At 50.4% G+C, this 140,382-nt stretch overlaps 4 protein-coding genes across 12 annotated transcripts; 3 read left to right on the top strand and 1 right to left on the bottom strand.

Annotated features, from left to right (window-relative positions):
- Window positions 1–596: 596 nt before the first annotated feature.
- Gpr25 (G protein-coupled receptor 25) lies at window positions 597–1,682 on the top strand. Its single transcript, XM_041646292.1, has one exon. It carries the CDS (start codon window positions 597–599, stop codon window positions 1,680–1,682), a length of 1,086 nt encoding a protein of 361 aa, XP_041502226.1.
- A 24,351-nt stretch (window positions 1,683–26,033) lies between these two features.
- Inava (innate immunity activator) lies at window positions 26,034–44,111 on the top strand. Of its 2 annotated transcripts, none has more exons than XM_041649050.1 (10): window positions 26,034–26,214; window positions 28,800–28,948; window positions 29,547–29,671; window positions 30,177–30,293; window positions 30,916–31,138; window positions 35,162–35,215; window positions 35,985–36,207; window positions 36,915–37,085; window positions 40,425–41,109; window positions 42,392–44,111. In XM_041649050.1, the coding sequence occupies exons 2-10, from the start codon at window positions 28,894–28,896 to the stop codon at window positions 42,482–42,484; spliced, it is 1,746 nt and encodes a 581-aa protein (XP_041504984.1). In that variant the 5' UTR covers window positions 26,034–26,214; window positions 28,800–28,893; the 3' UTR covers window positions 42,485–44,111. The 2 variants fall into 2 exon arrangements, with proteins under 2 accessions (XP_041504984.1, XP_041504983.1); XM_041649049.1 differs by having other exon boundaries at window positions 36,912–37,085.
- Window positions 44,112–45,762: 1,651 nt separating this feature from the next.
- On the top strand, window positions 45,763–78,312 carry LOC121446213 (maestro heat-like repeat-containing protein family member 7). The gene is made up of 22 exons (XM_041648683.1): window positions 45,763–46,165; window positions 48,825–48,889; window positions 49,231–49,353; window positions 49,467–49,546; window positions 49,907–50,036; window positions 51,558–51,644; window positions 56,771–56,878; window positions 57,348–57,483; window positions 58,583–58,671; window positions 59,995–60,144; window positions 61,655–61,809; window positions 68,721–68,865; window positions 69,308–69,465; window positions 69,895–70,032; window positions 70,140–70,254; window positions 73,342–73,482; window positions 74,025–74,201; window positions 74,735–74,893; window positions 75,904–76,005; window positions 76,898–77,000; window positions 77,518–77,577; window positions 78,161–78,312. Exons 1-22 carry the CDS (start codon window positions 45,763–45,765, stop codon window positions 78,310–78,312), a joined length of 2,976 nt encoding a protein of 991 aa, XP_041504617.1.
- A 3,879-nt stretch (window positions 78,313–82,191) lies between these two features.
- Window positions 82,192–129,417, bottom strand: Kif21b (kinesin family member 21B). 8 transcript variants are annotated; one of them, XR_005974017.1, is made up of 37 exons: window positions 129,071–129,417; window positions 115,760–115,982; window positions 115,268–115,450; window positions 113,111–113,260; window positions 112,890–113,024; window positions 112,385–112,555; window positions 111,843–111,958; window positions 111,156–111,351; window positions 109,265–109,454; window positions 108,468–108,531; window positions 108,152–108,370; window positions 107,721–107,802; window positions 107,231–107,348; window positions 106,243–106,434; window positions 104,416–104,615; window positions 102,952–103,059; window positions 102,391–102,459; window positions 100,975–101,207; window positions 100,664–100,811; window positions 100,245–100,439; window positions 100,048–100,149; window positions 98,855–99,020; window positions 98,623–98,674; window positions 98,386–98,443; window positions 97,361–97,566; window positions 97,205–97,282; window positions 95,301–95,414; window positions 93,434–93,472; window positions 91,272–91,408; window positions 90,222–90,402; window positions 89,025–89,189; window positions 88,641–88,758; window positions 87,818–87,988; window positions 87,119–87,318; window positions 86,453–86,642; window positions 85,560–86,064; window positions 82,192–85,325 (listed from the first exon to the last, which is right to left on the bottom strand). XR_005974017.1 is itself a non-coding variant. In XM_041647997.1 (35 exons), the coding sequence occupies exons 1-35, from the start codon at window positions 129,109–129,111 to the stop codon at window positions 86,010–86,012; spliced, it is 4,875 nt and encodes a 1,624-aa protein (XP_041503931.1). In that variant the 5' UTR covers window positions 129,112–129,417; the 3' UTR covers window positions 82,192–86,009. The 8 variants fall into 8 exon arrangements, 3 of the variants coding, with proteins under 3 accessions (XP_041503931.1, XP_041503932.1, XP_041503933.1); XR_005974015.1 differs by having other exon boundaries at window positions 82,192–86,064; XR_005974018.1 differs by having other exon boundaries at window positions 82,192–86,064; window positions 107,721–107,799.
- Between the last annotated feature and the right edge of the window lie 10,965 nt (window positions 129,418–140,382).

Below are 140,382 nucleotides of genomic sequence, written 5' to 3'. Positions count from 1 at the left end.
ACACATCCAGCCCTTCATCCCAGAACTAATTAGTCCAGGAGCTTGGGGCAATTCTTAATCAGGAACCATGGGAGGGTCCCTCAACCTCCAGGCCCGCTTTGTGCCACGCGGCAGAGCAAATTACAGACAGAAACTGAGGCATCTTCTTAGTTAGAAGCCCTTGTGTCTGGTTGGTCTTCTCCTCTGCAAACACTCGAAAACAAAAGCAACCCCTGGTGAGAACCGGTAAATGCTTTAGGGCACCCACTGCCTCTTGCGCCCCATATCAGATTTCACGCACCCCTCCTCCCCAGATAATAGGCCGAGCTCCCAGAAATGATGAGCCATCAACTCTGAATGGCCACAGGTCTCCCAGTTCATAAGGACATGAAGCCCCCTTTAGACCAGCCCCAACTTGGAAGCCACCATTTCCATCACAGAGGCCTGCCCCTCCCGGCCCACACTCTTCTCCCCCTTCACCTTCCTACTCACCCCTTCGCCTCGGCCTGGGGTGGCAGGAAGGGAAGTGCTGGGCACCGGCCTTGAAAAGCAAAGCCCCTCCTGCTCAGAGAGAGCTGCACGGCGCCAGGGTGCACGCAGGCCCAGTGACCCTAGCCATGCAATCCACCGAGGCCTGGACACAAAACTGGGGTACGACGTTCTGGGACTATTACTATTCGGGCTCTGGCTCCCTGGATCAAATGGAGCTTTGCCTAGCCTGGAACCTGCCCTACAGCCACGCCATCATCCCTGCGCTCTACCTGGCGGCCTTCGCTGTGGGCATGCCCGGCAATGCCTTCGTGGTGTGGCTGCTGATCAGGCAGCGGGGACCGCGGCGGCTGGTGGACACCTTCGTGCTGCACCTGGCGACCGCCGACCTGGGTTTTGTACTCACGCTTCCACTGTGGGCCGCGGCGGAGGCCAAAGGCGGCCTCTGGCCCTTCGGCGACGGCCTGTGCAAACTCAGCAGCTTCGCGCTGGCAGCCACGCGCTGCGCGGGCGCGCTGCTGCTGGCGGGCATGAGCGTGGACCGCTACCTGGCCGTGGGCCGGCCGCTGACAGCGCGGCCGCTGCGGAGCCCGCGCTGTGTGCGAGCCGCGTGCTGTGGCGCCTGGGCTGTGGCGTTCCTGGCTGCTCTGCCAGCCTTGCTGTACCGCCGGCTGCAGCCGAGCCCCGACGGCGTGGGCAGCCAGTGCGCCGAGGAGCCATCTGATGCGCTCCAGGGCCTCGGCTTGCTGCTCTTGCTGCTGACCTTCGCGCTGCCGCTGGCGGTCACCCTGGTCTTCTATTGCCGAGTGTCGCGCCGCCTGCCGCGCGTGGGGAGGGCCCGGAGCAATTCACTGCGCATCATCTTCGCCGTGGAGAGCGTCTTCGTGGGCTCCTGGCTGCCCTTCGGCATCCTGCGCGCCGTCTTCCATCTGGCGCGCCTCCGGGCGCTGCCGCTGCCCTGCGCGCTGCTACTGGCGCTGCGCTGGGGTCTGGCTATCACCACCTGCCTGGCTTTCGTCAACAGCTGTGCGAACCCGATCATCTACCTCCTACTGGACCGCTCGTTCCGAGCCCGGGCCCGGGCCCGGTTCGGAGTGTGCACGCGCGCCGGGCGCCAGGTGCAAAGGATCAGCTCGGCGTCCTCGCTCTCCAGGGACGACAGTTCGGTTTTCTGTGGCCGGTCCCCAAAGGCGAGCTCTGCCTCGTCCTGGTAGCCTCCCCTGGGGGGGGGGGGGGGGGGGCAGAGGTGGAGCGGCCGCGGGGCGACAGTGCTCCCAGATTCGCCCCAGACTGTGCATCGGCTTTCTAAGAACTGGCAGCTAAGACTGGCTGTTCTCACAGACTGATAGGCGTGGGAAGATGGGGGTGTTTCCTTAATTTTCCCCAGGGCGAGAAAGGCTGTAGATACCCACCGGGAGAAGCGCGGGAAAAGCGCGGGTTCACGGAGTAGATGTGAGGGAAGGTTTTCCTCTCTGCTTCATTTGATGTAGCTCAGCCCAAACATCCAACCCAGACTCTCAAAGATCCTTCTTGCCCCTGACTATTCTTGCTCCTGCAAAAGCCTTTGCCCCCTGAGAAATTTCTTCTCCAAGTCAGCCCTCTAGCAATGCCTCCTCAAAACTGTTCTGAGAGGAGTGGCAGTTCTCTGGCTCTGGTCATCTTTGTTGCCGTGTTGCCTGGATCCTGTCTCATCCCCAGTTTGGATTTTCATTTTCAAAGGCTCACCAACCCCAGAGTGAACTGCCCAACTTGGTCCTTCCCACCTGTTCCCACAGAGTACCCTCTCCCCTCTGGAGAAGCTGTTCTGGCCTTCCTTCTGAATGCTGGGATCTGAAAGTTTCAGGGGGTGTTCAGATTCCCCATCACTCATCCAGGGACCCCAGGTTCTTCTGTGAGTTCCCATCTCAATAATGATAATAAACCATTTGTTAGCCCTAGTTGGCAACTGTGTCTTGACTTGAACAGCAAGAGTCAAAAGAGTGTCAGAAAATGCATCACACAACCAGACAAAACTCAACTCACAAGTTGAGGCACCTCGGGGTGATGGTTTGTATGATGTTGAGTTGGAGAGGACTAGTTTGCACCTGTGTCAATGTGGTACTCTGGGGGGGGGGCGGCGGCAGAGAATTGCTTATTTTTTTAAAGGACATCTCACATCTTGAAGCTTGCAAGATGAAAGAAAAAAAAAACCACGAGGAAGATGTACAGCATCTGTCTACCAGGTGTCATTTCAAGGAAGAGATGTGTAATTTTGATTTTTTAAAAAATGTGGTCCAGCCGGGCGGTGGTGGCACACGCCTTTAATCCCAGCACTTGGGAGGCAGAGGCAGGCGGATCTCTGTGAGTTCGAGACCAGCCTGGTCTACAGAGCTAGTTCCAGGACAGGCTTCAAAGCCACAGAGAAACCCTGTCTCGAAAAACAAAAACAAAACAAAAAAAATGTGGTCCAGGCTTTCCCCCAAGCTTTGGGAGTCCTTCCAGTACAAATGTTTGGAATTAACCATTTCAGACTCTGGTTTATCCTTTGAGGCTTCTGGAAGGCTTAGAAAGGAATTTTTTTCTTGTTATTTGGTTGTGTTTTTGTTTTTCTTTTGTTTGTTTGGTTTCTGGTCTTTGGTTTTTTTGCGACGGGTTTCTCTGTTGCTTTGGAGCCTGTCCTGGAACTCACCCTATAGACCAGGCTGGCCTCAAACTCAGAGATCAGCCTGCTTCTGCCTCTTGAGTGATGGGATTAAAGGTGTGTGACACCACGGCCCAGCCTAAGAAATGTTTTCATTTGAAAAGATTTGGCTTAGAAACATCTTGATCAGTGAGGGAAAAGGATTCCAGGATCAGGGCTGTCCCTGAGAACCACGTCCTTGCCAGACTGTGGATCATGGAGAGCTACACAGACTGATGCTTCTGTGTGAACATCTGGAGATGGGCATTCTCTTGGGCTGTTTAACCTCCTCTCTCCTCATCCAGTACTGCCACATTCCCTCTAGCATTTGAGACTATTGATTTGGAGTATATTTAGCAACACAGCCCGCTTTAACCCCACCTTGCAACCGTTCCTGTCAAAACGAACCTTGCTGCATGCCCTCCTGCATGCCCTAGGAGTGACAAGACTGAGCCAGCAGGGTGTACTTCAGGCTCTTCTGAGTCTAAGGGCTCATTTGTATCACAGTCCTGCCTAGCCTCACCGTTGCTTTCTGAGGTGAAGGCCCCAGGGCTTCCAGGACACCCTCATGGAGGGGTGTGTGTCCAGACCGAAGCTTACAGAGCAGGCGTTGTTCAAGGCTGCTGGGACAGGGCCCCCTCCAAGTTCCTCTCTGATTTCTCAGCTGAGCTCCCTGAAGACAGACAGACACAGACAGACAGAAGGCTTCTCGAACCCCTGGGAGGTTTTCATCTCCCATCCTGCATTGCTTCCTGAAACTGGCATTTTCCTACAGCACAGAGCTATGCACAGAGCGGAGCAGAGAATGGCTCCCTCTCTTGGGGTGCAGCACTCAATTGGGTTCTCATGTGCTCCTCACTCCATGGAGAATGAGCCCCCACTTCCTGGTGAGGGAGAGGAGGCACGGATACAGGAACTAATAGATTGTGGAGGAAGAACAAACTAGATTCTTTTAGAAAGCAGTTGTGGGGGGAGGGCTGGAGAGATGGCTCATTGGTTAAGAGCATTGGCTGCTCTTCCAGAGGACCCAGGTTCAATTCCCAGTACCCACATGCCAGCTCATGTGTAATTCAAGTTCCAGCGGATTCTACATGCAGGTCAAACGTCAATGTACATTTTTTTAAAAAGAAAGAAAGAAAAAAGAAAACAGTTGGTCCATCTTTATCAAGAACTCTAAAGATGTGCATATTCCAGCTGGGTGGTGGTGCACACCTTTAATCCCAGCACTAGGGAGGCAGAGGCAGGTGGATCTCTGTGAGTCTGAAGCCACCGTGGTCTGCAAAGAGGGTTCTAGGACAGTTAGAACTGTTACACAGAGCAACTCTGTGTTGAAAAAACAAAACAAAACAAAAAAAGGAGGGGCATATTCCACAGCCTCAAATGTCCACACTCCCTAACTTTATAATAAGAGAAGTTTTTAAAGATGTAGACCCAGAAGGAGAAACTCTAAATGTCCAAACATAACCCTGTGATTTCAGGACTATGATGGATTTCAAATGCAAAAGTTAAGGTCGCATTCAGTGAGGAACCAGGAAACGCTGGTAGTAAGTGTCCAAGAGATAAAAGGCAAATTTCAGAAGTTAAATAACCTCCTCACACTTTTATTCTGAGGATGCAAACCGATCAGCACTGCTTTTGTCTCTTAGTTCGCGTTTTATTGCTGTGCTAAAACACTATAATAAAACACAGCTTGGGGAGGAAAGGGTTTATTTCAGTTTAAGGCTCCACATCACATTCTGTTGCTAAGGGAAGTAGGGGCAGGAGCCTGGAAGCAGGAGCTGGTGCAGAGACCATGGAGGGGTGCTGCTTACTAGTTTGTTCCTCATGTCTTACTCAGCCTGCTTTCTTATTCCATCCAAGACCACCTGGGTGACACCAGGGGTGTCACCACCCACAGGGGACTAGGCCCTGATGTGTCAACCGCTCATTAAGAAAATGCCCCTACAGGCCAATCTGATGGGGGCGTTTTCTCAATGAAGATTCTTTTTTATTTTTCCCGAATAATCATAGCTTGTGTCAAATAGATATGAAATTAGGCAGCACAGTCTCCACTGTATCAAGACTATCTTTCCTTGCTTCTCCCTCCCGGTTTAGGCATCAGGGAAGATCTTCTCTCCTTCTGTTCACCAATAATAGAAGACCAGGAATTCCGTTTATTTGCTGATTGGTCTCTCATCAAAGCATGCCCTCGACGATTACAGAGCAGGTGTTGCTTAACTGCTGCCAAATAAAGGACTGCAGGACTGTGCCACCGCAGGAGATCATCTGAAAAGGGAAAGAAATTCTGTCACATTCTATGCATGATAATAGTTACTACTTTATCAAAGGGCATGGAGAAAGGCCAGAGGAAAATGCAATAAATGTAAACGATGATTGTGTTAGAATTAAGAGAATTATAAAACCTCTCCCCCTCGATCTCATTTGCAGAAATGTTTATTATAAGCATTGAAGGGCCGTTAGCATATAGTGATGCTTCCAATACAGAGAGGCTGAAATTAGGCCAGGGCCCAGTTCCCCATGGTCACTTCCGGTTGCCTGACCCTGGGCCCCTCACCCAGGCTTCTGAGCTGAAGGCTGGGGCTGATCATATCTGCTCTGCTGTATCATCCATCAAAGGAAATGATGTTCTTGAAAGTACTCCGTAAGTGGTGCTGGTTCAGGCAGATGCGCGTCGAGAGTCCGTCCTCAGGAATAACATTTCCAGGCCCTCATCTCCCTCCTCATCCTGTAACTGTGGAGAGACCTGTGGGGCTACCCTGGGTTTGAAAAGGTCAGCACCTTAGCTAAGGCTGTAACTTAGCAATAGAGTCCTTACCTAGAAGGTAAAAAGCTAGATTCCTTGGAGGGGAGGGAAAGGAGAGGAGGGGAGAGAAAAAAAAGAGGGAAATTCCACATCCAGGCACAAGGCTGGCATATGGCCTGTGTCGTTCATAATTTGCCTCTTGTGACTAATTCTGACCTTTCTCCTCACCTCCCTCGACCCCACGGGTCTGTTCTCAGGGCACAGTGTGGGAACTTGGGCCCAGACTGATGAGTGATCTGGGGAGTTCAGAAGACTGGCAGAGCCAGGATGTGTGTTGGTGATGTCTGATATGACTCAGCTGCCCTCTCCACTGAGGGCAGAGGGACCCTGGACACCGTGACGGCATCTCACTTGTGGGGTTTTCTCAGGCCTAAGTCCCTGGCCTCCCTTGGCTGAAACTGCTCACCCTCCTCATCTGACCCCCAGACTCAGCAACTGCCACAAAGGATGGCCAGACCAGGAAATGCTGGTAACTTCACGGAAGGAAAAATCGAAGGTGTGAAATTACCCTTCCTCCCCGTTATCTTCAAAATCAAAAAGAACTTTCAAGTTTGTAATCACTCCACCCGAGACTTGTGTTTACAAAATGGCACTTGATTTTGGCACTATCAGTTAGTCTCATCCATTCTAAGAACAAGGAGACCAAGGGCCAGAGCTGGAAGTCACCTGCTTAAGAAAACGACAACCCTTTTATCTGTGGGGCACACTGTGGAAAGCACTTGCATGACCTCACTCAGTCTGTGGTCCCCATCAGCGAATCTGAGGCATTGAGGGCGGGAAAGTAAAGGAACACAGGCAAGACCACAGACCAGCGGATAGCTCAGCCATCACCCTCCTGCCTTTCCTGCCCCTGCCACTCCTCCCTGTGACACAGAGTCACCTTCTCCATTTTGAACCTAACTCACATGGACAAATTACTCCCTGGCCTCTTCTCTCTCTCTAAATAATGTCAGATTTTTCTGCTGGGCATGGTGTCTTTAATCCCAGCACTCATGAGGCAGAGACAGACAGATCTCTGTAAGTTCCAGGCCAGGGCTACGTAGTGAGACCTTTTCTTAGAGGGGCGTGTGTGTGTGTGTGTGTGTGTGTGTGTGTGTGTGTATGTGTTAAGATTTCCCTGCACTAATTATTAAAGTAATAAAAGCTTCTTTGACTTTTGGCTTGTGGGTTTGTTTTTTTTTTTCATTTCACTTTGCTCTGAAACAGAATGCTATAGTATATTGCAGATTGATCTCAGGACCTTAGAGGTTCAACTGAGCTTTTATTAGTCTGCTAAGTGACTGGGATAGCAGGCATGGACCACCGAATCCATTTTTTAAAGAAGCTATAGTAAGATAGGAGAGTAGAAACTGTGGGAGAGGAGCGGATGCTGGGGAAGGCAGTAGGGGAAGGAGGGATGGGAGGAGAGCTAGTCCAAACTAAGGATTATGAAGAAGTTTTATGACGCCCCACTAGTTGGTAAGCTAATTAAAAAGAATTAGCGAAGGGGAAACAAAGGAAATACCGAGTGTGGGTGAGAATACAGCTCCCAGGAGACTTGGGTTAGTAAATGAAAATCCCAGAGTCGGCACGGGTTACCTTCCTTCGTTTTATTGCTCAGGGTGTCCCCAGAGGCAGCCCAACAATACAGGCTATTGTGGTTGTTCTAGGTTGCCAGTGAGAACTAGATGGTATGACCCTGTTGCTGAAAACATCACAGTTTGGTTGCAGGACATAAAGACACTGATCTTGGATTGACCAGGCGTCTCTCGGGATGGCTAGCTTTCACAGTGCGGGCCGGGCTATGTAGGTTGCTGGAGAAGGAAAGACACCAGAGGCCTTATTCAGTACTGGCTCCTGCGTAGTTCAGTATCATCCTACCAGGCAAGATATGCCCACTGGTGCAATAGTGGCCGGACAGCTGACGGGGGAAACCAGATGCTCTCTTGATTAGATGTGAGGCCTGCTCTGAAGGAGAATTTGTTTTAGTCAGGGTTCTCTAGAGCAACAGAACTTAAAGAATGAATCTCTCTTCATATATATATATGTATATATATACATATATATATATGAGAGAGAGGGGGGAGGGAGAGAGAGATTAACATGTATATATTATTTTATACATTGGTGCATGCATATGCATGCTTGCGTGTGGGGTGGGTATACAAAGCAATGCTAGGGCTTGAACCACACTTTCTAGGCCAGTTCTCTGTCATCAAACTACAGTCTTGACCCTGCTGCTCTATGTAATACACATTACAGCCCAAGCTAGCCTTGAATTCATGATTCTTCTGCCTCTGCCTGAGTGCTGGGATTATAGCTGTGAGCGCCATGTTTGACCTCTTTGCTTTACTTATGTAAAATATGCTGTTTTTATTGTGTTCTTTTACATTATAATATAAACGTAACCTTTTCAATTTAACTAACCTGCCCATACTTATTTTTTCTTCAGATAAGTAGTCTGTGTAGCCAAGGCTTTCCTAGAACTCATCATGTAGCCCAGGTTGGCCTTCAACTCAGGATCCTCCTGACTCAGCATCCCTGGGATCATAGGGACATGCTACTATGCCTAGTTACTTTCTCAAGTTTTACTCGTGTGATTTAACCCAATAATTCATAATAAGTGTCCTTGTACAAAATTATTTATGCCCAGAAGCCAGGATTATTTATGCCCAGAGGCAGGAGGATCGTGAGTTCAAGGCCATGATGAGTTCTATAGTAAGAACCTGTTTGGAGAGAGGGATCCCATATTCAACCCTGGATAAATTCCTAGACCTGAAATTATTCATTTTTTAAAGAGTCTTTTTACATAGTTCAGTCTTAAACTCAGAGCTCTCAGCCTCCCGCATGCTTGTATCTTAGGAGTGTACCCCACACCCGACCCTTAAAGTAAACTTCCGCACTAGAGATTCTGAGCAGCCTGAGATTGGTGTGTGGGGGTAGGGGTTGTGGTTTGACCCAAGGAGATGTGATAGACAGAGGTGATGCATAGTAGCTTCCCTGGCTGTCTTCATGATGTGCACACTCCCCATCTCCCAACTACACGCCTGCCCCAAAAAAGTCTAAAACACACAGGGCACACTGGTTGGGGACCTCCTATTCTAAGTCCTAGGATCATGAAGGCACAGCCTAGTGTGGCTAGCTTACCTGATCAAAATCAGCATCCCTCTTTCCCTCCCTCCCTCCCTCTTTCCCTCCCTCCCTCCCTTCCTCCCTTCCTCTTTCCCTCCCTCCCTCCCTCTTTCCTTCCCTCCCTCCCTCTTTCCCTCCCTCCCTCCTTTCTTCTCTCCCTTCCTCCTCTTCCCTCCCCCTCTTTCCTTTAGACAAAGCCTTGTTCCTTACATAACTCAGTGCCCCCAATCCCCTTAAGTCTCCACCTCTGAAATTATTATTACTACAAATAAAGCTCTGATATTAAGAGTGAAATAACTCAAGACCCTCTGCTCTACCTGAAGGACTTTCCCATCTGCACATCTTTCGAAACCTCCTCGAGTGTGGTCACGTGCACGTGGTGACACTGTGCTCACATGGTGTTCGGCTTTTTCTTTTTAGATGTCTTATTTTATGTATATGGTGTTTTGCCTGTACGTGTGCGCACGCCACCTGTGTGTTTGCTGCTTGAGGAGGTCAGAAGAGGATGTCGGATCCCCCAGCCCTCGAGTCACAGGTGGTGTGTGTGTGTGTGTGTGTGTGTGTGTGTATGTGTGAGAATTGAACCCAGTTCCCCCTGCTAGAGCAGAGACTGTTCTCAACCTCTGAGCAACCTTTCCAGCCCCAGCAGCATTAAGCCTTTTCCTTCTCACTGCACACTACGTTTTTTTCTGTATCTCAATATAGATTTCAGACCCCGTCACCCTGAGAGCTTTATTCTGTGGGGAGGCCGTTGTAGACTAACCATCCTCCTCTTCTGCTCACGAGATTTTGCTCTTATTACCATGCTGCCATGAATGTCTTTCCCCTCCAGTTGGGGACTTGATTGGAACACTTGTGTCGAAAGGGAACAGACACCTGCTGCTCACCCCTTGCCTTGGCTCGTCCCCTTTGTCACTGTATCTCCCAGAAGACAGCACTCTCAGCAGCAGGGACCAGGAACTGGCGGAAACACATCACGAAAGCACACTGACAAGCCGCACAGTGTGCTAAAGAAAGCAGGGGTGACGTTCACGACTTCTGCTGCCTCTGCCTGGGTGCTAGCGCCAGCTCTGCATCTCAGTCTCTGTGACTTTGGCTACGTTAGCCACTCTCTTCCGTGTCATAATCCCCATCTGGAAATCAGGGCTAATCCGGCTCTCTTATAGGGTGGATGACGGGTTAACTGTGTTGCTATGTGGAGAGTTCAGGATTAGCCGGAACATAGGAAGCATTGTATGTGTTGTAATTACCAGTAGTAAACAACAGGATATTTGCTAAGTGGCACTGGATGCTACTGTGGTTCTGGATAGCGCCTCTCAAATTCACCGAGTGAATGAAACTCTTATTTTGTAATTCCTTGTTCCAGTAAGCAAGGCCATGGGGCTCCTGCAGTGACACAGACTCCCAATTCTACGAAACAACGGTTGATAATTTAAGTCTCCATGCTGTTCACAAAAAGACAGAAAATGTGGAGTTAGGGTATAAAAGAGGAGAATAAATGCCTGCTGGCCCTTAGCCCACTGAAGCTAGAACTGTACTGCAACTTCGTGTTTCCCGGGTTTCTAGAGTGTGACTGCTCAGTGTGTCCTGGGGAGAAGCCTGGGAGTAGACCAAGGACACTTTGTCCCTGGGCTCAAAATTTCCTTCCAGAGGCTAGAGAGACCACTCAGCAGGTAGGAGCACTCACACTGTCCAGACCCAGAAAGACAAATATAATATGTACTCACTCATAAGTGGCTTTTAGACATCAAGAATAACCAGCCTACAGTCCAGAACCCCAGAGAACCTGGACAACTAAGACCCTAAGAGAGACAAACATGGATTCACCTAGGAAGGAGAAAAGGACAAGACCTCCTGGGTAAATAGGGAGCATTGGGGGCAGAGGGGCATGGAAGGGGAAAGGAGAGGAAACAAGGGGAGTGGGGGAAAATGTATAGCTCAATAAGGAACAGTAAATTATATATATGTGTGTTTATATGTGTGTGTGTATATATGTGTATATATATACATATACATACATACATAGAGAGAGAGAGAGAGAGAGAGAGAGAGAGAGAGAGAGAGCACTCACGCTCTTTGCAGAGGACCGGGGTTCAATTCCACACAGAAGCTCACGACCATCTGTAACCCTAGTGCCGGGGGAGCTGATGCCCTCTTCTGGCTCCCACAGGTACAAGGCACATAAATATCCATACATGTAAGCTAAAATAAAACTTATATTTTAAAAGATTACCTTCCAGAGCTCAGAAAGAACCCCGAGATGAGAGGTCCTTCCCCACAGTGACATCACCATTAAAGTGCCACACAACCTTAGTGTCTGCTGCCTTCTGTCCCAACACTGCTACAGGTCAGAGGTCAGGAGACTTCTTGGATCCCAAACCTTAAAGATTGCAAACCCACCCATGCTTCTTCTCCAGACACTTATTTAGCTTATTGCTTTTCTAAAATATTTTTTTAATATTTATTTATTTATTATGTATACAATATTCTGTCTGTGTGTGTATGACTGCAGGCCAGAAGGGGGCACCAGACCCCGTTACAGATGGTTGTGAGCCACCATGTGGTTGCTGGGAATTGAACTCAGGACCTCTGGAAGAGCAGGCAATGCTCTTAACCTCTGAGCCATCTCTCCAGCCCCTCTAAAATATTTTTTTAATTAAAAAAGCATCAACAAAAATTACAGGGACAAAGGGACAAACTAACAATGACTAAATTTAGAGCTAGGGATGTAGTTGAGCTTGGCACCGTGCTTGTCTAATGTGCACAAAGCCTGTCTGAGTCCCAGTACCACAAAGACCAGGCACGATGTCTCACTTGGGAGGTAGAGGCAGGAAGAGCAGAAGTTCAAGCTCGTCATCCTCTGCACAGCAAGTTCGAGGACAACCTGAGCTACCAAAGACCTTGTCTCTCTCAAAAAAGATTTTTTGAGTGGGGCAGTGGTTGTGCAGACCTTTAATCCCAGCACTCAGGAGGCAGAGGCAGATGGATCTCTGTGGGTCCGAGGCCAACCTGGTCTACAGAGCAAGTTCCAAGACAGACAGAATTGTTATACAGAGAAACCCTGTCTTGAAGAAACAAATATAACTAAGTCTACATGGTAAGTAAAGGGGAATCCATTAGCCAGACTGGTGTCTCCCCACTGCGCCCCATCCCTCCACCAGCAGCTTCTCACTAGAACTCCAGTACCTGTGGCTGTGAACACAGAGACACAATGCCTTGACTTAAGTGAACTCAGACTAGGGATGGGCACCAGCTGGGGTCAGAGCTCAGAGACCGTGGGAGGAGGAAGCCACACATGGCCCACTTCCATTAAGTATACAGCTATCATCCGACCTCAGTGAACACCCTCCTTCCTCTTTTCTCATCAGGCTTAAGATATCTCAAGAGCAGTCAAGGATGTGAGGTGTTAATTTGTCTCTGATGGACGCAGCCGCAGCTCCGGTTCAGCCTCGACACTGGAGGAGTCTGGCCCTTTGAGGCAGCTAGTCACTAATCCACAAGAAATGGAGAATGGTCACTGGCAACAGGTGTGGATCTTCAAAAATATAACCACGCAGGAATCTAAGCAGTGTTACCCTGAGGGTTAGAAATAGTGAGGAAGAAGAAAATGGGGTATTTTTTAGACTGAAAATGTAAGAAAACATCCCTTTGAAAATCGCTGCCACTAATTGGATGTTTCTATGGGCAGAGGATAATAGCAAACAGTGCTTTATCTGCAAGGTTTCACTGCTACGCCATGGGGTGAGGGGCCCAACACACCTACTTTCCGAAGGAAGAAATCGAGGAACTTCTACAAGCTAGGCAGGTGCTCCACCACTGGGCTACACACCCAGCTCCAAGCACACACTTCTATTCTGCCTCCTAAATTACCTACCTGAGCCACTTAACATCATAAGAAGCCAGAAGCCGGATGGTAGTGGCACACGCCTTTAATCCCAGCACTCTGGAGACCGAGGCAGGCGGATCTCTGTGAGTTCGAGACCAGCCTGGTCTACAGAGCTAGTTCTGGGACAGGCTCCAAAACTACAGAAAAACTCTGTCTCAAAAAAAAAACAACAACAACAACAACAAAAACCAAGAATAAATAAATAAAATAAAAGGTCAGTGCCTAACTGTCTCAGGAACTACCTTAGGAGGCATTTGCCATGCATGTCAGATCTTTTGAATTTAATTGTTCTTAGTGATGCTATAAGAAAATTATTAGAAAGGTTATTGTCTGGGCTGAGCCCCACACTGGGCCCTGCAGACCAGACCAATAGAGTCACTCACTATAAAGTTCAGCAGCCTGGCACCAAACTGCTCAGGAGGAAGAGACAAGCACTAAATTCTCAAACTGGAAGCATTTGATTGGCAAGATAAGCAAGTTTCAGAGAGTTGTCCCTTAGGGAAAGTCACCAGAGTGACCTGATGGCAGCCAGTCACTCTCTCAGCCCCTTTCATGAGTCATACATAAAAATCCTCCAGGGCCTAAGCTAAATGTTCCATTTCTTGAAAGCAACAGAGCAAGCTCCTGGTGAGCATAAAGACCAACAGTCAGCCCCTGGTGAGCATAAAGACCAACACTCAGCCCCTGGTGAGCGTAAAGACCAACACTCAGCCCCTGGTGAGCGTAAAGACCAACACTCAGCCCCTGGTGACTCAGGCACACACACCACACCTCACAAGGCCCAGTCATCATGTTGCAATCCTGGCAGTCCCTAAGTTCCTGAGCTTGTCCCCTGGCCTGGAGATGAACTCTTATCTCACCCCACTGCCAGGGAGGAAAGAGACAAGACTGGACCAATGGGTCTCTAGACCCCACTGCAGCTGACTCCCAGCAAGGCTTTCCCAAGGAACCAGGAAGACCTTTCCAGGGGTACCAGTAGAAGACTTGGAGCAGAACGTCCTTGAGATCAGGGTGGCCTGTCTTGGACACAGCTCCCATGGCCCTGGATGAACATCTGTCTTTCCACCGCTGTACTTAATTTTATCTTACAAAAGAAAAACAGGCCAGGTGGTGGTGGCGCATGCCTTTAATCCCAGCACTCGGGAGGCAGAGGCAGGAGGATCTCTGTGAGTGCGAGGCCAGCCTGGTCTACAAGAACTAGTTCCAGGACAGGCTCCAAAGCTACAGAGAAACCCTGTCTCGAAAAATCAAAAGAAAAAAAAAAGGAAGAAAGAAAAAAGAAAAAGAAACAATAACAACAAAAATAAACCCCCAAACCTAAAAAGCCAATCCATAATTCACTCTTACCTTAAAGTTTCAAGTAGTCTTTAGGCCTCCAGAAATAAGATGACAGACACCATAGGACTTGGTGGCAGGTGGTCCCCAAGGGGATGGAAGTTAGATGGTGACTTGGGCTCACAGCAAGAGAAGGAACAGGTTTGCCATCCTGAGAGGAGCGAGCCAAGTCCCTACTAGGTGGAGACAGGATGTGAGGGAGCGCCCCAAGCTGAGGGAGATCAGCCCTCTCTCCATCACTTCTGCCCTGGGATTGTTTTAAACACAGAAGATCATTGATCCAGACCGTTTGTGACCAGGACAGTTGTGGCAACTACCACCCCCTGATGGCCTCACCTGGGACAGAAGGAAGCAGGTCAGCGATCAGTGATCCACAGGGAGCCCTAAGGGCACCTGCCTGTGGCCTCCCAAGTCCACAGAAGCTCAGAGAGCCAGGACAGAAGGGCTGGAGGAGAAGGCAAAGACAGAAACAGAAAAGGCGGAGGACATTAAAGAGAGGAAAGATGGTGGGAGCCCTGGGGAGAATTCAAAAAAATCTAGAAACTAGACCAGAACTGATGGTGTGTCCTGGGGGAGTGGTCTGTCTCAGGCAAGTCTAGGTTAAGACTCCAGGGCTTGCCCTGTCCTGTCTTCAGCACTCTTCAGTGTCCTGGGCCCATTTTCATGTCTCTTCCCTTCGGCAGACAAAGGAAGCTCCTGACTTGTCCTCCTAAGTCAGTCCTATGCAGTTCAGGGAGCTACCCGCTCTCCCAGAGCCCAGCCTGGACATCAAGAGTTCTAGCCATAGCTGCAGAAGGCTCCAGGTAGTGCCTGCTGGCGCTGCCCCAGTTTGCAGGAAGCGGTCAGGAGAGGAAGCAGGTCTTGGCCCAGTCGTCCTGGGGTTTCCAGAGAGCTGCTTGCCAAGACATTTTGATAGGACAGTATCTTGGTGGCTAACCATTCCCTCATCAGATTCTTAGGGGCCAGGAGGAGGCTGTGTGGGTGAGCTCTCTCCTCTGCCAGGCCTGAGGTTGGAAGGGCAGGCAGAGAAGCGTCTAAAATTCAGAGCAGGAAGCACCTGGGGACCGTCCCTCTGAAGGAGGCTGCTGGGGTACAGACAGCTTCCAGGTAGCTTTCAGAGGGCTGGGGGATCTAGTTCTGCCCGGTTCTTCTTCGTGTGCAAGAAGTCAGTTTCTGATCTCCTGCTAGAAGAGGGCCTTTGCCTCTTCAGCCAGTGCAGAAATAAAGAGAAAATAGACGGAGTTTAGCTGACTCTCCCCATCGACAGCTTCCATCCACCTCCAGCTGATCAGGGCTTGGATTTCTGGGCCGGAATTCCTGTCTCACCAGCCCTGGTTTTTGCGCATGCTCAGTTCCAGTATGCTAGGCTCCAGAGGCCTCTGCTGTGAGACAGCAGCACAGCCTAAGATTTACATTTATTCAACGGCTTGAGGTTTTTTCTTTGTTTGGTTTTTGAGGCAGGATTTCTCTGTGTCCTGGAACTCGCTCTTTAGACCAGGCTCGAATTCAGAGATCCACCTGCCTCTGCCTCCAAAGCTCTGGCTGGGATTAAAGGAATGCTCCACCACCACCCAGCAACTGCTTGAGTTTTTAGCAAAATGATTAAATATGTCCTGTCATTTTTTTTTCACAAAAAAGTTGTATTTCCAGATTTTATTTTTAAAACGGATGCACTTTCTTGTGATAACAGTTGTGGTGAGGGCCCTTTAAGACAACCTACGTTTTCTAATTTGTCCTATTGAGCCCCCATCTTCTTTCAGGCTCACCTAGGGTTCACCTCATCTCCCTTCCCCAATTCAAACCAAAACTAAGGATGAGTTGCAGGAATTGCAGGATCCTAAATAAAATACTACGATGTTTGAGGACCAGAATTCTTACACCTGACGTACTTTATTCCTTAATTTTTCAATCCCTTTGGCACCGAAAGTTTTTCAACAAGCGCAGGGCTGTGACCACACAGGCTGTCTTCGCATTCTAAGCCAACTTAATTGAGTGCTTCTGGGCCTTGGCTTCCTTCTCTGTCAAATGCAAGTAACAATCGCCCAACAGACAGCGTCCTACAAACCCAGGTTTACAACACAGACCACCGGGAGGCATGACCTCAACTGATCACCATAGAAACAAACATCTTTGGTCCTACCACTACAACAGACTCTATTGCCTTAGACTGTGAGCCCAAATATCCCTTCTTTCCATAAGCTGCGTCTGACAGGCACTTTTGTCCCAGTATTGAGAAGAGGACTAACATATCTTAGACCATTTTTGGCTGCTATACCTAAGTATCTGAGACTGGGTAATTATATATATTTTTAAAACAACCCCCAAAACCCAAAAAACAAAACAAAAAACCCAACTGAGTTCTGCTGGCTGTAGTAACACACAACTTTAATCCCTCAGGAGGCAGACAGATCTCCGTAAATTGGAAGGCAGGCTGTCTACATAGCAAGTTCTATGCCAGCCAGGACTATATCATGAGATCATGTACAAAATAAAAAATCAACAAACAAACAACAACAACAAAAAAAAAAACCACTTTAAAAACCAGGGCTATTTCTGGAGGCTCAGAAGTCCAAGAGCACTGTGCTGCTGTCTGGCAAGGGCTCCTCCTTCTGGCACAGCATGACACGGGCATGAGATAGAGCAGGCAGGCTATCTAGGGGCTCTCCAGGCTCCAAAGCCAGCATTTACCACACCTCGGGCCCCACCTTCATGACCTAATCCTGACCTAATGATCTAAGCTGGGTTACTACCTAAGACTCCAGCTTGAAGGCCATCAATTTACTAATGAGGATATTAGCTTCGCAGCACTTGAACTTTGGGGAGCCTTATTCATACTACAGCACATGGTAATTGCTTTGATTTTGACGTAGGCAGCAAAAAACAAACAACAACAACAAACCCCCTCAAAAAACCCTCTTCTTAAGTAGAAGCTGAAGGCCTTGGGAAGGCTGGCATGCTAGGGAGCCTCATTTTCGCTGCTCTAGGCTCTTCAGTCTCTTGTAGACTGATGGATCCTGCTTCCTAGACACATGGGGTATAGAATCTATCAAAGCAGGAAATCTGGGTCCAAAGCTCCAGCTCCTGTCCTGGCTGTGGTTCTGTCATTTCCCAAGGATATACCTTGGTGTGCCCAGGACACACACAAGTTTCCTTCCCACTCTCAGTCTGTCTTATCACCTTCCTGACCTGCAAAGACTCCTGCCCGTTTCTGTGCTGGCATTTGCTAAGTGAGCCCAGAGTTGGAACATTCAGGAAGATTCTACTTCTCATCCAGAGAAAAGGCATCGGTGAGCACGAGGTGGGTCCAGGGCTGGGGTTATAGAACCGTGTTTTACAAATCTCCCTATTCTGTTGGTAGCTGAGTATTGATCACTTGTCTTGTCCCTTGACAAAGGCTACTTTAGGAAGGGTCTGTTGGCTCACGGTTTGAGGACACAGTCTGTCACAGTAAGAAGACACAGTGGCAGGAGTTTGAAGCAGCTGGCCACAGTGCATCCACAGTAAAGAAGCTCGGAAATATGGGTGTTTGCTTTTCTCATTTTAAGTTCAGCCTAAGACCCCCAGATCACAGAATACTGCCACCCATATTTAGGGTATGTCTTCCTAATCTAGAAACTCCCTTACAGACATCCCCAAAGGTTTTTCTCATGGCTGATTCTAGATCCTGTCACATGATAGTGTTAACTATCACAAATCTACCCCTTGTCAACTTGACATAGACATATCATCTTAAAACCATAACGTTCTACTCCTATGGGGATAGGTTCAGGGTCATATCATAATGAAAAGTGTGTTTAGTCTAACTTCAAAAGTCCTCATAGTCTCTAGCAGTTCCAACATGGTTTAAAAGTCCAAGTCTTTTCTGAGAGTCTAGGAAATAAATTATATACTTCCAATACACAATTGTATGGAATCAATATTCACCCAGGAAGGATAGGGGCATAGGAAGGAATGATGGGACCAAAGAAAGACCAAACCCCAGCACGGAAAATACCAAGTCCTGTAGCAACAAGTCTGGCATCTGGGGTTCCTGAGAGAATCTTGGGTAGCCCTGCTTTTCCATTTCTTCTGCCTGTAGCACACACACTCTCTCTCGGGCTGGGTCTACTTCTTAGTAGACTTCCTGTGGTCTTAGCATCTCCAACATCCTAGGGGCTCCACTGTACGCAGCTTAGGCTTCCCTTTCACGGCTGCATGCAAGGATGTCTGGAGTTCTCCTTGCAGGGACTCTGACCCCTCTACACACTGCCTGGCCTGCCTGGATTTTAGGGACCTCGTGCAAACCTCCAAGACTTTCCTTCCCGGTTCTTGCATCTTTCATGCTTGTTAATTCAGTATTTTATAAAGCTGCCAAGTTCTGCTGCCAGCGTGGGAAGCAGCCTGGCCTCCTCTTAAAAATACAACAAACAAACAAACAAACAACAACAAAACCCGAAAAACATTGACCTCTGTGTGTGACACTTTCCTGGGCAAACTGCTTTGAGAGAGAAAACCCTTAGGTGGTATTCTCGGGACAAGCTCTCTCTCTTTTGTACATTTTCACAAGTTAGGGCCTTCAGTGGATGGGGTCTTCCCCTTAGAAAACCGTTCCTGTTATCCCAACATGGTGGAGGAAGTTATTCTGCTGTTTATTTTTTGAAACAGGGTCTCGTTTTGCACCCCTGGCTGGCTGTGGGACTCACAGAGAACCACGTGCCTCTGCTTAGGGAGTGCCGAGATTAAAGGTGCGCAGTACGGCACTTGGTAGATGTGTTTTTAATGGTGCTGATCCCGTTAGCACTTGCTGCTGCTTTCTCACACTCTTTGTTGATGACTTTAAACTTGTACACAAGTTTTTTGTCTTTTGGTTTTTTTTTTTTTTCAACTTTTACCTTTTTCTTCTTTCCACTCTTCCTCGCTATAGATCTGAACAAGAGCAGGGAGCAGCCTGTGTAGGAGCAGGCCACAGCCCGAATGCATGATCTGGTCTTGACAATTCTCCCATCAAGCTAGTTAGCTTGTTACTTCTCAATTTGGCCTCATTCGAGTTCTCAAGGCACGGGCAAAAGAAGCCAGATTCTTTGCCAGACTACAACTCCAATGGCCTGGAGCCTTATTCCTGATAGAGTCCTTGCTCCTCTAGGAAACCTCATGAGTTGGGCCCCCACTGTTCAGTTCTTTCACCATTCTAGCCTTCTAAGCTCTCACCAGCATGGTCCATTCAACTCTACTTACAGCATCCTCCTCCTCATTCTGGAGTTCACAGCTGCAAACTCTTCCACATTCCACCAAAAGTCAGTTTTAAAAGCCTCCAAGTCACATGGTCTGGCTGCTCACAGCCATGGCCCCCACTTCTTGGTCCCAGTTTTCCGTATCTGTCATTTTTCTAGCTCTTGTGACAGCATACCTGACGAAGCAAGAAGGAAGCATTTATTTTGGCTAAGAGTTCGAGGGTTACAGTCCCTTCTCATGAGGAAGATGGGGCAGCAGAGACGCGAGGTGCTTGATCACATTGCATCCACGTCCAGGAAGCAGAAAGCAACTAAGGTTGGTGCTCACCTAGCTCTCTCTTTTTTATTTGAATACACCTACATTTAAGGTATAATTTTCTACCTCAGTTAACCCAGTCTAGAAATCCCCTGGTGAGTCTAGATCTTGTCAAGCTGGCCATCAGTATTAACAACCATGAATAATAATGGCACCTCCAAAGGTATCCTCGAGTTCCCAACATTTCTTCTCTTGGGTCTTTTCCCATTTTATACAATTTTCTCAGAGCATCTTGGTAAGGGTTCCCAAACCATTTTCTCCAACTTTTCTTGAACTTTAGAGCTCCAGGCAGACAGGATAGACAGGGCAGTATCATTACTATTCTAAATTAAATGCAGCTTAAATGGAGCTTTCAAGGCAGGAACCTGGGAATTCCTAGCCCTCTTTCCTTCCCATTGCCCACTGAAGTCAGTTACCAACCTAGGCTGAGTCCAACGCCTGCAGAGCTCTTGACGCACCCACCCCCACCCTCACTGCCAGGACCTAGGCTTAGATCCTAGCTCCCTGTAGAGGAGCTGTGGGACAAGCTTTTCCTGGGAAGATGAAACCTGCATCTATTTGTCTCAGATAGGGAACCCATGACAGCCCAAAGTAAGGATACCACCAACATCCAACCTGCTGAAACAATGAGCTTTATTGGGATTACTTACAGGAGTAAAAGCCAGGGGTTACTTACAGGACCTGACACATAACTGAACATCCTGCAGGCCACTCAACAGGTTGCAGAGTGTCCTTTCTAGGTGCCTCAGCTGATCTAAACCTCTTCCATCAGCTTAGCTGGTTTCTGATTCTTCCAGGCTACTGGTCTGGTCTCCGAGTCTTCTTTGCAACTTTGCTTGTCTGAGAACGCTCTTTACAGCTTGGCTTCCTTCAGTCTGAGAGGGACTCTCAGCTTTTATTGCTTACTCTGGTGTGCAGGGGCCTAGGGAATCTAGTCAGTTTCAGGGACTTCCTGTGTGCAGGAGCCCAGGGAATCTAGTCAGTTTCAGGGACTTCCTGTGTGCAGGGGCCCAGGGAATCTAGTCAGTTTCAGGGATCTCCTGGAGCTATTTTGATTTGTTTACCTTTCTACTATCCTGCAGAACTGAATGTTTCAGAGTGATGTCACTGCCTTCCTAGATTTCCTTATTGCCAGGCTCTCTGCTTCCCAGGCAGGCTTACCCAAAGTCACCTGATTACGGTGGAGCTGCCTTGTTCACAGACCTCCTAGATCTGTGGCTTTCGGGAAAGGGAAGATTTTTATCATCTTGGTTAGTCTACAGAACACAGGATAAGGGGTCAAACATTATTTTGGGTTGTTGTGATGAGAGGTTGAGAGGTTTTTGTTTTTGTTTTTCTTTGATGAGAATAACATTTTCTTTGATGAGCCCATTTAAATCAGTGGATTATGAGTAGAGCAGATTTCCCCCATGGATAGGCGGGGCTCACTCAATGGGTTTGTACCATGCCCTGTGGATTCTGCACTTGTCAGAGTTCACATGCGCATGGCTTCTCCACTCCCACCCCTTCTGGGCTATCCTGACTTGTAGTTACTCTTCAGTTTCTTAAGTCAGCTTAGCTTATATACTCATTAGAAAAAAGGCATCTACACATTAAGAAAAAGCGCAGGTTCCAAACGAGCATTCAGATAATCAACTGGAGCTTGGGTGAGTTTTTTTTAGACAACCACACAGAACTGCTCTACCCCAGGACGGGTCCTTGCCTGTCGCAGCCTCATCCCTATTCCCCATCGCCTATCTTAAATTCCCTACAGCTCCTAGGACCTGGTGTGTTCCTTTGCCCAATATATCTTGTACATCCTTCCTGTCAAGGTTTCCCGTCGTAGTACACTTCTTCAGACCAAGCTTGGGGACCCTCGGCCTGCGTTGGCCTCCGCTTTCCTTGGTCTTCAAAATTATGCTCTAGACTGAACAACCCTCTGGTGATGAAGTCTTTACTTAGCTTGGCCCTGGCAAAGGGCTGCACACGTGTAAATAGAATCAACGAAAAGAGAGAAAGAGCAAGTCTAAGTGAATGAATGGATGGTTTCGCGGGCTCGTAGCTAGCAGCAGGAGGCGCTGCCCAGGAGTGTGTGCCTTGCCTCTCCGCAGCCGGCGTGTTCTGCCCGCCACCCCTAAAGGAACTCAGCTGGGGCCGAAAGAGGGGAGGCGACCCCAGTTCGATCGCGCCGCACTCCGGGCGCGAGAAGGAATCGGCAAGGAGGGGGAGGGGCTGCTGTCTCCTTTCATTCTTCCACGCTGGGGTCTCAGGAATGAAAACTGCCCTCAGCCGGGCCAGAGCGAGGGGATGAAAGGCGGCCCTAAGACCTCTAGTCGAGCCTCGTCCCGCCCGGATTTCGGAAACCTGCCTAGCCGGGGGGTGTCCGGCCATGTGGCCGCCCGAATGCGGGAGGTAGGGGGCAGCGTCGCCCCTTGCGCTGTTGCTCCCGCAGGATGTACACCCGGGCTGGCACTGTCTCATCTCAACGTGACGCCCCGCCCCGTCTCTTGGATCAGAATCTCAAATCCCTTTCTAGCATCTTCCCCTCTCTCCGCTGGGCCCTTGGTATGCCCCAGGGGACAGATGTCTTGGGATCTTTAACATTTGGGATGCTGCAAATGCCGAAGTTAAATGAAATACCTCCGGGGAGGGGAGGCCCTGGGGAGCCTTGGGGAGAGGGAAGATGGGCGGGACCAACAGGTCCTGAAGCTGTGCGGAGGGCGCGGGGGGCGCTGGGGCAGGCGCGGGGAGCCAGAACTCGGTGGGACAGGTAAGGCGGAAACTTAGTGAACCGGACGCGGGACAACTGGGGGAGATCGAGTCCCTGAACCCCGATCTTCATCCTCAGCAGAGGTGGTCTTGCAGGGAACGGGGGTAATTTTACCAAGAGGTCGAGAATTCCCACCCCAAAGCCGTTTCCTACGGCTCAACCTTTCTCCTTCGACCCTCTCCCCAGGCCGGTGGATCTCCTGGCCAGGTTCCGGCAAGCCAGAAGGCAGGCAAACAAAAGGAGCCCAAGTTCCAGGCCGGCCTGGAAGGGGAGGGCTCGGTGGGGGAGGGGCTGGGGGGGCAGGACAAAGGGGCTTTTTACGGAGAGCCTAGAGGATTGATTTCAGGGTGCATCCTCGGCTAGCCCGAGTTCCTTTCCCTGGCTTAGTTGGGGGTGAACACCTTTCCCAGTGGCCAGATAGAAGAATGGAGAAAGAAAACAGCATCGGGGGTTCGTCTTCCATCCCTCTTGCCTTGAGAGTCCCAGACAATTTCCCGTCTTTTCCTGTTGCGAGCTCCTGTGGCTGGCCATTGATTTGTTAATTCATTACGTAAAGTTATGGGACTGCTGGTGCCTGTACTTGGCTGGGTGCCTTTGAGAATGTGGAGGTGCTAAGGATGGAGGACGGGGTTTTAAAAACTTTGACTCCTAGCGATCACAGAAATCTAAAGAAGGAACTTCGGGGCTGCGAGGGGCGTATGGTTGGTTACAGGTCTGTGGAAGAGTTTGGTCACGAAAGGTTTTGAAGAGGAGGCTTTCCCGCGAAGGGTTGTCTTCCACCGAGGTCACATTCCAGGGCTGTGCAAGGAGCCCAAGGAACCCTCGCTTCCTCGCCTGTCGGTGGTCTTTCTTGTTGTCAGTGCCCTGGAACTAGCGGTCAGAAGCGTCAGCTTCCTGGTTCCTAGAATGGGGCTCCGAGTTCCAAGTTCTTAGCTACCTCCGGAGTGCCCACCTTTCCTTGCTGTGGCCCCCTCCTAACCCCCTCCTTGGCAGGAGGGCTATTGGTTTGTCAGCTGCACTGCAAATCTTATATTCTGTTGCTTTGGGGAATGGTGGATTTGGAGTATTTAAAAATCAAGGATGAACACAAGCAGGTTGGTCTGAGGTCCGTTGCTGAGCAGGGGCCTACTACCCATCTTCAATAGAAGTCTGTACTACAGCCCTGGGTTTCTGCAATAAAAGAAAAAGGAAAAGCTCCGTTGCACAGCTGACCTGCAAGGAGGCTGGGAGCAGTGAGCGAAACTCTTTCTACAGGATTAGTGGGTGCTGAAGAGGGAGGACGCTGATGGTTGGTTTCGGGGCTTGCCTCTCTACTGGTTGCATATTTCCTTGGTGGGGGGGACAGGTTCTGCTTGAGGGGGTTTGAGTTTGTGATGTCGCTGGCCTGGCTTCTTCTGCTCAAGTCCATTCTTGAAAAGCGGGTTTCAAGCAGCAGGAATCATTGGTGAAGCCTGGAGGCTTTTCCTGGAAGACAGCTTAAGGAATTTATGTCCCTGTGTGTACAGGCCTTAACCTGATTTTGAATTTTGTCCTTGAATTCAGATGGCATTACCTGAGGCCGTAGTTCTTAGCTGGGTTCAAACCTGTCACCTCAGGCTGCAGGGGCAGCGTCCGTAACTGTGGCTCTCCCGTGAGGTCGGTTTCCTCGCGCCCTGAAGTTATATGTAAATATCTTCATTCATCGGTTGCTTGAAATGACCCGTTGCTGGGTCTTGTTTAATGTTAATAATGAAGTATACATGTTGTTACGTTTTTGTGGTTTCCGAAAGGCACTTCAGTGTAATTGGGCTTCATAACTGGTCTCTTTATTTTAAACATTAAGAAAATCAAGCAGAGTTGATTCTAGAAACTCCACCACTGTCCCCAGTTGGAGCTGGGGGGATGGGCCAAGACAGCTCCAGCCCAGAGTCAACCCCTCACAGACACTGGACAAGCGTGTAAACCTGTTGGGGGATGGGAAGAGACTGCAGTATTGTGGAGGACTAGGGGGGTGGGAAGGAGGTTCAGAGAGCATGCTCCCCACGGTGGGGAGGGTCTGTCCCCTGTGAGGGCCCCTCGGCCTCTGTTTGGGGAGCGGAGGAGGTGGTCAGCCTGTAGGAGTCCAGGGCTAGCGCTGTTTGGAAAGAGGGCGTGTAAAGGAATGTGAAGGTATGGGAGGGGGGTTATGTCTAGAAGGAATGGAGTTGTAGAGAAGGGTGGTGGCAGACTGTGACCCAGCTCTGTTCAGGAGATGCTTAACAGCCAGCTTGTCTGATGTTTAGGTGCTGGGGCGTGGAGAGTGAGGACCGGGTCCCTTAGGGGCTAGGAGAAGGAAGGTCCGTATTGAGTTCCTAGGTTGCAGAGGTGGAGGATGGGAGGTGATGGGACAAAGGCTTGAGCGGTGCAGCCAATCTGCAGTGTTATCTCTAGCCTCTGGGAAGAGGCCGCTGTCAGCCTCAGGTCTTGTATACTAAGAAAGTTTGCATTTGCTTGAGGGTCAGTGAACTGAGAGGCCTGGAAGCCAACTTTTGGCAGGGACCAAGTTCCAGGGTAGTGACTGGTTCCCCGTGTTTGGAGAACAGGCTAAAGATTGCTGCTCTCCTGTGGAGTAAGTGATGGCTAGACTGTTGGTCAGTGCCCCACAGAGGATTGCTGGGGTGGGTGTCGGTTACACATGGGATGTGATGCTCTTGATGTTGCTGGAATAAAAAGAAAGCAGCGTGGTCCCCCATCTCTAGCACCCTAGAGTCTGCAGGAGCAATCCTGTCCTGTTTTTCTTGTCCATTTGCTTTCGTTTCTTTTTTAGGTGCTGGGTTTTATACTTGTACTCTACTCATGCTTCCATACATACATTCACCACAGCCGTCTTTTCTTCTTCCTCCTCTTCTATTTTTTTTTTTTTTAAATATCATACCTTGTTCTGTTTACCCAGGCTGGTCCTCAGTCTATGGGCTCATGTGATCCTCCTGCCTCGGATCACAAGTAGTTGGGTTGGGACTGCAAGTTGCTACAGGTGCCTGACACAATCCCCAACTCAGCCCGAGGTTTGAGGCTTTTAAATCCCTAATCTGGGAAAGCTGAGGCTGTGTTAGGGAAAGCGGTAACCCCCGTGTCTGTGGATTTTCTGATGATGCTCTCTGCATACAGTGAATTTTTTATTTGTTTTTTTTTTGGGGGGGGGAGTTAACATTCTTCAATTTCTAGAAAGAAAAGTGGGGTACACGAGAGGCCAGAACCATGCAGGACAGAAGGGCACTGAAGTGTTTCATAGCTCAGCACTCTGTATTCGGGTTCTTTGTGGCTGTGGAAACCTGATTCTGCTGCCTTCTGGCTGTCTTTCATGGGGAACCCCTTTTTCCCTGCTCCCCTCGGCCCGGAAGTGCAGAGGCCTAGGAGCTGCCTGCCGGCGACTGCCAGCAGCCGGATTAGTTCAGGGAAGGACTTGCTCACCTGCTCCTCCCCTCTGACTCAAGTCGTAACAAGTAACCTGGTTCCCCTGGCCCGGCAGCCTGGGAGGGACAGCAGGCAGGCGGGACCCGATGAGAGGGAGAGGCAGGGCCATCAGCGTATGGAGAGCTTGCTGGAAGCAAGAGCACCAGGTGGCCTGCTTGTGACCTGGGAGACCCCGAGGTGGCACAAGAGGCACCTCAAACCCCTGATCAGAAGTCTTTCCTGATCTGAACTGAGCTCTGGAGCAGGTGAGAGTGGGGGTGGGGCAGGGGTGAGGCCAGTCTCTGGGTTTGAGCTGTAGGCAGACCAGGAAATAGAGGGAGCCCTGGTCAGACATGGCTATCATTCCCCTACACCGAAGGTCACATTTGGGTTCAGGAGAAAAAGAGGTTTGCTAGTGGGTTTGGGAGCAGGGACCCTGTCTCTGTGAGCAGGCCTAAATTTCCAACAAAGATGAGCTGGGACAGAGGGGATCGGCTTTGGGGACACATTTGTGATGTGGAGGTCCCCAATGGCTTCCCTGAGAGAAAATATGTAGGAGCTTCGCTCTCTTTCTGAGACAATCATTCTCCCTCTGGCTTTGTCTGGGGTAGCCAGCGTCTTGCTCTGGGCTGGCTGGGAGGGTCAGGGGAGCAGAGAGACTCCTGAGTTGGGGGTGGAGTTGTTACCTGAACTGCCTTTTTCTAAAGCAAGACCTTCCTTGCCTAGGCCCAAGCTCTGCTGGGTGGGGCCTGTGCTGCCCCTGTGAATTCTGGGGAAGGTTCCTCACATTGGAGAGCTGTGCTCTGTGTCTCTATGGGTGTCATTTGTAGCCTTGTATTGCCCAGAAGCTAATTCAGACGTAGGGGCTGGGAAGGGCCTTAGACCTGTCTGATTTTCATTATCCTTGTGAGGAAAAGTGGGCCTTCGGAGGCCAGAGACCCTCCTCGGCTGTCTCACGAAGCTGCATAACTGGGTGCTGAACCCAGATCTCTGGACCTGTGCACTTTGCCCTCCTTAGAGCAGCAAGTGAGCCTAGAGTTGACCCTGCATCCTGTTGGGTCCACGGTGAATATCAGAGCCTTGAGGAGAGAGAAACTGGAGAAGACATGCTAAGACATCCCTTAGTCTCCAAAGGAACCCCTCTTGTCTGCTTAGTCTCCGAACGCACCCCTCTCTTGTCTGTAACAGCCCCCCTGAGAGGAAGGGCTTGAGGTGTTTCAACCTTTCAAGGCAACTTGTTAGTGGTTAATAATCAATTAGCAAGTGTGACTAATTGATGGCTTCCCCTCCCACTTTCCCCCTCCCTCTGTCCAAAGCAAAAGGCTCCAGGTGCCAGCTGCCAGCCCTGCTAGAGTCTTGGTCCTGCTTCCTAGTTGCTTGTCTTCTGGGATGAGTGGGAAGATGCCTTGAGGTGGGAGAAAGACCCAGCTGCCTGCTTCTCTGGGCTAGAAAGAGTAAGGGTTGAGACAAACGGACAGCATGAGCTAACAGTTGCCCTAGCTTCCTGGAAGTCCCAGAGGACATGGCCGGTCCCTTCAGTGTGTCCGTCAAGGCACCACGTCAACTTTTATTCCTTTTATTCATGCCTTTATTCTTAAGACTTGCTTGGAAGATTGAAATTCCCTAGTGTAAAGTACATGTCGATTTCAGGGCCTTGGTTTTAACCATTGCTGCCCACAGTGCGTTGATAATCTGTGTTGTTTACACAATCTAGTAAAGCTCTCCTTATCCCCCTGCTCTTTCAGGCTCAGTCAGCAGACCTGGGGAGCTTAGCTGATAGTGGTACCCCCTTCTCCCTGCTTCACAGTCCGTTCTTCCAAGGAGCACCATTCTGCTCTGTTGTCTATCAGGCAGGGACGAAGCACCCCCCTCCCACCGTGCCCCACCCCTGCAGCCCTTGTCCTCTGTGGAGGCAGCAGGATAAGTTCCAGACAGAAACTCTGAAGGACTTTTGGACTCTTGCTCAATGGGCTGACTCAGTGAGGAGGTGGTGGCTGGCCTCTGCTTCCAGACCTCCGCCTGGGCTCCACCCACCCTTCCCCACCCCTGCTCTAGCCAACAGCTGCCAGCCCTGGCCAGCTGGGATCCCACCGAGGGTGTGGGTTTGGAAAAGAGATAAGGGGAGGTCACAGGTGTTTGGGTGAGTGCTGGGCTGTAGCTAAACCACCAAGGTGTTCTCTAGTCACAGGGGGGCAGAGAAGCCAGTGTTTTCCTTTCCGTCCTTGGTAACTTCTAGTCAGCTTCCAGCCATTCAATAGACTCCTCCCGCCTAGCTGTGGAGTGTAGAGTCCGCAGGTTAACTCCTCCTGGGGAAGTCTCCTAGGTATGCTGGTGGCTTGGGATTCAGGACAACTCTCTGGCATGGAACTGCTTCTTTGACCTATAGGTGAATGACCAGGTCCAGTCAGCAAGGTGCCCTGGTCCTTGGGTCCCAGATTGGCTTTGGCTTTGTGCTCACTGCCCAGCCATTTCTTACCAGTGCCTTTAGCCAGTGAAGCAGTAGGCAGGCCATGCCCCATGCCTCCTGTGTTCTCAAGGTGAGGATGGCTATACCTCTTAAAGACAGCTTTTCATCTCCCCCCTTTGCCATCCTGTTCCATCGTCCCGCCTTTTCATCTTCTCTTTGTTATTTTCCTTGTTTTTGTACAGCCACCAGTTCAGCCAACCTCTTTGGACCTAGAGGACTTTCTGAGGGGGAGCTAAGCTGTACCCTAAGAGTGTCCCACCACCCCCAGAAAACCTCTCACCCCCAGATCATTCCATAAACACAATCCTCACTTCCACTTCCCCACCTCAAGCATTGAAACTACAGGCGGCTTCACAGAGTGTTCTTGTTATTTTCTCTTAAAAGCTGGGAAAACACCAGGCAACCTACCCATCCTGGCGCAAGCTGGGGCCGGCGCAGCCCCTTCTTCCTCTGTACCCCTTCCCCCCAGAAATTCATCATGGAGAGTAAGGATGAGGTCAGTGACACGGACAGCGGCGTCATCCTGCAGTCTGGTGAGTGATGTAGGAAATTCCCCTGCCCTGGTCGCTGCTAGGCCCTGGGCTAGTTAAGCTAAACCTCCCAAAGGGCTGGAGAAGGAGAAGGTGGCAAGGGAAGTCGGGGGACTGGATGGTCTGGCACTTCTAGGAACTGTAGTTTTCCTTGTTGGAAGGCACTAGCCAGGAGTTTCTGTCCTGTCTGGAGCAAGGATCTGCTGTGTCCAACTTTAGCTGCAGCGATGAACTAAGAAGCCGAAAACTCTTATCTAACGACTGTTAATGTCCTCTCTACTAAGCCTGAGCCTGTGGGTCTAGACTTCTCTGGCTTCGAGAAAGGACAGGAGACAGGGGAAGACACAGTTCTGCCCATGACCCCTTCTCCCCACAGGTCACCTGGTGGGGCAGCTCTCCCTTTGTACTATAATGGTACCAACCTTTGGGCAGCCAGGAGATAGGATGTTTTGTGGTTGTGACACAGACCTTAGCAGCTAGCTTGTAATATGTGGGCAAGCATGAGACTGTAGGGGAGTGCGCACTCCTGGAAGTGGTCAACAGTGTCCTAAGGATGCCTTGCTCCCGCAGTCCTGAGCAGGTGTCCCTTGTCTTCCCGCAGGCCCAGACAGCCCTGTTTCACCAATGAAGGAGCTGACCAATGCAGTGCGCAAGCAGCAGAGGGCCCTGGAAGCGAGGCTGGAGGCCTGCTTGGAGGAACTGCGTAGGCTCTGCCTGAGGGAGGCGGTGAGGCCCCTGGAGCTATGCTTTGGGATATTGGGGCTGAGGAGAAAGTCACATTTTTGAAGGGATTGGAAATCAGACTGGGGTTTGGGCCTAGCATCTCCCTCATGTGGGTTTGACCTGAACACTGAATAGAGGGGAAATAGACCTGGCATAGGTTCAGGTACTGGAGAGGAAGAGATGAGGGGCTGCAGAGAGGTCAGAGAGATGCACATTTGATAATTGTACCTTAGGTCAGGGTAGCCTTCGGGAGGAAGTGATCAGATGGGCTGAGAAGGCGAAAGGGGAGAGAGCGGGGTGCTCGAGAATGGGAGTAAGAAGACAACTGTGGCATGATGGACTGAACTGGGCAAGAGCACAAGTTGCTCTTGATTTCTGGAATTCTTGATCTCTAAGGTTTCTGGGACGTCAGGCCCATGCAGCGTGGGACTAGACAGCAAGTTTAAATGGTTGGATGAGGGCGGAGCAGGTGGTGAGGGCCTGACTTGACTCTGCCCCCCAACCCCAGGAGCTGACTGGTACTTTGCCAGCAGAATATCCCCTTAAGCCCGGAGAGCAGGCCCCCAAGGTCCGGCGTAGGATTGGAGCAGCGTACAAGCTGGATGAGTGGGCTCTGCACAGAGAGGTGAGGCGTGTCAGAGGTCATGGTCACTGTGCCCCATCCCCGGAGGCTGACTACCGAAGCAGTCCAGTGCTCTGGCAATGTCTGCCATCCAGTCTGGGTGCTGGCCGTGTTAACCCAGGGCTTCTCCTCATGAGTAGCCCAGATGACTCTGAGCAAGCATGCTACCTCAGCAGCTGGGGAGCTGAGCTCAAGGGAAGATACTGGGCTTGGCCCTAGTGGGCAGAGGATTAAGAATACCAGTAACCACCACGAAGAAGCGGTTGCCAAGGGGGTTGGTGTAGCATGAGGCCCGGCCTTTCTCAGCCTAGGTAGAAGGAGGTGGGGTGGCTCTGGCCTTAGGTGACCTTCCCCTTAGATTCCCATGAGTTGACATGCTAGGTTCTTTGGGGTCAGGAAGGAAAGTGCCCCACTTAAGTCCTCTCCCAGCCCTGCACAGCAGGTCGCTGGGGTGTGACTCTCATAATTGACAGTTGACTTTGAGCCCCTCCCACCGCTTCACCCTTTGCTGTGTGTCCCTGGACACTGCTGCCTGCACACCACCGGGTCAGAGCCACCTGGAGTCTTCTGTTCCCCCTAGCGCCAAGGACTCTTCTTGGCCCTCACTCCCAACCCCCCTCCCCAGGACCCCCTAAGCAGCCTGGAGCGCCAGTTGGCTCTGCAGCTTCAGATCACTGAGGCGGCTCGAAGGTTGTGTGCGGAGGAGAACCTCAGCAGACAGGCTCGCAGGCAGCGGAAGCATGCGGCTCTGCAAGAGGAGAAGAAACTGAGGGAGCTCGAGCGCCGCCTGGGTGATCGGCGGAGGAACAGCGAGCCCCCTCCCACCACTGTGCCCTCCCTGGGCAGAGGTGAGCCCGCTCTCCTGAGCTGTGCAGGCCTCTCACAGAGCAGCCCTGTACTCCATTTTGCATTGTGCCTTTGGCTACTGCCTGTGTTCATGTCTCACATTAGCGCTACAAGCGCGCCATCAGGGTACTCCTTCCTGGGCCCACGGAGGCTCCGTCCTTACCTATGTACCCCACCAAAGCATCTCCACCCCGAGAGACCTTCCCCATCCATTTCCTCTTTCTGCGTCTCCCTCATAGTACCCCACTTCTACAAAACTTTATAGACGGAAGGCATTTCTCTGCTTGATCATAACCCAAGGGTTTTATTCAATCTGGAATATTACCTTCAGGGCAAAGTGCGGTGAACTGAAGGTTCTACATTGGTGCGCTTTCTTCCAGCCCGAGTTAGGCAGCTTTTGGGATTGACTGTTGCTGTTGGTAGCCAATTGCTGATGGGTTCAGTGCCTCCTACTTGGGTGTTTAGTCTAAGTTGTACCCTCAAAGTGCTTTCAGTGTCTATAACTGCCGTGGTCAGGAGTCCTGGTTTTCACGCCTCTGCTGAATCATTCTCGTAGCTTAGTGCCTGAGCCCCGATCCAGAGATGAGGCTGTGGGGCACCTTAGAACCAGAGCCAGCCAAAAATGACCTCAGTGTGTCCAGTCTGGTGAGCTTTTGAGCCCTCAGGTGGGACTGTTTTCCTTTGCCCTGACCCAAATCCGGCTTGTCAGGTCCGGACTTGTAACCTCCATTTCACTCCTGGTTCAGCCCTGCTCCCAGAAATCTCTTGGCCTGGCTCCGGCCACATCTAAAGGAGGCGGTGTTAGGGACAAGCTGCTGATCTGTTCACTGTAGCCTTGAATCAGAGCATGTGGAGCAATAGCCTCCCTCGCGCCATCAGCTGGGTTCTCTTCCTTGACTGGACACACGTTAGAAACCTGCAGGTCCTCCCTGATCCCCACGCTCCATGCCTCGGGTAGGCATTGCTTTCAGCAGCTGCGACTAGTTCCGGAGTGTGTGAACAGACACCAGCCAGGTCACCCTTGGAAACCTGGAGTAGATGGCAAAGAACAATGTTCTATGTCATGGCTGACGGAGAACCCAGAAGTAAAGCCAGGGCCTCCAGTGGGTCTGGTCCCAGTACAGGACACCACTCTCCCTTCCCAAGGCTCTAAGAAAAAGGGCACTCTGTTCGGTCTCCATTTCCCACAGGCCCTGGGTATGGGAAAGATACCAGATGACCGAAGCATAGTGATTCCCAAGGGCCACCTCTGTACTTGGAGGAGCCATTAATGATGAGATGCACCCTGTCCCGGTGGGTCTCAGCCCCTCTGGTCCCTCTCCACCTTTGCCTGTAGGTGCTGCCATGGCTAGGCGCCTTTGCTCAGAGAGGGACTTTGCTGGGGTGCGGGGGATGGTGTCACTACCACCGCCATGGAGACTGATGACACCCCTTGTCGGAAGTGGGGAAGCAGGCCAGGACGTGCCTATGGCTCTGGCTTAACCCTCTGTAGGAGGCGAGCAGCTGAGGTTCTCAGGGCCTTTAGCCCAGAGAAGATAGGAGGTGTGCAGAGGAAACACCTGGCACAGCCAGCGCCTCGTTTGGCTCTGGCGCAGACAGACCCTGCCCTCCAGACAGGCCCGAGGTTCTGGGTTCTAGTGTCCTGATTTGGGAGCGCAGAAGGAAGTAGTTCTAGACTAACCATTCCTGTTTTGTGGCTCCCCCGTCCCTTGTGCTCACCTGGAAAGGAGGAAGTTGAGAGAGATTAATAATTAGTTTGAGGCTAGAGGGTGTTTTCAATTCAAAAGGAAAAATAAGCAAACAGACCAAAAAAAAAAAAAAAAAGAAAAGAAAAGAAAACGAAACCCCACTCACCACCCCCTTTGCACACAAGGGTTATTCAGTTGGAGAAAGTAATTAGCCAGGTGAGGGTAATTAGTTCTCTGCAGGTGGCAAGGAGTGGCCGGGCGTTGAGCTAATTTTTACTGTGAGCAAGCCGAGACCCACCCCCTGGACTCCTTATGCAATGGGCGCTCGGGATGTGCTTGTTGATTGACAGTGTCAGTCAGCACTATCTAATAGGGACTCAGCGATGGGAACACTGTGCTGGCCAGTATGGTGACTGCCTGCTGCACATAGCTCCTGGACATTTGGACTGTGCCCTGTGTGACTGAGGAACTGAACTTTTCATCTGAGTTAGCGCAGTCTCGTAGTCTGGTTTGGTTTGTTGGGCAGTGTAGCTTAGTAAGTATGGTTTCGTGGTTCTACCTCTGCCTGGGGTATTCTGTCATGGCTGCTGGGGGGGGGGGGGGGGAGTCGTGGTAGGTAAGGGAGCAGGACAGGAGTGAACCAGGACCAAACTGGGACAGGGTGGAGACAGTGGGCATCTCAGGAGCCACTGTGTTTAGCAGCTTGTCCTTCCAGCTTCCACCCTGCAAAGCCATGTGACTCCAGTACTCCACACAGTATTGTATCCTTTGACCTACAAAACCAACAGTACTGTTTATGTGAGGATTGGAGGTGACAGGGAATGATGTATTCCCAGACCTTTCTGCCCTGACCAACACCTGTGATTTGAACCCACATTGCACTAGTGGGCCGTGAGAATAACACTTGCATCATTTCTTCAATTTGACATTTGCAAAAAAAAAAAAAAATAATAATTGCTCTTAAAGTTTTTTGTAAAAGACACCAAACAGAGAACCAGAATTCAACAAGAGGGCTTCTCATCACTGCACCCCAAAGCAAAGGTTAACTGTGAGCTATGCAAAGCCTTGGCTAGCTACTCGGCAGCCTAGCCACAAAGCCACAGACGATAAGAATTGCTATAGGTAGAGTTTATCTTTGGCTATAGTTACAGATCAGAGATTGGCAATTTTCTCCATAAAGACCTGGAGAACAAAGATTTTAGACTTTGTGGGTTATACAGTCCCTTATCACAACTAACTCTGCCTTGTTGGTGCTGAGGCAGCCAGACATCACGACTCGAGAGCTGTGTCTCAATACGACCTCATTGGTGCAGCCCTGCCCACAGACCAGATTTGGTCTGTGGGATGAAGTATACCAGCCTTTTTAACAAATGATTTTAAGATGGTTGAGACTGTTTGTTCCTCTTAGAACTTTCTGGTAATGACCTATACTGGCTGACAGGAGAGCTAATCAAGGGATGTGGCTTACTTGGAGCACAGCCTCTAGCAAGACCGGTCAGGTGTGAATTCAGCCTTTTTGGTGGATTGACCCAAATCTCCTTGCCTGGGCTAAGACTCTGTTTCCCCAGTTACATGGAGATGACGGTATCTACCTCAGTTGTTAGGGGTTTTACATTAATTAGCGCAGGTGAGATATTTAGGAAAGGATTGGCACAGTAGATCACTAATATTAATTAGTAATTAATTATTAACTATTATTAATGTTTTCTCATCTCCGTTCTCAAACAGCTGAAAATGCTTTCTGGGTTCCATCTGGGCCACTCCAAGTTAGCCTCAAAGTCCAGAGCATCACATCTGTTCAGGGGCAAAAGAAAAATAGGGCTCCCCCTCCCCCACCCCATGTCTTGAGTGAGAGCTGTATTTCACGTGGCACTGCCGGGCTCCAGTTCCCTCAGGTGACCAGCAGGGCACTAGCCAGCCACTCTTCTTAGGGCCCCATAGTCCCCACAGCCCAGACTCCCACCCCCACTGCTCTTGTGGGTACTACAGGAATTCTTATGTCTGAGACCCTGGAGATGAGTTGCATTTGGGGTATTTGAAGATTGTAGACACCCTAGCTAAATACTCTGTATCCTAAGAGCATTCTAAAGTTGCTCTCAGTCTTTCTCCTTATTACCAGAAAGTCCTTGTTGGCTGATGGGAAGTCTGTAGTCCAGAGCCTTGAAATGTCTTAATTTGTGAACCCCTTTTTAGCTCTAGGTAATAGGTTCTGAGTACATGGTTTAGCACGTAGTGGGTATTTCCTGGGGGAATTCAGCCGCTGTCCTGGCAGAGGAAGTGGACAGCTTAACTCTGGGCTCACTGCCTCTTCTCTGTCCTCCTCTTTGATTGTTGCAGAGCTCAGTGCTTCGGATGACAGTTCCCTGTCTGATGGGCTACTCCTGGAGGAAGGTGAGATGTCAAGGCTGTGGGGATTTGCAGGGTTTGCTAATGAGGTCTCTCAGCGGGACTGGAAAGTTGAGGATGCTGATGAAGGCAGGGGCACCAGCTAAGGGTCTGCCTCAGATCTGATGTCAGTTGCTGTGTGTCCAGGCTCATACCCCGTTGAGGGTGGGGGATGTGCTGAGCTCTTCTTTCAATGGGTCCTTTTGATGAGGAAGGGAACGATGAGCTCTAGCCTGTCCCATTAACCCTGGTGTTCCTGCTTCACTCAGAGGCTGGGTTTCAGAGCCAGTTAGAGCCAGTGAACGGGCTACTCAAAATCATTGCTGGGATTGAAAGGAAGACAACACTGGAGAGGACATACAAGACTATGGATTAAGGATTGTGTTTAAAAAGACTGAGAGCAGTGAGGGTCAAAGTGGACTAAGAAGGCAATGCAGGCGTGCCCAGGGTGTGCCGAGGCCAATAAGGAAACAGGGCACCTAGGTGAGGCAGGAACAAGAAAAGTAGGTAGCTGCAGACAGGCACCCACCGTGAGCAAGTGCTGGGAAGTGGAGTAGAGAGACTGAGCAAGGAAGCAGGTGTAAAATTAAAATAGGACTGGGGGAAAGGGGGAAGGAGTCCCAAGGGAGAAGAAAACAGTGTTTCTTATCTGGGATTGGGGCTGTAGCCTGGAGCAATGGGTCAAGGCATCGAAGAGGGAGAGCAAAGCCTGGGCTGTGGAGGTTCTTGCTGAGCCGGTTTTCCCCAGCCTCTGCCTTTTCTTCTACCCTTGCAGAAGATTCCAAAGCACCAAAACCTCCCCCAGAGGCACCAGCACCAGCACCGGCACCACCTTCACGGCCTCTTCCACCCCAGAGCCTTGAGGGCCTGCAGCCAACAGGACCTGAGTCTGGAGGCCTAGAACGGGCCCCCATCCAAAACAGTCCATGGAAGGAGACCAGCCTGGATCACCCCTATGAGAAGCCCAGGAAGTCTTCTGAGCTCAGTAGCGAGTCCAGGTCAGGCTGGGGAAGAAGGCAGTGGGCAGATAGTTGGAGAGTACTAGGGTGGTCCTGACTGGGGCTGTGGATGAGGGATGTGCAGGTGGTCACTAGGGTGGTCCCGACTGGGGCTGTGGATGAGGGATGTGCAGGTGGTCAGTAGGGTGGTCCTGACTGGGGCTGTGGATGAGGGATGTGCAGGTGGTCAGTAGGGTGGTCCTGACTGGGGCTGTGGATGAGGGATGTGCAGGTGGTCAGTAGGGTGGTCCTGACTGGGGCTGTGGATGGGAATTTGCAGGTGGTCACTAGGGTGGTCCCGACTGGGGCTGTGGATGGGGAATGCCCAAGTGATCACTCTTATTAGCTGGGTGATGCCAGAGGTGTGAGAACTGGTAGCCTTTTGGGGTGCTGACACTTTGTACTACTCCCACTGAGGCCCCAGCCTTGTGAGCCTTCAAATTAGAGGTTCTCAACTTGTGGGTCCTGGCCCTGTGGGTGGGGAAAGACTCTTTCACAAGGGCTATCTGTGAAAACACAGATATTTACTTTATAATTTACAATAGTAGCGAAATTATAGTTCTAAAGTAACAACAAAAATAATTTTATGGTTGGGGGTCACCACAACTTGAGGAGCTGTGTTAAAGGGTCACAGCATTAGGAAGGTGGAGAACCACCGCTCTAAATAAAACACTGCGGCCACCGACATCCCCATCTCTTTGCAGCAGCCCAGCCAGCACTCCTCAGGAGCAGCCCAGCGCCTCCAGCCTGTGGCTGCTAGATCCTGCCTCCTACCACGTGGTCCCCATCCGAAATGTTCCTGGCCAGTGGCAGGGCCGCACCAGTGCCCCAGCTACCCCTGAGATGCAGGGCAGGAGGGGCCAGTCGCAGTCTCTGAGGTAAGAAGGCTACCTTAGGGGTGTAGGGGACCGCCCATTCCCATCCCCAGCTGAGACACCCTGGGTGACACAGGGCTAGCACCTTGGGTGCTCCTTTGCATCCCTCTGGGGTGCCTCTCTGAGGAGGTCGAGTGCAAAGCATTTCATCCGCGAAGGAGGATTCCTTGACACGAGGTTCCCAGCCTCACCCTGGTTTCACACACTGGCAAATATTGCTTTACTGTTGGTCGCCAACAAAGCATACTTTTCCAGTCGATGCACAGTTGGTTCTCGTTATTCACGGTAGTCATGGACTACAACATGGCTGAAAACACCAATAGCAGAGGTTCTCAACCTGTGGGTCGCAACCCCTTTGGGGGTGGAACCACCCTTTCACGGGTGTCACCTAAGACCATCTGAAAACACAGATATTTACATTACATTTCATAACAGTAGCAAAATTACAGTTACGAAGTAGCAACAAAAGTAATTTTGTTGGGGGTCACCACAACGTGTATTAAAGGGTTGCAGTATTAGGAAGCTTGAGAACCTCTGTCTTAAGGAAATACAGATTTTGGTGACAGTGTTGCTCATTAACCGAGTACTGCATATGTCCTTGTTGAACATGAGTTTCTGTTTAGGACACTTAATACATCTGTGGCTTCATTAACACTAAACTCTTGCCAAGTGACACTGTAAGTTAGTCTGAATGAAGTTGATCTAGCAGTCTTATTTTACTCCAGGACGGGTCACAGTGTTCTTGTGCTTTGAAACTGCAGGGAGCAGTTCAGCATCACTTGTGGGGTCATTTGAAATATAAAGTAGTTGGGTGTGGTACCTCCCATCACTTGAGAGGCAGAGGCAGGTGGGTTCCAGGCCAGCCTGGTCTACAGAACAAGGTCCAGGACAGCCAGGACTACATTGAGAGACCCTTTTTCGAAACAAGCAAGCAAGCTGGGCAGTGGTGGCACACGCCTTTTTTTTTTTTTTTTTTTTTTTTTTTGGTTTTTCGAGACAGGGTTTCTCTGTGGTTTTGGAGCCTGTCCTGGAACTAGCTCTTGTAGACCAGGCTTGTCTTGAACTCACAGAGATCCGCCTGCCTCTGCCTCCCGAGTGCTGGGATTAAAGGCGTGCGCCACCACTGCCCGGCTTGGCACACGCCTTTTATCCAAGCACTTGGGAGGCAGAGAGAGGCAGATCTCTGTGAGCTCGAGGCCAGTCTGGTTGACAGAGTTCCAGGACAGGTTCCAAAGCTACACAAAACCTGTCTCAATAAACAAAAATAAAACAAAAAAAAGCAAGCAAACAAAAAATAATAGTCACCTTCCCTCCCCCATACACTAAGTAATAAATACTACAGGAAGTCTGAAGGATGAAGTATGATGGCCACACATGAAATATTTAGTTCTATTTCAGTGTGGGGCAGAGCTGGAGAAGGAACCCAGGCCCCATGAGTGATGGAGAAGCTTTCTATGTACCCCAGCTGTGTTTTGTTATTGTTGTGTTTGCTGGTAGATAAGATTTCCCTGTGTAGTCTAGCCTGGCCTGGAATCCACCATCCTCCTGCCTCAGCCTCCTTGTGTGGTACCTCTGTATTACGCACACCAAACTCAGCACTTGACCCTTGGTCAACCTCTGCTGGAGATGTGTTCTTAAAGCAATCTGAATCCTTTGCTGCGCCAAGCAACCATGACGACGTGCTAGTTACTTTTCTCCTTCGATGCTGGGATTAAAATACCAGACAAAGCAACTCAAGGAAGGAGGTTTTGCTTTGGATCACAGTTGGAGGTGCTATCCACTGTGTAGGGAAGGCATGGCAGCAGGAGGATGAGGTAACTCAGTGCATCTGCGGCCAGGAAGCAGCGAGAGATGAATGCTGTTTCCCAGCTCGTTCTCAGTTCCTTTGTTTTGTTTTGTTTTTGTTTTTCAAGAAGAGTTTCTCTGTGTAGTCATGGCTGTCCTGGAACTCTGTAGACCTGGTTAGCCTTGAATTTGGAGATCCGCCTGCCTCTGCCTCCTGAGTGCTGGGATCAGAGGTGTACACCACCAGGCTCAGCAACTCTCGGCCCTTTTAATTCCGTCCAGGACCCTAGCCCATGGAAAGGTGCCACCCATATTTAGGGTGGTCGTCTCACTTCAACTAACCCAGTATAGAAACTCCTCACAGACATATCCAGAGGTTTTGTCTTGTAGGTGATTCTAGATCCTGTCAAGTGGACAAGATTAGCCATTGCAAAACACTGCACATATTGACTTTGGAATCAATTTTAGCAAATGGGTGAATTGGCAAATACTAAACCTATGAGTAATGAAAACCAACCGTATGTTTCTTTCCAAGCCCCTACTGCCTGATAGTAGTAGTTTCAGTCAACGAGATATGAAGAGTGGTGCTAGCCACGCCTACCTGATAGCACCAAAGCCTCTTCAGGTTGCTCATCAACCCGACAGGCGCTATGGCTCCAAAGTAAGGCTGGTTTTATACTGTCACTACCACCAAGGCCATTTTATAAACAATGTCTTTGTACAGAAATTTCAAAGGGAATCCTGCCCCATGCCTAGTATGTAAGCAGAGCAGGGGCTAGATTTGATCCCGCCCTGCATGCTCCTGCCCTTTGGAACACATAAAAGCTTTTCACATTGAAGTTAGATGCTCGACAATGTCTAAGCAGACAGCGTCTGAAGGAAATGTTACTGAGCAGAGTGTACCCTAGCTGCCTGGGAAATGTGACATGGATATCGCAGAATGTCAGCCTTCCTATCTGTGGTTGGAATCGACTGAGAAACCAAAATCCTTTTAAAAAAAAATAACATATGTATCGGACAGGAACAAAATCCCTTTTGCAGGGCTGGGCATTGACCCTAGGACTTCATGCATGCTAAGAAGTATTCTTACCTCTGAGCCACATTCCCCGTTCATCAGATTCTGGTCACTATTCCTAAATAGTACAGTACGTGAACTAGTACATGACCTTTGCACCGCATTAGGAATTATAAGAACTCCAGAGATGGTTTAAAGTCCACAGGATGTATTGTATTTAACGCTTACCTATTTTATCAAGAGACTTGTGACCTGGATTTTGTGACTCATGCCAGCACCCATGGATTCAGTTTGTCCCTACATGAAAAGAGCTAGAAGGAATCACTTGGGCGAATGGAGCAGGAGCAGATAGCAATAGAGCATGCTGGGAGGAAATTTGTTGCTTCTGCATATAAGCACAAGACTAAGGAGGTCTGACCAGAGTAAGCCTAGCACACGCTCATTGCCTTGGCTTTGGAATAGAACACTGGCCTCCAAAGTCATAACTTATCATAACAGTGTGGCTCCTCCCCCACTCAGAGCTTTCCTGCTTTCCTCTTCAGGATGGACTCCTTCCGATCAGGTGCGGAGGGCCGAGGTCGCAGTGCCTTTCCCCGCCGCCGCCCCACTCATTACACGGTGACGGTGCCGGACTCCTGCTTCACGCCCAGCAAGCCCCCGCTGCCGCACCCTGCCTGCCACTCTTGCTCTGAAGACAGCGGTTCTGACGTCTCCAGCATCTCCCACCCCACCTCACCTGGCAGCAGCAGCCCAGACATTTCCTTTCTGCGGCCCCTCGGTCCACCTGAGCCACCCCGCCATCATGGGGCCCGGGGCCCAGCCTATGGCCGAGAGCTGGCCCCTCACTACCCTAAACTTCTGCTGCCCGCTGGATACTTCCCAACGGGGCGCTACGTGATGGTGGCCGAGGGCCATCTGCCACCGGGCGAGTGGGAGCTGTGTCGTGCAGCCCTAAGTGCTGCCTACGATGAGGAGGGCGCTCCCCTGCGCTACCAGCGGCTGGTGCCCTCCCACAGCCGAATCGTGCGCACACCCTCATTGAAGGACAGTCCCGCGGGCAGGGCACTCAGCAAGGCAGCCGTCTCTGAGGAGCTCAAGTGGTGGCATGAGCGGGCACGTCTCCGGAGCAGCCGTCCCCACTCACTGGACCGCCAAGGGGCTTTCCGCGTTAGGAGCCTGCCTCCCGGGAGGGAGAGCTTCGGGCGGGCCTCAGGACCCCGGACACAGGTCGAGCATCCCCTGGGGGAAGACATTAGATCAGCAGACTACTGGCCAAGTAATCCCTAATTGGGAAAATTAGGCTAAAAAAAAGAGTGTATCCTTTTGGCATTAGAAGGCACTTCTGACCTCCCTAGGAGTGTTTCTGACTTGTGCCTGCTGTGTCTAGTGTCTCCTGCAAGAGCACATACCAGTGTGGCCCTGTAAAGATCATCCACACAGATAGGGGTGGAGATTTCCCCCTAATGGCTTCACAGATGATCCACACAACAGATAAACTTCCGTGTAACCAAATGTGCAACCCAAATTAACCCCTGGAATTTCCTGACTCCAGGGCCCAGGACAAAGGGAGAATCTGGAAAGCGGCCTTGCAGAAAGCAGCTCAGGGCAGCCAAGCTGAAATGGTTTCTTGGTTAACAGCTAGAGTACCCGGTTCTAATCTCAGCCCCATTTGTTACAAGTTATATGATCCTGTGGGTTACTTAACTCGCAGTCTCCCCCTCAAAAAGACAGGCATTGTAAGTGACTCCTCTCGTAGGGCGATTAAGCATCTAAAATGACTAGATCAATGCGCAAGAGTGCTGAGTGAGAGGTAATATCACCCAGGCTCACAGAGGCCAGGGTAGGGAGGTAGGTTGCAGTGGTAGCATTTCGGCTTAGGAACACTGACTTTGGGTAGGGATGCAACCTTGGTTTCTGTGAGACCCATTTCTTCATTCTTAGAGCGAGGATAGCAGGCATGAATCCTCTCTTTCTTTTCCCTTCCTGAGTCAGAAGGCTGTGCAGGGGACACGCTCTAGAAGTTACCAACAAGCTGCTTCTTTGAGACCCCAGATTCCCAGCAGCCCAGCTGCATCATCCTCCCCTCCCCCCTGGTTCTTTGGGCTGTTGCAGCTGCCATCCCTGGCTGGGCAGCACCCTGGCGCAGTCCCAGGCTGAACACCCTTCGAGCTGACATGCTTTTCTCTTCCTACGAGCTCGGACCTGTCTTTGGTCTAGGCTTGGCCCATCCCAACCTGTCAGACAGGGACGGTGATGAGACAGGAGGCCAGGAAAGGTGGGGAAGAAGGTCAGGGTGCCCGTCACACCCCAAAGAACCTGGAGTGGTAAACAGATGCGGGGGGTGGGAGGGTACCTGGGAGTATCATTCTTGGGGAGGGCGGGAGCAGACCACAGGGGCTTGGTCTGTGGTGGTCTATGCTTTTAAGCAAGAAAAAAGGTGTGAGTGTGTTCTCAGTGCTGACATGTCTGCCCAGTTTGCTTATCCGCCTCTCCTTTCTCCCTGTGACAGGTGCCCCCAGTGTGTGTACTCCGGAGGTCACCAGATGGGGCTCCGGTGCAAGTCTTTGTGCCTGAGAACGGCGAGATCATCAGCCAGGTGTAACTACGTTGAAAGCCTTGGCCACAGCTGGAAAAGACTTTTATATTGGAGCTGGGGTTGACACCCCTCACCCCTAAGTGCTTCCTTCAGCTCTCCTGCCCTCATCGCCGGCCGATGACTCAGAGCTGAAGCCTTTGTTTTTTACATGAGCGTTTTCCAGAAGCCCTGACCTGAGGATTTATATCTGTGATTTGTCTTTACGGTTCCTATAATATGATTGTACTTTATCCCCCGGAGTCTGGCCGTTTGGACTTAAGGACTTGCTGGGCTTATGGCGGCATTTATCTTCTTATGTGGTCCAAGTGGCCTAGAGGCCCCTTGGGATTCCCCCGATGCTCTGTGCCTTCTTCCTGAGGTAGCTGCTGGTTCCGACCGTGGGAGGCGGGATGTGGTACACACACGACAAGGACTCTTCCCTTGTTCCCAGATCTTTGGGTACCATATGCTGGGCAGGATTCTCCTCTCCCTTTTATGTGCTCTGTGATGCACACTCAATGGCAGGAAAGTCACTATGTCCTGGCGGAGCCTTGTCTTCCTGCGGTTCTCCCAATCCTAAAGGTCTCTGCTAGCAGCCTCCACCTCTGTTCTGTCTCCACACCTTTGAGCTCTCAGACCACTGAACCTGGACTTTGAGGCTACACTAGACTGTCTAATCAGGGGGCTGGTTGGTGGGGAACACCTCGCCCTTCACAGGCACTGCTGGCCAATGTGAGGCTAGGCTGGTTAGCAAGTATGCCCTCTGAAATCTTCATAGTCCTAGAAGCCAGCACCTTAAAAAAATGTATACATGTTTATATATATATATCTATGAATGCATTTTTTTTGAGTGCCACTTCTGTGGCATGTTTGAGGGGCAGTTACTGCTCCTTCCATTTTCTGCTCAGCTAGCTTCTGCTCTGAGAAAAGTCCTTGTTTGTTCACACCCGGAGAAGTTCATTGATGACTCCCTTTAGGGGGCCGGATTGGCTTAGATAACATGAATGAGTTGTCCCAGCTCCTGAGACCAAGTAAGCCAGGAAGCTGCCTATGCTTAGACCACTGGTACAATTAAGTTCCTTTACTGCCGGGTCAGATGCCCAGGTAAGCGGTTGTGAGTCTGTGTGGCCTTCACCACTTGAGCACTTCTCCGGTTCCTCTCCGGACTGGACGAACTCCAGATGCCTGACTCTAATGATCTGTTTCTCCTGCTGGAGAGAAAACAGTGTGGCCCATTGCACTGGGGCTGGGGGAGGGGCGGTGCTAGGAATTTAGGGGGCTAAGGCAAGCTCGAGGAGATGCACAAGGCATTTCTGTCCCGTGTTCTCAGCGCATCCTACAGTCGTCCCAGCTCCGCTCTCCACACTGTTTGGCTGCCCTGCTTTTGTTTGTCTGGCTTCTGAGCCCCTTCCCTAGTGTATAGATGCCCCTTCCCAGTGTGTTCTCTGGATCCCTAAGTGCCTTAGATCCTAAGTCACAAAGCTGGGAGACATCTGAGTGCTGGGCCCTCCCCACGCCTGAGCACCCTCCGCGTTAACTTATTGGTCTTACCTAACAGCTATTTTGTGTGTTTGCACAGTGGCGGTGCCCGCAGCTGCAGGGCTGAAACTGTGCAACGTTGTGCCAAATACTTCAATAAAGTCTGATTGGCCCAGCTGAGGAGGAAGGATTTTGTGTGTGTGTGCATGTGTAGAGTTTTCTGACAAAGGCTGTGCCCAGCTCCCTGGGCGTCTGGCTCACCTTTCCGATGGTCTGGCCATGTCTCTAGGGAGCAGGTGGGGTGGCAGAGGGAGACCCAAGTTGCTTCTTTGACCGAAGGGAATCCTTCGCAGCTTCTTGATGTCTCCAGGGACTGAGGGCTATGCTTTGGAAGTCATCTCCAGAGAGATCAGATTTTGGGACAGGCTCACCTCTGGTGTCAAATGGCCCAAGCCAAGCAGTGGTTAGAGGCTTGTGAGAAACAATTCCTGTAGCTGGAAAAACAGGCTTTCCTTGGGTAAAAGAGGGGTTGTCCGTAACTCCTGTGTTTCTGCAAAAAGCCCGGGGAAGGGGGTGGAGGGTGGGAGACTGCAGGTTTCACTGGGTCCTGTTGGGTGCTCAGGAACTGGGAGCAGACTGCCCCCTAGGACTCCAGTTTCTGGGGACGCTTGTGGTCTGAGTCTGAGGTAGCATGTGTCAAGTAAAGGGGTCTCTGTTTTGCCTGTCCCTGCCCACAGTCAAGGAAGAGGTAGGTCACAAAGGGGCAGGCAGGTGGTTATGCAGGTGTGACTGCAGCTCTGCCCTGGGTGCCCAGCCCTAGGGACTGTGAGCATCTGACCGTCAAGGGCCTGACTTCCTTAGGCCTGGGGGTTACTTTATACTGGGGGCTAGGCAGGGAGGGAAGGTAGTTCCAGAGCCTGTAGAGAGAAGCTGTGGGCATCCTAATCTCAGATCTGAGCATCCATTTAACTTCTAGCTGTGGGCAGTAGGGACTTGATTTTGGATTTAACTTACTTTGTGGTGAGTTTGAACTTTTCTTTGCTGCATTGGGGATGGAACCCAGGGTTTCACACATGTTAGGCGAGTATTCAATTTTGTATTTTAGCCACTTGTTATCTGTTAGGCTAAGGAAATATATTTTTAGACTTTTTTTTAAAAAAATGTGTGTGGGTGTTTTGACTGTATGTGCAATATGTGTGTGCAGTACCCACTTCAGCCAGAAGAGGGCATCAGGTTCCCTGGAACTGGAGTTACTGTGAGGGTGTTGGTAATGGAACCTAGGTTTTCCAGAAGATCAGTCAATGTTCTTAACTGTTGAGCCATCTCTTCAGCCTCCACCCCCAACTCCAAGAAAAACTTGAGCAATATCAGAGGGCTCTGCTGAGATAATCTGTGCAGGAGGCAAGGCAAGTTAAAGGGGAAGGGTTAAAAAAGAAAATCAAAGTTTTTCCTCAGCAGCCAGCCATGAAATGTGCCAGTGTGAAGACCTGGTCAAGCAGCAGTTCCTTTCAGTCCACAGGCTCCTTCTGCTGTGCCATGTCTGGGAAGGGCAGGCGTGTGGAGCACTTAGCGCCCCCATCAGAGGGCAGAAGTGGGTGATGAATCCCAGGGAACAGGAATGAAGCCTCTCTGCTCAGAGCAGCTTTGGGATTTGGCCTTAAGACACCCAGAGCCATAGATGGAGACTTCCCTGAGATCCAACTTGAGTCTGCCATCACCCCAGGGAGATCCTTGGATGGAACAGGTGCCTACACAAATCATAAGTAATCAGGACCCTTCAGGGGGCTGTGCACCTGGGGTTTGTGACCCTTCCCCTGAGGGAGCAGATGAAGCGGGAAGCTGACAAAGGGGAGCCAGCATGGGCAGCATCTTGGGTTGGTTCTTTTCCTGTAGTTATTCTCCCGTTTTCTGCACTCTGCCCCCATGCCGTGGATACGCTTAGAGCCTCAGTGTACACTAAGGCTAACGGCAGCGCTCTGCTAATGAACCACCATCCTCCAACCCCGTCCTTTTCCTGTAAATGGTCAGGCTGTCTCCTGCAACCTCCCCCTATACTAACCCTGACTCCCCAAGAAGACCCAGCTCACACCAGGCCTGACTGCCAGTCCCATCACAAACTATTGGATTCTATCCTGGGTGTGCAGACGAATCGATACCTCGAGAAAAATCTGAGCAGAGTAACATTTCATCCATCGAATTACGAGTTATTCTTGAAGCCATGCTTCTCAGGTGAGCAGCTTTCTCCAGGCCTGGGTATCTCTCATCTTACTGCCACCGTTTGGAAGTGGGTGAGGATGAGGATGATTGCCTGGCCCTTGTGGGAGACGCCCCTCCAAGGGCGCATGTCCGCTTACTGCTGGCTACCCCCACCCCTACAGCTCTCGTCCTTACAGGTCTGCCCCTTTCGCAAGCTTGCCTCCCTGAGAGGCCTGGAGCTGGACACTGACATTGTCTAAGATCTTGGCCATAGCTCACCTAAAGACAACTAGATGTTCAGGGGAGCTGTAGTGCAGGCCATCAACCTCTAACAGACACCTGCAGTGTCCAAAGTCCAAGTTCCGACACCACCAGTATTTTTCAATTTAAGTGTTCTTTTTTCCTTTAGTGCGTGTGTGTGCTGTGTACAATATGCATACATGCTACGGCACACGCGTGGAGGTCAAAAGATAACTTACAGGAGTAGGTCCTCTCCACCAGTGTGGGTCTAGAAGATCAAACTCAGCCTCTCAGCCTTGGTGGCTAGCACCTCTACCTGCTCTTATTCTGTCGGTCTTCTCTTTTGTTCCCCCTTCCCTCCTCCTCCCTCCCCTTCCTTCTCCTCTCCTTTTAGACAGAGTCTTGCTACATTACTCAAGCCTGTGAGTTGCCTGCCTTGGCCTCCTGATTAGCTAGGATTGCAGGGATGCAACACCATGCCTTACCCGAAAGTCTATTGATATCTGCACTTTGATGCCTGGTAGACATTTCAGAATCAGCACGGTCCACGCTCCAGCTGAACTCTGTCCTTTCTGCCATTTCCAGATCTCCTCAGGCCAACAAAAAACAACCCAATCCTTCTAGTTTCTCAGGCCAGAACTTAATCTGTTGCTTGTTTTGGTTTTGTTTTTTTTTTTTCTCCCCCGTCAATCAGAGTCTTGCTATGTGGTACCATGTACCATGGCATTTTTCCCCCTCGAAGCAGAGTCTTGCTATATGGTACCATGTACCATGGCATTTTCCCCTCAAAGCAGAGTCTTGCTATGTGGCACCATGTACCATGGCACTGGCTGCCTTGGAGTTCATTCTGTAGAGGAAGCGGGCATCACGTTTGCACTGATCCTTCTGCCTCAGCCTCTCAAGCACTAGAATCACAGGTGTGTGCCGCCACAGCTCTTTCTTTGAATTTTGTTAGCTTTGGTATCTATTTTCACTTTCTGAGACAGGATTTTACTCTACAGGCCAGGCAGGCTTAAATCTCAACCTATATAGCTGGGGGTGCCCTCAAATCCAAGATCCTCTGCATGTGTCTCCCAAGTGCTTAGATGACAGGAGTGTGCACAGGTGTGTGCACAGGTGTGTACACAGGTGTGTGCCACTATGCCTAATTAGATTGTGTTTTGTAGTTTTCCCGAGGAGTTGAACCCAGGCCCTTCGGCATGTTGAGCAAGTGCCCTACCACCGAATCCCAGTCCTAACTTCCACACTCTCCTCATGTCCACCATCTGTCTCTGCTGATCATCAAAATAGATTCCGGATCTGACAGCTTACTGCTGCTCCCTCCCTTGCTATGTTACCATTTGTCTCTCTGGTCTGTGGTTTTAGTCTCTCAGCTCATCCCTCTGAAGGTCCAGGCTGGCCTTGCACTCAATATTGGCCAAGGATAACCTTGAACTCCTGGTTCTGTCTCCACCTTCCAGATGCTAGGATTACAGGCATGCTCAACAGTCCTGGGCCGGGTGGGGGTGGGAGGCACTGATTTACTGAAGATCCCTCTGCCTTTATTAGTTCATTGAACCCCACAACGTGGAGGTCCATCTTCCCCATTGCACAACTGAGGAAACTAAGTTGAGAGCTTCCTTTGCTGCAGGCCGCAGGCCAGTGAATGGAAGAGCCATGCTGTGCCTTCAAGCCCCGCCTGGGATCGTGTGTGTGTGTGTGTGTGTGTGTGTGTGTGTGTAGGGCGATGTGGAAGAACAGCAGAGGCCTGAGCTCAGGCCCCTTATCTGTGCTCCTTTGGGGCCATACACTGCCATAGCCTTCATTCTTATCCCTCTGGACTCTTCCCAGCCTCCCTGCTAAACACTGTCTTCACCTTTCATTGCGACAGGCCCTTTAGGTTACAGTCATTTCCCTCAAGTCCGTAAGAAAGGCTCCCAAGGCCGACTTGAGACTCAAAGTCCATTCACAACCAGTAATTTCTTTCTTTCTTTCTTCTTTCTTTCTTTCTTTCTTTCTTTTTTCTTTCTTTCAAGACAGGATTTTTCTTTAGCTTTGGAGCCTGTCCTGTAACTAGCTCTTGTAAACCAGGCTGGCCTCAAACTCACAGAGATCCGCCTGTCTCTGCCTCCTGAGTGCTGGGATTAAAGATGTGTGCAACCCCTGCCCAGCCATAAACAGGACTTTCAAAGGCAGTGTGGGACAGTCCCCAGAAATCTGTGGGACGCTGAAAGGGACTTAAAGGTTTCTCCCTTCCTAATCATTCTCGAATCAGAGTCCACATCTGATGCACAAAATCTAAGTGAGAGCTGTAAGTCTAAGTGAAAGACCTGTGAGAGGCGCTACTCATGCCCACGCTGCACCTTGGTGGTTTTCTGGTCTTCTCAGCGGAGGGGGAGGAGAAGAGAGTCTGTCCTTCCTAGCCCACCTGATGAAATCAGCTAACCTCCTTCAATGACACCCCCCTTTTCAGGATTGTGCCAATCAGAAAAAGAAGCCTATCAGCTAATTCTGGACTTTATGGAACCAGGTGAGATGGTAAGAAAATTCTCTGCGACTCTCTGAGAACTGAGGAGCAAAGGGGAAAAATCTGAAGGTCCATCTTTCCTTAGCCCTGTTCCTGAGACCACCAGAATGTCAGCTCACCAGGGGCTCTTGGAGGCCAGGCCACTAGACAAGGCGGCGGTACCCTTCCTCTTTAAAGGACTTTCCTTGTAGACTCTTTGCCCTCCTGTCCCCCAGAAGGCTACAGAGGCTGGAAATATCAGTGCTGTCTAGCACCAGGGCATAACCAATACTTCAGTCTGGTTGAGACTGGGCAGAGTTTGGAGTGCAGGTCTCATGGTGTGCTCCGAGACTGGTTTTGTCTTCTGCCTTAGTCTCATTTAGATAAGCTGAATTTCCTGAGTGCTGTGGCAACTCTGTGCAGTGTTGTGCGTTACCAGGCAAACGGCAACATGAATAACTACTATCCCAAAATGCTTCTGGCCAAGAAAATTGAGGTGAGAAAGAACATAACTCTTAGTTGGTCACTCTGGGTTGAAGGTGGCAGTCCTTCAACCCAAGACTGGTGACCCTCTCTGAGGTAAATTCTTATTTTCCCTGATCCTTCTAGACATTCATCCAGCAAGAACCCACCGATACCTTGGATAGCGGAGTGCGTCAGCGAGCCATGCTCTGCATCGTGGCCCTGAGGTTCCTTCCCCACAGACCCTCTCCCAGCCCCTGGGGATTCTGGTCCTGAGGACATTTGGGTTGGGAAGACAGGCAAAGTTTGGGAACTTGGCTGGAGGCTAAAAGTGGCAAAGTCTATAGTTGCCACTTCATCTGCTTGCATCCTGGGACCAGAGGGACCAATTGGAAATCTATTAGGGCATCGAGTGTAGAAAGTCTCCTTAGTTAGTGTTCCCCCACCCTGACAAGGAGTCACTGAAAAGTGGTCCATGGTTTGTACCTCAGAGAATAGCAGAGCAGCTTCCCCCAGAGGGTTCTAAAAATATCCCTCAGCCTCACACAGGCTCCCCGAAGTCCCTTGTTACCCGCTTCTCCTCCAAGCCAGGTGAAGCCACCTTTCCACTTATGCCAGAAGCTGGACCTGGTCAACGTGAGCATCACCAGCGTCTTCTCCCTGCCGCCCATCATGCCCAGTATAGACCGAAAGGACAGCGCTAGTCTCTACCTCCAGGTATTGGTGGTTGTTGTTTTTTTTGCACTTTTGGGAGACCTACCACCCAGCTCTCAAATAAATCACGTGGAGTCTTATTTATAACTGCCCGGCCTTAGTTTGCTTGTTTCTAGCCAGCTTTTTTTTTTTTTTTCGAGACAGGGTTTCTCCATAGCTTTTTAGTTCCTGTCCTGGAACTAGCTCTTGTAGACCAGGTTGGCCTCGAACTCACAGAGATCTGCCTGCCTCTGCCTCCCGAGTGCTGGGATTAAAGGCGTGCGCCACCACCACGCGGCTTAGCCAGCTTTTCTTAACTTAAATTATCCTAACTACCTTTTCCCTCTGAGGTTTTATCTTTCTTATTTCTGTATATCTTACCTTCACTCTTATTCCATGGCTGGCTGGCCTGGCCCTAGCGTCTTCTCTCCTCTTTTTCTTGCTCCTCCTCCTTGGTTCTCTTCTTTATTCCCTCTGCCTGCCAATCTCGCTGCTATCTTTGCCCTTGCCTCGCTATTGGCCGTTCAGCTCTTCAGTTGGACCATCAGGTGATTTAGACAGGCACAGTAACACAGCTTCACAGCGTTAAACAAAGGCAGCATAAGCAGAAGTCACACACCGGGAAAGACTAGTCTACAAAAAGGCAAGCACCATTATTGTCTCTTGCTGAAGATCTCCATGAGGGTGACTATTTTGGGGATCACCTCCTATTTGCTTGCCTTCCTGGCCTTCTTCCTGCTCTGATCCCTCCCTCAGGACCCCATGGCCTCCATTCTGCTTGCTGTCATCCCGGGCTTCCCAAGGAATGGTCATCACCCACATCCCTTCTCCTTGAAAGTCCACATGACAGCTTTAGTCTTAGACTAGCAATAAAACCCACAGATTATATAGAATAATTGGCGAAAGGACTGCCAAGTTTTCCCAATAATATTTGGTTTTAAAATCTGGACAGGGGCTATAGCTCAGTGGTAAATCACTTGCTTAGCACCCAAGAGGTCTTGGGTTCAGTTCCCAAAATTGCAAAGATAAAACACAGAGGTCTCGAGCCGGGCGATGGTGGCGCACGCCTTTAATCCCAGCACTTGGGAGGCAGAGGCAGGCGGATCTCTGTGAGTTCGAGACCAGCCTGGTCTACAAGAGCTAGTTCCAGGACAGGCTCCAAAGCTACAGAGAAACCCTGTCTCGAAAAAACCAAAAAAACAAAAAAAAAAACACAGAGGTCTCCATAAACTGGGAGCATGACTAGTTAACACTGAGAATCCCAGTAGGCTATCTTAGTTGGCAAGAAGTATCTACAGCCTGTATTTTACTATTGGCTACAAACTGAGATGGGCCTGCCCCCACCTTTAGTAAGCTCACTGAGAAAGCTCACCACTAAGGAAAACCTGACTGGAACTGGTGTGTGAGCAGATGCAAGGACAACAGAACCACGCTGGCCCCCTGCTCCTTCATCCTGTAGGAAAGACAGACAGGGTGCTCTCAGGAAGCTGAGTGCGCCACACGGAAGTCATCCTATGGTATACCCCATGTCTCCTTGATCCTTAGACAATCCAGGCCTTGGATGACATGCTACACGCTCTTGTGTTGGAACAAAGGAGCCCCAACATGCTTATATTGCAAAACTTCATAGAGGTAGGTGGCTGTTTTTTGTACGTATGCAGGGCAAGGCAGGAGGAGTACAACAGTCAGAGATTCTCCAGCCCCGCCATGTATAAACATCACTGGAGGATGCAGTCCTGCGTCTCCCTCAAGACACTCTGAGGGGGACATTTGGAGACCACAGTCATCAGGCTGCGGAGCCTTTTCTGTCTAGAACTAGGGCATGCTGGGACATTAGCAGTGCCCATATTTATGTTATTTTTGTCCAGCTTACACTTGAATCTTCTTAGCATGTTTTCACTGCTCTGTGACGGAGATCAGTGTTCCCCCATAGGCTGGTCTTCTACCTCTTGATGAGAAGTACCTCCAGCAGACTCAAAGCATTACCAAGTACTTTTGTTTTTCTTTAGTTGACTTCAAATAGTCTTAGTTTTGAATAACTTTCACTTCCTGAGAACGAATTTGAATTAGGAAAATAGCCAAGGGTTCCCTGGAAATAATGTTCATGACCAAAGTGGTTACTGACTGGACTAAGACATTTTGCCCGAAATTCTGTAACATCACAAATGGAGATAAGAGTGTCCAGGTAGGACGTAAGACGGTCTTGACGAGGGCTGTCTGCAGGAGTCATTGGCTTGTGTGGGGGGAGTGACAGAGTGCTCTGGAATGGACTGTGGCTGGCGTGTTTGCTGAGAGGTATTTCCATGCTTTATAGACACCTCATTGTGAGTGCGATAACAAAGCCCTGCTATTCTTGAAGTTCGAGGGGATGAGGGGGCACTGAGCTCTAGTTCCAGTTGTGGTGAAGTCCTCAGCATTCATTACTAGGCTTCTTCTTCTTTTTTTTTTTTTTTAATATTTTCAAGACAGGGTTTCTCCGTAGCTTTTGGTTCCTGTCCTGGAACTAGCTTTTCTAGACCAGGCTGGCCTCGAACTCACAGAGATCCGCCTGCCTCTGCCTCCCGAGTGCTGGGATTAAAGGCGTGTGCCACCACCGCCCAGCTCTATTACTAGGCTTCTTGTTCTCTAAAGAAAAATGGTGCTGGGCATAGTGCATATGTCTATAAATACAGCACTGAAGTGCAGAAGCAGGAGGATTGCAATGAGTTTGAGGCCAACCTGGGCTAAATAGCGAGACTTTGTTTTAACTATATATAACAAAAGAAAATAAAACAGCACCATTGCAAAAGCTTCCAACTTCTCATAAAAATGGACTATTTTATTATTTTTAATATTATTTTTGTCAAAATAACTGTCTACATTTTTCTCTCTTTTGCTAATTGAAAATAGATTCTTTTCTCATACAATATACCCTGATTATAGTTTCCCTTCTCTCTACTTTTCCTAGTTCCTCCACACCTCCCTCCCTTTCCTCTGGATCCACTCCCTTTCTGCTGCTCATTAGAAAAGAACAGGCTTCTAAGCAACAGCAACAAACATGAAAAAATAAAATATGATAAGGTAGAAGTTGAAAACTTTCATCTCTAAGCTGGACATGGCACCCCGACAGGAGGAAGAGAGCAGGCATAAGAGCCAGAGATCCACTTTCTCATAGTCAGGAGTCCCATAAAAGTACTAAGCTAATAGCTATGGTACATATACAGTGGACCTGGTGTGGACCTGCATAGGCCCTGTGCTGCTGTTCAGTCTCTGTGAGCTCAGATGCATCTTGCTTACTTGATTCAAAAGGTCGTGTTCTCCTGGTGTCCTCCATCCCCTCTGAGAATTTTCTGTTTCCTCTTCCTCAAGATTCCCTGAGCTCTGAGGGGAGGGATTTGATGGAGATCTCCAATTCAGACTCTCTTTCCATATGATGTTTGGTTGTGGGTGTCTGCATCTACTGGGGAGACCTCTCTGATGAGAGCTGGAAAAGGCACTGGTCTATGAGTACAGTAGAAAATCATTAGGAGTCATTTGATTAATACCCCCCCTTTTTTTTTTGACCAGTAGTGCTTGGTTTTACCAGGTCTCTGGGCTATCTAGTCTCTGGTTCCTGGTTATCCTAGCAGTGCTGGTTCCTTCCCATGAAATGGACCTTAGATAAAATCAGACATATGTCGGCCACTCCCACAAGTTCTGTGCCACCATTGACCTAACGTATTTTATAGGCAGGACTGATTGGGGGTCAAAGGTCTTGTGGCTGGGTTGGTGTCCATGTTTTTCTTCCAGTAGCCTGAAGAACACCTTTCTGCACCAAAGAGACTAGAATATAGGGGTGACGGCTCGACTTCTATGTGTTCAATGAGCTCTGTAGAAGTGTCCATGGCAACGGGCCCCACCATCAATTTGTGGAGGGCAACCCTTTGTCTTAGCAGCAGCCTGGGTTGTTTGGGGGGATTTCTACGGGACTCCTTTGGTCAGCAACTCTATTGAATGCAACCCAGACCCACCGCTGGAAGCCTTGCCTGTCTACAGTAGACAGCCAGTGGAGACCACACATCCTGCATTTCTAGGAGTACTCGGAGGGACCACTCTCAATTAGGGTTTCTGTTGCTGTGAAGAGACAGCATGACCATGGCAACTGTTATAAGGGAAAACATTTAATTGGGGCTTACGGTTTCAGAGGTTTAGTTCGTTATCATCATGGTGGGAAACAAGGCAGCATGCAAACAGGCCTGGTGCTAGAGAAGGTGCTGAGGAGTTTTACATCCTGATCCACAGGCAGGAGAAGGAGACTGTGAGCCACTAGCCTTGAACTTCTGAGACCTCAAAGCCCGCCCTCACAGTGACACATTTCCTCCAACAAGGCCACGCCTCCTAATAGTGCCCTGTGGACCAAGCATTCAAACACAGGAGTTTGTGGGGGCCATTCCTATTCAAACCACCACTTTTCTCTCCCTGACCCCCATAGGATTGTAGCAGCAACATTAACCAAAATGCATTTAGTTCAGTTTCAAAAGTTCCCACAGTCTATAACAGCCTCAAACTTGTTTAAAAATCCAAAGTTCAAAGTCTATTCTGAGACTCAGCAATCTCTTTTTGTTGTTGTTGTTATTGTTGTTGGTTTTTCAAGACAGGGTTTCTCTGTGTAAGAGTCTTGGCTGTCCTGGAACTCACTCTGTAGACCAGGCTGGCCTTGAACTCACAGAGATCTGCCTGCCTCTGCCTCCCAAGTGCTGGGATTAAAGGCAGACACCACCACAGCCCGGCTTCATAACCTCTCTCTTCTGTTCTTTACTCTAAAGCCAGAATCATGTAGCCTAAGCTGTCAAGTTCTGCTGCCTAATGGGGCTGGAACATGGTCTCCTCATTCAATAACACCTTTACTAGCTTCCTGGGTTTAATGGTTTCCTTCACTGCCTAAGCTTGGTTCTCCTGGAACTTGCTTTGTGGACCAGGATGGCCTTGAATTCTGAAATCTTCTCGGTTTAGTCTTCTGGGTGCTGAGATTAAAGGTGTGTACCAACATACCAGGACCTAAACTTCTCTTTAATTCCTTTTCACAAATTAAAAGCTTAGCTGGGTGGGGGCTCACCCTGAGGTAAGCACTCTCTTTATTCCATTTAACATCAGACTTTTCTTTAATCCGTGAGTCATTTTATATGCCACAAAATTTGGATTATATTTACTACTTCATTTAGAATCTTTTGTATAAAATTATGGTCACATACTGCATCATAATCTGTTTTAATTTGACTCTGAACTATAGAATAACACTAAAGATCACTGGAAGGAAAAAGCTACATAAAAACCATATATAAAGAATTTAGAATGGAGTTTCCCTAAACAGAGGGATAATGCCTCTACCAGACACCATGGGCTGTCAGACTTTAAAAAGCCCCGCTCCAGGTGTGAGTTACCTCCCTTTAAGATATCGGTCAAGAGTACTTCATGGATCCTTCAAACAATGCAGGCAACTTCTCTTGCCCATGACTGCCCAGCAGAACTCGAGGGTAAGACCCTAGTGTTAAAACACTGTATACTTGAGTCACTAAGTATAGAAGTGAAGAAATAAAGCAGGCACTGGCCTGGAAGTTCCCTTCCTATTGGCTGGGTTTCAGAGCTCAGGCTTGTTTTGCACTCACAGCAGCCCTCCTGCCTCTGTCTCCTGAATGCCAGGATACGGGTGTGAGCTGCCCAGCCCAGCTGAATTGTAGGGTTTTAAGTATACATCTACTACAAGTCTGAATTTGTATTGGATACCAGGTATGGGTAGTTCTCTCTCTCTCTCTCTCTCTCTCTCCCTCCCTCCCTCTCTCTCATCTTCTCCATCCCTTTCCCTCTCCCACCCCTTCTCCCTCTCTTTGTCTCTCTCTTATCTCTGTCTTTCTGTCTCTCTCTGTTTCTCTCTCTCTCTGTCATCCCTCTCCCTCCATTTCTCTTTAATGCTAGGAATTGAATCCAGGTCCTCAGGCAAATGCTGTATCACTGAGCCACAGTTCCAGCCCATCCTCCATATTCTCTCTCTCTCTCTCTCTCATCCCTTGATTTTTCCTATTTATTTTTAATTTAATTAACTTATTTATTTTTGGTTTTTTGAGTTTCTCTGTGTAGCCCTAGCTGTCATAAATTCACTCTGTAGACCAGGCTGGCCTCTAACTCAGAAATCCACCTGCCCCTGCTTCTCAATTACACACAGGAACTGTGTGGTGTAATTAACTGCATGCACTGCCACCACCCAGTCTATCCCTCTTTTTAAAAACTAAATGTCCATGATAGGGAGAAAGGTTCCTGTTCCTCAGCTCTGACCCAGACCCACTTTCCAAAAGTAAGCTCCAAGCAGGACAAAGGACCCTCTTCACTGGCGGGACCTCGACCTAAAACAGCGATAAAAATCCCATCCCACAGGACTGCGGGAGGACGCTGTGAGTTCTTGTCCACAGAGCCCTGACTGGAAGCACATTATTATCAAGCCGTAGCAACCACCGGCTCTGAATTCACCCTTCAGAGAACACTTCTCTGGCTTAGCGGGTGGGGGTGATGTGTCTTCCATTTCCTCCTGCTCCTCCTGGCCTTCGAAGCTGCGCCTTGCTCTCCCTGGAACTATTGCCCAGGTGAAGAGGCTCAGAACCGATTGAATGAATGAGAACTCGCCTTTCCAAGTTCACGGCGTCGCGGTGCTCCTCCGTGACTGCTGTAGAGTCCTCTCTCGGTCTTTTCTGGCGAGGAAGGCAGTGCTGCTCCACGGCCGCGTTGATGCGTCTCTGTCCCATCCGCAGATCATCTTACCTTGGTTAATGATGACCAACAAAGTGCACGAACAGACCCGAGCCTTGGGCACTATCTCCCGACTGCTGAGGTTTATTTGCAATTTCTCAGAACTATCAGTGAGTATTTGAGGTCGCTCGCGGCAAGGCAGACGCAGCAGGCCTTGCGTCTCTGTATAGGGCCTCTGGTTGAACCCGGCTTCTGCAGGAGCCACTGGAGGGCAGGTAGACAGAGTATGTCCCACTTTTCTGCTTAAGTGTATTTCTGTTCCTGAGGACCAAGAGACTTGATTTGTTTTTTGGTTTCTCCTGGACCTAATAAGCTCCAATAAGCCTGGTTGGGGTCCTTGGCCTAGACAGCCGATGGAGACCCTTACCACTGGGTAAGGTGTTTCTGGGCTTTATCTGTTCCTTTCCTCATTGTTGGCTAGGGATGCTTTCCTTGGCCAGGACAGTGTGGGGTAGGGAGGTATGGGGCACACAGAGGCACACAGAAGAATGTGGAAGGAAGGAAAAATTTGGGGTGGGGGACCTTTGGGGAGAGAAGCTGCCTCGGGATGATGTGGTGACCATTTTTGCTTCCCGTCAGCACATGGTATCGTTCTCCATAATCGGGAGACTGATTGGGACCTTCAGCATCTTCTGCCTGGATCCCAACCAGGATGTCAGCTCAGGAGCGCTGGAGGCCCTGTATTACTTGTTCACCATCCTTGTGCTTCAGAGAAGTAAGTGGGTGGCACTTGGGTGGACGCCTGCAGCTGGACCCACTGAGCTGGTGGAGACCTGCATTGTTTTAGATGTACCCCCAAAGCTGGGCCCTCTAGCGGGCGCACCTGAGAGGGGTTAGGATATGCCATGATGCAAGGAGGCCAGCTGATCAGTGGATCAAACCTAGAAACTTTAATTGAATAAATGCCAGCCCCATCCCAGATACTATGTCCTTTTCAATGACAATCTTGTGAGGGGGCAGCTAAGCTTACTTTTGGGGGTCCACTTGGTACTTCCATATTTCCTAGATGTCCCCTCCCAACCATATTTGTAACACTAGGAAGTAAGCATCTTTTCTTGGGGAACAAATGTGGGGATATTTTTCTTTTCATAGTTTTTTAAGTAAAAAATTTACTTTTTATTTTACATACCAACCCCAGTTCTTCCTCCCTCCCCTTCTCCTGCCCCACAACTCCCTCCCCTTCCCACCTCCATCTACTCCTCAGAGTGGGTGTGGCCTTCCTTGGAGAGTCAACAAAGTCTAGGATACCAACTTGAGGCAGGACCAAGTCCCTCCCTCCGTACCAAGGCTGAGCAAGGCATCCCACCCCAGGGAATGGGCTCCAAAAAGTCAGCTTATACATCTGGAATAAGTCCTGGTGTGACTGCCAGTCACCCCACCCAGAACAGATCAAGTACATAACTGTCACCCACATTCAGAGGGTCTAGTTTGGTCCCATGCAGGTTCCCCAGCTGTCAGTCCAGAGTCTGTGAGCTCCCACTAGTTCAGGCTGGCTGTTCTGTATCAAACAATCATGGTCACAGAGGTACCAAGGCATTTGTAACTCCCCCTAAAGACAGTTTCTTGTGATTCAATTAGGATGACTCAAGTCCACATCTTGTCATGGTACAGGAATAGGGGCCAGCTTCAGTCCCAGCCCACATCCTCCCTTCGCCCTTCACTTAAATGCTAGAGAACCCCCTTTATTCTTTGGGGCGAGTGCTGTTTAATCCGTTTGTCTCTATTGCTCTCAGAGACCTGGAGGAGAGATGGGAGTGTGGGTTCCTTTTCCTCTGATGAGGCTTAGTCCCTTATTTGCTCCTTTTGGATTGGAGGTGTCAGACCGAAGACAGAGACGATCCTGAAGGACTTACAGAAGCATTTCCGTGGCAACTGGCTGGCGAACATGCAGAACCTCACACTGGTAACCCAGATGCCCACCGTGCACGGGATGCCCAGAGCGGGACGGATAGTAGGTCAGAGAGGGGTCTGGGTCATGGATTATAGAAGTCATAACTGCAACAAACAGAAGTGTTTACAAATCCAAGTTCTCAGGGACAGGAGGCTAAAGGTGTAAGGTGCGTTCTAGTGACACTTAGCTGTGTGAAATTTGAGGTCACCAGGGGGTTTAGAAGGCAGGGCTGGTGTCTCCAGGCTCAGCCAACCCAGATGGCCTCGGGCAGCTATCTGGGATGTGTCCTTTGTTCCTTCTGTCCCTCCCTCTCCGTGTCCAATGCCACACCACATCTGACTGCTCTGCCTCCTGAGTAGCTAGCTCTTCAACCTGCCCACCCTGCCGCAGCCCCATGCCACCGTTCTGAGTCCCCATCACTTCTCGCCTGGTCCATACAGTAGCCTCTTACCGAAGGCTCCATTTCAGTCATCTTTCTGCCATGCCTTTTCCACATGTAAGTAGGAAAACATTTCTAAAACACAAACCTTCAAACTGCGCACAAGTTCTCCATTGGCTTTCTCTGAAGTCTGAACCTCCTCAGGTGGTCCCCCAGGACCTTGACAGTCTGGTTCTCGCCTTACCTGCCCTGCCTTGTTCTTACTCAGTCTCCTCTTCCTGCTGGCTCCAATCTTCCATGTAAGACACAGCAGTCACACTGAGGGCCTTCCTGCCCCCAACCTTCACACATTCTGCCTCATTTCTAGAACTTCGTCCCCTTTTTTGTCAGTACTGTACTCCAGGAAGTCTTTTCAGTCTTCAGGGCTAGCTTCAGCGCCTGCCACAGCCACTCTTAGCATTTTCCTCCACACCATCTTCCCTCCGTCCTAACCCTGGATGATGGTGAGTACACAGAAGGCAAAGATATTGAGCATCATTTTATCCAGTCCTCCCTAGATCCCAACAATGGAGCCACACACAGAGTTGGCACCAGTATTGCTTGACCCCAATGGGCTTCATGTTTGCAGATTCCTATGTGAGGCCTGGCTTTCTACTTCCTTGGCAAGGCTGTACAGTCACTAGGCATAGAACATGTTTCCAGTGGGCTCACCTAACTGCATCTCAAGTTTAGAAATAAAAAGGCCTTTGGTATCATCCTCTGTGTCACATTGTCTAAACTATTGCTCTTGCTTGGGGACATCAGTGTTGGTAACGCATTAGAGTTGACCTCAAATCAGAGATGCTCCTTAGGCTGCCTCCTAATGGAAGCCTGTCTGATGGGTCTCTGTGGATGCCCAAGGTTTCGGGGCAGTCTTCGAGCAGATGATGGAATGGAGAGTCCCATTCTTCTTTCAGTTCTTCAGGAAATACCTGACCCCTGTAGAGAAAGCCGATGTGATCATGGTGGCCATGGAGGCCATGACCAGTGGCAGCACAAATAATGTCTTAGCAGCCTCTAAGACATTAAAGATCATTCTGAAGTACCCTCTTGAAGAAGTTGCCAAGGTAGGCACTGGTGGACACACTGCTTCGATATCTTTCTGTCCTGTTTGGGGGTTGATCTATTTCCTATCCACTTGAGCGTAAGGAATCCCAAGTGCCTTAACCCGGAAGGGAAAAGTCTATATGGTGAGCTGTTTTTGCAGTAGTGCGAAAGGCATTTTTGTGGGGAAGAATGAAGTAGGGATGCAGAATCGAATGGGACTAATGTACCTTAGAGCCAGGCATGCAGGGGAAAGAGGGTAAAGATGCTTGTTACCCTCTTAGACACAGCTCTCGAAATGTAGTTCTGTATTGTCCCCTGGCTTGTGTTCGGTTCTCGGCACCCCACGAAGAAGCAGCTCTCCATCTTTTGTCAATTTTCTCCCATTACACCGAGTTATTGCAGCCTTGGTTCATGGCGTAAGCCAGGGACAAGAACACACCATGTTATACCCAAACTCCAACCTAGACAGGTTTTCGTTACTTTAGACATAGCCTTTTATTTGCAAACTACTTCCTTAAAAATAATTAAAATCAGACTGGACGGAGAGTTCAGTGGCTAAGAGCAAGGTCTGCTCTTCCAGAGGACCCAAGTTCAGTTCCCAGCTCCTGTATCAGGCAGCTCATTTCTGTAATTCCAGCTCCAGGGGATCCTTTGCTTTTAGCCTCCTTAGTCACTGCACGTACACACAATTAATATAAAATAAGAAAGGCTCAAAGAGGCCATAAGCCTTGGAGATGGAAGTTTCTGGACTTCGTGCATGACAGATAATGGTCTAGCACAGCGGTTCTCAACCTTTCTATGTTGCGACCCTTTAGTACCGCTCCTCATACTGTGGTGACCCCCAGCTATGACATTATTTTCATTGCTACTTCATAACTGTAATCTTGCTACTGTTACAAATAGTGATGTCAATATCCTGTTATGCAGGATATCAGATCTGTGACCCCTGTGAAAGGGTCATTCAGTCGCCAAGGGGTCTCACAGCACAGGCTGAGAATCGCTGTTCCAGTCCATGCAGGTGTGCTAACTCTGACGCTGAGGGAGATAAAATCATCCCTTTTGTTTCCTAAGTGAGGACAGAAAACGCAGGGAAGATAAAAATCATCCTCTAAGTCACAAAGGTAACTTTGGAAGCGTCTTTCAAATCCAAAGCTTCAGAGCCATGCCACGGAACACGAAGCAGCCTCTGCTCTATAAGCCAGTAACAGAAGAGCTAGCCAGTCCCTCCCTCTCCAGAGAGGCAACACCTTGTCCTACAGCCCTGTCTTCCACTTCCCAAGTTATTCTTCCTTCATTCTTCGTGACATGTGTTCCAGACATGGTATGGCCCTCCATGGCTGCTTTCTATCTGCCCTTCTGAAGGTCTGGAGGCCACAGGTCCACAGTCCTCTGGGAGTGGCTGGCTAGGGCAGAGGGCCGCAGATAGGTGTGCTCGGGCCTGACACTGGGCACTATGCTGTCTGCAGCGCCTCTTTAAATGGTGATTCCCACTCTCAAAACAACCAATTCCCCTCCCCCCTGTTCTTTCAGGTGCCAGAAATCATCCAGTTAATTTGCTTCCACATAGACAGAGTCACCGATAAAGCTGCCCAGGGTACCATAAGGAAGACCTTCCACTTGCTGGTCCAGTCTCACACAGACGAGGTCATCCTGACGCTGTACAAGACAGAGGACCCGTCACAGAGGTTACCCGTCCCCTCAGCTACACATTTACAGGCCGCTAGTTGTCTTCTTAACGGGATATCTGTGTGTGCACGCACATGTTCAAATGTGGCTGCAGGTGTGTGCAGATGTGCACACATGTGTGCAGAGGCCAGGGGTGAGGTCAGGAGTCTTCCTCAGCCACATCGCATCTTATTTTTCAGAGACAAGGTTTCTCACTGAATCTGGAGCTCACCAGTTCAGCCCCAGGGACTTGACCCTCTGCCTCCCCGGTGCTGGGGTTATGGACGGGTGCCGCTGCATGCCACTTTGTGTGGATGCTGGAGCTCCAAATGCATCTCCCCAGCCCTAGCTTATGCTTAAAAATCTACTCAAGATTGAATATCTTCTTATTTATTTGGAGCAGAGTGATTCTAAGAGTTGTCTGCCATACTGCAGAAAATCTTTTTGTTTGTTTGTTGTTTGTTTGAGACCAGGTTTCTTTGTGTATCTTTGGCTGTCCTGGAACTCACTTTGTAGACCAGGCTAGCCTCAAACTCACAAAGACCCACCTGCCTCTGCCTTCCAAGTTCTGGGATTAAAGGCGTGTGCCACCACACCTAGCTTTTATTGCAGAAATTATTGGAAGCATGTATAATTTAGAGAATGCCAAAAAAAATAATGTTTTAAATATCAGCCAGTAGAATCTTCTGTTATCATTTGGGTATAATTTATGATTTGTCTACCTTCTGAAAGCAGTTTTTTTTTAAAAAAAACTATGTATATAATGCATGCTATGTTATATTGTATATAACAAACATTATATATAACATATACTTATTATTTATATGTATAGTTAAGCCCGTACTATATTTTCCAATTTGTGTGCTTTTTTTTTGTGTGTGCTTTTTCATTTACTGTTTTATCTCAAAGTTTCCTAAATTATAACCATTTAATAAGTAAAAGTTTAATGGCTTCTTAATCTTATATTGTAAGGCTATGTTGTATTATAGTTTTCTTTTTTAAATAAAACAAAAATTAAAGCTTGTTGCATGCGCCTTTGATCCCAGCACTCCAGAGGCAGAGGCAGGTGGGTCTTTGTGAGTTCGAGGTCAGCCTGGTCTACAGAGGGAGTTCCAGGACAGCCAGGACTATTATATAGAGAAACCCTGTCTCAAAAACAAACAAAAAGTTAGCATATGTGTAGCAAATTCACTTTTTAAACATATAGTTAGATGGATTCTCTAAAAGTCTGGTCACAACAATCATCACCACAACCATGATGGCATGTCCATAGCTACCGGTCCTCAATTTCTAGGACCAGCCCCTTCCTGAACCCTCAGTTGCTGGCAGCCACTGGTCTGTCTTCTAGCCCCATCATTTTGCCTTTTTAGAGTGTTCTGTATCTACAACCATATAATATGTGGATGGCTTAGCAAGTGAAGGGTCTGCCCCCAAGTCTGTTGACCCAAGTTCAAACCCTGGGGCCCACACGGCATAAAGAAAAACAGATTCCCGCAAGTTGTCTTTTTTAAATTTAATTTAGTTTTTTGAGTATGGGTGTTTTGTCTGCATGTGTGTCTGGGCACAGTTTGCATGCCTGGTACCAGCAAAGGCCAGGAGAAGGTGTTGGGTTCCCTGAAACTGGAATTCAGATGGTTGTGAGCTGCTACATGGGCTCTGGGGATTGATCCCAGGTATTCTGGAAGAGCAACCAGCATTTTTAACTACTGAATCACTTCCTCAGTTCTGTAAATTGTCTTTTAACATACACACACACACTCCCACACCTTTATTTTTAAGTATATATATATATATATATATATATATATATGTACATGTCTGTATGTGAGTTTGTGCACATGAGTATAATGCCCATAGGAGCCAGAAAAGGGCGTAAGATTCCCTGAAACTGGACTTGTAGGTGGTCATGATGCTGTCTGATGTGAGTACTGGGAACTGAGCTTGGGTCCTCTTCTAGAGCAGTATTTGCCCTAGATCTCTGAGCCATCTCTCCAACCCCCAACAAAAATTAAAAAATTAGGTATTTTTAAAAGTAAAAAAGAAAGTTTCTTTATATTTGTAGTTTGATAAGAGTGTTTATCACAAATGCATATTAAATTTAGTTAAAATTTTTATTGCATCTATTAAAATGATTGTAATTTTTTTTTTCATCCTGTTAATATAACAAATTGTACCTTTTGGACTAAAGGTCTTTGCTCTTCTTTTTTTTTAATTGTAGCTAATATATCTAAAATAAGTTTCTTTTTATTTAGAATATAGCTAAATCTTTGAGATATTTGGCTGTTGTATGTATTTGTATTATTCTTTTTGTTTTGTGGTTGTGGGGATCCACCCGAGAGCCTCATGCATGTTGGGTAAACACTTTACCACAAAGCTAGACCATGTGTTTTCATCCAATCTAAAAATTCACGCCTTTTAATTTGTATATTTAGACCATTTACAATTAATGTAATTAATGGTTTATTTGGATTTATGCAGCATTCTGTGATTTGTTTTCTGTCTCTCTGTTTTGTCTATTATAGTCTCCTTTTCTTCATCTTTTTTAATTATTTTAATTCTTCCATATATTCCATTTCTCTTTTCTTTCATTTTTTTGTTTTTGCTTTCCAAGACAGAGTTACTCTGTGTAGCGTTTGGAGCCTACCATGGGACTCGCTCTGTAGACTAGACTAGGCTCAAATGTACAGAGATCCACCTCTCTCTGCCTCCTGAGTGCTGGGATTACAGGCATGTGCCACCACCACCTGGCTCTGTTTTTCTTTACACACTCATTGGAGTAGATTTTACCTTTAACATACTAGACAATTATGAATTTATATGGCCACACTCAGTCTAATATCTATAACTTTAGGGAAGGAAGATAGAGGAACTCCCTTTGCCTTCTTGCTTCATGTGATAGCTGTCATTCACCTTGCACTTACGTATACTGAAAAAACTGCCAATAGCTACTGTTTTCCTTTTCAACAGTCATGTACATTTCTTTCATTTGTTTGGTTTGGCTTTCTGAGATAGGGTTTCTGTGTGTACCCTTGGCTGTCCTGGAACTCACTCTGCAGACCAGGCTGACCTCGAACTCACAATGATCCGCCTGCCTCTGCCTCCTGAGTGCTGGGATTAAAGGTGTGCGCCACCACTGCCCGACAGTCACGTATATTTTTAAACTAAGTGGAGAATGAACCATTACAGTTACTCAAATATTTGCTATTTCTGTTGCTTTTTATTGAAGTGCCTACTTCACTATAATAAAATTTCTCCTCAGCTAAAATCTTTTTATTAAAATTCACCAAGAGCATATCTTTGGGTAATAACTTCCCTTAGTTTTCATTCATTTGAGACTGTTTCCTATTGTACCTTCATCTTAAAAGATTATTTTCACTGGATACAAAATTTGGGCTGACACTCCTGTCCCTTCCCCATATGGTTTCCTTTGTCTCAGGATTCCTTGAGCCTTTCTCTCTGCCTGAGTACTTGAGGGTGACGGTGGGGTTGTGTTGGTTTGCACACAGAGCTGGGGAAATCCTTCACTTACTGCCTCTGAAGGATCCCTTCCAAGTCTTTTAAACTCTCTTTGTTGATACATAGCACAGTTATCAGGGCCAAAAATGAGCCAGGGGACAAGGACAACAACAGGGAGGTTAACTAGGCTGTGGTCCAGCAGTGAAGGCCTTATGAGGTTTATACAAGGCACTGATAGTTGACTCCAGCTCCTCAGACAAACCCAAGTTAAAATAATAAAACAGGCCCTCAACAACAGTAGTGATGTCTTCCTTACCTTACCCACCAAGTCACGTCTCTGGTTCCAGCCAGCCAGTTTCTAGTCTGCAGCTCCTCCAGAGTCACCGAGAAGGATTTGAAAAGAACAAAGATCTACTCACACTGTCTGACTCACAGGGCCCCATTTTCCCACTGCTGGGGGCCGGGGGGCCGGGGGCGGGGGGAGGAAGACAGAATTTCACCCAGAGGGTCTGTTCCCTGTGTCTGGTGCACAGTTTTGCTCTGGGGTCATCTGTAGGTCAAAGTTGGGAGATAAAAGAGAAAAAACAAAATCAGGATTCTTACTCAGTGGATTTCTGCATTCTGGCTTCAGTCTCCAATCTGCCTGTTTTTATAACTCTTTCAGGATCTAATCAAATTCAAGTTTTGGAAATTAGATTGAGATAGTTGATAGTATTATTCGAGGCTCTATATCCTCATTGATCTTTCTGTGTAGCTGTCAATCACAGAGAAAGGGGTGACGGAAGTCCTGTGTTTTCAAGTGTCTGTTGTTCTAATCGATGGGAGAGCTAGGCTAGGGTGGGCTGCTCATTCTTGGTGGGCAACAGAAACTAAAATTGCTTATTATTAATTTCTAATAAATGTTCTTTTTTATTTATTTTATTTATTTCTAATAAATGTTCTTATCATGGGAAAGGAGTTTCTGTTTTATACTGCTCATTACAATAGACAAACAAAAACAGAAAACAAGAATCAACTTTAAATTTCACCAAATACCTAATGACGTACCTGCACAGATCTTTAACAATTTAGTCCCCAAGTGTTAGTTATTTTGATCAATTTCTTCTTTTTAAATAATGACTGGGGAGAATGATCTTAAAACCTCCTTTTAAGATTTAGATTTTTAATACTTATGGATTAGTAAGATATAGTTGACAATTTTGACGTATTTTGAATAAATATGAAAAAATAAATGTTTTTTACTGCATGCAAAATTATTATACAAGAGTGGTTAAAATATGTTAGCAAACCATTTACATGTGAATGTATTTATATTTACTTAATCTGTTAAATTCTTGATATTGTGTTCTTAGGTTTATCCAGTTTGTTAGAGCTGGGTATTGGCCCCTTGGACTGTCTATAATTTTATAATATTTCATTATGCGATTGTCCCATACTTTGCCTTACCCATTCTTTTGCTGACAGTCATTTGTCGTCAGGGTTTTTGCTGTTATTATGGTACAGTTGCAACATTCTTATTCCGACACCATGTTTAGTTTAGATCTATGGGGGGGGTGCCTTCCCTTCTCCGTATCCCATGCTTCCCTTGTGAAACAGGTTTTCCTCTCCCTCTAAGGCTGCCCTTTAGTTTATCTTCAATAAGAATCTGCCCATCAGCCCATCCATTTATTCATTCAGGCCATCTTCCTTAAACAAGAGACTTCCTGTGGAACTTGTAGGTTGAGGTTTTGTTGTTGTCCAACCTTGGAAGGCCTGACCTCTCGTCTCCTGCTGTCCGCGGGGGCTGTTAGGAAGGAGCGGTCAGCCTAACTGCCCTCCAACAGAGAATGGCCATTCCTCCCTCTGCCTTTGTCCCTAGAGCACATGCCATGCCACGTTGCCAGCAGTGAAATTCTCTTTTTGAAAAATATTTTTAGCATGTGAGCATGTGTGTATGTGTGTGCATGTGTGTGCTATGTGTGAATGTGATGTGTGTGTGTGTGTGTAGGGGTGTAGGCCAGACAACAACTTGCATGATTGCAGGAGTTAGTTTTCTTCCTTCGCATCGTGGGCCCTAGTGATAGAAATCAGCTGGTCAGGTTGGGGTGAGCGTCTTCACCTGCTGAACAATGCCTGAACGTCTTTCTTTGCCTCTTATCATCTTTTTTCCCCCCATTTATGCCTTGTTTTCCTTTCTTTCTTTCTTTCTTTTTTCTTTTCCTTTTTTGAGATAGAGTCTATACTGGCTATCCTAGAACTCACTCTGTAGACCAGGCTAGGCTTGAACTCACAGAGATCTACCTGCCTCTGCCTCCTAAGTGCTGGGATTAAAGGCACGTGCCATTCATTACTCCTGGCTCTTCTGATGTTTCACAAAGTCCTAGGTTACTTCAGGAGGATATTAAATGGAGTTGATTAAAACTTGATTGTAGGGCAGTAGTAGTACCTTTAAGCCCAGCACTTGGAAGACAGGGGCAGGAGGATCTCCAAGTTCAAGGTCAGCAGAAGTCTACAGCATGAGCTCCAGGACAGCCCGAACAGAGAAATCCTGTCTCAGAAAACCAAAAGAACAAAACCAACCCCCCCCACACACTTTATTATTTATAGAAAATAATTTTTTAGATATTTACTTTTGTTTTGCTTGTGGTTTTGTCAGATCCAGATGTGCAAAGATATGCTAGGTGAAAACAAAGATGTCTGTGAAAGTCTCTGCAGAGTAAGGGTGGTGGGAGACTGAATGGGGCTGTGACCGGAAGAAGGGAAGCCACCAGCCCTGCCTCAAAGTGATGTGATTTGCACTAGCATTCCAGGAGGAGGCTGGAAGATTCCCTTTCTCTCTCTCTCTCTCTCTCTCTCTCTCTCTCTCTCTCTCCCTCCCTCCCTCCCTCCTTCCTTCCTTCCTTCCTTCTTTCCTTTCTCCTCTTTTTCCTTCTCTACTTCCTCCTCCTCTTCTTGGGTGAGGTGAGGGGGAGTCCGTAACCAAGATGACCTCAAACTACCTGTGTGGTTAAGAATGACCATGAACTCCCGATCTTCCTGCCTCCACCTCCCAAGTGCTGGTATTATGGGTGATATTATGGGTACGTGCACAACCACACCAAATTAGTAGTGGCAGGGATTGATCCTAGGATTACACATACTAGGCTGGCATGCAACCAACCGAGCTGCATCCCCAGCCCCAGATGCAGAGTTGCTGATAAAGCCACAAGGTAAGGACTTGACCTGATGTTCTCAAGGGCCCTCCACAAGCTTGGTCTTAGATGTTCTCAGGCCCAAGGGTGAAGTGAATATTTTCCTATTTGCCTATATTTGACGACCATAGGACAGGGAAGCCTTGAGGTAATGAAGTAGCAGAAAGAATGGAAAGAGAAGTGGCAGGACAGGATGGAAGTGGGGAACTGGGCCTGGGCTAAGGAGCTGAGAGCCCTTCTGGAAAGCAACGTAGATCAGCGGAAAACGGGCTGCCTGTAACTGTTGGTGGCTTCTGTCTCTACAGAGGGACAAAGAAATCCTGGGAAATCCTGGATTCCTTTCCTAAAGGCTACCAAGTGATCATGAACTATCTGCTACAGAAGCTGATTTCACCCCAGACACACACGGACCAGGAGACCAGCCATGGAACAGAGCTCTCAACACTGATTGTATGGAGGGGCAGGTGGAGGGCTGGGAGCTGGGAAGGAAACACACGGGGATTTCTGCTGGGCTAGCCTGGGCTCTATGGACTAGTACCATTTCGGGACCCAAGTCTCGTTCTAACAGCAGTGTCTCCAGGTTGGGTTAGAAGGAGGGTTTCCAACCAACTGACTTACCTAAAACAGAAGAGTTAGATTCTAGTTTTGAATATGGGGGTGCAGTGAGGGGAGACAAACATCCCGGGCCTGCCCGAATGCTCAAGGACTCTAAGAAACTAAAGCAAGACCCATAGTTACAAGAGCACATAAGGCGTTCCAGAAGCAGCCTGGCGGAAGTCGGCTCAGTCTTCACTCGCTGGCAACACCGGCGACGGCACTGGGTAGGCCTATCCAGGTGCTAGGAACTATGAGTGACGATGAAGATGATGGCATCATACTCTTCCCACTCCAGGTCACCAGGGCCATCCATGAGCTGCTGCTGATCCCGAGCCAGCAGTCGGAGGTGCAAACCTTCTTCGCCTCCCTGTTCGTGGCACTGCTTTTCCAAATCTCTTTCCTGGTGACTAACGAGAGCACCGAGAGCGAGGACAAGCTGCATGAAACTGTTAGGTACCCTGGATCCTGGGCCAGTGTGCTAGGGACTGTGATCTGGATGCCAGCATCTTGGCGCCGCCGCTAGCTTGGCCCTTTCCCATCCTCCATGCTTACTTTATCCCTCGTACCAACTCAAGAAACCTTCCTAGGTTTTCTTGAAAAAAACTTGTAAAAGTGGCCACCTACATGGATGCAGTTTCTGTACTACAATAAAATCAAAACAAGACTGCTGGACCACAGTTTTAGATTGGATTTTCCCCGCCTCTGCAGGCTTCCCATACCGCCTGGGAGACCCCTCAGCTCTTGTTTGCATCAATTGCGAAATGTACTTGGTCTGTGAACATCCTGTGGCCAGGTTCATAATTCACAGTGGGAATCCCACGGGAGGTTAGGAGGCCGAGGGTGTGGCTGGCAATGACACCCTGCCTCCTTCTCTGCCCTCAGTTCTTCCATAGAGGCCCTGAAGACCTTACTGCGAAGCTCTGGGTACATAGAACACATGTCTCATATTCAGACCCTCAGGGGCTGGGAACTGGTTGTCAGCCCTGAAAGTCACTATGAAGGAGTCACTCTGCTGGCCAGGTAAGCGGGCATCCAGTCCCTGGGCAGGCAACCTGCTACGCCTTTGATCCTGTCCCGTGGCTCGGAATAGGGTCTTCCCTATTCTGAGCGCCCTATTGTTATCTCAGGTCCCTGGTCGTCAAGAACTGTTGGCACAATCGCCCTGTCTTCAGTTTCCTCATCAAGACCCTTGAGGACTCAAACTGTGCCCATTACTTGACAGCCCTGGTGTTTCTGACAGAGGTGACTAGAGACCATTGGACAGAGGGCAGTGGGGACAGCTTCCTGGGAAGCCAGTGCGCCCAGGGGACTCATCTAAAAGGCTCCAGAGGTAGAGAAGTGGCCTGGTTTACCCCAGTCCACAGATGAACTAGGGAAGACAGGAAAGAATTCTTTACTAGGTTTCATTGAGTCATAGGCCTTTATCCTCCTCAGATCAAGGCTTTGATTCTGCCCTGACCTTTTGGGGTACTACTTTTCTCTCCTGCAGTTACTTCAGCTTTGACTAGCCACTCTGATTCACTCTATAAATCAGTCATCAGTCAGGGAAAATGTGTAGAAAATTTATAAATGTATCTAAATTCTATAAACCCATTACATGCCTTTGCTTGTATGAAGATGTGTGTGTGTGTGTATGTGAGCAAATGTGTGAGTGTGTATGAGTGTGTATGTGAGTGCGTGAGTGTGTGTGAGTGCGTGTGAGACTGTGAGTGTGTATGTGAGTGAGTGTGTGAGTGTGTGTGTGTGTGAGCAAATGTGTGAGTGTGTATGAGTGTGTATGTGAGTGAGTAAGTGTGTGAGTGTGTGTGTGTATGTGAGCAAATGTGTGAGTGTGTATGAGTGTGTATGTGAGTGCGTGAGTGTGTGTGAGTGCGTGTGAGACTGTGAGTGTGTATGTGAGTGAGTAAGTGTGTGTGTGTGTGAGAGAGAGTGTGTATTATGTGGGTGAGTGTATGTGAGTATGCATATAAGGTTAAATTAATATTCTATGTTCTTTGTGTTGCATTTTTGTTTGTTTTTAAACTAACTTTTTAGTCAGGATACAAGGAAATGAGTTTCACTGGGACATTTTCATACATATACAGCATTGTAACTTCGTTCTTATTCACCCCCTCTACTTTCTCCCTATTCTCAACCACATGCCCTTTTTGAGACAGATTCTCACTATGTAGCCCTGGCTGGCCTAGAACTTTCTATGTAGATTAGGCTAGCCCTAAACACACAGAGATCCAGACACAGATTGCTTCTGTGGTAGGATTAAAGGCATGCTCCACCATGCCTAGCCTCTTGCCCCTTTTGCTGGTCTCTTCTGTTTTCACCGCATGTTCTCCGTAAAACTATAACAATAATGAGGTGTTTAACACAACGGTATTCCATAATGCATAGCATATTCTGCTTCTAAGTTGAAACAAATGCAAACAATACTGTAGTAAACATCTCTGTGTACAATCTTTCCAGTATTATAGATGAGTGTCTTAAATAAGGGTTCTAATAGTGGAAGTATGAATGCCGGAAGTGTGGGTGGCCTCTGTGACTTTTGATACTGATGTCCAAGTGTTCTCCAGTAAAGTTTATCACTTTATGCTTTCACCAGCCGGGGCTGGGCAGGTTTTGAAGTCTGCCTTACTAGTTTTAAAAAGTTACCTGATTTTGAAAGCTATTACACACATTTATTTGTTTGTGTGTGCATGGATGAGCAAACACACATGTGAAGATCAGAGAACAACACGCAAAAACCATTTCTGTCCTTCTACCTTGTGGGTCCCAGGGGTTGAACTTGTATCTCAGGCTCAATAGCAAACACTTTTACCCACTCATCCACCTCACTAGCTCCAACCTATCTAAGAGAAGACAAAGATGACTTCTGAATATCAACAGAAGATAATACAATACCAATAATACTAGGACATAAACAGGGATCTTCATTCTAAGATGCTAGCAGACACTTGCTAAGTATGCTAAGGATTTTCTTGGAGAATGCAGGAGTCTAACTAGCTGAAGGGTGCGTTCATACAGCAGGTCTCTGTAGGCGGAGACTGCTCGTTCATTTCCCTGCCGCTCAGACCCGAAATAATCACACAGAAACTGTATTAATTACAACACTCTTTGGCCTATTAGTTTAGGCATCTTATTAACTAACTCTTACATCTTAAATTAACTCATTTCTATTATTTTAGATTTTACCATGAAGCAGCGAAATTATGTTATGGTGTGTGTGTGTGGGATCACCACAACATGAGGAACTGTATTGAAGGGTGTGGCATTAAGAAGGTTGAGAACCCTGTTCTAGGAGATGCTAAGCCTCACACCACCTTTTTCTGATGCTGGGTGCCTAGTTCTTCGGAATTGCTTTGGGGTGGGGTACAGGAATTAGTTTTCTCTAAGCTCCCGAGTTTACAGCAGTGATCTAGGCACAGCTGGTATTGGGGAACACTCTAGAAGTTCCTTCAAATGCTGTTGCCCAGCTGAGAAGAGTAGACGCCCACCCACAGAAGCAGTTGCGAGTTTCAGGCTGGAGTGGAGTTAGCAAATTGTTTGTCTTCTATTCCGAAGACTTAGGGTTCGGGAAGTTCTCCCTTATCTTCAAGTCTAATTCAATCAAGTTCTTGCCTCCTTTGCAAACTTCCATTCTTGATGCTTTGTAGCTGCTTTCAACCTGTGGCAATGCTGCTCTTTCCTTGAAATATTCTCCAGGCAGTTCATGGTCATGTCTTGAAAGGCCCCCAGCATTATTTATAATAGCCAATAATAACCTAGATGCCCCTCAGCTGAAGAATGGGTTTTTAAAAAAATGGGTTACATTTACACAACTCAGCTGTAAAAATGAAAACCAATCACATCATGAAATTTGCAGGCAAATGGATGGAACTAGACAAAACCATCCTGAGTGAGGTAACCCAGACTCAGAAAGACAAACGTGGTATGTGTTCACTCATAAGTGGATAAAAGGAAACAAAGCAAAGGATAACCAGACTACGGTCCACAGCTCCAGAGAATTGGGAGCATGGGGGGGCAGAGAGGAGGGTGGAAGGGAAGAAGAGAGTAAGGAAGAGGAGTGGAAAAATATATAGCTCAATAAAAACAAAACAGAACAAAAAGCTCCCCAGTGCTAGGATCTGTGTCAGCTACGTACGTTTCTCGTTGCTAACTTCCATCATCCTTTCTCAAAGATGCCCGAGGAAGACTTGCGCCATGGATGAATGACAGGGTGTGAACTTGTCCTTTAAGCTCTTACCAAGGCTCTGAAAACGTTAGTTTACAACAAGACAGAATTTAGATTCAGTTGTTCCCTTGCCTACCTTTCTGTCATTCTTGGTTTCCTCTTGCTAGTTGCTCCGCTGTCCAGACGTGGCCGGCATTGTGGATGAATTCTCCACCAAGGTTCTGGTGGATTGGTTCAAGCGCGAGGAGCCAGCCATAGACTATCTATTCCTGCAGATCGCAGAGATCTTCACAAAGTACAAAAACACGGTGAAAATGGGAGAGGGGACAAGGACATTTCACCCGGAGAAGGAACAGGTGGACCTGGAGAGCTAGTGTGTCCAGTTATAGACAGGGAGACACACTGAATTAGGACATGAGTCCCCTTGAGGCCGGTTGTCCAGCATAGAATCCAGACGGACTTGGCCATTCATACTTCCTCCCATCCAGAAAAGGTCCTGGAGAAAGTTGTCCTGTAAGTCACTTCAGAGAACAGGATCCCAGATGTACCATCCAGATGTCTGGAGAGTGGCATCATCAGGACTGAGGGAGACAGTGAGGAGGGCAATTTATGGCGCAGTAGATGGAAAATCTTTATCTTTTCACCTCTGCTCACGGAGGGCAGAAATTTCCTGGCCTGGAACCCTTTTGAAAGCCCAGTTTGATCGCCATCCAATGTCGGGGCCATTCTTACTTCCAGAGTGAAAACTGCAAGAGCTGTATCCACTGGTCTACATGGAGGGTGGGACTGATGGGACGTGCCGGTGGGGACAGTTTCCTGACTCTGCTTTTGAGCGGCTGTCCCTCTGTAGATGAGGCACTTCCACATCCTGCAGCCCTACGTGTTGAGTTGCTGCTACTCCCCCAGCAGTGAGGTGGTGACAGAGACCTTCCTCATGCTGCGGCGCATCCTCAGGGACCTCACCTGGCGTCACGCCTCCTCCTTCATCACTGAACTGGCTTTCACTTTGGTCCACTTCTTTGAGGAGGTAAAGCTCCCCCAGCCCCCCCTCCTCCAGGGATCTAGAGGTCGCTCTCTTACCCTAGGTAGCTGCGACCCAATGGAAGAGGGTGGAACTTTTTTTGTGTGTGTGTATGTGCGCGCGAGGGGGCAGTTTTGAGACAGGGTTTCTCTGTGTAACAGTCCTGGCTGTCCTGGAACTCACTTTGTAGACCAGGCTGGCCTAGAACTCACAGAGATCCACCTGCCTCTACCTCCGAAGTGCTGGGATAAAAGGTGTGTGCCGCCACCACCCATTGGGTGGAGTTTCCTTACAAAGCCCTTTCCTTGACCCCAGTGAAGTTCTTGGGAGACTGACTGCTTCTGCACTCTTGTTTTGTAATTGTCAACAAGAGGGCAGAGGAGAGCAGCACAGGGGAGCTGTGTTGCTGAACGAAGTGGACGGGGGATGTGCACGGGAGTGTGGTTAGTGGGAGCAGAGTTGAGAGCCCTTCTGACCTGGGTGGGCAGCGCAGGAGCAGAGGTGCTGGGGTCTTCCTGAGTGTGTCTCTTCTTACACAGGAGTCAGAGGAGCTGCGCCTGATAACCTTCCAGATCTACGGAAGTATCCTAACTAAGGTCTCGAAGATGGCCCTTGTCTGTCCCCTGAGGCACCAGATCCTCAACTTGCTAGTCCTCTTTGTGTCACACCTGCAGGATGTAAACACCAACGTGGTGGAGGTGAGAAGCTGGACTGTGGAGCCTGGCGTTCGGTTCTCCCTGGAAGTTAATACAGAACATGGTATTGGCCAGGGCTGTGACAGGATGGTGTAACACGAAGGGGACCCATTAGACTTTGCTATTGGAGACACTCAGCGAGTAGAGGTGATTGGCTGTTGGGCTGACTCTCCTCCAGCTCCAGTTTGATTCAGCTAACTACCAATTCCACTAGAAGCTGGTGGGCATGCAAACCCTAATTCAGGAAGTCTCATAGTGGCACCAGCTCCTCTCTCTGCTGCCTTGCCTTGGTCCTCGCGAACTTTCTCCTTACTGTTGTCTGCCCTTACCTTCCCAAGGAAGGGAGATGGGGCTCCTAGGGCAGGAGAGCTCCAGTTGTGGTTGTATTCTGGGCAGAGCAGAGAGGCCTGGATTATGACAGACCGAGCTGTGAGCCCAGGAGACCACAGCTAAATGCTCAGAAACCACTGCCTTGATTTGTAACAGGAGACCTCTTAGATACATCCAAGGATGCTGCTGAGCACTGGGGAGGAATGGGTACCTCCTGATGAACTCAGTGATGTTTCTGACCGAGCCAACTTTGATATAGAGCAGGGAAAACCCAGGTGGTGTACCAAGACTTTGAGGCACCTGGGTGAGGTGGTAGACTTCTGAGAACCCAGTACTCAAGAGCCTAATGTGCCAATTTGAGGCTAACCTGGGCTACATAGCAAAAACCTGACATTTGTTTTCCGAGAGACTGCTTTGGGGTTGGAAAGGCACGGTGCCAACGGCTGTGCTGTAGACAGTCACACTGCCGTGGGACTCGGTTTTTCTATCACAGCAGCTGCCGCTTCCACCGCCTCATGGGAAAGAGGTTATCAGTAGAGGGTCTCCATTTCTCCTGAGCCTGAATGCCTGCAGGCTCTGAGTCTTCAATTCACCAAGGCCAAATGGGCTATGACCTGTCTCCCTCTTGGACCACTCTGTGTCTTTGTCCAAGTTTATTCATGCTGAGCCTCCCATCTCTCCAGGTCTGTAGGCTCAGCCTCTGCAGCATAGCTACCTTCCTGGGCTGGTCCAAACTCAAAGGGGTCTTCTCCAAGAATGATGTGTTCAGCATCCTCAGTGCTCTGGTAAGCCAGCAGCTGATTGATCCTTCTGCCCTGTGCCAGGGAGTCACCACCCACCCCCGCCACCCCCATCCCCTGACCTTCAGCCATCTGAGTCAGTCTCCTCCCTGCAGCTGGTGGTGGCAGGAGCTAGCAGCGACAGTGCCTTGTGTTGGCCACCTGGTGGTGCTTCCTGCCCTCTCAGTGCCCCGTGTCTACCCTGGAGAATTAGGCGCATGAATTGGTAATTCCGAGAGGAATACACTTTCTAATACAAAGGCAGGGCACTGCGCCCAGCTCCAGCTTGCAGAAAGGCTACCCATGTAGAGGGGCCATCTTCATGGGGAGGAGTGGAAGAGGGTGATGCTGAGTCCCTTTTCTGTCTCCATGATTAAACACCATGGAGAGTTTATCTGAGCTTTCAGTTCGAGAGTGAGAGTCCATGGTGACAGAGGGAAGGTATGGTAACAGGACCAGGGATCTGAGGACCCCGATCTTGAGTTACAAGCAGGGAACAGAGAGAACAAATCCAAAATGGCACAAGTCTTAAAAACGCTCAAAGCCTGCCCCCAGTGACACATTTCCAGCAAGGCCACAGCTCCTGAGCCTCCCCAACAGTGCCATCAGTTGCGGATCTAACATTCAAATGCCCGAGACTATGGGGGACAAGGAAACCTAGACCCCAGTAGAACTGAAGAATCACTATGTCAAGGGCTTTGTTATACATTGCTATTCTCGCAGCTTGGTCAATCTAGGAAGGCTTCACGTAAGAGCTAAGGTTCCAGGAGTTGGGACACAGGATGTGGTTTTTGCAGTTGGCATGGCTTGCATTGCCCTTCCCATGTAGACTGTCTGAGAGGCAAGAAGATTGGCAGCCTGCCACTCCAGCTGTGCCATGTAATACTGCTTCTTCCAGCTGCAGCAGGAAAGGAGCAAGGCGCTCTGGTTCCTGAAGCAGAGTGTGGCTCTCTTCAAGAGTCCGCAGGGCCCCATCCGCCAGGTCGCTGTGTGGTTTGCAGGTACGATGGCCCTCTGTCTTCTCGGGGCCACTGTCTACTTGAAGTTGGGTTGTTTAGATTGAGGGCTGGGTATGTAAGGCTCTAATTACAGGACCCATGATAATTACAGAGTCCCTGGTAATGACCCCATCTGTTCCCTTCCACCACAGGGGTTGGGTAGGGGTAACCTGTCTATAGCAGAATGGGCCCACTCCTAAGAAACCAAGGCAGAATAGCCCCCAAAGGGTGGCACATCAGGCCTGTGTGTGGTCCCTAGTGGGTTCAAAGACAGGTGGACTTTACCTCCTGCCACTCAGAGGACTAGCATCCCTGAGGTGCAGTTTATCTGCATCTTCACCTGGCTTCTGCAGAATGGGAGAAGCGGTTTGGTTTCATGGAGCAAGTCCAACCCTGAGGCTGGTAACCGAGGCTGGGAAAGATAGACAAAAGGACGGGGTGATGACTTTTACTGGGGAACTTATAGTTAGGGCCCACTTGCCCCCTTGGGAGGCCACTGAGTGCCTGTGTGCCCCTGTAGGTCAGATCATCCGGGTTCTCAACAGGGCCGAGAAAGAGGAAATTGAGGATGAATATATAGGTGAGTGACCACCCCATTGCCTACTGTGTGCATCTTTTAGGGGTGAGGATGCTTATCTGCCAGGCTGGTTCCTGGAACTCTCCCTAGGAAAGAGCTACCCTGCCTTCTTCCCTAGAGTACCAGTGTCCCCAGCTCCTCCCCTCAAGAGTCTCATCACAGACTCATATTATTGTGTGGGAACTTTTGTGTCTCACTGTCCCTGAGACATGTCCCCTACACACTGTGTCTTTCTCTTCTATTCATGACAGAGTGTACCTCCCCACCCCGCGCCAGTATGGCTCTGTCCTGGGCTGCAGTTCTGCTGCAGGGTGGGGGTGGGGGGGGTCAGAGAACTTCACATAGAATGGAGGAGGAAGGTAGAGATAGGAGAGGCAAGTAGGACCAAAAAAGAAGCTGCCTTGTGTCTCCCTGAGCCAGGGGCTCTTGGGGGTCTTGATCGCAATGGACAGTGTGGACTTCTAGAAGACATCTTTGCTTATATTGTAAAAGTTTCCCTCTTCCTCCAAGCAGTGCCAGGGTCCTGCTGCCTCGCCTGGCCCCGTTCCTCTGCTCACTGTGCCACCCCCTGTATGATCTGTTACAGCCTTCAGGTACATGCAGAGAGACCCTGACCCCATAGTCAGCTGCCTTACCGTCCAGACTATCTACATCCTCGAAGCCAAGGAGCCGGTAACTCCAGCTAAGACCCCTTCATCCTGCCTCTACATAAGGAGGTTCCTAAGGAGATACCACTGAGCCTGCATGCTAGGGTCCAAGATGAAGGCTTGCCACCAACACTGTGACAGCGGGCTACCTTCTGAGTCTTGCACTAGAAATGGTGTGTCCCTGTAGAACTCTGATAATAAAAAGAGAAAGCATTCATTTTTGTGCAGTTAGATATCAATCTGTGGTCACGAGCTGCTGTGTGTGTGTGTGTGTGTGTGTGTGTGTGTGTGTGTGTGTGTGTGAAATCATCTAGGACAGGCTGGCTTCTCTGGTGCTGCTGCCCATGGCCACTCTTATTCAGTCACGTGGTCTAAGCACTTTTCTTTGCATGCTGGGCATGAGACACATAAGGTAACTAGAATTCATTTGTACTAGCAGCTGTGTGTTTTGTTTTTACACAGGGTTTTGCCATGTGCCCGGGCTGGCCTCAAACTCATATTCTCCTGCCTTTGCCGCCTGAATGCTGGGATTATGGGTGTGTATCGCCGTAACCAGCCCTTTTTTTTAAAAAAAAAAAATTTATTTATTTATTTATTACAGATAGTGTTCAGCAAGCATGAATTCCTGCACAGCAGAAGAGGACAACAGATCTCACAGATGGTTGTGAGCCACCAGGTGGTTGCTGGGAATTGAACTCAGGACCTCTGGAAGAGCAGTCAGTGCTCTTAACCTCTGAGTCATCTTTCTAGTCCCCCAGCTTTTTTTTTTTTTTTTTTTTTTGAGGTACTGTCTTGCTACATACCCCAGGCTGCTTTTGAGTTCTCCTAGTGGCTGGGCAGTATTCTTGCTGGTAAATAGCAGTGTCCCCCTGGCTAGTTGAAGCAGGAAAGTGATTTTTTTTTTCTCACAGAGAGTGTGGTTAGCTCTGTAAGACCACTCTATAAAAGTAGCATACAGCTGCCCCTGGGCACCGCCCAAACCACAGCCCAGAAGTATCCTTCCCCTAGCGTATTAAGATCAGAGCTCGCTCTTTCTTGTTGGAATCAGTCTTACTGACATCGGCACGACAGTGGGTCCTTGGGATGTTCTGGGTCCGTACAGGATCTTCTGTGGCTCCCATGGCCCCTCTCCCCTCACCATTCTTTCTCCTAAGTGACTTCAGTCACTGGGAAAAGCTTACAGGACAGCAACTTCCTAATACAAATGCAAGCTCCTTCAATGGCAGGCTTGGACTTGGCTGGAGTCCTGGCTTCACAGGTCCACGCTTTGAAGTTCCCAGTGGTCTCCTGCACACAAGCCTTCAGGGACCTGAGGTGCCCTCTCCTTTCGGGGCCTCCCTAGGCCCACATCTTCCTTGCATTATCTTGCAAGCTTACCTGCTTGCAAACAAGCCAAGGATGGCATTAAAGGTCCTGCTAATTTCTTCAGCCGCCAGGAGGCTTTTCTCACAGTTCCTGGCTCATCATTAGCTGCCCCCAGTTACCATGGGAAGCCTTCTGGGCTAACCACTTTATCCATAGGAGTATATACCCTGTGTATAAATAGAAATACTAAGACTCACTGACACCGATAGCTCCTTCCTTGCCCCCAAAGGATAAATGTGCCTTCACAAGCAAGGACAAACAGTATATCTTATATTAAAAATAAAATCAAACACAACAATCAGTAACAGCTGTTTGGGAAAAAAACCTCCTCCAGGACTGGGTGTTCCCACGTGTTGCTGCTTTCATTCACTTGAGTCAAACCAAGATATAGGTATAAAAGAGTGGGTTTCTGGAGCTCTTCTGTCCTGCTATCTCCTCAGCTAGTTCTGATGGCCTCTCTGGGCCTCGGTTCCCTCTGTGTATAAAATGAGGGATTTGGAAAAATATGTCTCTTGAGGTGCCTCCGGGCTTAGACAATGAATGGCATCAGCTTCTTAAGAGGGACTTAGTGTCTAGTGTCTGCTACACAGATGACCCAAGTCCATCCTCCCAGGACCCGCAGAAGAGAACAGAGTGTGGGGGTGCACGCACGTAACCCAAGCCCCGGGGCTGGCTGACCAGACTGAATCAGAACGCTTTCAACTCAGTGAGACCTATCTCAAAAAATAAGGGGGAGGCCAGGTATGGTGGCACTCGGGAAGGAAAGGCAGGCACAGCTCTGTGAGCTCAAGGCCAGCCTGGTCTACACAGTGAGTTCCAGGCTAGACAGGACTACATGGTGAGATCCCCATCTCAAGAAATCAGAAATCAATAAAATACAAATAAGTAAGTAAGCAAGGTGGAATGTGATTGAGGAAGACATCTGGCGTCAGCTTATGACTTCTGTATGCAGGCACACAGGCATGGGTACCTGCACACTAATGTGTAGGACAAACATGTGTACACACACAATTAAAATTATAAACTTTTTTTGAGATGGGGCTTCTCTGCATAGCCCTGGCTGTCCTCAAACTTACTCTGTAGACCAGGCTGGCCTTAAACTCAGGGATCAACCTGCCTCTGCCTTCCAGGTGCTGGGAGTAAAGGCGTGCACCACAGCCTGCAGACTTTAAATAAACTTTTAGAAAGTCCAGCCAGTGTTCTTGACTGAGCCATCATCTCTCTAGTCCCCTGTATTTAAGAATCTCTTAACTTTGGGCCCATGGCCAAGACTATTGATGTTCCCACAGGGTGACCTGAATTTTGCAAATCATTGCTGCCAACCCTCTGGGGGATGAAGGGAGGAGTTAGCGCAAGCAGGAAGCTACAGAAACCCCTCTCAGTTTCATCTATGTGCCCAGCCCAGTGGCAGCTGGCCACACCCAGTTGTCACTTCCCACAACACACAATGGGCTGCGTCTGTCTGTGGAGTAGTAGAATAGGATCTTATGTAAAACATGCGCTTTGGGGAGCAAGGGTGAGGCAGGAGGCTGGCATGGGGTGGAGCTCAATTGCCTAGCCAAAATCAATGATCTTCAGGAAGCCAACCCGTTCTCCAAGGCAGAAGGCTCTGTGCCTGCCCCATAGGCTGGGGACACGGGGCAGGAATGGTCACTGTGTTTCCCTTTGTGGCTAAGGGTCCCCTCCCACTAGTTCCTCTGCTGGAAGAGAAGAAGCCTCTTCGGAATTCCTCCCCACCCCCCAAACTCCGGCTCGCTGGGTCACTATGAGCAACAGGGACTTGTGTGGGTTCAGAAACCACTTGGTTTTCCTTTTGGGAAACAGAGCAACAAAAGTTGATCTTGGCTTCCTGGCTGTATAGGAGGCTTCCTAATCATAGATGGCATTAAGGAGTGGGCCAGACACACCGGAGTGTACAGAGAGACAGACAGATGACAACACAGAATGGCTGGGAGGGTAAACCAGTGGCAGGTCACATGCTTAGCATGCATAAGATGCTGGGTTCCATTCCAAGGGTGGTGGAGAAGACAGCGTCCCGAAGACTGGAAAGCACCGACCTAGTAATAGCATCATGACCATCGCAGAGCTGGTTTGCTATATGAGCTTTTCAGTATGTGTACATTTCTGTCTTCTCTCCGCAAGTGGCAACGAAACAAAATATGTCCAGCCCGTGCCACACACAGGGAGTCCCGAGTCCTAGGGAAGGCTTGCAATATGTGAGTGACGGAAAGTGGGTGCTTTGGTGGTGCAGGCTGATCAAAGCCCAGCCCTGTCCTGGTGAGTCTCTCCATTCTGTGAATGTCCTCATTTCATAAAGAGGCCATCACCTAATACCAGGGATGATCTAGCAAAGAATGCCCCTAACAGTAAGGACCCCAGTACTGGGTGTTCAGTCAGTGCTGGTGTCTGTTCTTGACCACCTGTACCTGCCTCGAACCCTGCAGGCCATAGAGGGCTGGGAGAAGAGAACATACTCCAAGGGACCATAAACTCATCATAGAGCATTGTTCTCCCATGGGGCCCAGTTACAAAGGCCAGCCTCATATACTTACCCAAAAACAACCTCCCACCCCTAAGAAAGCACCAGCAGCCACAGGTCAACAGACAATGGTCATTTGAGTTTTATTTATCTTAGAACACACATATCCAATTCCAGAACAGAAATGTACAACATGAGGCTTAAATAACTTTCATATCCTATGTACAGTCATCGGAAGAGGTACAAAGCATATACACACCTTGAGCTACCATGTCACGGGAGAGCGCATGAGCCAAGAGAGACCCCGCAGCTTGGGTAGGGGCAGCGGCTGGAAGAGCTGGGGGCAGGGCGGGGCACCAAGACATCAGTGGTCTTTTCTGGCTTTCAGCAGTACCGACTTTCCACTGTTTGACAAAGCCTTGAGGACACAGGATTGAAGGAGGAAGGAGGAGGCAAAGGAAGTCAGGTGGGTGCTGGAGATGAAGAGGGGTGGGCACCGGGGATGGAACAAAGATGTCAAAGAAACAGAACTTGCCCTGCAGAGTCTCTTGCACTTAAGGAGCAGTGAAGAGCCAGGAGTCAGGAGGGGACGGCTGGGCTCAGGAAGGCTCAGTGGAGTCATTGGCCATTCTTCTAAGCAGCAAGCAGTTTCCAACTTGAAAGGACAAAGGGACGGATGCCACAGGTTTGGGCCACATGACAGGATGGAATTCACCGCTCCTGCAGGGCAGGTTCTGCCCACACAGACCAACCAGGCTCAGCCAAGGGTGTGTGGCTGCACCCAGCCCAGAATCCAGGGGAGGTCCCCAGGAACTAGCAGGGTAGAACATAATGCCCCAATTGCACAGCAGCTTTCTGCTGCACCTCCACCACAATGAGCAGCACGAGGATGCCCCCGGGAGACAGCATCCTCCCCGCGTGTGTGCGTCTGTGCTTTAACCTGCCCTTTGCCCAAGCCTGCAGCTGGGGCGAGGGTGGGAGGCATCTTCCAGATCCATAGCTGTCCCTTTTCAAGTAGCTGATGGTGGCACTCTGACCACATCAAGGGCTGGGCTGGGTCAGCCTCTCATTCTTTGCCTTCTCTCCCTCCTTGGCAGGCTTTAGAGGCTGATTCAGGCACAGCCTTCCAGGACCTGGCCGCTGTGGGATCAAGTCTCTCCAACAAGTGCAAACACTGAACTGGTTAATACTGGAATGGGTCCTGACCCAGGATTGTGCAGAGAAGGCCCAAGTTCCATCCAGACGGAAGCCAATCAGCTTCGGAAGCATGGATGTGGACATTAGTTCAGGAGATGGGAGCCTGGGTCCAGGCTCTTCAGGCTCAGTATGGTGGGGTACAGCTATACGTGGGTTTTTATAGGTCTGGGGTATGGGGGTCTAGGGAGGGGCCCACAGCATACAGATATGGCCTGGGCCTCAAGTCTTAGGATGGGCACAAGAAGTGATATAAGTCCCAAAAGTACATGGGTTAGTCAGCCACAGGCATGGGCATCCCTAGTCTAACTTAAGACTCAGCCCATCTGCGAAAAGCCTCTTGGACCCATGTTTGCCTATATTGTCTACCCCGAGACCTGCTTTGTGCTCAAATCACAACCAGTTTGTGCTTCCAACACGTAGGACGCTTGTGCAATGAGTGGAGCTAGGGGCCTGCTCCTGGCTGTGTGCCTTGGACACCCCGAAAGAGTGGGAAGGGACACCAACATTCCCAGAACACAGCTCAGAATGACTCGGGGACAATGCGCTTAGAGCTCCAAAGGATTTCAAGTTTAGTCAATGACACTCGCTGGGACAGCATAGCAGCCCCGCCATGAGGTAGTGACCCATCAGAAATGGCGGAAGGGGCAATGACGGTGAGCACCTCTCGCGGGGCTGTAAGACCACACGCTTTGTACAAGAACTGGCCTTGCAGCTAGCTATACAGTACGGCACCCCAGGCTGGGGCAGCCCAGCCCATGGGGTCAGATAAGTCTCATGTGTTTCTGGAGTTTGTAAACACTCATGCAGATGGGTTCTGGGTTTTCTTACAGGACGTAAGGTCTAGGCTTTCCATTCAGGCGGAGAGGGGTGGAGGAGAAGACGTGGTCACTTCTGAGAGCTAAGGCAGTTTCTTAGCATGTTCAGGATGAGCAGAGGAAGGAGGATCTCTGGTCATTGCAGACAGACTGTCTAGGTTCCAGCTGACCAGCTTTCCAGGCGTATCATTCTGAATATCCACGTACCCAGACTTAACACCATGTCCGACAGGGGCCACCAACAGGCGGGATAATCTTAGTCTCCGATACAGCTCCGGGATGGCTCAGAGAGGGTCTGTCCTCAGCAGGGACTCTCCCATTGCAGGGCCACATGGACAGGTACCAGTGTACCCGGCCACAGAGAGAGAAGAGCCAAATGCAGATGTGCTATGCTAACTATCCAAAGTCCTCAAGTCACCATGTCCTCTGAACAGAGCTGGGGTTCACAGCTCCCGGAACGAGGCCAGGAAGCATGAGATCAGTGAAGCAATGGAGTAAGTGTGGACCAGTTTAAGGGCAGAGGAAGCCAGGGGTGAGGGATGGAGTGACCCCTCTCAAGGTCTAGACCTATAAATTTGGAGTTGTTCCTATAGGGGGCGCCAGACAGATTACACCTCATCCTTGCAGCTGAGTCCACAGCCCCGTGGGAGAAGCAAGGAAGGAGCATGAGCCTCCTCCTGCTAATCTAAAAGGGAGGGCCTTTGGCCCAGGCTGGTTTTAAGGCTTGAAAATCCGTTTCTAGAATAACTAAAGGAAAAGAAGCAGTGGGGGCTTCCTGTCCCCATGAGGGCTGAAACATAATTAGCTGATTAGGTTAGTAGCCTTACTACCCAAGCCGCTACCTAGTGGACAGTCTACCAATCTAGACCACATAGGACTCTAGGGAGCATGGGTTCCCTGGTCTTGGGCTGCTGGTCTTGGGTGGACTCTCTGACCTTCGGGGTTTGTGGGCACGAGGCCCATAAGGAAAAGACACATGTGGGCTGCAGGCATGGCTGGCATAAGGCTGCCCAGCATGATGCCAGGCCTCAGGATGGAGGAAGGCACTGCGGCATCAGGCGGCCTAGAGACCTGGACTATTCTAGAAGGTTTGCCGGGGTGGAGCAGAGCTGGGGCAAAGGCCAGAGCTGCAAAGGGTGGAAGAGGCCTTTCCCTCCTCTGCCCACCGAGCAGAGGGTGGGGCAGGGGGCTGGAGCGCCAAAGAGAAGACTCCCCCACCACGAGTGCAGGGGAGAAGATGGGAAGAAACTTCAAGTCAGTTTCCAGGAGGCAACAACAAAACATAAAAATAAAAAACAATAAGTTAGATTAATTGCAGTATTGCTGACCTCCCCAGAGGAACTGTCTAAGCAGCTCCACCGCGCCCTCAGCAGAGGATGCCCCAAGGAATGACTGGGCCCCATTGAGGTGGGTGGTTGGTGGCCATAGGGTTTTAGGGTCAGCTGCAGGACTCAGCTGCTTACATCTGGTTTCCATGGTTACCTGAGAACTACCTTGGTGGGCTCAGAGGCAGATGCAGTGGCTCCAGAGGTGGGGCTGGGAGACATGGAAGAGGCTAGCTCACTGGAGGATAGATGGGCAGGAGGGCAGGAGGACTTCTTCTCCCTCCCAGTGCCACCCTGGGCTGAGGGCCCGGAGGAAGGGCAGGGCTGCCTCAGCAGGAGACAGTGTGACCTGTTATGGGCAGGGCAAGGAACTGGGCGGGGGAAGGGATCGTGCCCTTTGGCTTCACAGCTTACTCCCTCCCCGGCCTCTCCTTTCTCAGGAGGCAGGGGAGGGACAGAGGGGCCAGTGAGAGGAAGCAGAGCAAGAGAAGGGCCACACCCTCTGTCCTCAGTGCACCTGGCTGGTCTGCTCAGGTCAGGCAACAGCTTCCCTTCCACGCCATGTGGACTGCCAGGTCCGAGGGTCTAGCCACCCTCAGTCCAAACTTCAAGGGTGGGCCACCGGTAGCCGTCGCATGCTCCAGAACTTCACTGTCAGGTCACTGGGGAGGACAGAGTGAGGATGCTCAGCCATTGACGTGAGCCCAGCCGGCTGCCCCCAAAAGTAAAGGCTGGGCAGACTCCCCACCTCCCTCGTGTACGGCTGGGCTAAGACAAACACTGCTCAGGAGCAGTGGGCACTGATGCACAGGGAAGGGTCTGGGCAAAGGGAGGACCCAGGACATGGTCTCCAAGACCCTGCAGGACTGGTGTCCTGGGCTTTCTCGTTGTTTTGTTTTGTCCAGGCCTCAATGCCTCCCCCTCTGCTCTCTGCTACCTAGGGTTCTGTCCCACTGCTCATGCTTGCAAGATGGGCTGTTGGTGCAATCTGTTGGGCCAGGCAGGGCACGGAGGGAGAATAAGAAGGTCAAGAGTAAAACAGTCTCATACCGTGAAGAAGCAGCTCAGATCGAGGTGGGGAAAGACAGGAAAAGGCAAGAGGGGAAGAATGAGAGAGGAAAGGGGAGGGCTGGAGAGGGGTCAGGGCAGGGTGGTGGCGCGGCCCTTTATGGCCAGGACTCGGCGAGGAAGGCAGGGGGTGAGTCCAGGGACGTAATTCCACAGCTTTACCCGGCAGTCACTATGGGGGGAGAGGTAGAGAGGCAGAGAGGAGAGGTAGGAAGAGATGGGAGGGGAGAGAAGGGACATGGTGGGGACAAGGAGAGAAAAGAAGAAACCGGGCTGAGTAGTGCCCCTGGGGCTGAGGACCTGGCACTGCCTGACGGGGTGGGGGCAGAGCTGCAGCTAAAGAAGCAGAGGTTTAAAAGTGGTAGGGCAAACCTTAGCTCCTGCATGGGTGAGAGAGAGAGAGATTGGGACTGCTGGAAGGATGAGTCCTGGCCCGGGGCCCAGGGGCTCCCTGATCCCTTGTCTAGTGCAGCACCCAGGACATTGGGAGCTTGGTGCTCAGTGAAGATGAACAGGAGGTTTAGAGAGAAGGGTTCTGTGGGGTTCTGCTGGGTGAATCGAATCTGTGGGGACAGCTGCACAGCCCTGTCACCATACTGACTCTGGGAAGAGGGAGGGGAACAAGAGGCCCTCCTGCCCGGCACCCACCTGGAGGCCGTGAAGATGTGCTTGCTGTTGGTGCAGATGGCGTTGATGGGGCTGTCGTGGCCCTTGATCTCACCAATGGGTGTGAAGTTGTCCACATTCCAGACCTTGATGAAGCCTGCCCGACAGGCGCTCAACAGCATGGGCCGGCCAGGAACATAGGCCAGGGCACACACCCAGTCCTTGTGAGCATTGGGGATTTGCTGTGGGAGGGTCAGGGCTAATAAGGTGTAGAGAAGGGAGGGGGCCTGCTCCAAGGCCCCAGGAACACACACATCCCTCTTGCTAGCAGTGGAAGGATGCTACCTGGCTCCTGGCATCTACAGCTATTAGATGGACAGACCCCACATTCCCAGGCTGAGCTAAGTTGTGCCAGAGGACTCAAAGGCCCAGACGGGTCCTTCTGCACAGTTCCCACATTCAGACTTCTGGATCTGCCCTGCTGGAAAAGTCTTCAGCCTCCAGAAGAGCCAGGCTAAAGTCAAGTGCTTGACACAGGACCGGGTGCTTCACATTCAAACTAGAAGCTGGGGCTTGGTGGGGAGCAGGGGTCAGAGGGTCCCAATGGAACCAACACAGACTGCAGGGAGAGGAGGGCAGGGACAGCAGGGAAGATGGCAGACAGCAGGCAGTCTTGGAGGGGCCCTGTTAAGGTCTGCCTGGAGCTTCGCCCTGGACCATCCCACCCCTCCCCTCCCGAACCTGAATGAGCTCCTGCTGTTCCAGGTCCCACTTCTTGATGCCGTTGTCCCTGGAGCCACTGAACAGTATGTCTCCTTGGATGGCCAGGCATTCGATACCGTCATAGTGAGGGGGCTCAAAGTTGTGGGTTGGGCCGATGGTGCCCATCACACAGTCCCCCAGCTGGAACATCTGCAGAGGAGGAGGGCAGAGCCCAGAGAGGGGCATGTTTGGGGCAGGCCTTGAGCACTGTTGGAAGAACACTGCCATAGTCTCACCCCCTCCATCTCCCTTGCATCCACAAAGTGTCCAACTATATCATAGAGAGCAAACCAAATTGCCTATTTTGTATTTTTTCCTACTTATTTTTTTTAAATAATTTATTTTAACTTTATTTTATGTGCATTGGTGTAAAGGTGTCAGCTTCCAGGGAGCTGAAGCTACAGGCAGTTGTGAGCTGCCATGTGGGTACTGGAAATTGAATCCAGGTCCTCTGGAAGAGCAGCCAGTGCTCTTAACCGCTGAGCCATCTCTCCAGCCCCCCTACTTATCATTTTAATGGTCGCATCATATCCCATTCAGAGGCTCTACCTGCAATCCTTACACATTTAGGTTGCTAATTTCTCACGATTTACAGAATAATTCTATGCCCTTGACTGATCATACACATCTTCCTGTTTTCTCTGAGATGCTCTCTCCAGCAGCAATTCCCAGAAGTCTCCCTGTTTTTTATATGTTCCCCACGTAACAGAGGGTAAAGGTGGAATAGGCGGAAATAGTGAGAACAGCATCGTTCAGGTGGCTCCAGCCAGACCCCAGCTAGTGTCAAGGCGGTTACAGGTACCTTCACATAGTGGTCCTTGGAGCCAGTCACCACGAGGTCATGCTGGTTCGAAGTCTGGGTGACTGTCAGGCACATCACTGTGCCAATGTGGCCGGTCAGTTTGCCGATGGGCTGGAACCTACAGTGGGGCGAGGCCCAACCAGGGATAGTCAGTTGGAGGGGCAACTAGGTTAGAGCAGGGGGATAGAAAAAATCTGGCCTGGAATAGACACAGATTACTTTCTCCCCTTCAAAGCAAGATCAAGGACCAAGGTCAGAGACAGTGGGCAAGCGCACAGATTGGGGAACCGGAGGCACAGTTGAGGTCCAGCCCACACCAGAGTGGTCCACTTTGCTGAGGCCTGTGGACCTTCCCTGAGCCTATTCTCCTGACATCTCACTGACCTGTTAAGCTCCCAGATCCGGACAGCATTGCCAGAGGCCACATACAGCATGGTGCCTGAGGGGCTGAGGGCCATCTGGTTGATCTGATGCTCGCCCTGGGCACTGGTGATGGCACGCGTGGATGTGGCTATGCAAGCATCTCCTGAGATCACCTGGCCTGAGGACCTACTCAGAGAAAAGAGAGCAAAGCCAGAGGTCACAAGAGGCTATTCACGCAGGCCAGAAAAACAAATCTCACTTGGACCAGCTCGGAAAAGTCACTTCTCCCAGGATGTCTTCTCTATGTAGGCTGAACAGTCTCCCCTGGAAACTAGACCTTTGGTCCAGCTACACTCTAGCCAACATGTCTCTATGACCCGTCGTGTGCGTGGGCAGTTTGCACAGACTGTAGGAGTCAAGGGGCTTTGAACCTGGGTCATGTAGAAATCACTTAACTTCTCCGTGCCTCAGTTTCTCCATCCATTTGTGTACGACCCCTCCCCCAGACTTCATTAAAAAAAATAGCTTTAGATCCACAGCAAAACTGAGTGGAAGGTAGTTTTCCCATCTACCTCTTTCCCTCCCAAAAGAGCCATGATCAACACCCCACACCCCAGCCTTTGCTACAGCAGGCGGACCTACAATGGATATACACCCAGGCTCATGACACATAGTGGGGCTCATTCTAGGCGGTCTACATTCTATAGGGCCAGTCAAATGTGTGACATTCTCTGTGGCTACTGCATCGTCCTGAGTAAGTTTGCAGCCCTAAATATCCCTGTGTTGGCTTTTCAAGTATCAGACTAATCAATCTGTGGCTTCTAATGCACACATAAGGATAAAACCTGACTTCTGGAGAGTCTGTGTCCCTGCTGAGGACAATGATGGGTGGCTCATCTGTGAAGCTGGCTGGCTTTGGAGGCTGCTGCCTCCTGCTGGTGTTTCGGATTCCTAGGGCTATGTGCAGTTTATCTCAAACCGTTGATCTTGGAGGACTGAGACCAAGGTAGGGAGGGGCCAGGTAGGTCAAAGGCTCACTAACCCACTATTCAGAAACTGTCCCCTAAACCTTGTCCTCTGGAGTCAAAGTCACTCTATGGGCCAGTAAGGGCCTTTTTGCCCGTCTAGTCAGGCTGTGCCATGATTAGTGCTCACCTACACAGGGAAGCGCTTTTCTCAAACCCAGCCCCGTGAAGCAGGAGGTAGTGAGGCACTCACGTGAGGGTCCGAACGCACTTGGCTGAGTCCCGGATGTCCCACACTTTGATGTAGGAGCTGGACACGGAGAACACCAGCCCGGAATGGCTGCAGTATTTGATAGAAACCACGTTGTTGGGGTGACCCTTGAGAGCTGCGATCTCCTGCCCTGTTACCAGGTTCCACATCTTGCAGCTACGGTCTGCCAGAGACAGGGGGACAACTATGGAGAGGAGCTGACATCAGGAGCCAGGAAGCTCCCGCAAAGGAGGGGGGGTCCCACTTGGTAGGGACAGACATCTCAGAACTCTGAGAGAGAAGCATGCATGCACGTGCAATCTCATAAAAAAAATAAAAATAAAAAACTCAGGAGACAGAAAAGGGGCTGAGAACTTTAAGTAACAGTGAGTTCTCTGGTCCTTGCTGAGGTGTCTGGGCTGAAAGAAAATTGCTACAAATCCACTACTTACTACATGACCAAGTAGCAAGCAAACATGGGGAAACTTGGAACCAATCAAACACAGCTCAGTGGACAGCTATCCCTTTCCCGTGTGGATAAATGTATGTGTGTCATAGATACGTATACATATATTGGTATGTGCACACACAGGCCCCTATTATGCATGCATGCTACAAATTTGTTCCTTCTTCTGGTCAAGTCTTTAACTTTTTTGTTGTAATCAGTTGTAGGACTGTGAACCCCTGCTGCTGAGACCAGAGGTACTGACGGACAGATGCAGCGGCAGAGATGACGTGGGTGCCGGGTAATATCAGGGAGGAATTGGTGGTATCAGAGAGTGGAGATGCTGGACTTCAGAAAAGCATCCCAAAATGTCTAAAGGAGGAGGTGGGCAGGGAGAGCCGGCGGGATCACGTGGGAGGGTAGGCTCAGTCAGGAGTGTACTGACTGAGACCCTGAGCCAAGGCAAAAGACAAGCAGCAAGCTCTCCACATAGCCTCAACCCTTGGGGGGAGCTGTACGCTGCTGTCTTCACAGCCCGCTCTGGAAAAGAAACGTGCAGTGGTGGGTGAGAGAACGTAGCCCCACTGGCCCCTCAAGTCTCCACGCACCTTTAGAGCCTGTGAAAAGCAACTCATCGGTGGCATCCAGGCAGAGGATAGGCTTGGTGTGGCCCTCGGCCATGGAGACACACTGCAATGGGGCCGTCCGTGCTCCCTTTGCTCCGCCAATGGGGGTGATGACGCCCCTTCCCAGGAGAGAGGGAAAGAGGATGTGCCAATCAGCCAAGGGGATCGTGGCCAGGCTGACCGAGGCACACATGACAGAGGGGTCTGGGCTGAGAGGGGACAGTGAATAATGAGAGGTTCAGGGACTGCTGACAAAACTCCACCAAGGTCTGGGAGCCAGAAAGAGCTGCGGTTGCCATCCTCAGACTGCTGGAGAAGTCCATGCCAGGCACGCTGGAAGGAACAGGATCGGGAGAGGCTAGCTAACTTGAAGCCAGCGATAGGTATGCAGCCAGCCCTGCTGGGGCAGGACGGAGGCCCAAGTGCTAGCACTGGCCTCTGTAGCGCCCATGAGTCTACATGCTTATTCGGCGATCAAAACTGGGGGCAGGCGAGAGGAAGGATGTGCATACAGGTTGTCACACTCCACAGACTTCATTTACCAGCCAGTGATCTAGGGCTGGCAGTAGTGAGGCAGACGGGCACCTACACAGAGCCACATGAGTTGGGCCAGCATGGTCAGACCTGTGCCGGTCATTTACAAAGGGATAAATCAGGGCTGGGCACACACCTGTTATCCCAGCACTTGGTAAGCTCAAGCCGGAGACGGCTGTGAGTGTGCCGCCAGACCGGTTTCTATAAGGAGCTCAAGGCCAGCCTGGCACATATAGGACAACCTGTCAAACACAAGCAAACCAGCCAACAAACAAAAAATCCCATATCCAAAGGGATAGGTCAGGGGACTGCAGCCCAACAGGGGGCTGGGATGCCTGAACCTCTCTGGAGCAAGCCTGCCTGGGCCTGGAATGGTACCTGCTTGTCCTGCACAATACCCTGGGAGCAGGAACAAGGACGAGGCAAGGAAGTATAAGAGTTTTGCTATATCTACCTTTGGGGGTTCTAGGGGTGATTTTGTCTTCCTCAGGAAGGTCTTTAATGATGAGACCCAGCTAGGTTGCATCAAAAACCACATTCTAGCTCTTTAAAGAGAACGCTGCTGCGGACAGTGGCACAATGGCTGGGGGTGGAGTCACTGAGATGACTGACATGCCACTTGTAGCATTCTTGCACGATCTTGCAGACTTGCCTTGGCCAGGTGCAACACCAGGACACTAGTCACACATGCCCACATGCCAGAAAAGCACATGCATAAATAGCTCCCTACTTTCGCTGCCAGCTTGTGATGCCAGTTTGGGCTGAGTTAGGCCAAGACCACCATGAAAGTGTATCGAAAGGAGTCGGTGATCTAAAAGGCTGGTATGTTACTAGTAGTATCTATTGGCAAGACCTCATTGCACAGGCTAAATCAGTGGTGCCAACCACGGTATGGCAGAATATGGTAAGCAGAGAGCATGCCTGGAGAGCTAGAGGGAGCTCTTGGCCTTTGTATAAGAGCCTTCTGCTGGCCAGGGTCCTAAGCCTTACCCCTTGCTATGAGGGCTCTGTGCTCAGTAGGCTCGAGGGACCAGCCTCTGGTGTCCTGTGGGCTGAAGGGTAATAGACACCCACAAGCTGTGTGCTAAGAGATATAAGCAGGGCACTGCCCCCGCCCCCCCGGTGCCCCTCAGAGCTGAAGTTTGCAAGACTCACCCACCAACACAAGCTAAGTTACAAGAACCGCAAGCACAGCCACCATAGCTAAAGACACTTGATAAAGACTAGCAGGCTCACAAGGTCCTCGCGGTACCTCTGCTTCCACTCCAGTCCAACCCAGGCTTCCATGTCCCTCCCCACCTTGCCTGGGGCAGGAGGGAGAAGAGAACAGGGCCAGCCACAAGCAGCTGCACCCTCCCCGACCACAAGCCCTTAGCTCTAGCCAGGCATGGCATAGTCTGAGGCCACGGGGTCACCATGAGAGGAAGGAACCATGGGGCAAGAAGAGGTCTCAGGAGGGCCATGGATGTAGCAGAGGCGGGGGGTTAGGAGAGGAGGGGCAGCATGCTGTGGACAGGGGGTACAGGCAGGAGGGGCTGGTGGAGCATGAGGCAAAGAGAGAAAGAGAGAGCAAGAAAGGGGATCAAACATGAGAGACATTCTGTGTGTACCTCAGGACCTCCGACAAAGAGGAGTCGCTGTCATCAGACCTGGGAAGGGCAGAAAATTAGCTGGATTAGGGGAGAGAGGAAAACACACATAGGAATGGCGGTAGCAGCAGTGGCAGCAGCAACAACAGAGCAGGGAGGTCAGAGGGCGGTTATTCTCTTCAGGGAAGGCAGAGAGAGGCAGGGGAAGAGGGCCTTTAGGGAGGGTGGTGGGGTTAGGGTGGGGACAGACTGTCCTGGGAGCTGGGAGAGTGCCCCAGCAGCAGACCACCAGGGGGTCTCTCAGCTATCAGGGTAGGGGTGAGGAGGGCCATAGGAGGTGTGGGAGGCCAGCCCACTCTTGGGGAGATGGTTCCAGGGCTCTTTGCTAGTTCCAAGCTCTCTGGTAGGCCCACTGTGTAAGCTGGGGCCGGCTGTACCATCCCGGCAATGCTCAAGCCTGTCCAAGGACACAAGAAGGCCCCCAATGCTCTTTTCCTCCCTCAGACCATATCTAGAAGTTAACTCTGTGTTGTGTGTAGGTCCCAAGACTGGAGCACTGGATAGGACCAAAGCCTGTAGACCAGACTAGGATGGGCAGAGTCCTACTCCAATTTGTGGGGAGTAGGAGAGGACAAAGTGGATGTAGTGGCACATGCCTGTAATCTTAGCGCTTAGGAGAGTAAATCAGAAGGATAAGGGTTCGAGACTAGTCTAGATACATGGCAAGACCCTGTCTCAAAAGCAAAACAAAGAAATAAATAATAAACCAAATGACCAATCAAGTCAATTGCATGGCACTGGGGAGAGGTGTATCAGGATGGGCGGGCCAGGCATAGCCACAGCTTCTTTAGTAGGAGCTGAGATGAAGTAAACTTGGGCAAGAACAGTATCCAGGATGCTGACCTGCTGGGTCTGCCCCACGCGCGGGTTTAGCACCTAGGGAGCAGTGTTTTGAGCCAGAAGGGGAGGTTGCTGTGAGAGGGTGGGCAGAGCAGGAATCACACACAAAGGGCAGGCAGTCTATAATCTGGGGCTCCCCTGAAAGTCACAACATCATTGCTCTTCATGGCAGGAAAGCTTTCAGGAGGAAAGAAGGGAGCCCTTTGGGTAACTATAGAGCCGAAGATGGCCAGAGTGGGCTTGGGGGAGCACAGAAATGAAACCATGAATGATGGGGTCCCCCTGAAGGCAAAAGTCCCATTGTCAGGGTTAGAGAGTCAGCAGTCCCAGATTCTGGGCCTCCTTCTAGGCAAAGGCCCCTGGACTCTGCTTTGGACCACATTCTTATGCAAATCAGAGAAGACAAACAATTCTTGGGCTGGTTGACAGTTCCTATGGAATCATGCATGTACAGCAGACCGTGAAGCAAGGTTGAGCACCGTTTGAATACAGGGATGTCTGTGAACAGAATGACCCTATAGCAATGACGGCCTAACCACAGGAGCTGTGAACACAGGTGGAGCTGAGCCCACCACGTGGAGATGACTCAGGGGTCTCTGTCCACTGGGCAAGCGCTCAAGGATTACCGAGGCCTTACGTAAAGCTTTTGCAATCAGTAGCTGGAGCTTTAAGAAAGGGCTGCAGAGAACAGCAAAGACAGAAGCAGTTGGAAGGGGCATTCTAGAATACCCTCTGGTATGCTTGCCCCACGGCTACTACTCCTGACTGTCCCACCCTAGGGATGTAACCTCCATCTTTTCCTTTCCTGGCACTCTTGGGGGGAAAGGAGAGACCCTTGATGAATACAGAAAAGTTGAAGAATATCAAGGGCCTCATGACTCAGAGGAGCTGAAACAGACCGGCTGGAGTCTACCCAGTTGACCGGCCCCCACAGGCTTCCCCTCCCAGCCTCAGTGCCCTGCTTGGCTCTCCTCAGGCCTGCTCTTACTTGTCCAGTGCTGACCCCTGGCTCTGATTGCTGGTGAGACGAGAGAAGACGTTGCGGTCATTGCGGGGCCGAGTGGGAGGTGAGGATGGAGGTGTGAATCCCATGTCTGTGGATCTGGTAAATGAGAACAGGAGTCATCAGTGACCACACCCTTATCCACAAGTCCACCCAGTATTGGGTTTCCAGCTTCTGTCCCACCCCATGAAGCCCCAGGGGACAGGGCCTGTTGTGTAGTGACCTCAGAACTCCTTTCCTAGCCAAGAGCCTAGATGATGCTTTTTTCTATTTAATTAATTAATTAATTTTTATGTATGAGTGCTCTCGTGTACACTTCCAAGCCATAAGAGCATTTGATCCCATAATAGATGGTTGTGAGCCACCATGTGGTTGTGGTTGCTGGGAATTGAACTCGGGTCCTCTGGAAGAGCGCCCAGTGCTCTTAACCGCTGAGCCATCTCTCCAGCCCTAGATGATGCTTTTTAAATATTTATCTTATTTTATGTGCGTGGGTGTTCTGCTGGCATTTATATCGGTATTACAATGTGTGTGCAGTGCCAGCAGAGGGCATCGGACACCCTAGAACTGGAGTTGCAGGCGGCTGTGAACCCCTGTGGGAGCTGGGAGTTGAACCCAGGTCCTCTGGAAGAACAGCCAGTGCTCTTAAACATGGAGCCAACGTCTCTCCAGCCCCTAGATCCTTAAATCACACCCTCACGGTGTAGCTGGAGTTTCATCTGCTGTTTGAAGTTTGTTTCTAATCCCACAGTCAATGCTCCTGGTCATTCTCTGGGTGGTTATCAGACTTACATGGGGTAGTGGAAGCTTTGTATAATTTTGCGTGTGCGCTTCCAGCTGAGGCTGTTCCCACCCTGATCCTGGAAACAAGTGTCCTGGGGACGCTCCAGTTACTGCCTTTGTTTATTAGAGCATTTTTGTGTTTCTTAGTGATGGTTTTGATTTGTTTGTTTTGACACATGAGCTCACTATGTAGCGCTGTCTGGCCTGGAACAAACTATATAGACCAGACTGGCCTTGGCTTTGCAAGACTTTGACCTGGCCTCTGTCTGGATGCTAAGATTACAAGTGTCGGCTACCACGTCCAATTATATGGAGATTTTGGTTCCTGAAACAGTTCCAAAGCACACTGCAACAGTCCTCTCCAACACTGCTAAGCATTAGAAAGCTGAGAAAGATCAGACAAGCTTCGTTGGGGCCTGGGTTACAGTGCCATGGTTGAGCTCAATACTGTCAATCTGCATACAGTAACTCAGGTCTTTCTTTAAACTAGGTGATGCAGACATCATTGGAGACACGGTCAGTTCCTCGTGGGAACCTGGCCCTCCATATGGAGGGAATAATCCCTACGAGCAGTTCTGGCTCTGATTTACCGACTCGTTGTTCAGAACAATCTCCAGAAGCTGAACCATGAGAACTGACAGTTCCTTCAAGGAAGAGTCTGTGACCTCGGTGGCCTGTCTATTCCCCTCTTTGGAAAGCCACCATTACACTCTCCTCCCTTTGGATTAGCATCCTGAATTCAGCTTAGTCCTCAGACTGACTTCAGTGTGTTCTCTGAGTTCACAGATGAAGGCTGTTAGGCTGCACGTATAGCAATATCCTCTCAACTCCTCTCAACCAAGGCCACTTGCAAGCCAGAGCTATGGGCAAAGAGGGAAGACTGGGGTCTGGAGCAGGCTCTTCTCCTGCCTCTCATAGGTTGCTACGATCACGCTGAGCCCAGACACCTCACCATTTAGCTGTGAAGATGGAATATATGACCATGGTGCCATAAAGGGCTGCACTAGCAAGTGTATGGGATGATCCACAGAGAAGACGTTCAGAGCCATTCATGCCCCTGAGGACCGGACAGTGACTTGTGCAGATTCTAGAATGTATTTTCTCACCTGATAGGCTGCCCCCGGTCATAAGACTTTCTTCGGGTCAGAGGGGATGTGTCCGTGGCACCTCGAGACTGCCGAGGGCTAGAAAAGAAGGATCCAGTGAATCCAAGACCTAATTTTCTGCCCACGTTGACCCATGACCCGGATCCCCCTCCTTACAAAGTGCTGCCTCGGGTGGGCAGGCTGACAGTGCGTGAGACCTTGTCCCGGTAGTAGGGGTCTCTGATAGAGAAGCCCACTCCATCCTCTTTGATCTCGACGAGGGAGGCCAGGGACTTGGTGATGTTCTTGGTGGAACTATCCAGCGGGGGTCCCAGGCATTCCGCAGACACAGCCTTCATTTGGGCAGATAGCTTAGGCTCACCCTAGGAAAGGAAGGATGAGTGGGCCAATGTGCCCAACTGATGGACCATAAAAGGAAAGTAAGACCTGGGCCTGATGACACAGCCCCTACTATTCCAAGTACAGGGGAGGCTGAGATTCTAACTAAAAAAGCTGAGAACAGAAGATCTAGTTCAGTGTGGGCTTACCCTCCAGTATGGAAGCAAACACATGAGAAGTGGGTAAATCCTGAGGAAAATGATACTGCCTGGCCTGAGGGAGATTTGCTGGTGGAAGCCTTTAGACTATGCAAACCACAGAGTATCCATCAGACTGACCTAATCAGATCATTCCAGGACGAGGCATAACTCACTGCTCAGTCTGCAGTTCCCTACAGCCAACTTTAATAAGTCTTGAGTTCATTCTTATCACTAATCTGTCAATCTATCACCATTAAGAAAACTTTCTCACTGCTGACTTCCATGCGGTTGAACAAATACTGCAGGGAAAATAACTAGGGATCTAGACCTGGCGTTGACCCAGAGTCTTGGGTGGGAGGGAGACGTTCTGTAAAGCAGGGTCTCTGGGTATAGTGATCTCACTAGGTAGAGAAGACACAGGCTGTCAGCGGGTCTAGTCATTTCTCCCACGGTGAAAAGAATGGGCTGCCTGGTCTACATAGCAAAATCTATGTTGGTTCCCCCACCCCCCAGCCAGTTCCAGGCACAATCCTTCTTGGCATCTCCATTTCTTCTATGGTCAAAACTGAATTAGGGCTGGAGACCTGGAACTACGGTCATGGGGATCAGAATGTAAGGACTTTGCCCTACTAAACCTACAGCCTCATTTCCAACAGGACTTACCTTGAACTTGAAGTCATCATGGCTGGTGGAGCCTTTCATGGTGAATGATTGGGAAAAGCTGAGGAAGAAAGCAAGGAAGTTTAGGATCATGATAGTTATACTGTATCTCTCTAGGACCTAGCCATATCAGTCCCAAAGAGCCTGCAAATCCAAGCTTAGCCCTGGGGTCCTATGGGACCCCTCTTCCATCTCCAGGTACATGCTGGAAGGCTGCTGCCTCCCTGCTTGAAAACTCACCTTCCTTCAGAGAACTCGGAGACTTCCTCGTCTGTGCTGGCATAGCCATTCTCTGAGGGGGTGGGGGAAGGAAGGAGGAAGGTGGATGAGAGACCCCATCAGAGTACGCGGAAAGAGGACGAGCCTTTCTCCAGCATCTCCTCACCCGCTAGATCAGACTAAGACTTCTGAGGGAGTTCTGAGGCAGGGGAGTTTGGGGAGCTGGAAAGCCCTCTCCACAATGAAGCTTTACCCTGCTGCACATTGTAGAGGAGGGCCTGCAGCTCGGGGTGTGCCTCGGCCTTCTCACGCAACGCGTCCAGGAGCAGGTGGTTCTGAGAGGAGCCCGTCATGTCTGTTTGTCTCAGCCGTCCTTCCAGCAGCCGGATCTGGGCTTCCTTCTGGGCCACCTGTAGACCCTGGGGCCAAAGAACAAGGTCAGGTGTACTCCTCCTGGCCTACGGTTGATGCTGTAGCCCTTCACACTCACACACACACACACACACACACACACACACACACACACACACGTTAGTGAAGGCCACTCTAGCATATACTCCGTTATGGGTGGACTTACAATTCCTCATTCAATGCAGAAGTCCCAACCTCTGTTACCTTAAAATGTGAATGTACTTGGAGACAGATCCTTTAGAGTGGGAACCAGGATAATACGAGGTCAAAGGTGTGGTCCCTAATACAGTATGACTGATGTCCTTATAATAATAGATCATGACAAGCCACACAGAGGAAGGATCATGTGGAGACACAGGAAGAAACAATGGCCATGGAGAGAGGCTTCAGAAAAAACACCTGGCTAACACTGGGATCTTAGGCTTAGGAAATCTCTGTTGTACCAGCCGCCCCATCTGTGACATTTCGACATGGTACCCCAGCACACTGATACAGCCCCCTAAGACAGAAAGAAACACCGAGAAGCCACTGGGGGGTCTGGCTAAGAGTTGGGCAGGATGGCCTCTCAACCTCTTTCCAGTTAACTATATGGACACTAGCTGGCGTCTGTCCCAAGACTCAGGCCCTAGGACAGGAAGAAACACATTCTCTGGTCACTGAGGAGAGGCCCAACGACTCCTGGTGTTCTGGTAGGCCAAGGGTGGAATGTAATTTTTGCTTCCTGTTCCTCAATCCCTAATGTACACGCATTTTCCCCTCTGCCTCCAACAGACCCAAGCCCGGTCCTGCTGTGGATGGGCCTGGCCACCTATAACTGAAGCCAAGCCCATATGTGCAGCAGTGCAGCATTCTGTGCTGCCAGCTGCAAGCCTTGTATTGTCAGTGTTCCGGTTTTATAGCGGTAGAACCTGAGGTCTGCAGGTTCAGTTGCTTGTCCCAGCCTGTAAATGACGCAGGTGGGAAGGAGCCAAACCCGTGGGCTTCACCACCAGGGTATACAATGCATGCCCAGTTCCAGGGGAGCTGCCAGCTCACCTTGTCAATGGATGCCTTGAGGAAGTTGTCTAGAAGTAGGCGGGCTTCAGCTAGCGAGCAGGAGCTAATGACCACGGACGTATCTGTTGAGTCCAGCTCCTCCTTTTTGAGACCAAAAAGCAGAAACACCCATCACACAGGGCTGCCAAGCCCACTCATTGCTACCACCCCACCCAGCCAGACTGTCCTGCCGGTACCTTGGTTTCCTCCAGCTGCATGATGGTGGCTTGGCAGTCAGTGATGCTGTCATTGATGTAGTCAATGTTGGCTGCCAACACTTCGATCTCCTCAGCCAGCTCCTGTAGCCCCTTCTCCTCCTCGGGGCTCTCAGCCTGCAGCCGCTCCCGCTTCCTCCGCAGAGCCTCCTGTAGGAGGAATAGCTCCTCCCTTTTCTGTGGGGATGGGGAAGGAGATAGTGATGGAGGAGACATCTCACACCTAGGCAAGCCCTGCCCACAGCTCTTACACCAAGTCACCTGTCTGTCTGGGATCATCTAGAGGTCAGATCGGGCATGAGGAGCAGAGGTGAAGATGAGAAAGAGTGAGGAGCCAGAGAAGTAGCAAGTGACCGGACAGGTGGAAAGCGGGGTGGGAGAGATGAGAAAGGAGGTCCCACCTTTATGAGCCGCTCCATGTCAGCTTCCAGGTTGACAATGGTCATCCTCTGCATGACAATGTCGATGATCCTCCGTTCCAGGGACTGCCACTTGAGTCTTGCCGCCTTACTGAAGCTTTGGCTGGCCCCCTTCTTCTGGAACTTTTTCCTGGGAGACAGAGGCAAAGGGGTTTTGACTGACTGCTCTGAACCTCTGAAGCTCTATTGAGCTCCTACACAGATTCTGAAGCAGACAGCCCAGGCACCAGAGCACTTCCTGGACTTTCACACTCCCGTCCTGCTCACACTTCCGTCCTGCTCACACTGCTCACCTGGCTGGGCGGGTGCCATTGACAGCAGCCGCGGGGTGGTCCCCCAGGAAGTGGTTGATCTTCCGGTTCCACTGGCGCACTATGCTGGAGACAGAGCGAGCTCCCGACTCAGCCTCAGACGAGGTAGTACTGGCAGACACCTCGGCCCCAGAATCCAAATTGGGGGGCTTGGATCCTACACGCCCAGCCACTCGCTCAGACATAGGCTTTGCCAAGCGCCTAAGTGCAGAGACCTGGGCAAAGTGAGGACAAGAAGAGGGGACCCGGTGAGCAAGGAAGAATGGGGGGTAAGAAGAGGGGACCGAGTGAGCAAGGAAGACTCTCAGAGGGACAAGAAGAGGGGACCCAATAAGCAAGGAAGACTGGGGGATGAGAAGAGGGAACCCAGTGAGCAAGGAAGACTGGGGGATGAGACGAGGGAACCCAGTGAGCAAGGAAGACTGGGGGATGAGAAGAGGGGACCCTGTGAGTAAGGAAGCCTGGGGGACAAGAAGAGGGGACCCAGTGAACAAGGAAGACTGGAACTTCAGGAAAGCCTGGTTTGGGCGTTGGGAGAATAGGGGCAGCACTGTATAGGCCTGAGCTTGGGGCTGTAAAGGGATAAGAAGTCTGTGATGTAGAATAAACACAAGAGATGCCCGTTCTCTCTCTCTCCTATTTTTTCACTCTCATGCTCTTGAAGGTGTATACGCATGTACACACCTGGGTGTGCCTGTGCACACGTCCCCAAGCACATGGAGACCAGAGGCGGACACTGAGTGTCTTGCTCTATTTCTCCCCCTGTGTTTGCAGGCAGTGTCTGTCAATGAACCCAGAGCTCTCCAGTAAGCTAGACTGGCTGGCCAGCAAGCTCTGAGATCCACCTGTCTCCACCATGCCAGTTTTTATGTGGGTGTTGGGGATTAACGCACAGGTCCTCAGGCCTAGATGGTGAGTAATTTACTGACTGGGTCATCTTTCTAGCCCTCCCTTTTCTCTCTCTCTTTTTTTTTTTTTTGTTGTTGTTTTGGTTTTTTTGCTTTTCGAGATAGGGTTTCTCTGTATAAGAGCTCTGTTCTGGAACTCACTTTGCACTAGGCTGGCCTCAAACTGACAGAGATCTGCCTGTCTCTGCCTTCCAAGCGAGGGCATTAAAGGTGTGGGCTACCAACACCTGGCTTTTTTTTTTTCTTTTTTAAATGACCAGTCAGACACTGGGGATGGGACGTGTGTATTGCGCCCTCTAGGCTTGGCTCACTGGTTGAGAAGTCATTTCTCACAGGTTACTACAAGTTGGCAAGGCTGCACTCACTGAACGGAAGGAGATCCAGGCCACACATAGCAAGGGTTCGCCCTCCCTCTTATCGCTTTAGAGGAGTACTTCTTGGGAGCCAGAGCCACACCTGTCTATCCAGCTGGCCTGATGAGAACACTCACCTCCTGGGTCTTCCTCCTCAGGACTATTTCCTGCTGGCGCTTCTGAGACTCCAGGGCCCTGATCTGAAACTGAAAGAAAAGGGTTGGGCCACATCCAGCTACCAACAACACTCTCGCTGTCCAGACAGGGCTGGAAATGGGCTGGTCACTCTGCAGCGAAGAGCTCAAGACCTTCTCGTGTGGGGTGATGCTCACACTGCCAAACTGTAGATAAAATGGATACTTGGATTTGCACCCTTCTACCTGGGGTGGCCGCGAGGCTAACTCTCTTGGTCTTACCTCCTACCACGAACACAAACCTGGACTAAACACCTAGTCTCCCGGGCCTGAAGCTCCAAGTGTCTGGTTTTATTGGTGACCTTGGAAAATTCATGTCCTTCTCTGGACTCAAGTTATTTTCTTGAACACGCAGGGGTTAGGACAGAAGCCAACAGTAGCTCTGCCTTTCTGATAGGCTATATTATGTTCCAAGCAAGGCTGGTGTCACTTGGGCCGGTGGGAACTGGGGGTTGAAGGGTACTTGGTAGGCAAGGGGGGCTGAAAACTCTTGGGAGCTCTTACCTCCTGCCTCCGTTGTTCTTTCTTGAGCTGAGCGATCTCCCGGTTCCTCTTGGTCTCCACCAGCCGTCGCCGCTGCTGCTCCTCACGCATCTGTTTCATGAGGGCCACCTGGGATGGCAGAGCCAGCGGAGGTGAGGCTGGGCTGGGCCAGAGCTGCCTATATGCCCAGTCATAGCTGGTTGTGAGGACACTGGTCAGGGAGGCAGCCCTCAGACTTGGGGGTCTGAAACCTAAGATATCCTTCCCATTCGTCCCAAATGGGAAGCTAAGATACCTTAACAAGCTGTTAAAGAAGTGGCCTTGGCACTTAAAGTCTATCCCAGCCCCCATTAAAAGCCACTATCCCCAGCCTGGCTGAGATTCCAGGGCCAATCTTACAGCCACAGCAACACAATGAGAACTTGTTACAAGGCAGACCCCATCCTCAGGAGGCTCAGATGAGAAAGGCCTCTCTCCTGTCTTACCAAGAAAGAAAGGAGCCTTTAAGACAAAGAAACTAGAATCACAGATCCAGGAAGAGCTGGCTAGTGGAGCCTGGGTCATCTTACTTCCCAAACCCAGGCTCCTCTCCATCTCCTGCATTCCTCACCGCAGGGAGGTGAGTGCGTGCCTGGCACAGGGCAGGGGTGAAATGGGCCTCAGTCCCGAGGCAGCATTGCTCTGCAGCTCTCCTAAACTGCAGGAGACCCCAAAGCTGTGGGCCTCACAGTCAAGATCTGCAGACACAGACCGCTGCAGTCCTCGGCTGTTCCTCTTTCCCCTATAGGGAAGAAGGGGGCCCTGCTCAGGCACCCCTGAGCTAACCTTGGGTTCTTCTTTTCCACTTATAGCCCTGGGACCATAAGAGCATAGTCAGGTGGACAGAACCAGATCCTGGATGAAGGACTGGACCTCCCTGAGGACAGAGCCCACCCAGGTACACATCCATTTCCTCTAAAATCGATTAACTCTGTCTTTCCTGTGTGTACCAAGCATGCAAGATGCCTAACCAAGAGCTGGCAATGGTGCCAATTGTTACTATGATTAGAGGCTTGTACCAAATGAAGCTTTAAGGCTTCCTTGTACAGATGGGAACTATTAGTACAGCTACAGTGTTACATACTAACAGTGTTAACTTACATATATATAGATTATATATATGCATACATATTATATATGTGTATATGCATACATATTATATATGTATACACACACACACACACACATATATATTATACTAGTAGTGCAACTATTAGTACAGCTTCCCAACACAACAGCAGCATTGAGCAGGGTACCTGTAATGAACCCAGTACTGAGCTGAGGTAACTAGGAAGAAGTGCACATGACTGAGGCAGGATTGGATCAGGTGATGCTGTGTTTAGTGGAAGATCCACACTTGACAGCAGTGATAAGCTTTAACTTGGAATATGGATTCTAAGGCACCGCAAAGGCACCTCGACCCCACTCCTCATGCCCTCTGCCTACCTTGGCCTTCTTCATCTCAGCTACCTCCGCTTGCAGCTTCTTCAGCTCCCTTTCGTAGCGGGACTGGTTCTTGAGTAGCCTGGCGTGCTCCTTTTGAGCAGCCTGTAGCTTCTGCAGGTCCCGGTTCATCTCCCGCAGCCTCTTCTCATAATCCGCCTTTATCTTGTTGGCCTTCTCCTCCGTGTAGCACTCCATGGTGCCTGAGAACAGTGAAAAGCAGTGTCGGAGCTGCAGGCTCCACGGCTCCCACTAAATGAGGGCTCAGTGCAGAGACAGGCCTGGGGTTCTTGCTTTCAGGTTGACCTCTTCCCTGAGCCTACTTCTTCATTTGAACAATGAGGATGTGGGCTCAGCAGCCACCCTAGGCTCTTTCCTGCTCTGACATTCTATCGTTCGGTAGTGTTTTCAGGATGAGACTTTGGTCCCTGGAAAGGTGGTGCCAGCAAGAAGTGGACGGTTAACAAGAAGAGCTAGGGCAATGGAACTGCAGTGGAAGGAACACACCGGCTCCTTGCCAGATGCTTGCACCAGAATGCAACATCCCCAACTGCGGGTCCAACACCAGCCCGACTTCCACTTTTCACTCCATCTCTGAAAACCTCACCACCTCGTGCCCAGAGGCTTGGCTCCTAAGACCCGGCTCCCTTATCCACCATGCCTCCTGTCCACCCTACCTTTGAGATGCTTGAATCTGACCACATCTTACCACCTGTCCAATCTGCCTCCACGTTCATCCACCAACAAGCCAGGCACACGACTGCCTCAGGGGCTTAGCAGCTTCTGTTCCCTCTGTCTGGAATGTTCTTTCCACTGCTAGTTCTGCTCTTGGGCTACCTCATCTCTCTCGAGCCTTACTCCAAGGTTACCTTCTCCTTCTCCAGGTAGCCCTCCATGCCCCAGGCTGCGCCACCTCTAAGTCCCCCATCCCCTTTCCATATTAACAAACAACCAACTTAGTTGTGCCAGCCCTGCTAGCCTTTCTGCTCACTATGTTGTCACCCTGCTAGAGACACTCCATGAGAAGGATTTTACAACACTAAAACAACACCTCTTCTATAACATTAATCGAACACCTGCTAAATAAGTGGACGAGGAAGTCAATCGCCCCACAAGTCAGAGCAGTAGAGGGGCAACAGTTTGAGAAATTTTATAAACTGGATGTAGTGGGGTGGAGGGAGGTCAGGAAGTGTCTTAGTCATATGCCTTAGGAGACAAAGGATTAAAGATTTCTAATGTATCACATGACAACCACCAGGGAGGCTGAGTCAGAAAGACTGCCATAAATTCAAGACTAGCTTGGGCTACTCTGTCTCAAAAAGGGGGGGCTTCAAAATGGCTCAGCAGCCGGGCGGTGGTGGCGCACGCCTTTAATCCTAGCACTCGGGAGGCAGAGGCAGGAGGATCTCTGTGAGTTCGAGGCCAGCCTGGTCTACAAGAGCTAGTTCCAGGACAGGAACCAAAAAGCTACAGAGAAACCCAGTCTCGAAAATAAAAAAAAAATAAATAAAAAAATGGCTCAGCAGATAAAGGCACTTGCTGCCAAGCCTGATGACCGAAGTTAAATCACTGGGACCCAGATGGTGGAAGGAGAGAATGGGCTTCTGCAAGTTGCCCTCTGACCTCTACATGTGTGCTATAATCTTACACACACACACAAAAGTAATTTGAAAACAAAAGTAGCAGAGAAGCTGGGTTAGATACAAGAACATTTTAACTATGGGCAAAAGGTCCCTTGTGCAGAAGGCCAAGTGTTATCAGAATGATGCTGGGTGTCTTTTGACAGAGCAGGGGATTGGTCGGGAAAGAGAAGCATGGTGCCAGCCTCACTGAGGTTCTGCAGCACACGGTCGCGCTCCAGCTGTGTGTCTCGGATCTTGTTCTGCAGCAGGATCAGCTTCTCCTCGTATTGGTGCTTGAGCGTCTGCAGCCGCCGCTGGCTGTTCTCCAGCTCGTCAATCAACTTCTGCTTGATCTCAATCTCGCAGGTCAGGTCTGCCAGGTCTGCCTGGAAGTTGACTTCTGCGGAGCAGGGCCAGACAGAGCCGGACTCAGCCCCATGCCAGGGGCTGGGGCAAGGGAGCAGAGGTGACAGTGCAGGGTCAGGGGACATCCTCTGTCAGCAGTGAGCAATCAGTGACCAGAAGGGTAGGCTGAGGACTGCCACGTGGGGCAATACATTTGATGAGCAGCTTCAGAAATCCTTATTGGGTCTCAAGAGCTTGGAGGGAGTCTAACGCCTTTCTCACCCTGATGGGCCCATGTGTCTATGTCACCATGATTGATGTCACGGGACCCTGCTTGGGTGAAGGAGGGTAAAGCGACTCAGAGCACCTTTGTAGGGCTGCAGGTGAGATGACAACAGGACAGAGCTGAAGGACAGAAGTCTCCACATGAAGGAGCAGGTCCTGGCACCAGCCAAAGTCATTCATTCAGAAGGTTACCCCTTTCTGGGTCCACCAAAGTGGGTCAGGAACCTCTCTGAGCATGCTCAGTGGTAACTCAGGGGTGGGGGTCTAATACCTTTGCATAAGGCAGTGGCGAGCACTGCGTTTATGAAGCCTTGTGAAGGGTCAAACTCAGCACAGTAGTGGGCATGTGAGGGGGCTAAGGATTCCCATCACTTGTCATTACTGTTGTTTTCATTGGCATCACAGGCAGGAGTCTGAGCCCTGTCTAGACATGCAGTCTCTGAGCACACTAGCCGGCCTACCCCACCCGATCCATCTGAACTTTTTCTTAGGGGCCAAAATCTGATTGACAGCCCCACCACTGACTGGCCACCAGCAACTCATCTCCCCAGTCCTGGCCCACGCACCCTTTTCTTCAGGGTCGGAGTCTGAGTCTACCAGGCTCTCTTCGCTGCCCGAGTCTTCATCCTCATCCTCACGCCCTTCCTCCTCCTCACAGCCACTCTCGTCTCGCTCTTCCTCCTCCTGGGCACAATGTACCATTAGGGCTGCGCCTGCCTCATGAGATGGGAGCCCCAAGACAGAGATTGGGCCACACAAGACTTCAGGGGAATCAGCAGGGGTGGGAGCCAGCCACACCCTCCTCTGGGAAGACCATCCACTGCTACTAGCCCGGGTACAGTATTTGTGGAGGATGCTCAGTCTAGCATCATCCATCTGGGATGAAGCAAAGGCCGGAGGGATGGAGATCACCATGGCAACAGTCAGTATTATCAAAATACTCAAGGATCAACTAAAGGCAGCTCTCTGGCCGGGCCCACGCTACGCTGATGGAATCTCTACCCCGACAGGAACATGGCGGCGAGCCCATGATGAAGCAGCCGGAGGAGCCCTCACCTCCTCAGCCTCGTTCTCAGTCTCCTCACTGTTTTCCTGATGGAGTTTTGCCCTCTTTTTGAAGGCTTCTTTCTCTGGGCTGCTTAGGGAACGAAAACGAAGCAGGATTAGAAATTAGCACCACAGGATTGGTGGTGATGGGACTCGGTTCCTGCTTTGGAGGGAACGTGATCTACTCCTCCAGTACCCACCCCCAGTCCTGCTCTGTCTCCTGGGATTAGCCTTGCGGAAAAGCACACAAGAGAAGGCTGGGGAGGCATCTTTGCTGCACATTGACTAAGCGCATTATTTATTGGTAATGCCCCTAAGAGTGGGGTGAGGCTGCGTAGGGGTGCTCCTCCCTGTACTTGGGGCAGGGAGTGCTTCTCCTGGATGGTGTGTGTGTGAGCACCTTCCAATGCTCTAGCTGCAGGGAAGGTAGTGACACTTACCTCTTCCTCCGCTGCCTGACCTCTTTCTTTTTCAGCCGCTCCAGGTCTTGCTTGGCCCTACGGATCACTTCCGAAGCATCTTCCATGGAGCTGGCCGGGCTGCCCCCAAAGGCTGGACCTGCTGGAGAAGCTCCCAGGGAGTAGGGATTGCGAGTGGAAGTCCGTGAGAGGCTTCGGCGGAGAGACTCATTCATGGCTTCACTCTCCAAGAGCTTTGTTCTGTATGGACAGAGCGAGTGGGTGGGGCCCGGTGAGCCACGTAAAATTAGCCTCGCCAAGGCCATCCAGCCTGCTCACACTGGACGGGCCTACTCACCGCAGCTCCTCAATCTCCCGGATGTAGTTCTGGATCAGAGCACCAATGGCCTCATTGCCATCACCTGAACGGAGAAGACAGGCACAATAAAGAAAACAGGTGACAACAGCAAGGACCAAGGCCATGGCTCTAAGACTGGTGGCCTTGCATGTGCTTCCAGCATGGTAGCTTACACAGGCTTTTCCATAAGGGAATCTATGTGAAGGAAATACTTGAACATGACCGTAGTTGTATCCAAGCACTGTTGGGTAATGGCATGAAATTGGAAACAATCTAAACGTCCGTCAATAGTGGCTGTTCAATAAATTATTCAACATCACATATGGAGCATCATGCAGTCATTTAAAAATTAAGTGGCTTTGAATATGAAGATTTTATAAGACACGATGCTAAATGAAATAAAGGAAGTCATAAAATAGAAAGTATGACCTCATCTACAGAAAATGCAATGCATATTATCTGCACGCACAAATGATATATTCAAATGCATTTATACTCAAATGTGCTGAGAAAGTGTGGGAAAACACGCACTGGCTGCTCAGGAAGGATCCTTCTGAAAGCAGCGGGGATGTGGGTGGAAGGTCAGCTGTGGAGAGCTGCATCTTTTGCTTAATGCACTATGGGTCTCTTACATGTTTAACAAGAAAGCTATGAGTGTGCCATGCTAAATTGCTGGGGAATGCATAAACGAAGTAATCTAAGCATTGGCTGGCCATCACAGCCTGCTTGATACCAGGGGGCAGGAGCGGTAGCAGGCATGCTACTGTTCTGAGCTAGTTTGCTGTACCCGGACTTACCAGCCTTGGCCAGAAGCAGGTTGGCCTCCTGGCTCATGAGTTGTGTGACCCGGTTGTTGATGGCATCAATGGCCTCCTGCATGGCCTTCACTCGAAGCCGCAGAGCCCCATTCTCCTTCTGAAGCATGGCATTCTCCCGAAACAGGTCACTGTAGCCCTCAGCACCGTCTTCCCCAATCACCCGCTTGCCCTGGGATGGAGACAGGCAGGAAGCAGTCAGGAGCTAAATCTCATGGGAGGGGTACAGTGGCAATCCTCTTCCACCCGTCCTGAGCCTTTCCCAGGGCAGAGTGGCATTTCTTATAATCTCACTGTCTAGAACTCTGAAGGTCACAAATTCAAGGCCAGCCTGGGCAAAGTGAGTCCCAGGCCAACCTGGACTACTTAACAAGACTCCTCTTTAGAAAAAAAAAAGCCTGGTGGTGGTGATACACACCTTTAATTCCAGCACTCAGGAGGCAGCTGCAGATGGATCTATGAGTTCAAGGCCAGCCTGGTCTACAGAAAGAGTTCCAGAACAGCTATGGCTACAGAATCAAACCCTGTCTTCAAAATGAACACACACACAGTTCTCTCTCTAACAGCTAGAAAGCTCAAATTCTCGATTTACCTTGCTATTGCTTGCTTTCATTCTCCAGGAATGCTAATCCAAGTGACAAAACCCTGCCAGGCAGTTGGCACATAAAGACAACAGGGAGTGGTGGGGACTGGGGTAGAGAAAAGTCACAGTCTAGGAGAGGCGGTCACTCTCTCGATATCTTTGCTCTCATGTTTACTGTCTACACTAAAGCTATAATCGGTAACTATGTACACTGTCACCAAGACACTGGGCTCACAGAGTTGTTGTATAAGTAAAAAGTCAAGCTAATGAATTTCACCCCTTTAAGTCCCCTCTATTTCTGCCCACGAATGTTACCATAATCTTTGCTTAGTCAAAGAAGAGGATTACTATAAGGGTAAAGCTTTAGCGGTATAGAATTTGCCACCTCTTCATTGCCTTGATTCTGTCTGTGTCCTGAGCTGCAAAGGAGGCCAGTGCCTCTTAACAGCTTACAGACAAGATACGATTGCAAATGCACAGTTTGTTTGTGCTTGAATTATGAAATTTCTTCATGTAAGAAACACCGCTCCTCACTCCAGCCAACTTAGTGCCAGCTGTTGGCAGAGACAAATTTTTCCACAGAAGTTGAAACTTCCTTCTTAGTTTTCAGAAAAGCTGTCAAACAAGTTGCATGCTTCTGAAACTAATTCCAAACCCACCTATCTATGTGACAGATCCAGACTAGGGGCCGCCAGCGGGTGATGTCAGCCTTGGCTACATAGAATTAGACACGCCCCCCAGAGCACCTGTTTTTCCCCTTTTCTGTTGTTTTTTTTATGGCTTACTCTCTACCCAGAATGCCTGCTGGCCTCCTCCTTCTGTTGATACGTCATTCTTTTAAATCTCCATAAAAGGCCCATTCCATAAAGCCCTTCTTGACAACCTGGGCAAGCAGGCTGCCGCTCTGCCCCTGCAGCACCCTGTGCCTTCATTGTCAATGACTCCACCATAGTGGGGTGGTCTCATTGATTCCAACACAGTATATTCAGTGGACATACAGCACCTGAGAAGGACCTTCCCTGAACGAAAGACCCATGCTACAACACCAAGGTGCTCTAACTCGTAGACTTTGTATTCTAAGTCTAGATGGCTCAGTCTGAGCTGGATTCGCCTTAAAACCCAGGACTAGGAACTATATCTGATGCACAATGATGTCTAGCAGACATGATGGGTGGGTGATGGGAAGGCGGGAGGCCAGCTTAGGACCTGGTTGTGGGATGCTACAGGGCAGGGTGTGGAGGGGGGACCAGCTCCTTCTAGGAGAGCCTGGGGGAGCCTGGGGGCGCTCACCGCTTTGTATTCCATCAGTTCCATCTGCAGGCGTGCAATCTCAGCTCGCAGCGCGCTAATCTGCTGGCTGGTCTTGTCCTGGTTCACCACCACCTTATTTTTGATGTTGCGAGCCCGGTTGGCATATTTGAGAGTGTTAAGTGTCTCCATGAAGTCCCGATCCGAGGGGCTCACACAGGCGATCATGATGGTCTGGCTAAGGGTGCAACCAGGCTGGGTGAGAACAAAGGACAAAGCCAGGCCCACAAGTACTGTTCCAGAGCAGAAGTTCTGTTTCACCCTGATCCCCTCCCCAGTTTAATGCTTAAAGGACCTGGAACCCGGGGTGTGGGACCCTGGACCACCTGGCCAAAGAGGAAAATCCTTGAAAGCAGCTAGCAAGGGTGATGACTAACTGTAGAATCCTCTGCTTGGCAAGGTAAATATGTCATGGCCTTTCTGTAGGCCTGACACTTGCCATTTCTTGTCTCTCTGGGCTATGTGGCTTCCTTTAGGAATGTCTCTCACTGTTGTGAAGTAATGAAACTGAGTCTACCTAGCCGCAAGTCACTGAACAAAGTGCCTGCCTCTGAGTCTGCAGCCTAGGCTGAGAAGGCCCCCTAGATCCTGGGAGTCAGGCCCTAAGCCCACATCAGTATTCTCCATCTAGGAAATTCCCACCCTTCCTCGACATGGGTCATCAGATACCTGTTGCCCCCCAGAGAGTCCTGGAGCAGCCGAGTGAGCTTGGAGTCCCTGTAGGGCACGTGCACCACCTTCTTGCTTTGGTCTCCCAAGGCGCTGATCACATTACCCAAGGCCAGCTGTGGGAGAGAGTGCCTGAGCTCGAGAGTCATACAGGGCGGACACAATCCCAAACATCTGTACCCGCTGCCTCCAGCAACACTCAGGCTCCTGGGTGGGTTTATACACTGGCATGGAAACTGAGGCCTGAGGGTGAAGGAAGACCCAACAGGAGTGAGGAGGAAGGAGGAGGAGGGGGAGGTAGAGGAGGAGGAGAAGGAGAAGAGGAAGAGGAGGAGAAGAAGAAAAGAAGAAGAAGAGGAAGAAGAAGGAGAAGGAGGAGGGGAGAAGGGGGAGGGGGAGGAGGAGAAGAAGGAGGAGGAGGAGGAGGAGGAGGAGGAGAAGGAGAAGAGCTAGAAGAAGTTCGAAGAAGCTCAAAGATGACTGGATAGCCATTGAAGTACACAGCCTGCTTGAGCCTGTGCCATCTGGCTCCGTGTGCCTACCAGACCACAGTTGATGGAGATGCCCTCCTTGGCCCGTTCGCCCGTGGCCCCTGTCCGCTTCAGCCGCTCGGAGCCAGCCAAATCCACAAAGTGAAACTTAGCAGTGAGAGTCTCATACTCAGTGCCAGTGGGGGCCGCTCCATCCGGAAGCCCAGTCACTGTCTCGTTCACCTGCAGCAGAATGTGACATCTGGCTCACCCAAGCCCTACTCCTGTTCCTCTGCTGGCCTTCCACCCCACAGCACCACCATCCGCAAGAGTGAGGGTAGGCTGCGCAGTACCAAGCCCGCATGCGTGCAGAGCACCTGAGATCAAACACTGTATTTGCACACACTATTGATGATCATTACTCCATTGCATAAATGGGTGAGAGGCTGAAGAGGAGGAAAAATTGAGTGGAAGAGGCAAGCCCCATCTCTGGAGTGCTAGCTTAGCCCAGTTAATCCATCCAGTCCCTGGGATACACCTAGAGCGTGTAGCTCCTGGGCCCCCAAGAGCACCTCACCAGGTCAGGCTGGGCACACACGCGCATCTGGCACAGGTGGATGGTGAAGATGGCATGGGACCGGGAGCTCTGAACGTTCATCTGGGTGCTGGCTGTGGTGCGTGACAGGGCGCCCTGCTTCAGGCACTGGATCAGCTGGGGACAGATGCAAAGGGAGGACTCAGGACCCACGTGCTGTAGGGCTCTGGCCTTTAAAGGTGCCCATGTATAAGGGTGCTCACCTCCTCCTGGGAGTTGATGAGACGAGACGTGACGCCTGTGGTGTAGATGCCACCGTTGGCATCCTCATGGATCTTGATGTTGGACCTGCGGTGGCGGGCATCAGGGTCACGGGTGCTATCAAATAGGTCAAGGATCTCTTCATTGTAGAGCTGTGATGGGGAGGAAATCATGGCTGGGCTCACATGGCCCATGCCTCCGAGCCCCAGGGGCTTTCTTGTGTTTATATACCATCTCAATTTGCTAAAGTGGAAACAAGCTCTGGAATTTAACTCACTGAACCCTGGTCCTCCTAGACAGTGCTAACCTGAGGCTCCCCATGCTGCTCTACTCCCCAAGGAACAGCATCCAGCAGCTCTCAGCTCCAGAGGGAGGCTGAGGCTAAGGACAGAGGGATGCAAGTCCTAGGGGTAAGGGATGGGGAAGACATGAGCCTGAATTGAGAGGATCTCATCATATCGTCAGTCTGGCAGAGATGGCACAAGGCTGTGATTTCAGATGAAGGAAGGCAAGGATCCAAGAGTCCAGGGAGATGGAAGCTCTGAGCACTGTGGTCCCTGAGGTAGACGTGATGACATCTTTGGATGGGGAAAGGATGGCTATGTGCCTTGCCCAATGCTCAGGAGCAGAGAGAGCAAGAAGGGGCACTGTGGGTCAGCCTTCTGTACCAGGTAGTCAGGTGTGGCCAGCCCATTCAGATGTCTCCTGAGGGGAGTGCTGTGATCGGAGCTGTGGGGAAAGGCTATGAGGTCAAAGGCCAGGGGCAGGAGCAGTCAGAGTGGGAGAAGGGCATTAGCCAATAGAGTCTGATAGAGCCAGAGAGCAGGGCACTGCAGCCCACGGACATCCGAGGCTTTGATGGCCTTAAAGGGCAAAAATATCCCACAGGAAGGGGAAGAGGAAACAGAAGGACAAGATGGTGGAGACGAGAGTGCCATGGTGTCTGTCTATCTTGTATTGGGTAGACACACTGCATCAGTTAACCCCTGGGGATTCACTCTCTGGCCTGATATTTACTAGTGTGTTCTTTGAAGTTCTCCATAGCAACAAGAAGAAAACAGAGAAAAAGCTCAATGATATACAGACAACAAGAAACACACACTCGTGTAAACAAACACCTATACATACATTCATACACACATGTGCACACTCGTGTACACACATGCATATTCATGAACACGTATGCAACCACACATGAGCACACATACATGCATATATACACAGATGGAACCCAAAGGACTAAAATACAGGTCCCTGCTGGGGAAAGCAGCAACCGTGGGTGCACAGGAAAGAGATACTGGGGCAGTATACAGGGACAAGTCTCAGCCCGGTCCATCCCTCCAAGGGCAAACGAAGTTCAGTTAAAGCCTCAAGGTTGGGAGAGGAGGGACAGGGTGGTTCTGAAGCCACCAAACACACCAGAGCAGGGTTTGTTGGTAGGGAAACTAGACGCTGAGAATCAGAACTGCCCAACCACATGTTTCAGAGGGGCCAGGTCGGGTTCCTATGAGAAATACCAAGGCGGATCACCTTCCTGGACCTTTCCCCTCATGAAGGTCATCTCCAGCTGGAATGACAGTCGACAGCACAGCCCAAATGTAAAAGAGCCCAGAGATGCCCTCATGCACTCCCCAAAGCTTGTGGCTTCACGGTTGAGGCTGATACCTCCCAAAACTGGAGGACTAGAAGGAAGGAAAGCCTCTGTCGGAGACCCTTCTGTACTGAGAGGCCACCGTGCATCTTAGTCCAAAAGATACAGGTAGGTGCTTGGAGGCAGAGGAAGGGCCTGGTGGGGCCAGAACACAGTGACAGACAGAGCAGGGCTCCCACCATGTTCCAGGTACAGGCTTCCATGCCAGACTCACTCATTCCTAGGAAGAGGTCAAACCCACTTTGCAGAAGTAGAGCAGAATGCTCACATGACCTGCCCTAGGGCAGGGCCAGAAACAGCCAGGGTCCATCTGAAGCAGAAAACACTTCAACTACCCCCAAGTGTTTCTCTAACCCTTGCTTAGATACTCCCAGCAGCAGGGAACTACCCTCTGTAGCTGCCTCCAGGGTTCCCTAGGCTCATTTCTCAGCATTGTTGGAGCCTCCAGCTTCCATGGCCTTAGGTTCCAACACAACTCCTTCCCGACCACCCTCCAAGGCCATAGTACCTCCAGGAATTGAGCGCTGACTTTGAAATCAGGCCCAGTGACGCCCTGCTCCCGTGCCCGCCGCTTGCGTTCCTCGATGCCCCTGAAGAGGTGTGCAATGGCCCTTGGGATGATGCCCTGCTCCTCTTCTGATGTCACTGTGTCAAAGCCGGTGCCCATAGTGTATGTCTTCCCAGCCCCTGTCTGCAAGGGCAAAGACAGAGAGCACATGGTGACCAGTGTCCTCTGGGGAACCAGCAAGCCTTGGCTTGGGCTCTTACCCATTACCTCCAGTCAAGTTGCCCCTTTTCAAACCCAGAGTCATACCCTACAGAATTCTCTGCTGAAAGCCCTGCCTCGGCTAACCAGCCATACACTCATAACTCAGACGCCAGACAAAATTGCACAACTGGGCCTTAACTGATTGCTCTCTGCTGGGCCTTTCCCCCCACTGGGTGGGGGGAGGGGAGACTGAGGTCGAAATGGCCACTGGTTGGGGCAGGGGTGGCTTACCTGTCCATAGGCCAGCACTGTGGCGTTATAGCCCTCAAAGCAGCCTTCGATGAGCTTGCTCACACAGGTTGAATAGATCTGCTCCTGCCAGGTGTCCAGGTCAAAGACAAAGTCATAGGTAAAGGCCTTGTCCTTCCCCAGCAGGACCTGGGGCTCCCCAGGGGTGACGGAGGTACAGATGTGACAGCCTTCAATCTTCTCCTTCGACAGCTGGGGTCTGATCCTGCACAGGGTGGAAAGAGCAGCTCGGTGAAGGCGACAGGCCCTCCTCTCGCATTACCAGCCATGTTTCTCCCAACCCCACAAGCCAGGAAAGGAAGCAAGGCTGGGAGCCCCAGGGAACACCTTCAGTAATGCATGAGTATCACCCAAACCAGCAGTTGCTAACATTGATTGAATGCTTGGTACTCTGAATGTATGTTTAGTATGTTCTATATAAATGAACTCATGTGTTTTTCATTGTGAACCAGCGAGGGATCTACTGATTTGCCTGATTGCCCATGGTACAACATTGGATCAGTCATTGAGACATTCTCAGCCTCTGTCTCAATGACTGACCCAAGGCTGTACAACAGAGAGTGAAGGGGCCAAACCTGGGTGAAGGCACCCCCTGCCTCCAGGGGCCTGGAAGTCAGTATCCCTCTTGCAAGATGACAGCTGGCCCATTCTGGAGAGATAAAGCTTAGGGACAAGGCTGGGGAGAGGGGGACAGGCCAGGTGGCTCCGTACAACTCTGGATCACATTCCTCTGGGCCAGAGTCAGGTTGGGAAGAAGGCCAGCACCTCTGCTGAGACCTGTGGAGGCTGCAAGGGTCTTCAGGGCAGCAGCCATCTCCAGAGGTGCTGGGGCCTAGTGGTACTCTTGGACACAAGTTCTGGTTCTTTCAGGAGTTGAGGGGCCAGACCAAACACAATCAGGGCAGCCTAGGTCAAGTGCAAAGTACCCTGTCAAGGCAATGAGAAGGGACACTGAGCCAGCTGCAGGGTGGGCCAACATCCCAAATTCTGGCTCAGGAGGGATCCCCATTTAGAGGGAGAGGTGGCACCAGTACTGAGCGGGGAGCTAGCCATTGGCAGAACTGTCTCCATCCAGCCTCCCCTCACTTCCTTTTCTAAGCTGCATCACCATGATGAGGTCCCCATGGCAACCAAGCCTGAGTCAGTAAGCATGCGCATGCAAGGACTGGCAGAAAGCACCCTTCAGATATCCTAGAGCAAGAGTGGGGGTAAGCTCTACTGCCATGGGTTCACCCAGCGGCCCTACCGACGGGCTGTACACTTACAATGAACTGCTTGTCAGGCCCCTCTCCCTATGCCAACATTTACCAGGAGAAGAAAGGAACAAGAGGGGCCAGGCCAGCACCCACTCACGGCCCAGAGGTGCCTAGCTACAGAGCCCAGGCCTCCAAGTCATCATCTTGTCCTTGTCCCAGTTGCCCCAACCACCAGGGACCCACTCAGAGCTATCAGCTGGGTAAGGAGCTCCCAAGCCTATGGCTGCTCTCCGCTGTGGATGAGTGGACTGGGGCGGGGCAGGTGTGGGAGGGGGGTCAGAGGGGAGTGGGCACTCAGGCAAGTCTCTACCCATATGTGGGAGTCTGGCTTTCCTCAGAAGTATTTTCTTTGAGGTATAAAAAGTCACTTTAGTGAGTGGCTCTCTCCAGAAAGAAATGGAAGCCCAAAGAAGTTCCCACCTTACATAACTGTTAAGAGCCATACCAAGATGAGAACCCAGCTGCCCAGCCTCTTACCTACTCACTGAAACTGGGTTCTGACAGAAAGGACAAAATTGATGCTTATATGTTCACTGCGGACCTCCAGACCAGAACCCCGCCTCCTCACCACTGCCCCCGACGTTAGGGCCAGCAGGCTCCGCCTACCTTGACTTCTACTTCTGCCCTAACCACGGTGACTGACACACACAGAGCTCACTGCCTGCAGGGCAAGGTCTATGAACTGACGCGTCTTAACTCTTGACCATACAACCCCAGGAGGTCATTACCGGTACCCTACGGACAGACAAGGAAACCCAATGGTGCCATTCCGACCAGACAGTGAGGAGCCATTCCAAGCCCAGGCAGGCTGAATTTACTAGCCCTTCCACAGTCCTGTAGTAGGGCTGGGAGAGTGGAGGGAAGCCTCAGACACCCCAGGAAAGCAGGGGCGGCTGTAGAGGGTGAGGCATGGCGTGGCATAGAAACGGGAGCTTTGGCTCCGTCCTGGGCCTGTGAAGCTAAGACCGGATGCTTCCTCCTAGGCACAGGGGTGCTCTTCGGTGAACTGAAGAAACATTGCGGGAGCCTTTGAGGACCCTCCAACCGTGTAGACAAGTATGAGTTCCGGAGATACCCTCCCTACCACGTGGCAGCCTGTGATGGGATTTCTGGATCCAGTTCAAATACCATTTAATTACTGAAGGCAGATGGCAATGCCGGCGATTGGAGAAGATTGAATCAACATCCCTGGAGACAGAGGGAGCAGGCCTGCGTCAGAGGCCTCCCAAGGTCTTCAGTAGCCAGCCGCCAGAGCATCCAAGGGCATGGCAAAGAAGAGTGGGGAGGAGAGCCGTCTGGGAGTGTGTACATAGGGTCAACGGGGGCTTTAGGTGCCAAGAGTTGTGGGGTCTCTCTGGGGTTCTATTTTTGGCCCAGCACATCTTGATATGAGGGATTCTGTATCAGAGAGCCATCTAGCCTCTTGCTAGCCTATTCAAAACATCAGGATGCAATTTGTGAGGTTCGCCCAGGGAAGTGTAATAAATAGGAGACAGGACATAGGCCCTGGGTGAGTCACTAATTCTCAGAACAACTGATCTGGAAGAGGGCAACTGTGTCAGTCTTATGGATAACAAGCGGCTGCAGGAGCAAGCAAAGAATGAAGATCTCACAGAGGCCTTCCCGCGTGTGGGTAGCGGACTAGCCAGCACCCACTACTCCCTTACCTTGGAGGTTTACAAACTAGGGTATCATCCCCACTTCCTAGCAGGAACCATGGCTCAGTCACTCAGGAAGAAGAAGGATGGCATTCAGCCTCTGCCCAGGCTGAAACCACAGGTGCTCCCCTACCTCCCTCGCGGCTTTCTTTCCCTAAACACTCCACCCCCACATTGCTAGAAACTTCCTCCCTCCTGCCACTGTCAGAGCTGGATAGAGCATGTGCACTCCAGCAGCACCAACCAGGGAACTGGGCTGCCCTGCCCTCAAGGGCACACGGTCCTGTGACAGCTGAGCTCATCTTCGGTGCCTGGTAGAGATTTTGAACCCTCAGCCCAATAGGCCAGAGACACGAGACTTTGTCCTGCCTCTACCCTCTCATGGTCTAAGCCTCAGCCTGCACTTGGATTATCTAGGTTTCTCAGTCTTAGCTTTTATTTTTTTTTTTAGATTTATTTGTTTATTATCTATATAGTGTTCTGCCTGAATGTATGCCCGTATGCCAGAGAGGGGACCTGATCTCATTCTGTATGTTTGTGAGCTACCATGTGGATGTGGGGAATTGAACTCAGGACCTCTGGAAGAGCAGTCAGTACTCTGAACCTTTGAGCCATCTCTCCAGCATCAGTTTTAGCTTTTTAAGAACTGCATCACCCTCCCCTCCAATAGCCTCTTCGATTGGTCCCACCCTGGATGATGTCACTTCTGCGGGTTGCTCTCAAAGTGGCAGTGATCTATGGAAGGAGAAGTTTCTCTTTATAGCTGGGGAGGAGGGGCACAGATGGCAATCACTCAAAGCTGAATTCTTCCCAGTGGCGTGGAAGGAGAGGTCGGGGGTCAATTGCCAGGTTCTTCCAAGTGTACCATGGTCCCTGTGAGCTACCAAGCAGGCCAGCACTAGCAAGAGGCAAGTGGGGGCATGCATCTTAAGCACAGAACATGAGAAGGCAAGAAAGACTCAGCTGATCAAGACGGACTATCTAGTGGTCTAGATATACCACGCCTAGGTATATTCCAGAAGGAATCAAAGACAGGAGACCACCATGTCAACACACCCATGTTTACTACAGATTTTTTCAGAATGGCCAAGTTGTGGGATGAGCCTAGGTGCTTATCAGGGCTTATCACTGGCTAAAGAAAATGTACATATATACAATGAAATACTATTCAGCCAGTAGGAAGAATGAAATCATGTCATTTGCAGAAAATGGACTAGAGAGCCTCTTACTAAGTTGGGCCAAGAAAACTCTAATCATGTTTTCTCTATAGATGTAGTACTTGAACTTAAAAATAAGACTTGAAGAGAAAAGAATGAGAGTCTAGCCGAATTCAGGAAGAAACTTCAAAGAATAAGAAGATTTCAAAGTACATGAGACAAATACATGAGAAAGGCATATTGAAACCCATCACTGTATGATTGGAATATATCCTAAAATAGAAAATTTGGGAGTGGAAAAATGCGACATTTAAAACAATTAAATTGGCATACTATGTATGACCTGCAGACCAGTTTCCTATTATCAATAAAGGCTCTCAGCCTAAAAATCCTGTGACATTTCTGCCAGGGACAGACAGTGTGAATCTCACAGCAGACCATCCCTCTATCCTTTTCTTCTCCCTGTAGAGAAGGAGGGCCCTGGGGCCCTCTCCGAAAGCCCTCCCACCCCCGCCGCCGCCCCGGAATCTCCCAGAACAGAGCCGGCCTATTCGCCATTTGGCAAATGGCAGGCAGGGCAGCCAAGGCTTTTCAGAGGCAGGATCTGGCACCGCGGCTGAGGTCGCCGTGCTTCCTCTGCTCAGAAACAAGCAGTGGCTGGCGTGATGTGGGCGACTGTCCCCACCCCCGCAGCGCTGAGCCGCAGCAGAGACTTAAAGGCGGGGACAAAGGCGGCGAGCTGGAGCCCAGGGCTGAGGGAAGAGCTGAGCTCAGCGGTTCCAGGGCTCTTCGGGAGCAGGACAGGGCGGAAGCAAAGGGCAGAGGACACGGCAGGGGAAAGGCCAGGGGATGCTGAGGGGCTGCCAAGGGCAAAACACACTCTCTGCAGAGGGTAATAACTGAGTGCATCCGGGCACATGTCTGGGACCCCACACCTAACCCCAAAGTTTAGAAGAAGAATCACCTCACGGCCTCTAATGACGTTATACAAAGTCAGCCAATGCCCCTCCTGGAAGCTCCGCCCAGTTATTGGGCTCCTAGAGGTTGGCTGGGCTTTGAAACTAGTCCCACCCACTCAGCTAGTGGCTAGGTATCCCCAGAGTTCCTAACCTACTCTCTCCCCAAGGCTTCAGCCGAGGCTTCCAAGGGTGCAGCTTTTTACACTTAAAAAGACTTTTCACTGATGAGAAATAACAGGTGACATAAAATAACCAAGAGCTATTCCGGGTTCAGAAGTTTAAATGAAAAGAAAATAACATTTATGTTTGTGTGTGTGTGCATGTATGCATGTGTGCAGGTGCATGAATGGCAGGCGCACACGTGAAGGCCGGAGGACGTCCATTGGAGTCTTTATTTCTTCCACTGTGGGGATGCTGGTGACTGAACTTATGTTATTGGACTTGGCAGCAAGCACTTTTACAGGCTGAGCTATCTCTCTGGTCCTCGGAAGCTTCTTAAAGATGATGATGAGGGGTTGGAGAGGCACTAGCTGCTGTTCCAGAGGAGCCGGGTTCGATTCCCAGCACCCTCATGGCAGCTCACAACTGTCTGTAACTCCAGTGCCAGGGGACTTGACACCATCATATCAATGTACATAAAATAAAGTTAAATAAAGATGATGATGACTCTGATCCCTGATGGCCTTTTTTTGTGGGGACATTACCTGGAACCTATTTCACCAAGTACTAAACTTCAGTTAAGGACTCCCACCTCGCTAGCTACAAGACAACGAGATGTCATCAGTCACTCCTACATGGTGGTCACAGTATGTCATTCAACTCATGGTGGGCTATTCTGTCCTCTCTATCCTGTCCCCTAGCTCAAGGTCATTTGGCTAATAAGAAACAAGGCTGCCTTTTCCACAGAGTTTGGGCAAATTAGCTTACATACTCTCTCACTTGTATGCACCTGAGGAACTTCTGAACAGAGACACTCTCTCCCCAGACCTACCCCCAAGGCTTTCAGAACCAGAGACCTGGACTAGAGTTACCTCTCAGATGGCCAAAATAATCAACATGCTGGATCCTTCTGAAGGAGTTCCACGGACTAAAAGCAAATCTGTCTTGTTATAATGAGGCCTTTCTAGATTCTTGAAAAGGAGCCCTTGGGGTCTGGTGGGGGGGACTCCAGAGGGACATAAAGGAGCCTATCACCCAGTCTCTGACTGTGCTTTAGTCAAGTTTGATTGACACCAAAGGCAGTTTAGGCCCACTGGCGCCCTCCTCATGCCCAGCCTGACTCCTCACGCCTAGCTCCAACCACGGGTGGCAGGGCGGAGTGGTGGCCCAGCTGCCGCTTATCATGGTGTGTGTTTGGCTCACATATGCCAGGGAAAGGAAAGGGAAGGGACTCAGAGGGGCCTCGTGGTCTCCAGTCTGCCCTTCACACAGAGTCACTAGGCTGTTCTCTGTGACCTGCCAAGGGCCAGCTCTTCCTCAGCAGTGACTGGGCAAGATCAAAGGGGAACTTAGCTACAGCTGGAGGGATTTAGATAAGCTAGCAAAAAGAACTTCCTGCCTATAGAGATTGTTAAATCCTGGAAAAGCAAGCCTGAGGGAATCAAGTCTTGGGGGCAGCAGCCTAGATGCCTTTCCCTGCTCCTCTCAGGACAGTCCTGAACATCTAGGAGAACCTAGGTGCCAGGTGCACTTCTGCACAGGAACACAGGCAATGTGTTGGGACAACACTGCGAAGCAGGAGACACACGAAACTCCGAAGGTGACATTTCACCAGTCCCACAGTCTATAATGATGCACGTGAAACTCAAAGCAGCCTTGTCCGTGCCCAATCCTGCTGCAGTCACCAGGCCACCCCTAGGCAGGGCCAGAGGGGTCAGGCTGGAGGAAAATGATCCCTTTAGAATCCCTGCTGATCCCACCAGCAGCTGCCTGCCTTCCTGCCTGCCACAAGGAAAGCATTTACCGCTTTGTAGCTAAGGAGACTGAGCTAGGACCATTTGTAGAAAGCAGGCCTCCTTCGTCCTCTGTAGCCCCCCCCCCCCTCCCAACACGCGCGCGCGCGCACACACACACACACACACACACACACACACACACACACCCCTCTCCTAGGCAGCCTGGCAACCTGCCAGCTCTGGGGAAGCCTGCTAGAAACAAAATCCTTGCTCTCTCAGGGGAGTCTGGCTTTCAGACGCTCAGGGGCTTTTAGCTGACTTAGCCTAGAGAAAGCATCTTCCCACGGGGGCTAGTCTTCTCTCCATCAGGGTGGCAAGACCTAATTCAGGATGCTGACTCTTTCGTAGAGGGAGGGAAAACCCAGCACTACTAGGGGCAGAGTCACCAGGACCCCATGAGAAACAGTAGATATCACTGTTTGCCTATGGGAACCTCCCCTGGCTTTTCATAGTCAACTCGAGTCCTCCTGTGGCAGTCCTCGGGGGAACAGACTGGGCTGGCTCTGCACCCCAAACAAGACGGCTTTGTATTGTGGGGTCAAAGGGCATGGGTTTATAAGACCCTGGTAGACTTGGTGAAAAGGTTCAGTCAACACTCTCTGCCTGACTTCTGCTTCTGAGATCACAGAGAAGGGGCATGACACCCCAAAGACTCCTTAGGAGGCACTGGGGTGTCTAGGGCTCCGACCCTACTTCCCTCCCCTCCAAAGGGCATGTCCTCAACTTTACCCTTTCAGTCCATCCTAGAGTCCTGGCCACTGAGTTCTGAGTCACACCCAGAGGTAAACAGGGGAGGATACCTGCTCTGAGACACCCGGGGAGAGCCGTGTTGTCCATGACCTCAGCCTCAGAGGCACACCCCAAGAGAACCAAAAGGCAGGCAGGCCTAGAAGCAGCAAGCCACAAGTGAGAGGTGTCAGAAGCCAGAGAGCAGGAGGCTGGGAGAAGGCTAGCCCCTGTCTGGGGGAGGTACCCCCACCTGGGATTGGCCAGCCAAGCTGCCAGGCTGTGATCAGCACCAGGCGCTTCCTGAGACAGGTCTCCTCTGTCTTTGGAGCCTGTGGAAAGGGCAAGCCCAAGTCAGGGAAGTGCCACTCAGCTGTGTTTCTCTGTCCCACTCCCATCCTTGGGCATCTGGTAGGGGTTTTCCATGACCTCCCAAGAGACAGGAGGCATTGCAGCATCAGGCTTAGCCCAGATCCTGAGCTGTGCCGGCATCTGCATCTGGTGGGGGGCAGCTCAGTAGGGGCTGGGCCCAGGGGACACTCCCCAGCTGAGGAATGCCAAGCAACAGGCAGCTGGCTGGCTGGAGGAGAGGGCTGTGAGCCCCGCCCCCCCCTCCCGCCTCTGGCCCTGTTGCCATTCCCTATTACAAATCTGTAGGCAGCTGGCTCTCTGATAGGATGCACCTCACTGAAATAGGTCAGCTCGGCCTAAAGAAAGGACAGGCAGCCTGCCCCACTGCCATGCTACCAAGGTAAACAGGCAAGAATGCAGGGACAGGGACCATAACATGCCCTCCTTCCCATACCATAGACAAGCTGGAGGTCAGAGAAGAGTCCACTCGAGACCAGGACGGGGCAGCCATTAGGCCACCACCTGCCCATGGTTGCGCAGTCCCTCGGAGTGCCCCCACCCCACGCAAATCTTCTCAGCTAAAGCAGCTGATTGGCAATTAGCTCCAGCTGTTCCAAGGTAGAGGCTTTCCTCAATGCCTAGGGACTGGATGGTTACCCTACAGAGGTTCTCAACCTATGGGTCACGACCCCAAAAAGACCATCATCAGAAAACACAGGTATTTACATTATGATTCATAGAAGCAGGAAGACTACAGTTATGAAGTAGGAATGAAAATGATTTTATGGTTGGGGGTCACCATGACTGCATTAGGTCACAGCGTTAGGAAGGTTGAGAACCTCTGCTAGAACTTCCTTGCCTGGAGAGTGACGTGGTGGCTCAGGCAAGAGACAGCCTCAGGGACCCAAGAAGAGGAGAACAGAAGCTTCTGGAACGCAAAAGAAGACAGCAGGGATTCGGGAGCTCAGGCCATGGTGGTGACAGGCAGCTATGCCCAGCAACCGCTAAGGCAAATTTGGAGCGATTCACCCTTGCCGCACATCTGCTCAGCATGGTGTGTATTTCCCACATCCCCTTTCACCACAACAAGGCAGGGCTGTGAAGCTTCTGAAGAAACTGAAGCCAGAGAGCACAGCACTCGGCGGGACGGAGAAGCGAGTTGGGGCAGACTAGGGACGTCTTGTAAGCATGTACTTGCAAAGGAGAGTGGGCAGAGCTCAGATCCAGTCTTTCCCACCCCTGCTCCCCTCTGCTGCTCCTGTAAGCAGCATCAATTCTTTGGTCACCTGAGCAGGACAGCACAGGCACAGTGCCCAGCACCGAGCAAAAATTTAAGCAATTATGGTGTTTAGTCACTGCCCCATGTCCACTAGAGCATATTTCTGCTTAAAAGAAAATGAATAAATGTAAATAAATTCATTTTTACTAAACAGATTATTATCACTTAAACTAAGAACCACCTCTTAAGGACACTGAGGGATTTTGTTTAAACATTTTACTCGTCTTCAGGGTACCAGGAGTCTTCCTGTATCTCAGTCACTGCAAGGGCATTGCGCCTCCTCCTTCACCCTAAGCACTTTTCCACACAAGGCGCAGACCAGAGTGAGCCAAGTATTCCTAGTCCACAGTGGCTAAAGATGAGGTCCAGAGAAGAGCGAAGGGGCTGCGTGACCCACCCAACCACCTGGTAGACAATTACATAAGCTAGGCCCTTTGCCCCCAGAACTATAAGAGTAAGGATGTCAGGCTTGGGTCACCCCAGTGGATTCCCTGGCCCCAGCCCCACTCCACCTCTGCTGTTTTCAAATGCTAAGATCCAATCAAGCAGGCAGGCTGGGTAGTGGAGGGGGCCGATTTCCGGGGCCTGCGGTTGCTACACTCCACTTCCTTGTGATGACAGAAGTACTGTTTTTGAAACAGGAGGCCACTACCAAGCTCCTCAGGTCTCCACACAGCCCATAGAGGGCCCAGTTCCCCAGATCTACAAATTAGGCAGCATGGGGCATGGCACTGAATGGCACTGCTTAGCTTTGGGACCCTGAAGGCACCACACGTGGAAGGACCCCACAACTTCTTCTGTCTTTACTCTCCTGGCCGCCTGACCAAGCCTTGATTAAAAATTTAGGCAGCCGTTGACTAAGATTTCAGAGACGCCTAATACTTGGGAAGTAGCAGCAGTGAGAAGTCCCAGAGAGGGGTAGGGGTGGAGTCTACCACTGCCCGCTGGGTCCCTCAGTAGCCTTAAGGGCCGGTTGTGGGGCTAGCCAAGGCACCTCCCCCTCCCCAGCACACTAAAGGAAGGAAGCTCAGCTGAGACCGTCAAAGATAAGGGGAAGGGGCTAGGCAATACCAAGGACTCTCCTTAGGGTGCGGCCCAGAGCTGGGGGCTTAAATGAATTTACCATGTGACTTGGTTTCCATCCCCAATTTAACTATGTCAACTTGCATTTCTTGGCTGCTCCCCCTTGCTTATGCCTCTGTTTTTGCAGCGTGGTGCTTACAGCTCCGCCTCCTCCCTCTCTGACGTCACTGCTTACCCTTCTCCTCCCCCACCCTCACCCCAGGTAAAGACCTTTAGAGAACAGGGATTAATGGCTAAAAGGATCACAGGCAGATGGAGGGAGTCTCCAGCGTGAGGTTGACTGGCCTGGATTCAGGGCACACGTGTCTGACTCCACCTAGCAGGGGAGACCACAGTGTGAGGATCTGGGGGCTGCTCACACCTGGCCCTCTTCCCCACATCTTCAAAGTTCCCTCTCTGACTCTAGGAGTCCAGGCCTCCAAGCAGCACTTTGTACTTAGGCAACTCCAACCCAGTTACAAGCCAAGAGCTCCAGGGTCCCCTTTTAACATCCCAGGGCCTCGCTTTCCCCAACACACTCCTGGTCAACCCTGTCTTGCTTGCTCCCAAGGCCAGATCCCACACGTGATTTTCATGGGAATTTACAAAGATGAGGAAGGACTTCCGGGAAGTCAGAAAGAGCTGGCTTTGCTAGCAGCTGCTAGGAAACTTACGGTAGTGGCTATGTCTAGGCAATCCCACATCTTTGCTCCTTCTCACAAATGTGCCCAAACTGGACTGTAGCCCCAAACCCAGTCCCTTCAGTGACACCAGTGATTTCTGAATGTGGGACGTATAAAGAGATCCTAAACCACGGAGAATTCCCCCTAAAGCACATCACTGGCACCTTCTGCTCCCTTTCCCAGCCCAGTCCCACCCTCAGCTCTCTGATTAGAACCTGGGTCCTGTCCAGGCATTGTCTGCTTTGAAGGGCCAGCTGCCCGTGGAGGTCCAGCGTGTGCCGGGCTGGCTGGTCAAGAGTCAGAGGGCAGATGATGAGTGGGCGGAGTTCTCACCTTCCTGGAGCCCTCGGAAAGGCTGTGGTCAATTGCCGCACAACTTCATCTACACAGGTGACCCCAGCTGGGAAAAGCATCCCAAAGACCCGGGTGCAGAGGGCAGGCACCATCAAGGTCCCAGGAACCTCCTGATGGTGGTCGTGGGAAGGGAACACTAGCTTCTCCCTGACTGTGTAGACTGGTGCCCATGCCCCTGGGCTCTTGAAGTAGGAACTCCTTATTTTACCATGTCAGACCCAGACTGGGGAGTCTAAATCGAGGGGGTAAGGCCTTTGTTTGGCCCTCTCCTGCAAAATGGAGTCTAAAGGAAAGCCCCCACGGATAGCGCACCCCACCTCCTGCCCTGTCAGTTCTGGTTCATACTGGTTGAGGGTTAGGGAACCGTTTTCTTTTTATGGTGGGTAGCTCGCCTCGCCTCGGCTGCAGTAAATGCCATATTTACGCGTCTCACTCCCACCCCCACCAGGCGCTTCCCTCGACCTCCAAGGGTCCCCGCTGCAAAGTCAGCCTCAGTAGCAGCCTGGCTCCGCCCCACCAGCCCACCAGGCACCTGCAGGGCTCCTCTTTGTCTCAGGCTGTTCGGTGCCAGAACGAGAGTGCACAAGTGATGGTCTAAGTGCTGTAGGAGATGCTGGACCGGAGGCCCTCCACCTCCCTCCCTCAGACCCGGAGCTATACGCTGACCCAGTGCCTTCTCTCTGGGTTGCACAGAGTTGGTCTGGCGGCTGGAGGCACCTGCTCTAAATGAAGCAGGAAGAGGGAACCTATTCTATCGCTTTCTCTGATCTTGTCTAGGAGCAGCTTCCCAGGATCCCTGGAATCTGGGTCATCTCTAACCCCGGGGATCTGGAGATGGGTCTCAGAGACCCACCCTAGGCCTTGACTACTCCCCCGTCCCATTCTTCAAGACTGGAACAGAGACGTGTGCTCCTCTGGACATGCCTGAGTTGGTGACCAGCTCCTACATCGGCACTCTCTCAGTATGTCCTCAAAGAGAAGACCCCAGAACCAAATCAAGGGAGCTGGTGAACAGCATCTCCACGCAGCACAAAGAACACAGATGGTTCAACTTTGTAGCATTTTCTGCCCCTGCACCTGTGTGCAAAAGGACCCACTCAGTCACAGTCCTTCCCCCTAATGTCTGCCCGATCACTTCTAGTACCTGCAGGCATTGGAAATGGCACTCCAGATAAACCTGGGGGCCCTCTCCCTTCTCAGTGTCACCTATGTGCCTGCTGTGGATGTAGCATTTGGGTCGTGCCACCCCTTTCATCCCTTCGGGGTAGTCCCTCAGATACACCTTTCCCTCCCTCCCCTAGCTCCATCTCCTTTTGGGGCAGGACCAGCAGGGTTCTCTCCAAAAGCCATTGGCACCCTGTGGAAGGCCGAGGCACCATTCCAACCCTTTCATGGGTACCACAACCGATCTTTGTCTGTAGTACCCGCTCCCAGGATGGTGAGCTGGATCAAGAGCAGAGAACTAGCTAACTAGGGTAGATGGGGGGAGGGGGGAGTTCCCTCCTATACCCCAGAATGAGACAGCAGCCTCATGGGGAGGCGAAGAGGAAACACACAGACGCTCCGGCCTGGGCCAGAGCTGGGTGTGAAATACCGGATTTCCTTGTTTATTCGATTTTCTGATCATTAAGGGCTCCCAAGAGGGGCCAGAAATTACCACCCAAACAAAGCCACCCTCCATCAGTCCGCAGGGCCGCTGCTCCCCTGAGGCAGCCGGGCCAGCGAGCGTCGGCCCCTCCTCCTGGACTGCGGGCTCCAGATCGAGCGGTGCCCGCGCCCCCCGCCCCGAGTCCACGCGAGACAAAGCCCGAGCCCCCCTCCTCGCACGCCCCTTCACCGCCATCGGCGCTCACCTGACGGCCACTTTGACGCAGCAGTCGCCCTGGCCAGCCATGGTCCTCTGGCACTAGGGTCTGGGCGCGGATCAGGGGTGGGGGTCCGGGGGCCACTGCTCCGGGCAGCGGCTGCGGCTGCAGGAGGCGGAGGCACGGACACTGCTAGCGAAAGCGACCTCGCAGGCTGGAGGTGACATGCTCGCAGGAGGCGGCGAGGGGCTCACCCGCGGCCGGCCCCACGGGGCTGGTCCCGCGCGTCTCCTCCAGCCATCGCGCGGCGGCGTTGAGCTGGCTGACAGCGGGCGGGTGAGACCCGCAGCTCCCTACAGCGCGGCACACGCGCGCACACACCTCCCACCCTGGCCGCCACCTCCCGCCGCAGCGCGAACAAAGGGGGCGGGGGCCGAGCCGCTCCAGGACCCACCCCCAGCCCCTCAGAGCCGCACAGGGCTCCGCCCCTCCCTGGAGCCGCCAATAGAAGGTCCCAACGAGCAGCAGAGGCGGGACTTGAGACTTTAAAGGGACCTCTTGGCTCGCGTCCACCGGGTTGCTGGGAGGGGCTGGTAGGATTGGACGGTTTAGGGGTGAAGGCGGGAGTGGCATGATGTACTCGTCCTGGAACTTGACCATTCGGGAACCTCGGCCCTTGAATTCGTGGTACCTCAGCCTCATTGGCACCTTCCTTTCCTAAATGGGGAACGGGACTCAAAGAGGAACAGCCCAAGGTCATACAGCGAATCTGTGGCTTGGAGTGGGTAAGAACCCTAGCCTCCGGGCAGTGTGCTGCACCTCAGAGCGTCCCACAGTGATTAGCAACTCGCCATTTGAAAAAACCAGGAAAGTATCCCTTCTGCATTTATTCCCGTAAATTCGTCAACCTTTATTGAAGGGGATTCTTGTTTATGTCTTAGTAAATTTCCCCAACTCCACTGCTGCAACATCTTAAAAGCCCATCTTTTGCTTTGATTGCTGGCCAGCTCAAACTTTCCCTGCTAGACTAGGGTCCCATTGACCTTTATGACCCACAGATGACCCATTGGGCCTGGTTCACACTCTGCTTTGTGACCGTGGGGGCAGAGGGTCAATGTGGGAGGCCAGAGCTGCCTAGGAAGTGGTAGGAACAAAAGGGCTCTTTAACTCCAGATACCTGGATGAGGCTGGATGGCAAAGAAGGTGGGAAGGGAAGGTGAAGGCCAGCAGCCACAAACACAAAGTTACATAAAAGACAGGGGACAGCCCTGGAGACTTTAACACCAGGCCTTGAGAGAGGAGAGGAGGCTGTGACATTCCCTTTCCAGTTCACCTCCCCTCCCTCTGAGCCCCACTTCTCCCTGCCCCCCAACTCTCAACATTAGGGCCATTCACAGGGCCCCTCACCAGCTGCCCTCCCTTCCCTGGCTTCACCCAGCTCCCTCCTTTGGAAAAGGCCCAAGAGGAGGACCCAGCTGCAGCTGAAGATGTGGATGGAGACCTCTGGGGGAGGGGAGACAGGAGAGCCTGGCTCCAGAGCTTCTTGCATCAGCCTCAGATGATGAAATCGCCTCAGAGATTTTGGCAAGGGTGTGGGTTAGGGTCTCAAAGATCCAGTTCTTGGTGCCATCACACACACACACACACACACACACACACACACCCGTCCCCCCCACACCGTCTGTGACTGCTCTGCCCAGGAACCCAGATCCCTGCTTGGAATAATTTTAAAGGGAAATCTCAAAGTTCTGTCACGATATTGTTTCTACTCTCTCAGCAAACAGGAGGCAAGCCATGCCCCAGAGTGGCGGGGGTTGTCTGGATAAGGGGTCCTGGTGGGATCCTGCATATTCATATCTGCATCTGAAGCCAGTGAACCACATGTCTTAGAACAAGAGGCCGGCAGGGCATTGAGGCATCGAGACCTCCCCATCCTCCAACTGAAATGGATGGAGGGAGGTGAGGGATGCTTGTACTACACAGGCAGGTACTTCTTGTGTATGTTCTTGTTCATCCTCCAACCTCGTGAGCTAGGTTCTAGTACTCCTTTTCAATTTTGCAAGTGGGAAAATAGAGTCTTATAAGCAGCAGAGGATTTGAACTCATGCATGTAGTTCTAGGCTTCCCACCACCTCTAAGGTAATGCTCAAGGGGAAGGGAGCAGGATCTGCCCAGCTCTCCTTGAAGGAGTCACAGGCTATAGGCTTAGCCCTTCAGAATGATAATGTTGTGTTTTCACCAAAATGCTCTCCCTCCCATCCATCTCTGGGCCTCTTTGGTACTTAATTCTGGTTTCCTGTTTGCCTTAGGTCTTCCCAGACTTCCACCAGTAGGTGACCCTTCTGACTCATAGTTCCACTGCTGGGAAATGCCACCAGAGCTGTGTCCCCCCCCATCCCCCCGCATCCTCTGACGTCCAGGGTGTCCAGTTAGGGTGAGCAGGGAGGCGCATGGGCTGCAGATTTGGGCCTCCTAGATAGTTTCAGGGTTCCAGTTACCCCCACCCACCCCAGCAGCTCCCTCCTGGGCCATCAAGGAGCAGTTGGGTGGCGGAGGTTCAGACCCTGCCTCCGAGGCTCCACTGTTCAGAAGTGAGGTCATGTGGGGATCTGAGGTGAGAAAGAGGCTTTGCAGTTTGGAGAGATTTAGATCAGGCCAGAGAAAGCCTAAAACAGTCTCTGCCCTTGTTGAGCTTTATCCGGCTTCAACACTACTGCTGCTTTGCCGCCTTCCCACCTCCTACCTCTTCCCAGCTGCTCTTTTTCCCTTCTCTCCTTTCTAAACCCTGAGGTCCCTCAGGGTCAGCTGCTTTCTGCAGTCCTCAATGCTTCACACACACACCCCTGGCACACACCCATGACATCTCTCAGGATTGGCTACCGTATGCAACCCCTCAATGATACACACATACACATACATGATGTTTCTCAGCATCAGCTACTGTAAGCATATGCAGCCCTCAATACTTCACACACACACACACACACACACACACACACACACCCCTGGCACACACCCATGACATCTCTCAGGATTGGCTACCGTATGCAACCCCTCAATGATACACACATACACACACATGATGTTTCTCAGCATCAGCTACTGTGTGCATGCATATGCAGCCCTCAATACTTCACATACACACACACACACACACACACTCATACACACGGCGGGACGGGGGGGGGGGAGAGAGAGAGAGAGAGAGAGAGAGAGAGAGAACAAGCTGGCTCCAAGCCCCTAACTGGACTAGAGTATAAGCCATAAGCCTTGACTCCTATTCTGAGCTGAGTCCCTTCCCCCAGGCATCTTGGGTCCTCCATCATTTCTCCTGACAGGAGCTGTGGGCGTCTGGGCAGATGGGAACCTAGGGGAGGTGTGGGAAGCCCCCTCCAAGTCAGGAAGCTCCCACGCAACTGTAGTTAAAATACTCCAGCAGTGACTTAGGGCAGCCATCTGGCCCAGCGCGCTCTTAGACACATTCCACTTTTTAACAGTGATGCTGTGGGAACAAATAGAAACTCTGAAGGGGGATACCCATAGATACCAGGAATGTTCCCAAGGTGGTCTCAACTTGAGTCTTTTCTCCCCCCACCTTTGGGGTGGCCCTGGGCAATAGCTTTGTAAAATCTAAATAAGCCCCGGTGTCAATGGTGGTGGTGGATACAGAACTCAGGACCTTGAGTTCTAATCCCAGGCCTTTCCCAGCAGCTGTGTGGGGGTCCATGGAAGCAGAGGCCTCAGCCTGTTCTTCAACAGTATCCTCAGCAGCTGTCCAGCTGCAGCCTCAATGTCCATCCAGAGGCAGAGCCCGTTCTTCCCACCAACAGGAAGCTCAGGACCCCAGAAAAAGTCCACTGAGCTGCAGACTCAGGAGATCTGAGTACAGACATGACCCGAGCCTCACTTCCTGTGTTTAGGAGGAGACAGGCTGAGCCACAGAGGAAACCAGAGTCCGTTATAAATAGCAAGGATGGCAGAGAGCTGTGGGTTTCAAACATCTATCAGTCTTAAAACAAACTCTATTTTTGGCTTCAAATATAATTAGGATTTAATTAATGCTCTGTGTAGCCTCAAAAATTTATCTATTTCTCTTATTTTTAAGCCATGAAGCACAGGCTAGCACTGAAACTCATGATCCTCCTGCCTCAGTTTCTAGATAACTCTAGGCATACCTCATTGTACACAGTTCTCTGTCTCTTTCTCTCCAGTTTTTGAGACAGGGTTTCTCGATGTAGCCCTGACTGTTTTACACTCACTCTGTATTCCAGACTGGTGTTGACTCAGAGATCTGTCTGCCTCTGCCTCACAGTGCTGGGATTAAAGGCGTGCACCTGCCGTACATGGTTCTTCTTTTGGTTTTGGTTTTGGATTTTGAGACGGGGTTTCTCTGCAGCTTTGGAGCCTATCCTGGAACTCGCTCTGCAGACCAGGCTGGCCTCGAACTCACAGAGATCTGCCTGCCTCTGTGCTGGGATTAAAGGCACAAGCCACCACCACTGGCTCCTGTACATGGTTCTTAATTAAACATGGTGATTTTACCTACCCTTCTCCTTCGCTGTACCTTCTAACAGTATTCATGTGACAATTTTCAATGTCACCAAGTCCTAAACTCAAAAAGAACCCCCAGGACACATTTACCGCTAGTTTATTTTCAAGTGAAGGAACTGAGGCCCAAAGGAGGTAAAGAGACTTGTTGAAAGTTGCATAGTACAGTAAGTTGGGGCTGAGCTGCAAGGCTGGAAGTCTGGTTGCTGTGCTGTCCCAGGGCAGGCTCCATGGCAGCATGATACGGACCCCAAGGCTAAACATCTGAAATTAGGCTGTCGTAAGTTTATAGTCCTGACAAAACTTTGGTCTGAGTGAAATAACGAAAGACAGCCCAGAGGCTGAGTTGTGATCTTCTGAGTCACAGAGATCTGGGCTCCCATCCCAGTTCTTCCCCTTATGAGCTATGTAGCCCTGGGCCAGTGATGCAACCATACCCAGCATCAGCTCCCACATTGAGGAGAATCACGTTCTCATCTCGGGACCATTATAAAGTTACAGTGGGGGACCCTGCACCAAACATCCCACCCAGTGCTTGCCTCAGAATGGGTGTCAAGCCTTCACATTGTCCTCGGGTTCTCCATCTTTTCTCCAGCAGATTCCACCTCTGTCTGGACAGAGGGCTGGGTTTATTAAAAAGAGTACCAGCCTGAGAGGCACTCTCAGGAGTGTGAGCAAGGCTGACAGGACACAGGATGAGGTGTCATAGTGGGGGCTGGGATGGAGTTCAGCGGTGGGAGGCTTGCCCTGCATGCCTGGAATCCTAGATTCATCTGAGCAGCCAGTGTGAGATCTGCTGGGTGGAGAGGGGAAGCTGCAGGAACTTACCCACAGTCTGCTGACTACATACAGCACAGTAGGAGCACCGCGGGAGCACAGTGGGAGCCGGGTGCTTTCCAGGAAGAAACTTTAACCTTATAGACCCTTTCGGACACAGGTGATCCTGGACCACCTCCCTGGAGGCCGGCCCTCTGAAAGGGGAGAGTTTGTACTCTCACCCTGTAATCACGCTGGATGGACTATGTTACATACATGTTCTCCTTTACCCTCACGATCATCTAGGAGGTATGCACTTATCATGCCTGTTTTGCAAAAGAGGAAATGGGCTCAAAGGTCCCTTGGCTAAGGTAGTAGTCGTTAGGGCTGTTCACATATTTCCTGTACTCTGCCTTCCAGCATAGGGCAGGACTACATGTCTTTAATCCTTGGATGGTAAGTGGCCCTGTGACTTTAACCAATAAAAAGGGAAGCTATAGGAGCCACTGTCACTGTCACACCTGTGTTGTTCACAGGCCATGCATGAGAAATAAACTTTTATTGTGTTCAACTGCTGAACTTGTAAGTTGTGTGTGGTCCTGGCAGAGCCTAACCTGCTCTGATACAGTTAGTGAAAGCAGACCCAGAGACTGGAGATCTCCCATCTGTAAAGATACCAAAGGGCCTGAGTGATTTCCAGGGCCCTTTGAGTTCTGATCTCCTCGGCTGCTTAGAGGCAGATGGAAGAAGACAGAAGTCTGAACATCTATCTCCATTCATCCTGACGTGACTAAGGTTTGACTTGGTTTCCCGGTCACTAGGTTGTGGTTACTGAAGAAATGTGTGGTGAAATATGAACCCTTTGGGGTCCCATAGTTCCTCAGGAGTTCAGGAACCACTCTGTGAAGTCACTGGAAAACACCAAGGGCCTTCCTCCACCTCTGCCTGTCTTGTCAGTAGGAATGGTCCCCAGGTTGGATCCCAGGACAATCTGTATTCATCTCTAGCTCAAAGATTGGCCCTGTTCAGCTCCCTTATTCCTTTGGGACTTAGTTATTCCTCAGTGAGATGAAGGCGCCACTAAGGGCCACAGTCGCTGCTCAGAGATGTAGGACAAACCTATTCTAGAGCATAAAAATTTCAGAGGCACAAGCAAGGTCATAACAGCTCCCATTTCTGAATGTTGGGCTGAGCATGCGGTAAACGTTTCCACTTCATGCAGTAATGTAATGTTCACAACCCCGGGAGGAATAATTATCCCCACAAAACAACCAGTAAGGTCATGGCGCAACTAACAGAACAGGGTTCAAACCCAAGCAAGAGGATGGTGATTTCATCTTGCGTTGAACTACCATGAAGGAAAAGGCCGGACCCGCCCTTGACTGCTAGTGAGCTAAGAAAGTGAGCAATATATCCTGTGAACTCACCTGCCAAAATGTGTACGGGCGTGAACACAACAGATTTTGCTATGGGCCCAAATGCTCACCAGCAGGGAATGGGTGCACAAACAGGCATAGTCATGATGGAATCCTATTCGGCAATGAAAAGGGATAAGCTACTGGCACATAACTGATGGAGAACAGATAAGTCTCAGTGGTACTCAGGGAGAGAAGCAGACCAAACAGCACGCATGTTCCTAATAATGATAGAAACAGCCTAGAAAACAGAGTGAACCTGACGTATCAGAAAATAGATTCTGGCAGAAGGAGGGCTATGGGGCAGTAGGGGCATGAAAAGGTCAAGAGGGGCTGCAAAGGGTTACAAAGAAAGTCTTTTGGGTAGTCGGTGTTTGCATTCAGGCATCTGTAGTGGTCTGCCCTTGGGGTCCTGACAGGATAAGTCCTCAGTTGCAGCCGCTTAGAGCTCCTTCTGCGCACAGTCACCATGGTCCCTTTTAAAAGGTGGGCCTTGCCCACCTCCCCCCCCCTCTTTCTCTCTCTCTCTCTCTCTCCTTCTCTGCCTGTCTCTCTGTCTCTCTTTTTTTTCCTCTTTGGCTGCTCTTGTCCCCAGAGGCCTAGCTCCCCTCCTCCCTCCCCCCAATAAAAGACCCCCGCTACCTGAGCTCGGTCACATGAGCATGACTTCTTTCTCTCCCCTGCCGTGTTTTTAAATAACAGTTGGTATGTATGTAAGGTAAAGATGATCTGACAGGTATATGCATTTCTCAGGGCAAAGCAAACCATTGTGTGTGCTGGATATGTGTAATTTACTTGGTTAATTTTACCTCAACAAGGCTGCTTTGTATGTGGAAGTCAAAGGTCATCATCTGGTATCTTCCTTAATTGCTCGCTGCCCTTTCTGAGACAGTCTCTCACTGAACCGAGATCACCCATTTGGCTAAGCTAGTTCACCCGGCGAGCCACGGGTATCCACTCTCTCCCCCACTCCTATTCCACTCCCTGAGCTGGGGCTCCCTACAAGGGCCACTTTACCGGGCTTTTTACACAGGGGACTGGGAATCTAAACTCAAGTCTTCATGCTTATGCAAGCACTTTACCAACGGAGCCTCTCCTGCCCACTCTAGCTGTTTTTAAAAGATAACTTCAATTTCCTCTTTGCTCAGAGGTGCTGAGTGGCATTATGACTTTTCTGGGGTCATCGAGGAAGACGGCTGCAGTCCTGAGCCCCTGAGGACTCTGCCCTGAACCACATGGTATAGGGGCTCAAAGAGAGTTCCTCTCCTGCCTGGTAGCAGGGCAGGGACAGGGAGTAGGAGTGAGAGAATGAGGCATCAAACAGGAGCAGGGTAGAGAGAAGAGCTTCAGGAGGTCAGTCAGGACAAGCCAGGTAAGGGAAGTGGAGGGGGGGGGGGGGGACCAGATGAACCCGCTAGACCTGAAGACCAGCAGCAAGCTTCTCAGACTGATCTCCAGAGGCTCTAGGGTCTCCTGTTGACAGCACTTTTCCCTCGGATGATGCCCACAAAAGCTACTCCTGTCCTTGAGTTATTGATTTTCGGTCTCCCCGGATGCACCATTTCCTTGGCTCTCATAGACATGTGTCTGGGCCAGGCGCTACCCAGCAAATCGCCAGCCCAGAAGTGCTTAACACTTTACATTCCAGGTTAACCTTGAAGGTGCCAGTTCTCCAGAAATGCAGCCAGCCTGAAGATGGTACAGGACAGTGGTGGGTACCAGTCCCTAGGCAGTATATGCTGGGTCTCATGGCCCATTTTAGGAACAGTTCAAAGGCCCATTTACTGACAGTCAGTTGGCTGAGGTGATGTCACTCTTCAAAAGTTTGCCTGTGTCCTTCCTTAGCTTGGCGTTTTTTGAAACTTGCACCAGTGGACAGAAGAGGTGCGTTGCCCTGAGCAGAGTGTCAGCAAGGTCAAGGGAGGGTGCAGCAGAGTGTGAAAGGACCTTTGTTTCTTTTTCTTTTTTTCCCCTTCTCTGTAATCTCCAAAATAAGTTGAAGGACCCAAAGGGAAGGCTCAGACTGGGTAGAGCAAAGACTTTTAAATCAAAACCAAAATTAGAGAAAGCCCAGAGGGCCAGGTGGTGCATGCTTCTCATCCCAGCCCCCAGGAGGCAAAGGCAGGCAGACCTCTGAGTTCAAGGTCAGCCTGGTCTACTGAGTGAGTTCCAGGACAGCCAGGGCTACACAGAGAAACCCTGTCTCTAAAAAACAAAACAAGAAGTTCAGAGGAAGAAGTGTGTCCTGGCTCCCCACTCCTGGGCTGATGTGGGTCCCTTTTGCTAACCTAGAGGAGAAGTGGATGCTGGGGGCAGGCCTTAACTAATGTCAGATCTCTCATGGTCAGTCCAAGTGAGTCTTCCCCCACTTAGAGGAGACTGAGAGCCAGGAAGAAGCCTGTAATCCCAGCTCTCAGGAGTTTGAAACTGGGAAGTGCTGCATGACTGGACCTTGTCTCAAAAATCAAATCAAAGCAAAACAGCCAGCATGCTTTGCCCAGGACGACCATCTTGGTGAGCTCTCGCTCAAGCCAATTTTGGTGGTCAGAGCAGGTGCGAACAGCTCCAAGACAGAGGCCAGCAGCAAGAGCACAGGGTTATTGAGTTGTCTGCCCCGAGACAAGAGTAAAATGTGGCTGGAATCAGAGATGCCAAGAGAGCAGGGACCAGTCTCTGAAACACCACATGGAGAATCCAGGCCTCCTACGTGGGTCTGAAGCAGGAGTCAGCTCAATACACACCAAGGTGGTCATGGGACATGCAGAGGTAGCCTAGTGCTGAAGAGGGCTGTCACTGCTCAGCTTCCCCTAAAAGCTCAGGTTTGTTCCCTTCAAGTCAACTTTGTCCCGTCTTAGAGAGATCTGAACCTCACACACAGTATCCAATAGAACCAAAACAGTTACTTATTACCAAGAACCAGGGTGGAGCAAGCCAGTAAGCAGCACCCTCCATGGCCTCTGCATCAGCTCCTGCCTCCAGATTCCTGCCTTGAGTTCCTGTCTTGACTGCCCTTAATGATGATTTGGAAGCATAAGCCAAATGAACCCTTTCCTCCCCAAGTTGCTATGGCCATGGTGTTTCATCACAGCAACAGAAACCCTAACTAGGACGCGGGCCCTTACAAAGTTACAGCTGTACCTTAAGGTTGAGCAGGAATAGACTTAAGGGCAAAGTGAAATCCCTGGCCCTCACGTGACACAGCAGTCAGGGACTATGACTCAGGTCCCAAGAATCTGGATTCCAAGGTTGCTCTAATAACTGCAGTGTGGCCATTTCTCTCCTTTACAGACACCAGGTAATGGGCTGACAGTGGCTCAGAGTTAGAACACTTTCTTAGCTCATACAAGGTCTTGGGTTCAGCCCCTACTAACACGATGAATAAACCCTGAAGGGGCAGCCCTGTCCAGAGCTGGCGCAGGAAGCCCCAGGACTGGAGCCAGTGTTCTCCTGGCTTTGATGGGATCAGACTTGGGCCCACTTCTTCTGGCCTTTCCAGAGAAACCCCATCTGAGCTTTGCACCTTCCAGATGGAGGAGGCTCCCCTCCTCTCCACCGTCTTTGTGTTCATCTTGTGCCCACCCCTTTCACCAGTGACACTCCTGCCCCTTCTGGCACAGTCCCATCCAGCAGCTGGGGTCTAAATCTGCATAGAATTGTCAGGAGCTGAGAGGGTCCTGGCAGACACTGGTGCCTTCCAGTGACAGAAGGGGGGTCTGCCTGCCCCCATAGTACTGTTAGGTGGTCCTTCTGAGGGGACATCTGTCTCTTCTGCAACATGCCCACTGCTCAGCTCCCTTCTGCCATCATCCTCTCCTCGTGGGCTTTATTTGAGCAGTCTGGCTGCCCTGTGGGAAACCAGTCTTTAGGTAAACTGAACCCGGTAGAGGATGGGACTAACACACAATAAATCAGAGCATTGTGTGTATTGTGTAGGAAATTGCTTGAACTTTTCCAAGACGTGAAGAAGTTTCTCAGAGCCCACGTGTGCATTTATACCTGTCAGTCAGGCTTGGAGGACAGCATAGATTTGACAAATAGTATTTCAGTTCATGAAGTGGAATACAATGCCAAACTGCCTAGGTTTAGCTCCCTTTGTGGTCCTCTTATTAGGGGCACAGACTTAGGTAAGGTATTTCTCTGTTTCAGAGTTGCAAAATGAAGGTAATGATTTTTTTCTAGTTGCTAAGAAGACTAAATACAGTAGTATATAAAAGCAAGACTATTGAGGCACGACTGTTTTATAGTTAGTATGTTGTATATCGTAAGTACTGTAAAGATACCCAGCTCCTTCATCTGAGTACAGCAGCTTTTGATAGCGTTTTATAGGAGAAGAAACACTTTTATGTAGGTTGCATCTTACCTCACTAGACATGAGTCGGGTGAATGGGAGACAGTGTAAGTGTCCGTGGGTGGGTTTGGAACTTCCTTCATCCCGGAGGCTGTAGTGTGGAATCCAGCCTGGCCCATTTGGAGGCCGAGGATTTTTGTTTTTTGTTTGTTTGTGTGTTTGGTTTTTTCTTTCTTTCTTTCTTTCTTTCTTTCTTTCTCTTTCTTCCTTCTTTTTTTGAGACAGAATCTCACTATGTAGCCCTGACTGTTTTGAAACTCACTGGAGGCTGGGCTTGAACTCACGGAGAGACA

The sequence above is a fragment of the Microtus oregoni genome, unplaced genomic scaffold (assembly GCF_018167655.1).
Source record: "Microtus oregoni isolate MIOR12 unplaced genomic scaffold, Mior012 000003F_ref0000135, whole genome shotgun sequence".
NCBI classification, from domain to species: domain Eukaryota; kingdom Metazoa; phylum Chordata; class Mammalia; order Rodentia; family Cricetidae; genus Microtus; species Microtus oregoni.
Note: the sequence above shows the minus strand (reverse complement) of the source record. Positions and strands in the feature narration are given on the sequence as shown.

Coding starts and splice junctions, on each gene's coding strand:
- Gpr25 (XM_041646292.1), top strand. CDS start 597: ATGCAATCCACCGAGGCCTGGACACAAAACTGGGGTACGACGTTCTGG.
- Inava (XM_041649049.1), top strand. CDS start 28,894: ATGGAGAGTAAGGATGAGGTCAGTGACACGGACAGCGGCGTCATCCTG. Junction 28,949..29,546: donor CGGCGTCATCCTGCAGTCTG/GTGAGTGATGTA, acceptor GTCTTCCCGCAG/GCCCAGACAGCCCTGTTTCA. Junction 29,672..30,176: donor GGCTCTGCCTGAGGGAGGCG/GTGAGGCCCCTG, acceptor CCCCAACCCCAG/GAGCTGACTGGTACTTTGCC.
- Kif21b (XM_041647997.1), bottom strand. CDS start 129,111: ATGGCTGGCCAGGGCGACTGCTGCGTCAAAGTGGCCGTCAG. Junction 113,025..113,110: donor TCATCAACTCCCAGGAGGAG/GTGAGCACCCTT, acceptor ATCTGTCCCCAG/CTGATCCAGTGCCTGAAGCA. Junction 99,021..100,047: donor TCAAGGCATCCATTGACAAG/GTGAGCTGGCAG, acceptor CTTTGGCCCCAG/GGTCTACAGGTGGCCCAGAA.
- LOC121446213 (XM_041648683.1), top strand. CDS start 45,763: ATGAAGCGGGAAGCTGACAAAGGGGAGCCAGCATGGGCAGCATCTTGG. Junction 60,145..61,654: donor CTCTTGAAGAAGTTGCCAAG/GTAGGCACTGGT, acceptor CTGTTCTTTCAG/GTGCCAGAAATCATCCAGTT. Junction 74,894..75,903: donor TAAACACCAACGTGGTGGAG/GTGAGAAGCTGG, acceptor CCATCTCTCCAG/GTCTGTAGGCTCAGCCTCTG.